Source organism: Carassius auratus, chromosome 22 (genome assembly GCF_003368295.1).
Source record: "Carassius auratus strain Wakin chromosome 22, ASM336829v1, whole genome shotgun sequence".
NCBI classification, from domain to species: Eukaryota; Metazoa; Chordata; class Actinopteri; order Cypriniformes; family Cyprinidae; genus Carassius; species Carassius auratus.
Window position 1 is genome coordinate 18,169,313 of NC_039264.1, and position 144,179 is coordinate 18,313,491.

At 38.2% G+C, this 144,179-nt stretch overlaps 4 protein-coding genes and 1 long non-coding RNA gene across 14 annotated transcripts in view; all 5 read right to left on the bottom strand.

The window, feature by feature from the left end:
- Positions 1 to 749: 749 nt before the first annotated feature.
- Positions 750 to 18,051, bottom strand: LOC113039883 (max-interacting protein 1). 2 transcript variants are annotated; one of them, XM_026198023.1, is made up of 6 exons: positions 17,737 to 18,051; positions 15,407 to 15,509; positions 12,466 to 12,495; positions 4,315 to 4,429; positions 3,380 to 3,569; positions 750 to 3,223 (listed from the first exon to the last, which is right to left on the bottom strand). In XM_026198023.1, the coding sequence occupies exons 1-6, from the start codon at positions 17,954 to 17,956 to the stop codon at positions 3,054 to 3,056; spliced, it is 828 nt and encodes a 275-aa protein (XP_026053808.1). In that variant the 5' UTR covers positions 17,957 to 18,051; the 3' UTR covers positions 750 to 3,053. The 2 variants fall into 2 exon arrangements, with proteins under 2 accessions (XP_026053808.1, XP_026053809.1); XM_026198024.1 differs by lacking the exon at positions 17,737 to 18,051 and adding an exon at positions 15,660 to 16,076.
- A 1,143-nt stretch (positions 18,052 to 19,194) lies between these two features.
- Positions 19,195 to 24,624, bottom strand: LOC113039884 (uncharacterized). Of its 2 annotated transcripts, XR_003275097.1 has the most exons (5): positions 24,034 to 24,624; positions 22,736 to 22,789; positions 22,190 to 22,289; positions 20,315 to 20,435; positions 19,195 to 20,182 (listed from the first exon to the last, which is right to left on the bottom strand). It is a non-coding gene; the product is annotated as an uncharacterized LOC113039884 (long non-coding RNA). The 2 variants fall into 2 exon arrangements; XR_003275096.1 differs by having other exon boundaries at positions 19,195 to 20,435.
- Positions 24,625 to 38,759: 14,135 nt separating this feature from the next.
- LOC113039885 (gamma-adducin-like) lies at positions 38,760 to 120,780 on the bottom strand. 4 transcript variants are annotated; one of them, XM_026198027.1, is made up of 16 exons: positions 120,637 to 120,780; positions 101,668 to 101,719; positions 63,473 to 63,695; positions 58,004 to 58,142; positions 54,818 to 54,969; positions 54,294 to 54,374; positions 50,801 to 50,950; positions 50,526 to 50,669; positions 49,740 to 49,838; positions 49,130 to 49,303; positions 47,450 to 47,701; positions 46,156 to 46,272; positions 45,696 to 45,779; positions 45,151 to 45,274; positions 44,184 to 44,261; positions 40,736 to 40,983 (listed from the first exon to the last, which is right to left on the bottom strand). In XM_026198027.1, the coding sequence occupies exons 3-16, from the start codon at positions 63,665 to 63,667 to the stop codon at positions 40,736 to 40,738; spliced, it is 2,037 nt and encodes a 678-aa protein (XP_026053812.1). In that variant the 5' UTR covers positions 63,668 to 63,695; positions 101,668 to 101,719; positions 120,637 to 120,780. The 4 variants fall into 4 exon arrangements, with proteins under 4 accessions (XP_026053811.1, XP_026053812.1, XP_026053813.1 ...); XM_026198026.1 differs by lacking the exons at positions 101,668 to 101,719; positions 120,637 to 120,780 and adding an exon at positions 66,778 to 67,039 and having other exon boundaries at positions 38,760 to 40,983; XM_026198028.1 differs by lacking the exons at positions 101,668 to 101,719; positions 120,637 to 120,780 and adding an exon at positions 89,833 to 89,975.
- A 1,306-nt stretch (positions 120,781 to 122,086) lies between these two features.
- On the bottom strand, positions 122,087 to 127,863 carry LOC113039886 (stonustoxin subunit alpha-like). 4 transcript variants are annotated; one of them, XM_026198032.1, is made up of 5 exons: positions 127,750 to 127,863; positions 126,692 to 126,943; positions 126,096 to 126,189; positions 124,603 to 124,656; positions 122,087 to 124,418 (listed from the first exon to the last, which is right to left on the bottom strand). In XM_026198032.1, the coding sequence occupies exons 4-5, from the start codon at positions 124,625 to 124,627 to the stop codon at positions 123,877 to 123,879; spliced, it is 567 nt and encodes a 188-aa protein (XP_026053817.1). In that variant the 5' UTR covers positions 124,628 to 124,656; positions 126,096 to 126,189; positions 126,692 to 126,943; positions 127,750 to 127,863; the 3' UTR covers positions 122,087 to 123,876. The 4 variants fall into 4 exon arrangements, with proteins under 4 accessions (XP_026053817.1, XP_026053816.1, XP_026053815.1 ...); XM_026198031.1 differs by having other exon boundaries at positions 126,648 to 126,943; XM_026198030.1 differs by lacking the exon at positions 126,692 to 126,943.
- Positions 127,864 to 139,629: 11,766 nt separating this feature from the next.
- Positions 139,630 to 144,179, bottom strand: part of LOC113039887 (NACHT, LRR and PYD domains-containing protein 3-like) — an 18,600-nt gene continuing 14,050 nt past the window's right edge. For both annotated transcript variants that reach the window (XM_026198036.1, XM_026198035.1), the window contains 2 exons: positions 141,195 to 141,241; positions 139,630 to 141,003 (listed from right to left, as the gene is read on the bottom strand). In XM_026198036.1, coding sequence (XP_026053821.1) covers positions 140,459 to 141,003; positions 141,195 to 141,241 — 592 coding nt within the window. In that variant the 3' untranslated portion in view covers positions 139,630 to 140,458. The remainder of the gene's footprint in view (positions 141,004 to 141,194; positions 141,242 to 144,179) is intronic.

Sequence of the window (144,179 nt, forward strand, 5' to 3'; positions counted from 1 at the left end):
CATTAAAACAGAACACCAATACAAGATAACCTATAACCTGTTCAGCCTATAACAATTTTGATAATTAACTCAACATTGGGACTTCAGAGACCATATGGTGCTATAGGGTGCTCAGAAGAGCTTCCAAAGGTTTAACCGTGTTTTCATGACATGCCTTGTAAACATTAGAAATTTAAGTGGTGACACTTTAAATAAAATTAAAATATTAATAACATTAAACAGATCTAAATTTGATCTAAATTTGTAACATGGTATAATGAACTATCATGAGCATGAATGATCACCAGAGGGCAGAAGAAGATTGATTTTATATGTATATATATATATATATATATATATATATATATATATATATATATATATATATATATATATATATATACTTGTTTTGAGATGATATCAACATTTTTACGAAATGTTATATTATAAAAAATAATTAAAACAAAAACATGGTGCACCTTCAGTTTTATGGATGCTCAACAGGAAATGCTATAGCAAGTTAATGTCCTAAGTTGGCCTCTAGATGGCGCCAAGTGCAAAAGTGATTCGTTTAAAAAATCTGACATCACGTCATCCCAAACTGCAGATACACATACCACTAGACAAAATGGCTCTTGTATTTTCTTTAAATAGTACATTATTTGTGTGGGGGAAATAATGATTTGCATGTGCGTCAGTACCCAAACGACAAGTACTAAGATTTAAGTCAACAAAAAAGAAAATGAAGAGAAACACGAAGCATATCCTTATCTTTTTTTGACAATCTTGGTGTTTATTGTTAAGTATTGCATTTAAACTCACAGCTAGAATCAAGAGTGCATGTTTACAAAGAATGGCCACGAGTTCTTCCCAGTGGAGAAGCTTCTCCTCTAACAGACCCTTGAGTCTTTTGACAAAACACAGATGCTGTTTCAGGATCCGCTTAGCATTTTTCTTTATCTCCGGAGCGACTGAGAGCTGATCCCAGACCAGCACCACTTCTCTGGGAAGTGTCTTTGAATTCGGGCCTGGGTTGGTACATGGTGGCCTCAACAGGACACGGTCCGTTCTCTTCACAAATTAAATGCAATAAAACAAAACAAAAAACACCGGCATCTCATTATGGGCCCTGCAGATTTATAAACCAATAAACCAACATGAATGAAAATGATAGACAAAAGCAACATGGCCTCTCGTGAGGAAAACAGAAGAGGTTTGGCCAGGTGTTGATCAAGCACCAACGCACGTGAAAACGCCTCCGTGACGCTCACCTCAGTTTGTTCCAAACAATGGATTTACACCCGACTAAAACAACCACTAAAGCTCTCTTTACAGGGGTGAGTACATCTACTCCACACATATGGGACGTTAAGCAGCCAAAAAGCATGTGGTTGATGCTGGATCGGGACACCTAGCAGATGTCTGTGCTGCTCTTATTGCAAGCAGAACGTTTACAAATTAAACTTGGCTTTAAAACGCACTAAAAAAACAGCCCTGCATTTGGGGAGGAAATATATTTTTAAAAAACTAATAAATCACAGGCGGAGTGAGGTTATGGTTTAGAAGAGAATTGGGAAAATAAAAATGGAGAGTGCCATCAAAGATTTGACGAATGAAATAAATTAACCCTTTCCTCCGATCTTCGGATCAAGGGGAGAAAATAAATACGACTTGAAGAAAGTTAATTTAGTATGAATGATTCTTCTAACACAAAATAAAGAAATTAATGTGTTTGACATAGACCGTAGAGCGGGAAGCGAGAGTTCGCGGCTATTTTGACGCGCATGCGCCGCTCCCGGCGTCCACAGCACGCGACACGTAGTGGAATGCCTTTCAGCTTTAAAACGAATAAAATTCGAAACATTAATCGAATAAATAAAGAGCGGCACTCAGAGTTAGCATGCTTTAATCACATGTCCACGACCACTACCCGTGGTCACTCGTTCTTGTGTCGGGTTTTAAGTACTTCAGTGTGTAGGTTGTATAGTTTTAAAGAAAGTCGTCAAATTCCTCGGGCAGCCACAGAATTAAACTACTTCGGTTTCATCCAGCATAATGAACAAATAACACTGTCCGTGCCACCTCAGAAGACTCTCAGCAGGAAGATAGTCAATCTTTGCAAAAATATAATTTAAAATGCACAAAAACACATGACATACAGCAACAGAGGCAAGTTCTACCCATGGGTAACTACCTAACTCTTTTATTTTAACTTTAATTTATTAAACTATCATATTTATGTACAAAAACGAGCAAGTTGGCGTTGCTCTTTTGGACGGACACAAGCGTTGTGTCTCAAGAGTAGGAGTGCTAATGTGTTGATCAGACTACAAGAGTTTATTGCTTATTTCTGCCAGGAGAGACATCTAGTTAAACACGGGGGTCTACGGCGGGCTCTATGCGGACGAGTGCAAGATCGCTGGGTTTTAGCTGCTGCGTGGAAAGTAGCTCCACGGTTTAATGCACCAGATATTCCCACAGCCATGGGATTGTAGTTTTTCCGTTGTCTTTGATGAATGCAGTAGATCTTTCTGCTTTACTGGTTTTGTCAGGTAGCACCAATGACAGTCCTCGTTAGAACCATTAGACCGGATGGGAAGGAAATCAACAGGTGTGGGGCTTCTTGTGTTGATATGGAGTTACATGTGAAGTGATCCAATTTTGGGTGGGTTTAGTTGAATGTTTCACTAGTGACCAGTTCAAGACCCATTCATGTAGAGAATTAACAATCAGGGGTTTGGATTAAAAATTAAACATCTATTTTTATACATCTTAGCTTTCCTTTCGGAAAAAGGGGATACAGATAATGACAATTATCAGAAAAGTCTCTTAATCTAATAACCCAATTTAAAAAAAAATCACAATCACAGATTGTTTCCATCTCATTCATATTCTCTCAGATACATTCACAAACTTAAAACACCTGGCATTCTATAGGGCGGGTGGTGTTTTGGTCACCTGACTTAAATAAGAGTCTCTGATTGGTCGAGGAGAGTAAGGTGGCTTGGAGGCAGGACTCACTTCGAGGGCTGGGACTGTGTGTGTGTGTGTGTGTGTGTAAAGGGGAGCTCGTTTTATGAGCTGAAGGCCAGTTTGATGCTGCAGGAGGAGTAGCCCTCATCGCTGGCAGTGCTCTGTAGACTGCTGTGGTCGTCCAGATCGCTGGTGCTGGCTGTGCTGACGCTGTCCAGCTCTCCATTAGAGAACTCTGTGCTCTCCACGTCCACCTCCATCTCTTCTGTGTCTAAAGAAAGAGTGAAACAAAGTCAGACAACACTATCATAGCATCACAAAAGATATCTAGCTTTGCATTAGAGACGGACGGAACAATAGATGATAGAACGATTGACAGAATGACAATAATAAGTTTACAATAGATATATAAACATGAAGCTCCAACCTTGGTCTGAGTCGGAGCGGTCGGATCTCTCGGAGCTGAGGGCGGAGCCTACACTGTCAGTGCGTATCCTCTCGCCCTCCAGCACGCCCCCGCCGCCCCGCAGCAGGTCCAGTCGCCTCTGGAGGTGACGCTGCTTTCTCTCCAAACTCTCCAACTGATGCTGAGACTTACGCTCCGCTTCCTCCAGTTTCTGTGGGAAGACAAAGAATGGTGACTCACGGATAATTACGGAAAATCACTAACGGCACGCACAAGAGAATTCATGGTGTGATCAGTGATTATTACAGCTAAGGCATAAGTAAAGACACCTTCAGCGCTACAAGACCTTGATTGGGAACTGTTGCAAGCCAGATTCAAACTTGCATATATTTGCAAGAGCACTTAACCAAAATTTTTTAAACTACTTCATTAACATCATGTTCTATAAAAAAAGGATGGCTGATTTAATGAGGTGTGTGTTTTTCAAGCTCATGTGACTAATGGATTTGTTTACTACAGTTCTGAATCCAGTTCAGATCAATAACCCCCCACATGTGAGCTTATAATACATTACACTAGAACTGTTCAGCATGACCCCATCTACAAACACTAGTGCACACACACACACACACACACAGGTAACTGGTCGGGACAGATTAACCTGTTATTAGGGAAAAACCAGTAGGTCATCAGAATGAAAGCCAAACTGAACATACAGGGTTATCATCAGATATTTATAAAATGAAATGAATTCATTGATGAAGAAGCAATAGTAAATGTTGTTTAGACTGGACAGGACATCACAGGCAAAGACAGGGGCTACAGGATGAGTAAATGTGGCGAGTCAAATTCAAACCCATATTTCCCATATGAGCACCGTGGCTCAGTGTGTCAGAGCATGTGCACAAACCACTATGCCACAGCTTAATTTAGGAGCTCCTCTGAAGTGTGTTTACCTTTATGTGTGTTTTGGCCTTGTTGAGCAGTCCCAGTGTGGTGTGGCGGCTGCAGTCTGGTCCCAGCGGGATGAGAGTCTTCAATCGCTCCAGACACAAACGAAGGTGGGCTCGCCTGAAACATGACAAACAGAAACCTCAGTCTCGCACACGCACGCACACGCACGCCCTGAAAAAACCCAATGAACTCGCTGTACCTGTGTGATGTGACCAACCGTTTACAAGACAACACCTCATTCTCTGGCTCAAACACGCACACAAACACCCACACATGACTACTTCAAGATAGTATTCTAGGAACTCAAAACTTGACGATGAGATGGTTTCCTATCTGTCCCAAAAGTGGCCTGTGTGTCCAACAGTTATGAGTGTTAACTAAAACTAAAGAGAAGTATTTTTAGTACTTCAAATAAAATTAAAAATAAAAATGATAGAACAATGAAACCATATAAAATTTTTTAACCGAAATTATTTAACCAAAGAATGGTAGACATAAAAGAACTATAGACAGAATGATAGATAGAACAATCAAGAGACAGACAGACAGATAAATAGATAAAACAACAGACAGACGATGATGATTATGTTAGAATGATCCAAATAGAATGATAGAATGTTAGAACGATAGACAGAACAATAGATAGATAGATAGAATGTTAGAACGATAGACAGAACAATAGAATGATAGAACGAAAGATAGAATGATTAGCTTTTTTATTTTACTAAAAGTACTAAAGTAAATAAAACCTTAAAAACTAAACACACATTAGAAACACTAACAAGAAGATTAACAAGAACTATAATAGTTTATCAAGGAACCACTGGTGTCCAGCCCCCCTTTAAAACACAAGCAGACTCTCGGTCTATGTTTTACGAGCGTACTTGAGCACAAGCGTGCTTGTGTACAGGAGATCGCTATCAGTTCTCTAATTGTGTTATTGAGGCTTTTCAACTCTAATTCCGTTTGCATTCCACCTTATCGGCAATGAAGATGGCTGGTCTCTTTCTTTCTCATACACACACACACACAGTCCGTCTGGCCTGTGACAATTGCGGGAGATTTATCACAAGCCTTATCGCTCTGTCTGAGCACCACTGAGAGGGCACTGTTATCAGGACACCAGTCACACACCCGTCGCAGACGCTCCAGTGTCTGCCTCAGTGTGCGGACATTGATTGATCAACCTGGTGCATTAATGGCTGTAGGGAGTAGACTGGTATTTTAGACTAACTTGGAGCTCATACAAATGACTGCACCAGGCCTCTAATTCGTCTACATCAATTTTGCCCTTCAACCCCTTCAGCATGGCAACCAGATGTAACCCAAATATCTTTAAAGTACTTCTCACGCTATCTACATATCATCTGTTTCCAGACACGACAGCGCCACGTCACGCACTCAAACAGTGCTTGTCGGGAAAGTCTTATATACGTGCACGTGTTTGCTTTCGCCTGCGTTTGGCGTGATAAATGACTTCGTTTCAGTCAGCAGGCAGAGACCGTGCCAAACAACAATCACTAAGTATGTTGTCTCACAAGCTAAGTGAAAAACAACATCTTTTAAATACCTAATTATTACGTCACACGTTAAATACTTAGTTTCTGTGGTACCTAAAGAGCTTGGTTGTACAATGCGAGAAATCAAAACAGAAACCAATGCAAAAACACACAAGACAAAAGCTAGGTGTGTTTCAGTTACTATGAATAACTTGCAGTACGAACGACAATGCGTGTGCAGTAAAGTTATGTAACATAGATGAACTTTATCATGTCAGCTTTGTTGCAAAATCAAAATTGGCAGTTTGATACCTACATAGGCAGCTGCCTTCTAAAGAGGAACACTACACTTAAAATAAGGGTTTTTTTATTGGTATATTTTACAAAAGGTGAAAAATGTTCTTTAGATTTTTCAAATGTTCTTCACATTATGAAAAATAGTGTGACTAAAACAAGTTAACTATATAGCCTTAAATTGCTGCTTCTGTAGGCAGTTCATTTGGATTTGAAAGAGAGTAAATGAACGACCCTTGATAATCGTGGTTGTGCAGAATCTTGTGCTTCAAAAGCTGCAAGCGGAGTCTATTCTTCTGCTCAAGATCTGATGCTGGTAGAAGATGCCAAGATTTATACTCCTCTGCATTAGTCACATAGAGAACTCCACAACTCGGTTTAATAATAACTCCGATCTTACGTTTGAGCGTGTTCAGACCTGCTCTCTCTTACACCCCGAGCAAATATTTTACGACAAAACATCTACACATTTCCTTTAAATGACTCATAAACATAAACACACGCACATAGTCCGGGCTGTCACGATTGTGAAATGTGGGATTACATTTAATTATCACGCAAAAAAATGCAATATATAATGTGTGTACATGTGCACTTGCACTGTAATGTTTATACACATACATCTTTTGAGTTAGATGGAGCCGTCCTTTCTGTCCTCTGGTGTGGTGGGGGCTATATTAGGGATTGAAAACACATGCTTGCTCCAGATACTGCTTGGTTTATTGGTAAATAATGAATGGAGTTGGCATAATGCTATGGGCCTAGCATAGTAATAAGTAATGTCAAGGTCAAGTGGAGGATGACACCATTCGAACAAACTCTTAAATTATAATCTGCATTGAAATATTCAACACAACACAAGTGTGTGGAAAAGTATGCATACTGTCTATTTGTCAACTATCCATATATGCGCATGTGTAATCATAGCTTGATTCAACAGGAAATCTCATTTCCCCACGCAGCACCTCTGTCAATGCAGCAAGCTCAAATCTGCACAGTTCTCCACTGATAGAAACAGATTTAGAATTTTTCCTAAATCTTAGCATTTTTCTTTAAGTGAGAACAAACTGCCTGCTCTCTCGCAACCAACCACCTATTTATAGCATCATGTGTATGTAATATAGATGAAACCTCAAGCCATAATGATGGCATGGAGTTACCGTACAGTAATGCACGCATGCACACTAAAAACGTCGGATTCTCCCGTAGTATATTTTTCCTCCATTGCCTCACATGATGCCTTTAAAGCGTGGTGTCACATGGCTGGGTTATTGCACACCACTGCACAGATTATAAAGCAAGAACAGGCTCTGGGTTCTCAAGCCCTAGTTCAAATCTGATCAATACAGCAGGACTGACAGCTTGATCTGGGTTACCAGCCTTGTTTTATTTAAAGGTTTGCCCACGTGCTTTATGATGTCACAATGGGTGAGCATGCAGAGAGTCCCCATAATATCAGTAACAGTCCAAAGCTGTCGAACAGCTCTTAGATTAAACACGAGTGTTATCCTCCCCCACCACATAAACACACAGATGGGAGGCCATAATTGGTGCTAGTCCTCCGTTCTCATGTAATCTGTCCAAAAACTGGACGAAAAGTAACGCGAGCATGACATTAGAGAGATGTACTAACCTAAAAGCAACGTGTAAGCATACATATGCTGAGAATAAAGCAACCTTCAAATGTGGGCAGAGGAGGAGGAGGAGGAGGAAGGGAGAGATGGTTGCAGATGTAAAGTTAGAAGGTGGGGGGTAGTCAGAATAGAGAGAATGAAAGGGAGATGAATAAAGAGGTAGGAGGAAGAGACAGATACCAGTGCAAGGAGAGTAGAGACAGATTCTATGACGGCGCTATATGTAAACATGTTTGGAAACAAAGCAGCCTTTGAGCCATGCATGGGGTGAACCAATGACAGCTTACTGTACAACACACGAAGGGGGGTGGATGTGCAAAAATACATATTTTCGAAATTGAATAGTGAGTGGGTTGCCTGCATATAACTAGTGGACAGACTGGTCTCATTCAGCGTCAACAGAGCAAGAAGTAATGTAATAGGCTGCAAGTGTTTTAAAAAAATCTGGACTCTTTTTAGCTTTATTCAGGTCTTGAATGCAGTTTTCACTCAAAAAACTGTGTGAGATGTGATACAAGAAGCAGCAATAAACATATCAAAAACTACAAACAAATAAATGAAAAAATGCGGATGAACTAGTCTCACTTCCATTCGTCTAATCAGTTGTCGTGCAACTAGTCGAACATTGAGACCTATCCTTAGTAGGTCGAGACAGAACGAGAACTACATCGGGCTGAGGATATACCTTTGCTGCACCCCTGGTTAAACACACATACATAAACGCACTACAGGCAGAGCGATGGCTACAATCCATAGGGAAATAAAGGAGCATGTACAAACTCAGACAGTAACAGCTGTGGTGGAGCAAGGCCCGCTCTGGCTCATCAGTTACACATGGATTAGTTCACACGTGCTGAGCTGTAATCTGCTCCGTACAGCCCAGACCAGCAGACCCCACTCACATGCCCACAGAGGTTGTGTGTGTGGTCATGTGATTGCTGCCCCCATACCTAAAGCTTCTGCAGATGGCTGTGTGCATGGAAAACAAAGATTCTCTATTGTGTGGCTTTCTATAACATGGGTTTCAATTGGCCAGAAGGTTGTGGACACTTTGGATAATCTAATAAACGTGAGGTGATCCCAAAAACAAACGGGACGAAATCAGAAAACAGAAATGTCACCAGATGTTTGGATCACACCACTCGCTCTCAGAAAATCCACTCAATCCATTTTACTTCCCGGAAGGCCGCCTAATCCGAACACAAAAAATACACACACAGCTGTGGTGGAAGTGCAAACAGCCATAGGACTCTTCTCTAATCAGATCAAAGGCCATGACACACAAAGCGAAGGACCATGGGTGCAGATCAATGTAGTTGGTTATGATTGGACGACCTTCAGTAGGTCCACTGATTGGATGGCTGGATAGTATAGCTTTGTCTCGCATGCCATGATGAGTCCCTAGGACAAGCACAACTCAATATATGGCACTCTGTGGTAGGCCCCAGGGCTGTAACCACCACAAACATTGAGGAGGACATTTCAACCCAAGATTTTGATCAGTAGTTAGTTGCCCAATAATTATTTTTTTTTCAAATGGCCAATTGTCAAGTTGGCTATTTCAAGTTCAATTTGGTATTGCACCAGTTTTTAACATTTAGTTACATCCTTGCCAGACCTGCAAACTGTCATATTTTTACACAAAGGAGAAACAAAAATCAAATTCAAAGTTCATTATCAGGTTTTAAGGGTGTTGCTCGGGACATTTAACTGACTGTCAATCAGGAATGTTACTTGGTTCCTAGAGTTCAGCCTGTAATTCAAGAATTTGGTTGTACTAGTAGGAGGTGTCTAAAAATGTTGGGTGTGGATGTATAGGAAGGTTTATGATTGCATCAAGGATGTGGGTCTGTTTGTGTGTTGTTTCTGTATCCTTACTGAATAGTAACCATGCGTGCTTCATTTGAAGTGAGATGTGCGATGAAACACTGTGTTCTTTTACAGAACACAGTAAATGTGGGCCAAGGCAGAGCACTAGTGGCCTGTGAATCTACAATGTCCTCTGCTATACTCTTCCGACATAACCCAAAGACTGCCACAGGGGTGTGTGTCCTTCCTGACTCACCCAAAACACCCAGAGCTCTGTCAACCGTCCACAGCATGAGTGTGCATCTACGCGTGCACTGTGAACATGCTCTGGCACGTGTGTGATTCTGCTTTGCTTACTTGACCAAAGACACGCTCCCTAAGCTGCTTTTGCTGGCCAAGAAAAGCTTACAAGGCATCAGGTCATAGAGAACAGTCAGTTCTCAGCTTCCCTTCCAGGCCTTTCCGGAATTCCCAGGGGAAGCGGAATGTTCAGACTCCAGCTTCCTCTGTACTGCCGTAGAAAACAGGGAGGACAACATGTAAGGTCATCGGTAGAGAGTTCTTGTGGAGCACACTTTGGACATGGATGATGTCGTAGCTTCTAAGCGCACTATTCCTAACGATTCTTTTTGTGGGTGGAAGTGTGTTGTAGCCAATCTGCCCAAGCGCCTCTACGTTCTGAAAAGATCTTTTCTTAGGGCCGCTGGTCTATTTTCAGTAAGCCTGCTTGGCAGCTTTATTCCTGAGCCTTTGCATTCTGACTGTCAAACACACCACAGCCCACACATCCACGGCAGTGTGCTTAACACACATTCCAACACCCTCGCTTTCATACACCCAATAATTAACAACCAGATACCCATAATTGGAAATGAAATCAGTGATTTCAGTTTAATTCGAGATCTTTTTTTGCTGACATCCGAACTGTGCAACCAAACCCCAAGTTCAGGAAGTTGAGGCTCACCACATATGTTCAAAGGCATCATGAGATCAAACGGCGGCATGCTTGCATGAACACATGCGTGTTATCTGTATAACTGTGTGGTGGGTTACGAGAGGCCGGAATGCGGTCACAAAGCTTTCATCTTCTTCCTCTTCCTTTCTCACATGCAAACACACTGAGCTATCTTACATCTTCATCAAGCAGATACTGCATGTGACGCCTGACACAAAATGGTCACCGCTTGCCACCTGGGATTACAGTAAGGCATTGGCAAGCAGGAAACTGTCGCCTTGCGCTTCCAGTTGGGCCACTCAAGGCATTTGACTAAGTATTTTGGTATATCACGAAAGAAGATTGGAAGGGATGTCCTATCTTTGAGAACTCTACAAGTCATGCGGAGTCAGAGGTAATATGGTTTTGTGTTGGGTTGGGCTGTTTTACTGTACCTTCGTTATAATGCGTTGTGTAATGTTTGTGTGTGCTGACAGTAAAGGCTGTCCGACAAGCCCTGTCCTCTTTATCTGTACCAAACCCAACAACCCCACGCCAGCGCACTGACAACCCTTCATATGTTTAGACATTATCTAAGAAACCCAGCCGGTCTGGTAGGAGACAAGTCTACTTGCATGCTCGCATACATATAGGGCATTTAAAACTACTCAAGTTGAACTGTGTGCTTTGGTCCACCAATGATTCTGCAGCAAATTCTTTGTCCAAGTTTCTAATCTCACCCATGTCCCGTCTAAAATGACTGGCAAGCAAATAAACGTGACGATCCATGACTAAGCTGTGCTTAAGAAAAGTTAACAAAGCTCCAGGTTTTCATACAGAGGGGCACAAAGGAGTTCCTGTTAGTCTAGACCGGGGTTATTTTCAGTCTTTAAAGTGGAGCCTTCAGTATTCGCGTGCATAGAGCCTAAACATCAGGCCCCACACTGTCTCATGAGACTAGAGCATACAGTCCATCTGTAGACACTCATGGTTTACGTTCACTATGCACACGGATGGCTATTTCAAAGAAATAAACCACCCATATGATTGGGACATTTCAAAGAAATCACACTTGTATTCTTCTTATAATGTACACCTACAGTAATAACCGGTTTCCTTCTGTGAACTTCCTATTATGCAAATGACGTTGTGAAAGAACGGACAAATGAGTGCGTCTCTCGTTTCTGTTGTCTCCCTGGACTCTGGGCAGTAATCTGAAGCTGAGGCTGCAGTAGTTGTGCAGGAACGAGGGGCGAGTGAGCCATGAGGAGAGTGAATGCCCTTAGATTAGCAGAATTGGGTCACCTCTTACTTTCACTTTTAGGTACCTGTTGCTGCAGGGACAAGCTGAGGACAACCACAGGACAATTCTTCCGTGTTGTCAAACTTCCTGTTCACCCTAAGAAATGCCATTTTTATTTGTCATATTTGATGAATTTTTGGAAAGTAGCTTCAATACTTGAAAGCACTACATTTATTCCGCATGATACTTTCAGTTTACTCGGGACCTACTTTTTTTTTTTTTGGAACTGTTTTTTACAACTTATTAACTTGTCTTATTACTTAGGAGCTTTAAAATGTAGTCCACTGCAAGTCTTTTCGGAAATGACAACTATACATTATTCCCTCACTTACCAACTCTTGCATGCCAATGCTCTACAAAAAAGCAAATCGGGAAATATAGCAACAAACCACAAAGCTACAACTTCCAATTTTTATTGTGAGTACAAGACTGCAATACATCACTGTTCAACCACAACATACTAAACTAAAGACTAAAGCACTGGTCTCATATTGGGATCCAAATATCATCGCCTTGCTTGCTATCACCTTTTTTGTTAATACAATTTTAATACCTATTTGTAATCATGACAATTAGCGCACATTCAAGTGGTGCTCATGAGGTTGAGGCAAGTATTGGCTTGTGATATTTCCTGTCATTGCCAGTCAAATAATAATAAATTACTTAAAACTGGTACTTACCGATTTTTCTCCAGCTCATTGTGCGTGGACCTGTAAAACAAAACAGAGGCAATTAATGAGCAAACATCAACCTGCTTGTGAGGAATTAAGTGCAAGGTTTTTATCATAACCCCCATCATAAGCATTAGCTCATTCCTTGAGCACTTATCTCCAGAATTAAATGTCAGCTCTCATCATTAGATCAGAGAACGTGTATGCGGGGAGGAAAGTCTGGCCGCTCATAAAGAACAAGTCCATGCATCATTAAGGGTTCCAATGGATTTACTAATTAATCTTTATTGGGGGGGGGGGGGGGGTCGAACCAGCAACAACCAATCGAGTGGCCCCAGAGGGAATTATAAAGGCTCCTCTAAATGACCCACATGTCACTGCAAGTCTTTGTTTGTAGCGTAAAGACAGAGACATGAAGTGTGCAGAGCAGAGAAAGCGAGCACAATGACCAGCCTATATGAGAGTACGTGAGAGCTGTCCTCTTCGTACAATGAGTGAGTGCCAGTGGACGCTCACTTTCTCTCTCTCTCGTCCTCTCTGAGCGCACGAGTCAGTGTTATGTTAATAATGTAAAGTGAATCAGCCGCCCCCCTAAGAGGCTCTTTGTGTGGCAACATGCTGAAAGCTTTTCCAAAGGTCTAAATGGCCGGCCGAACCGGTGCACGGCAATGCCGTTGCAGGGGCAGCAAGACGTCGCTGCAGCGAGGGCTTACCCCTCAGTGGGTCATGTGACTTATCTTCCTTTCCTGACTATTAATACCAAGATTATGTTTTCAGGCATCCTGTAGCTGACCTTATGGTATTGCCACTTCTGCACGGGAGGATGCTTGCAAGATGAAGGGGGAGGAGGAATACAGCAAGACAGGAAAAGTCCGATGAAAAAAAACAACAGTATGACCGTTTTGTGAACGGATGTGTAGTGTCAAGAGACATGCACTCTAGGAAAAGACCATAAAAATGGCACGCGGTGTTGTTTTTTATAGGTTTTTACCTGTCGTTTTGAAATACACTTTGAATTGTGTTGTATTTAGGGTTCAAGTGTTCGTAAACTTAATGTCCTGGTGGAAAATTACCAGTACTTTCTTATTTTCTATGGATGTTTTTCTTACAGTGTAACACTGGCGTATTCTGAAGTTATTATTTGCAGCAGAAGTGAAAAAATCTTGTATTTTAATGCTCAAAAATGTGGGTTGCCTAAGGCATGCAAAAATGAGGATGACCCAAATGGTTTTTTAAACATGTGGAAATGTAATCTTTCCACCATCTTCATTTCAACTGAGGAAGCCTGAATGACCTCTTCTCGGGGAGACACACACAGGCATTGCCAGATGATCAGATAGTGTTTCCCTTACATTTCCCTCATTATAGCTCACTTTGTGTACAGTAACACAGACCTAAGATCAGTCATCAAGATGTCTGTTACTTAGAAATGCAGTGAAACAAAACAGACACTACAGACAGGAACTGACACAACATTGAGCATAAATCACATGCACATTGCGTCTGAGAGACAAGGAAAGAAAAAAAACCTAAATGGCATTCTGGTCAATGCAAAACCTGTAGCTAGATGCCATTTTGATAAACTCAAAAACTTGTTCCTAGACGGCATTCTTGGTCAACTCGAAACCCATAGACAGAACCCATTCTTGGTCACCTCAAAACCTGTAGCTGGACATCTTTTTTTTTTTTTTTTGGTGGGTTAACAACACTTGTTAAATTGCGTACAGTGAAAGAAATTCTGGCCATCTGAAAACCTAGTGAACTACCTGTACAGACAACATTTTAGGCATCACAAAAAAAGTGACCAACCTAGATGACATGTAATAAACCAACGCTGATTAACCATGGTTTTATTATAGTAAACATGCAGTAAAGCATGGCTTTTGGCAGATTGATTACATTTTTATAACCAGTTTTACTACAAATACCATGGTTAAACTACGGTTAGTGCGGAAAAACCATGGTTAACAATGGATCAACTATAATAACCGTGTTTTTGGTTTCATTTGTGGTAAACCCGTGGTTAATTTCCGCACTGTCTACCCAGTTGCCAATTATGGGCATCACAATACCTAGTGAGATGTTCACCTGGTTGATATTTTTGGCCATCTCAAACGCTAGTAAACTGTCCACCAACATAATAACATTTACTGGCATCATGTCAGCGCACTATTTTCGTGATTTAAAAAAAAAAACGTCTTTTAATAGACGGATTAAAACGTTTGTTTCCGCATTTTTGATTAGTTTCTTTTATCAAATCGTGATTTAGCGGAAAAAGACCGGTGACGGTTTTCCAAAACATGTTTTAGGAGGAGAATAACGTGGAAAAATAATTTAATAAGGACGCCTCAGGCTGTTCACCTTGGCAGCCTGAAAACAACAGTCGCTGTAAATAAGAGCCAGTGTTCAAGAGTCCGGGGCGAAACTAAAATACTCCTCTCTCGTGAGAACCAGTGGTGCAAACTGGTTTGTCTGCTTTCCGCACTGACTCTTGAGCGGACATAACCGCAGACTCGTCAACACACACCACAGATATCGACACTGCAGACTTTCGGTGCAAACAAAACGAAACCAAGTGGCGCTCAAAAGCGAAAACAGGACGTGAGTTTTTGCACGGTCCCTGCGAGCTCAACGCTGCGGCAGTCCTTTTGACAATCAGCTGATGAGAGCTCCCCTCCCCCAAAACAACACTAAATAACAAAACACCACCCTTTAGAAGGTGCATATTAAAATATACATGTGATATTCTCTGCTATATTTCTAAAAGGCATTATCAAATGTTTATTTAACGTATCAAACACAAGTCATAAACTGAAAGGCGATGATTCAAGCCAGTATTAAAAGCAGTGACAGATGTCATAGCAGTGTGATCTATGCACACGTCTCTCTCTCTCTCTGGCTTTCCTTCAGCAGTTTTAATTTGTGGAGAGTCGGATCATGTGCTGCTTACCTGTTGTGGTTGTTGCTGAACTTTTTGTTTCGGAGTTTCCTTTGTCTCTGGTAGCTGGAGTGCTCAATAGACGGAAAGGTCGAGGCATATCCGTGTTCACTCTCTGAAAAAGACACCGCAGAAACGTGTCACATCTAACCAGACACGGGCCAAGTCCCTCTGAACACCCCATGCACTTCAAAATACAGCCAGTTCACGGGCTGGCCTCGTTTGGCAGGACAGTTTGCATGTTAGAAATATCAATAGCATGTACCTCTTTCTCTCCTTTCTATATATTCGGCTGCTTCCAGTAACCTCTGGATATTCAGCACAGCAGTCATCGTTTGATTAGATCTGAGTATCGTTTTGTTTTCTGATATGTGATCACGATGACAGCTGTCGCGTCGCAAAACGCAGCATTGAATATCCTCCTGTGTTTTTGTTTCTATTTGCTGAGCCGTCGAGACTCGAGGTATTATTCCCTTAACACTTTCACCAAGCGAGTTACAGGAAATCAAACACTAATAAAACACCCGACGCCTGGATATCAAAGTAGTAAAAGTGCTTTAGGAAAACAGTCGAATACAAAGTGTATAAAACGAGTAGAAACAGGTACAAAAGCGTCTCCGAGAGCCCAGCCTGCGAAGTCCCTGGTGCTCGCGCTGTTTTCTCCTCCTCTCGTTTGTTTACCTTCTGTTTTAACAGCTGAGAGGACAGAAACCTCCGCGCGGGGCATCATGGGAAATGTAGTCCTTTGCGGCCTTTTAACTCAGGAACAGGACAGGCTGGTTTATTATTACGCTATTAGTCATTAGAAATAATAACCTTGCTTAAATGGTTAAATCTGTCTTTAGTGTTAGTTTATTAACGATTATTTAATAGTAAATACATATTAGACAAAATCCAATTCAAGAATATTTAGACATTTATACCCAATGAGATTAAAACATACTAAGAAAATTCTTAATATTCATTAATATATAGTTTACTGTTGTATTCGTTATTTTTATTAGTAGTAGTAGTAGTAGTAGTAGTAGTATCCGAGCTAATACCAATTGCATCTTAAATGTATATTTTACTCAACCATTTATTTTGCATTTAATTTTATACGCAGCCATGTTCCAATCCATGTAATCTGCGTTACGTTTAATAATTAAAAATGCCGTTTTTGCCATTTTCCCGTTTTGTCACTTCGCACTTCAACTCCCACAATCCCTTCCTTCCAGTGCGGTTTAAGCCAGGCCCAGCAACATATGACATCACAGCACCGGAGCACCGTGATTGGTTAGAAGCTCTAGTAAGCGTCCGCCAACGCAACATGCCCCTGGCCAATCAGAGCAGCGCAGTGCGCCATGTGTTAACACACCCCCAAAGAAACAGGAAGGCGAATTGGAGAACTCTTTAAAAAGTAGAATTATGCAATATATAACATTTCAGATTTAACCGGTGTTTACTCTGGTTTGCTTTAAATAGCAATGGATAATAATAAATCGAACAAGAGCGAATGGTGAAAATGTGAAAAAGATATACTGTTTCTAAAGCGCTTCATATTAATCCATCTTTATAATAGTTGCATAATAATAGACGCAATCAGCCTTAAACAGTATCGCAAATAAAAGAATTACAGGCGCCAAATACATTTTCCGACAATTTACGATCTTATCAAAGCACAATATAATGCACAAACGAAAACAACTTCATGTGATAAAATGCCTTTATTTATAAGATAGACGTTTAATCATCATTCATACACTCTTATACTAGATGCGTAATGGAGTGTTAAAGCTGCAAACTACAGTGAGAGGTGACGTAAGCGTGTGTATTGTGCCAGCAGATGCAATTTATTTATTTATTTATATACTTGTTTATGTTCCTCGAGAGAAGGAGATGGCAAACAGCCTGGGCATGTCTCTCCGCCGAACAATGCCAGACTCTGAGCTGACAGTGCATGCCAGCTTGGGACAGCCAGCCTGCGATCGGAGACATTAAGTGCGCTGCAGAGGGAATTATTCACCGGTTTTTGTCTCTCTGACACGTGCAATAAAGCACTGATCTTTGAAATATGGCGTTATGCGACTTTGTGCATGTGAAAATAGCCCTGAAACAATTAAAGTTTCTTTTTTTGTGTGTATTATAAAAATGCTAAAATACAAAAGGTCTCCCGTTACATTTTGTAAACTTGATCCTTTAAAACCATTGTGCGTGTGCATCGCATATCGGGGTACATTGCACATGTTCCTCGTCTACTTGGCTTGATCCTTTGTTGTCTGAGTCTATTGACAATGAAACAGTTTGTCTGCATTACACGAATGAGTCGAAATCTCTCATAAGTGCACTATAATTTCACTTACTTCCATCCTTCCTCTCGGTGCTCTCAATAAAACGCGCAGCCTCCAATAAAACCTGCACATTTGTCAGGAAAGTGTTTAACATGGAAGAGTCTCTGGAGTTGAAGACGTCATTGAAAGGACAGGTGGACATCTCAAAGTCTGGCTGATCCAAAGACGTCTCGGACTCCAGAAACAAGTCCTCGGCCTTCAGCTCTCTTCGTTGCCTCTGAGTCCTCACCATTTCGCTCCCGTGCAGTGAATGTGGCTGATATCTGAAGTGTGTGAGAGTTCTTGTGCTGTGCGACGCGCTCTCGGGAGCTACTGAATAAATGAAGGGAATGTAAGGATGAGGAGAGAATAACACTCTCCGGCGGAGCGGGGTCCTAGCGCCCGCCTCGAGCTCAACTGTCACGTCCGCAACGTGCCCCTCGGGACTATGACGTCATCAGCCTGCTCCCGTGCCTTAGTAATCGCGACTTGTCATGTAATATAAAAAGGTTGATCTACATACTTATGAAGTACTGGCTTGCATCGTAACAGTAAGAAAAATGCACGCTCACTTTAACTGGAAATAAAACCAAAAAAAGCTCAGTTACTATAGTTAAAGCATGGTAACCACAATTTTATTATTTAACAATGGTTTTGAAACACTAACCATCAGTTACGCTGCCTCAATGCATCATGGGATAGCAAAGCTATTGGATGTGTTCTTCGGAATACGGAAGTAGTGAGTAATTGAGAAACATATGACTATTGTTTTATGAATATTGTGAATTCTGTCACAGGACTGCTCTTTTCACCCACTGTTTTTGCCTACTACATTGAAGGGAAGCAGGCCTAGTAGATTTTGGCTTCCACCATACCAGATTTAAAAGCTTTTCTAAGCTACAAAAGTAACACAAGAACACTATGAGTTACTAATTCAGATTAGTCCATCCTCTTCCATTACTAAGCACATTTTAGGACTTTGTGTAATCAGGCTTTATAAAGCTCAAACATACGAACATGTCATGTTTTGGTTTGATTAGCAGAGTAACTTTCTGTCACACCCAGGTTAAAGGAGCGGTCATTACGCTTTTTGTTCCATTGTATTCCATTCATATGCATGCAAACCCTGGAGACTGGAAACGTGAGCTCAGCTCATGCGAAACTGTTTCACTGCTTCAGGTTTGTTGACCTCTGACCTGCGAATACATGCATCATAGTGTGACCTCTTTGCATTGTTATTATCATTAAAGGGACAATTCACCCCAAAATGAAAATATTGCCATTTATTCACCCTCATGTGGTTTCAAAACTGTTCTTTCTTCTCTTGTGTTGAACAGAAGAAAGAAACCCATGAAACAGTGTGAGGGTTAGTAAATGATGTCAACGATCCCTTTGATGATAATAATCATGCTAAAATGATAAAAATAAGAAAAAAAAATCACCGTCCATTCCCTGCGGTCTGACTTTTTTTTTTTTTTTTTTATTATGGCAGCTTTTTACCAGCGCCAGCACAAGAGCTAAGCTCTCCCCAGCACTTCAAAGCCAGTGCACAGGGCTTCAGCCGTTTGATGTGAAGTTCACAGGAAACTTGAAAGTTGAAAGCACAAAAAAGCCAGCGAGCTCTACGTCTAAAAAGAGAGAAATTGGTAACGTGCCCTTCAACCTCGATGCGTGCTAGTCAGACACCTGATGATGATGCAAGGCATTGTGGGAGATGAGCAGAGCTGAAAAGGTTTGTATGGTTGAGCTGTACATCAGTAAGATTATTGTGTCTTTGATGTTGTCACTATAGAAGCACTGAGTAGTGCCTTAGTCTGTTTGGGAAAAAAATGTTTTTGGAAAATTACAAGTTTTACATTTTTATTTCAATTTTATAATAAATGTCTTTAGTGTTATTTGATCAATTTAGTGTATTTCTTTAAGAAAAAAAAAAAAAAAAACCTGACGACTTATGAATTGCATTCTCCAAACCCCTTGCTCTCTGTAAGGTCAAAGGGATACAAAATGGATCGGAGATCTCCCTGCATGAGGACATTCCTTGTTGCTCTCTACAATCAGTAATGTTTAAAAAACCCCATTGAGACCTTAATTAAAGAGGAACCATGAGTGGACAGGCGCTGTGTTTAAAGCCAACACGACCAGCCGGCACTGCAGGCTATCTAGGGTCAGAACTCCTCGTTAGGGTCGTCATTCTCGTACGGAGCCATGACGACAGGCACCAGCCAAACCTCCACTCCCGGCCTCCAGACCGCGTCCACCTGATTAAATATTTAACACGCTCATTCACGACGCGCACACAACCAAATAAAAAATGCATCCTCTCCCTGGTATGCTTTTGAAAACAATAAGCCGTGACTGTGAGTGGAAATCATCGCTGAAGCTCTTGGGCCCAACAATAGCATTTAACATTCTCAAAACAAGTTGTTTGAAATTCTTCACTGAGGAATTCAGGAGCTCTCGTTCACGAAGCCATCGGGTCCTGGAGGAAATATGATATGTAATTGTGATAATAGAGTGCGGATGAAGAAGTAGCTAATATTTTCAAAAAGGAACTGCTATAATCGCAGTGTCCTCCCATGTGTGTTCATACTGACGGTGTCTCTCCACCTACATGCTCACTCTGTGACATCCGAAATAAATGCCAGCAATCTGTGGCACTCTAGGGAAAGCTTCACTTTAGGGGGCGCGGGCGTTTGATAATTAGCTTCGAGTTGCTGCTTCCATCGAAATCACTGGTGTGAGACATAAAGAGTTTCAAAATGCGTCAATACAACTGAAGTTTTAGCACAATATTAATACATTATTGAGCATACTTAGGGTTAGCAAGTAAGCTAATGCTGAAGTATCCAACTCTACAGCTGTAAAAATGCTACAAATCGTCTTTTTTTTAAAAAAGTATAATCAAATTAGCGCTACATATAATTTCGACCCATGTTAAAAAAAAAAAAATTACTTGTGTAGTTCAGTCTCATATTACTTTAAAAATGCAACATGTTAACAACAAGCTCTTAGGGAATACTTGAATTTCCACGCTTGTTTTTTGCTAGATGTATGATATTGTTAGCTTAGCAACATTTTAACAACCAAATCTTACAAAAATACTTCCATTTTATGCTTGTTTTATGTTAGAAGTATCACATTGTTAGCTTAGCAACATGCTAGCAACAAACTCTTACGTGAAACTTGTAATTTGTGTTTTATGCTAGAAGTATGACATTGTTAGATTAGCAATGTCCTAACAACAAAAATCTTATACGATACATGTATTTTATGTTAGAAGTATCATATTGTTAGCTTAACAACATGCTAACAACAAACTCCTATGTGATACTTGTATTTAATGTGGTTTATGCTAGAAGTATCCCATTGTTAGATTATCAATGTGCCAACAACAAAATCTTACACGATACTTGTATTTTATGCTAGAAGTATTGCATTGTTAGCTTAGCAAAATGCTAACAACAAAGTCCTATGTGATATATTTTTATTTTATGCATTTAATGCTAGAAGTATCACATTGTTGGCTTAGCATCATGCTAACAACAAACTCTTACATGATACTTGTATTTTATGTGTTTTATTCTAGAAGTATCACATTGTTAGCTTAGCAACATGCTAACAACAAAGTCTTACATGATACTTGTATTTAAAAAAAGAAATTGATGCTAGAAATCTAGAAATAATTTTAGCAATCTACGTTAATCTTGAATCCCTATAGCACAGAAGCGAGCTGTAAGTCCTAAGAGAACTGTAAACATGTCTTAGGTAATAACTGATCGGATGCAACAGGATATGCGGTTGCTTCTGAAACTGGTATACCATGCTCCGCACCTAGAGTGATGCAGTGTAGCTCAAAACCATGTGTCTTCTCACATTAGGTGCTACATTTCACCTCTAACTGTGAATTAGTGATGCTTACCCTCCCTGTGTTTCTCGTTCAGGGGTTTGTATGCACATGTTGGTGTATGTTTACACTGTAAAGCTGACCCCTGAGTATAAAAACACCACTACAATATTCTCCTAGCTGCTCTATAATGATGGCGATCAGTGTAAACGGCAAGTGACTCCCTAGAGGCTTTTACTAAACAGACTAGCACAAGCTAGCGCTGTTTATAACTGGCCTTCTTTGTCTAAAGTGTAATCAGCTGTGTGTGGCCTTTATTCATTGAGTGCTGATGGCTTTTTGTCTAATCATGTTCAAAACCACATCCACCACTGTAAACACGGAGGCAACTATTTACAGAAATTAGCTGCTAGCTTATGAATAACACCTTAGCATATGAGGCTATTCATAGGTTGTTCGTGTTATGCAGTGACATTTGAACACTGCAGCTTTTCAAAATGTAATTTTTGATAGTATATGAGTTTTTGATAGTAAATGAGTTTTTGATGTTGATTTACTGAACAGGATCATTTAAAGCGAGACAAACCAGCTACAAGTAATACTACAAAACGTCAAAGTTTACAGGAATTCATTGCTACTTACTAAAGTTTGCGCTGATGTCACTTCCTGGAGGATGAGGTCATTAAGGAACATCCATTGTTAGTTAAAAGTATTACAAAAGACACGAAGCAACAGGAAAGGCCTGTGAAAATATTAAGCATGTTTTATGCTTAAAGTATTACATTGTTAGCTTTGCAACATGCTCTTATACGATATTTCCCACAAACACACAACATATGTCATATAAACCCAGAAATACACAGCATATTTGTGTTTTACATTTCATTACGTCAAAATATTTTGTTTAGCAAAAGGAAAAACATAATAAATACTAATATATAACTAGTTTTTAATAAATTGACAGTTAATAATACAAGAAGTTAATTGTGCACCTGGAGATATTCAAAAATGGCAACATCAAATCAAACTAATCTAGTGACTTTATTTATAAATCACCACGATTTAAACCAGCTAAAATGATTTCTGTCCTTTAAAAAGTTGATTATAAAAAAATGCTGTATATTTTCACGTGTATTATCAATAAATATCATCTTATTTTGATTAGCGAGAGAAAAAAAAATGAAATACCTGAAATAGTTCCAAATGAATTGCCATTTTTTATGATAGAAGTCAGTGGAGAACCTGGGGATATTACAAACAGTTATTTTAATTAGATATTATTATTAAAGAAAACAATCGTATATAATTTTCTTTAAATATCGGTTCATAATTTACTCTGTATATTGACACACACAAGGACTTCATAACCAGACTGATACCTTTAGACCCTCAGGAGCTGTAACCAGTTACTGTTTGGGTCAAATATCACTCAGGGGGTCTTTTGTTTGTCCAGATGCCTCCAAGACACAGAGGAGGACATCCTGGATGTTATCATGGATGAACTATTCTCACCCTTTCCTTCAAAAACCGTATCATAACATCATGTACTGGACCCCTCCCTGCATCTAAGCAATCAACATATAAGTCTCTCTCACACACACACACACACACATACACGCCAAACCCTCACACTCTCTCTGCTTCACGTAATTGCCCTTTGGCTTCGGTAGCTCATTGTCTTCCTGTGTTCCCAAGGAGGGACAGCTGGTGACAATGGACGAGGGACAGAGAGATAAAGAGAGGGGGCTGGTGTTAAATAGGGGTCCGGACTGTGCTCCACTCAGCGCGATCTGTCTCACTCTGTTGCGGTTTTTTAACCAGTTATTATTTGCGTGACACTCAGCCATAGACACCTGTCTCTGTTGAGACATCTGTCTCCCTGTCATCTGGTCTCTTACTAAGAGTAAACGGGTTTCTGCCTTCGGCTCTTTGAAGCGGCGAGACGCTGCCGTAGCTGTTAGCATGAGGCCTCCTCGGAAAATTAGAAGGAAGGAAAGGAGATGATTAAAGAGAGAGCGACAGGTCGATGGACCTAATGTCGGCCTGAGGCCAGGATGTTGTGGAAGTTGTGAATGGTGTAAGCGTCTATCACTTCCTTTAACAGTAGGACAAACACATGTAGATGGGGACTTTTAATCAGTGATCCAGGCTAGGAATGGTGATGGACTTGATTTTTTTAAATGGTATAGCTGGTGAGTCAGTCAAAACATTCGATTTTATCACAGAAACACAGCTGGCAGAATAGCTGTGTTTCATAACCTAATGTTAGCAATTTAGTGCATCGATAGGTGTGCTCCCTACTGGAAATTTGTTCGGAAATATCAATGGAGTTTGATATTAACATGTGTGCTATGTATTTTTATGCTTAAGATAAAGTATTGTGTTGCTAACTTAGCAACATGCTAACTACAATCTCATACTCAACTAGCCCTTAAAAGCCTAAAAATACATAGCAATTTGTTTGATTGTGCCGAATCCAATGTTACCTTCACTTCCTGTCTCCTGAGATGCCTTGATTTGATTCATATTAGAAGGCAGCCCAGATTTATCCTTCACTTCCTGATATCCTGTGCATTCAATTCCATGACAGTTGAACTAGAAAAAAAAAAAAAAAATGAAAAAAGATTTTTGTGTGAATGTAGGTTTTTCCTTAAGTGTTATTTCTATACTATACTATACTAAGTTATCATCAAAGCTATCACTATTTTGTTGTCAATAATTAAACAACCATGCTGCTTCGTAAATGAAATCAGTTTTGTGAGGTACCTTTGTGTGCAAACACTGTCTGTAAAGTCATTGCCGGATAAGGCAGCGAAGCATCAAGTAAGCTGCCTAAGATTTCAGACGCAGCCAAAGTATTACACTGTTAGCCTAGCAACAAGCTAACGACAAACTCTTATCTGCCCTGTAACCAGTGCTGGGTAATTACCAGTTACATGTTATCTGGATTACGTAATCAGATTCCAGAAAAATTTTGTACTTGTAATCAGAGGATTTATTTTAGAGGATTTATAAACATGTCTACAGTTCTTTGATGTTGATAAAGGGTCATACTGACATGCAGGTAAACCAATACAATATTTATATGTTTAGAGTTTAAATGCTTTTATTTTACATTTTTATGATTGAATAATTACGTTTCTATCAACTCACTATTCACTTTGTCATCTCACTTATGTAATGTTTAATGCATTTTATGATGTTGATGCTTTATTTTAAGGTGTCCTTGCTACAGTGTAATTATAAAGTTAAGTACTAAGTAATATTAATTAACCACATGTACTCACTATATGGTTAGGGTTAGGTATTTGTTATTATAATAGTAAATGCATGCAATTTGTTTAACAAGGACTTTTTGCTTTTTATGTCAATATGGTACATTTAAAACAGTTTAATAAAAAAGTAATCTAAAAAGTATTCTGATTATTTTAGCTAAACTGTGTGACCTAGATTACGTTACTAACAACAGTTTTTATCATGTAAAGTACAAGTGTCAAGGCTTACAATTCTAAAGTAATCTACCCAGCTCTGCCTGTAATATAATTCTGGGCCACGTGTTTTTATGCTTATTAAAATGTCATGCTGTTGAGTTAGCAATATGCATATTATGACAAATGGAAGTGCAACCCACTCCAAATCAATCATTAATGAGTGACGTAAGGATCAGATAGCGTGAAAGCTCACTTGATTTTGGAACAGAGCTAATGTAAAGTTGAAAAATAGATTCCAGTCACCTCACAGCTGTCTCTCTAGCTCTCTTGCTACTAGTGGTTTTCTGTTCCCATCATTTCACAGGCTGGTTTTCTGTTTATTTCTTAGTTGAGTGCAGCATTTCAACACCCAGACTTTCTGATGTCACTCTGTGTGTTGCAACTGGCAGCTGGTTTTATGAGGTTTGGGTGTTTATCTTCTGGTTTCACTCAGCTGCTCTACCATGTGACAGAGTTTAGCGGTGAATCATTTAGCTTGCGTGTGTTTAACAACTGGTAGCTTTTGCAGAAGTGAACTGCAAGAAAATGCACACTCATGCAGACCGCTATCAGAATCTGGGGCATTGCTTTTATTGTGTAAGTGGTGTTAGCTGAGGTAAGCGTCATTACTATTGTCCATATATGGTTGGGTTTTTTCAGCATTACACTTCGGTGCATGATACTTCCAACACCGTTTGTGTTACGAACATGAATGATCTGTAAAATTAATGTGCAGCATATACTTATTTTAATACTTTTCCAAGTGGATGATCAAGTTTTGCTTAAATATCACTTGCAGATTTTTTGAATTAGGCCAGTAAGCAACCATCTAGCAACCATCCATAATACCATAGCAACTACCTAGCAATGGCTTAGCAACCCCTAATAAGAACTAGCAACCACGTAGAATCATGCTAACATAGGCCACAATACTCTTCCAACCATGTATCACTGTGTAAAAACCCACCTAGAACACCTTAGCAACCACTTAGAACACCTTAGCAACCACTCAGAACACGCTAGCAACTGCATGGCAACATCCTAAAACAACCAAGAACAGCCTAGCAACCACATAACATGCAAAAACCATCTGAACATCCTAATAACCATATAACAATGTGCAAAAACAACCAGGTACACCCTTGCAACCACTCAAAACACCCTAGCAACTGCATGCCAGCTTGGTAAATCACCAATAACACCCTAGCAACTGCATAAAAACTGGCAAAACCACCAAGAACACATCAGCAACCACTTAAAACACCCAAACAACTGTATAGTAACATGCAAAAACCATCAGAACACCCTAGTAACCATATAGAAATGTGCAAAAAACACCCAGTACACCCTAGCAACCACTCAAAACACCCTAAAATTGCATGGCAACATCCTAAAACAAGTCAAAACACCGTAGCAACAGCATAACAAATGCAAAACCACCAATACCACATTAGCAACCACTTAAAACACCCAAACAACTGTATAGTAACATGCAAAAACCATCGAAACACCCTAGTAACCATATAGAAATGTGCAAAAAACACCCAGTACACCCTAGCAACCACTCAAAACACCCTACAAATTACATGGCAACATCTTAAAACAAGTCAAAACACCCTAGCAACTGCATAGCAACATGCAAAACAACTAATAACACATTAGCAACCACTTAAAACACCCAAACAACTGTATAGTAACATGCAAAAACCATCGAAACACCCTAGTAACCATATAGAAATGTGCAAAAAACACCCAGTACACCCTAGCAACCACTCAAAACACCCTACAAATTACATGGCAACATCTTAAAACAAGTCAAAACACCCTAGCAACTGCATAGCAACATGCAAAACAACTAATAACACATTAGCAACCACTTAAAACACCCAAACAACTGCATAGTAACATGCAAAAACCATCAGAACACCCTAGTAACCATATAGAAATGTGCAAAAAACACCCAGTACACCCTAGCAACCACTCAAAACACCCTAGAAATTGCATGGCAACATCCTAAAACAAGTCAAAACACCCTAGCAACTGCATAGCAACATGCAAAACAACTAATAACACATTAGCAACCACTTAAAACACCCAAACAACTGTATAGTAACATGCAAAAACCATCAGAACACCCTAGTAACCATATAGAAATGTGCAAAAAACACCCAGTACACCCTAGCAACCACTCAAAACACCCTAGAAATTGCATGGCAACATCCTAAAACAAGTCAAAACACCCTAGCAACTGCATAGCAACATGCAAAACCACCAATACCACATTAGCAACCACTTAAAACACCCAAACAACTGTATAGTAACATGCAAAAACCATCGGAACACCCTAGTAACCATATAGAAATGTGCAAAAAACACCCAGTACACCCTAGCAACCACTCAAAACACCCTAGAAATTGCATGGCAACATCTTAAAACAAGTCAAAACACCCTAGCAACTGCATAGCAACATGCAAAACCACTAAGAACACCCTAGTGACCAAATAGCAACATGCGGAAACTACCTAATACATCCTAGAAACTGTTTAGCGGCATGATAAAACCACCCACCACATCCTGCCAAACACATATCAATGCTCAAGAAACACCCAGAACACCTTAGAAACCACTCAAAACAACCTAGCAACCGTACAGGAACACCTTGGCAGCTAGTTTTGCATCCACTCACATTTTATTTGAAAACATTTTGGTTCCTTAATTCTGGAACAAGAAAATCAAGACTTCTGGCTTGAGATGGATCAAAAACCGAGAACATAAGAGAAAGGTTTATAAATCTTAAGTACCGCCCCAAGGGTTACATCATTCAAAAGATAAGCTGACATTGCTTTAGCCCTAAATGCTGGCCATTGAAAGACAATCACCATAGTTCCCAGGTCTTAAATTTGCTTGGACAGATGAAGGAAAGCCCATCTCTTTTAGTATGATGGTTTTTGCTTGGAAGTCTGGATGAAATGGCCATTATTCTCATTCACATGGATCAGAGGCATGCATTGCCCCAGAGCAACAACAACCACCTCATCATTTGGTGCCCTGACCCCGCCTACAGCTCATCTCGCTGACATTTTAAACACCCTAATTTAATACCCCCTCTCACGAGGACATACTTGTCCCCCAACCCCTAGTCAACACCCAAAAGCCTTTGCTCTTTACATCACGTACATAGTAGCCATTGGGACAAAACTCTTTGAGTTTTCATTGGTGGTTTCATATAGACTTTGACGAAATTGCATCCTACACTCTGCTTACATGGCAGTCAAATTTTGGCACACTCATTTACATGGACATGACTTCAGAAAGACACAAAGCACATATTCCTTCACCCGTCTGGTTAATGCCGCCAGCCCTGGAGTTTAATCCCAAAATCAATCATGTCTCCAGGGCTTCCGCTTGCTTCATCGTGGCCTTGACAGACAATAAGATCCAGAAGAGAGAGAGAGTGAGAGAGATCATCCGTCTGTAAAGTAGGTCTTCCATTCAAACTAGCTCACCCTTATTCTTCACATTCATGGTGCCGGGGATGGCTGTTTAGGCCAGACAATGCCTGGTGGTTTGCTGGGATCTGAAAGGCCCTTGCAGACCCAGGCAGAGGTCTGTTGTCTGTGCCAGATTGAAGGCAGATACTGGGGCACCACTTGCTGAGGAACATCTGGACGTCATGCACATCTATTCACCCACTTAACGGCAGAATAGAGATTTCACGAGTATTGTGGAGATCCCTTTAGGAAGAGGACGTGAACTCAGAAGCTTAAAGATTTACATGTTTGTGTTTGAAGGTTAATGCAAATTTGAGGGACCATGTAAACTTCGGATTATCTGGCTATATAAGGTTCTCCGGGGACACAGCCTTTCAAGGTTAATGTTTATTAATAGTAATTACAAACTGGGGAAAAATTGCCTCAATAATTATGTATCCTGTTAATCTTGCTTCAATATTTTAAATTGGACATCAAGTTGCAACCCAACACATTATCTAAATTGTTCCCTCATACAAAATTAGTTAGAAAAAATCTTGTCATAAAATGAGTTAATATTATACTGAATATACGGTTGCAATTGGTGAGGATTTGTCAACCTCTCTAAATTAATTTTGATTTGATGGACAACCTTTGACATCAACAAGAAAATAATCATTTATTCGCTATTTTAAGAGAAATGAGAATGATAATGATTATTTGCATAAGGATTGTTTTCCCTGCTGTCCTAGACCCTTTTTTTGGAGTTGTGACCTGCCTGATCTGCCATTGACAGCAATGAGATTAAAATGAGAGCAGATGGAGATTTGGTCCCCTACAGATTTTCTCTCAGTGATCTCACATATTTAACCTTTAGAGTTTCAAACTAGGTCTCAAAAACCGCAACCAAATGTTCCTACCAAGATGCCAAATGTCAACAACCAAATGTCAGACACATCTACAACTCTGCACTTGTATTGTATGTCAATAATTTATTTCGGTAATGTTTTTATTTGTGTCTTTTTATTTCTCCCAAGGATCTACAGGAGAAAAATCTGAGATAAAGTCTCCTTAGCTATGAAAGAGCAACTTTGTTTCCAATGAGAACTAGGAAAATAGGGAACTAGGGAAACCTCATCTTCATATCACAACGGCTTCAAAAACTCTATAAACAAAATGACCATAAACCGGGCGACCAGTTCCACTGCTGCTATCTCTGTCCCGCAGATCCACTGTCATGTTGTCCCAAGGGGATGAAGGGGGTGGAAAGACAGACAGACAGTAGGAAAGAAAGGGGGATAAAAGTTGATATTTCAAACAGAAAGGATAATAACAGCTGTGGGTTGAGGTAAGTTTCTGTTGAAGAGTGATTAGTTCCTTTGGGTCTTTATTGAGCTTATGTATTTACTGCTCAGTAAGTCATGTTTCTTCATTGCAGTTGGATTTAGGACCCCTGCCCCCTTCTACAAAGCTGGTTGTGTGTGTATGCAGGGGGTGGTGGAGCCTTGTCTCCTGCCCCAGACAATGGGTGCAGATGGCCTTCAGGGTGGGGTGAATGTGGGGAGGGTAAAGACAGACATCTGCAAGAAAGAGAGGGAGAGTGTGGCATTTCATTTTGGAAAGCTAACTGTGTATTTTGGGTAGGGGGAATTGGCCAAACCTAGTCAAGAAGAGACAAGTCAGCAAATATTAGCCAGGAGACTGTCTCAGACATGAGCTGAGGACCTAAAATCATCCACATGATAAAACCAGTATTGTTTTCAGTCCTTTTGGTTTCAGTCCTTTTACTTACCCTCGTGTTGTTCCAAAACAATTTGGTTTCTTACACCTGAAAGTAGATATTTTGCATACTGTCCAAGCTGCTTGTTTCCCTGAAACGAACATTAAAGTACAAAAATTAATGGACAAAAACAGTATAAAAGGTTTCGATATTACTTGTTTGCTGCGTCACGTTAATCTCTTTTGAGTGGAGTGTGGTAGACTCAGAATGTTCCTTTTTGTTAGTTAACCACATTTCTGTCCTCGTTTCATTATCTCTCACAGTTTAAATAGCTTTTGTTAAATCATACACTATGTGCTCCTGGGGAAGTGACAACTCTCAGACCCTGGTGCAAGTTGGTAATTGTGGTTTGGGTGTAAGGCTGACATCCGCTGTTAGGAAAACCCAACTCAGCCTAAAGTCTTACACCTTTATCCTACCCCGCAAGCAAACAACATGACAAATCTAGAACTTGACCGTCATAATCACCCAAGCTAAGCCGAGCACTTGCTGACAGATTTGTTTATAATGGGAGCTTTCCAGTTTAGTCATGTCATGTCACCCGCTGGTAGTCCATTCATCTGTCACTCTGTAGAAGCTGATCAAATTAAGACGCATGGCATTGTGGGTGTGGCCAATCCTTATCTTTGAAAACTATGAAAAAACTGCAATAGGTATAGGAATATATTAGTCAGACTTGAATAACTTTCCAATACAGATAAACATTTTTGTGCAGTGAATTTAATCCGGTTTAAGCTTTTAGCTGTGTTTTGGAACAAGGTAGCAAGTTTACATTGAGGCAGGTTTCCTGCAGGTTCAAGTTGGTCATTAGCTGATCCACGCTAGTCTTTAGTTGGTCAATTTAGCCACTATGTTCCAACAACAAGCTTGACTCCTTGTTGAAAGTTGGTTTGCTAATGGTCCAATATGGTCTACCATCTTATGACCAAGTTGGACCAGCAAGAAACTAACTAACAGCTGGACTTATAACAGTTTTCACAAAATATAGTATCTGGTTGACCAACTTAAGAACAACTAGGACCTGCAAGAAACCAGCTACCATGTTACAAAAGACAGCCAAGATTAAGCTGGATTTCCTTCATGGTTACTGGCTGCCATGAACATGTAACTATCAAAATCCATTTCAAATTAAACAATTTTGGTATCGGTTGGGTCGCCTCTAAAATCTGGGTCCTGACGTAAAACAATTTGAGAACCACTGATCTAGTCACACAAATACCTAGATACAGTTCCTAAGAATGCATAGACCTCAGAACATGTTACACAGCAGAGTCGGGTTCCCAATCAATGGTTGTTTTTCTCCCTTCGAGAAACACAAAGGCATCAGTGTGACCTACTGCTCGATATTTGCCCTGAGACTGATGCATTACATGCACACAATGGGCTTATCTCATAAGGAGGCCAGTGTGTGTGCGTTATGACACAGGGTCGTCCTGGATTAGACTGCCGATCGGTCCTTATTGTGCTCGCGAAGATATCCTGAGAGTTGGCAGGACAGGGCGGCTCTCACAGTATTGCGTTACAGGAAAGAGAGAACCAACAGGTACAAAATGAAGCTAAATATGATCTCATGGTTCTCCCTCCCCTCTCTTTCTCCTCACTCCCCTCCCTACATTCTTGGCAGTCGGCCATCACATGGGAGACACATTGCATGACTCCCTCCTTTTTATTTCCCCCTGTAGCATTCTCTCTGAACCATCAGGCTGGTAAAGGGATGAAGGATGCAGTCGGATATTGGTGGTGTTGTTTGGTGCCTTAATCCTTTTTTAATATCAGATTTAGGAAGGAGGCAGAGAGAGACTGGTGAAGACAGAGCCCGATCCCAGTGCAGAGTTGGCCTCCCAGAGTCTTGCTGCAAAGTCATTCGTCTAAACACAATCTTATAGCGGCTTGTCCTCGTTTAGAGGGCTGATGGGAGCGTGTTTATCATCGCATTGCTGACATGGCTTTGGATCTGTTTGGCTCCAATTCAAGAAGCTTTTGTTCTCTCTGAAACGGGCTCGGATTGAGGCCAGTTACAGTCTGACTGGTGCTAATTTTAGTCCTGTTATAAACAGGCATTATAAAGTGGACAGTTCTGACTGGTCAACATCCGTTATGCTTAAACCTATACCTTTAAAACTTATAAAAAGCCAGAAGTGTGCCGTTTTAAATCATGATTCTGAGCCAAGGGGAAAAGAGAATGACGAGTTGATTTGCCTTATCAGAATTGTAGGATATAATCTCGGAACTCTGAGAAAAGTCAGAATTTCGGAAATATAAACTCAAAATTACCTTTTTCTTATTATTTTATTCTACAGACTCCATAGTCTTCTAGTATAAAACTGTCATTTTCTGCCACCAGAAAACATGTCATCACTATTTGCAAACACCAAAACTGTTCTATAAAAACCCAGAGGCTTGCGTTTATGTGGATACATTGGCTGGTCTAGCCAAAAAAAAAATCTTTTTGAGCATAAGAAAAAAACACTCAAGGGTCATTTCATTCCTGATTCTTTTGCTGATTTGAAATATGTAATTCAGTTGCAAGTTCAGGAAGCAGTTTTTGAGATCTCAGGATTCTCTCATTCACTTAAGATAGGACTTGGTCTTAGATTCCACAAATAGCTGCTTTGCAAAAATGGCTGCCTAGTAAACAGACTTCCCTTGTAAGGGGCTTTGCATCCCTCCTCAGACAGCACCTGCTACTGATTAGCATTAGCAAGTAGCAAACAAGGGTTTCACTGGATCCTATTCTAACCAAGTTTCATTACCATATATTTAGTCTTAAATATATGATAAATATGTTAATATGCTTTAAATGACATAACACGCTATTTTACAGACGCTAAAAAAAAAAAAAAAAAAAAACATTTCCTTGTGTTTTCAGTGAGCAACTGAATTTAGCCACTAGCTTAACACTAAGCTCTGTTAGCTTCAACAAGACATCAGGAGGCAGTGCAATCAGCGTTTTGCATAACCAAGCTAAGATGTAAAGTGAACCCTGCTAGCCATTTTAAAAAAAAGAAAGGACGAGCCCTTTGAAAATTTTGTAAACAGCCTAAGGTCGTACTATCTTGACGTTCGCGGAGTTACGGCAACTGGTGTGGTCTCAGGGCACCCGCTTTTTATTATATGCATCAGATAGGAACATTTTATTCAAATGGACTTTCAATGTGCTGAGACGCTCAGATGCAGACCTTGAGAGTTTAGACGTGTATAAGTGTTATAAGTCACACTCACACACATCCATCTCTGTCACTTAGGAAAGCTGACCCTCCTATTTACGTCCACTCAGGTCAACACAGGAGAGGGACGCACGGGAGACAATGTGCAGAGCGCAAGGGCTGATCCTGATTAACCCTCTCTGACCTACACGGTCATCCTACACTGTGTGTGTGAGAAAGAGAGAGTCTGAGCCAGGTCACCATGTGCTATTGTGGGTAGGACAGTGTTTAGGGATCGTGTCTATGTGTGTGTGTGGACCTGCAGTGCCGTGGGCTCCATTAAAGGCATTGTCCCCTAGTTGGGACATCCTCCTACCTCCCTCCACGGTGACCCCGCTGACCTCTTTTCAAGCGTGGATGGGGTCTGGCTTTCTCTTGTCCTGGCACAGGGATGGGACGGTTTCTTCCTTGAAAGTAGTTGGGGGGACTCCAGAACACCACCTGCTGCAGATGTCTTGCCCATTGGACACCGTTTCACAGCGGTACTCGTTATTATACCAACAGAATATAATTTACACCCTTAAAGACAAACGATCTGTTCACATTAGAAAGACTTCTTCCCATTTGAAGTGGGTTCACAGCAGCAAACATAAAATATATTCATTTTAGTTTAGTTTGAACCACCAGACCAGTTAAAGGGTTAGTTCACCCTGAAATGAAAATTAGGCCATAAATTACTCACCCTAAATCATCTTAGGTGTATATGACTTTCTTTTTTTTTCAGATGAATCCAGTCATAACCAGAGTTATGTAAAAAAAAAAAATGTCTTTGGTCTTTCAAGCTGCTTCATGCCACTCAGATGGTGTTGCATTGCATCAGTCCAAAAGAAATGAAATAAAAAGCAGTGAACTGATGCGGTGCAACACATACTCTGACTTTCTTTTTTCAGACGAATCCAGTCGTTTACACCTAGGATGATTTAGGTGGAGTACTTTATGGCCTAATTTTCATTTTTGGGTAAACTATAGCTAGATAGACAGATAGATGCTTTCAATTATAAAACTGCATATATGATTTAGATTATAATGTGTATTTAATATACATTAAATATAATGTAAATATATACGATAAAGTATATTGTATGTAATATAATGTATATGTATTCCTAACAGGTTGTCATGTAATAAATAAAAAACAATATATATGTATTAAATAAATGTGTATGTATATACAATTTAAGAATAAAACCTATAATAGCCGTAGACAGTCATTTATTTCTCCTAAACGTCACATTAGCCTGGAATAGTTTGCATTTCAGGATATAAATGCAGCTTCTGCTCTCCCAGGTTCTCCGTTTGACGTCTAGCATCGCTCCCCGACAGTGAACAGAGGCGAGGCTCATAAGAACATCGTGTCTCCTGATGGTTCAGCTAGGACTGTTCATGAGAGCGTACCAACTAACCGTTCAGGTTTCTCAGGGAGGGCAGGAGTGCTGAAAGAACAAAAAAGGGAGTCTCTGGTCTTGGAGGGTTTTGCTGACAACATATCCACCTCCCCTTCAGCTCCACAGAGCTCATCACGGTGGCCTGTAGAGGGAGTGAGTTTCTCCGAATCCATCTGGACTTGAGCTGTTTTATTGTTTTGACACTCACAGCAGGACACCGTCTAGAGACCTGGGGCCCTATCCTTCGATCTCTCTCTCTCTTTCCAACACCCCCACACTTCAGTTCCTCTCACTCTTCTCCAGCTTAATGGTGAGATCCTGCGGTCTTCCACTAGAGCCCATCTAAACGATACGGTCAGAAGGAACAGCAGTTTCCCGGCTCGCTCTGTTCTCCAGGGACACCCCGTGTCTGAAAGGCTGTATTGTCTAAGGGCTGGTGTTTCGGCCCACTGACCAACTTCCCACAGCTCCTGCAGTCATGAGCTCACAGGGCGAACACTACGACAATGCAGCGGAGCGACCGAGGAGCCTTTCTTCCTGACAGGAAGGATATTTCTGGAGCACATCTGGTTAAAACTCAACCACTTTGAAGCTAAATGTTACACGGGAACGTTTGTTTAACATTACCTTTGAATTCTGCTCTTGTTAATATGATGTTTATTTAGGACGCATAACTTATTAGTATGTAGTGCTCGGAATTTCATTTCATAACCACACACACATATATGTAATACATATGGCTTGTATAACTATTTAGTAAATAATCCAAAGCATGCATTCCAATAAGGTCACATGAAGGAGAAAAAAAACCCCACAAGGCCTCTTTTGTTCATTTCCATTTAATGTTTATGCTTTATATACAACAATAATCTTCAAAACATCCATTTTCACGGGCAAAATAAATCACAAGGCTGATAATATTTGGGTCACTATAGAGGCTTATCTTAACAATCGCACTATGCATATGTGTGACCCCAGCTCAGCCCTCAGGGCAGCATTATTCTATGGCTCTTTGAGAGTAAAATGAGTCGATTGAGAAGAATCAAATTAGATGTGCAGGGAAAATGAAAGCAAATGAGGCTTCTACAACCAGCATAAAATGTCTTAAAACAAGCAAAGCTGCCCCACAGTGAGCGTTAGGGATTTGCCCCCACCGACTCAATCGCCCACGGTTTAACGAACGCGTCAATCACACCAGTGTTTGGATACATTTGTTGCATATTTCAGGTGTTGCATTCATGGGGAAAATGCAGAAAGGCACATCAGCACAAACACAATAGTGAAGCGCCTGCTTTCAAACGAACAGTCTGCCGCTTGTGCAAAAGGAATCAGATGCATATTCAATCTCTGAGAGGTCAAAGGGTAGAATAGACTGGATTTCTCAACACTGAGAAGTACTTGTTCATATATTGATGTTAAAAATGCACCATATTCGAAGTAAAAGCATTGTTTTTGCTGTAAAGAGGGAATTCATGGTCTTTGGTAGTTTGTGGTGCATATTGGTAATAACGGGAGTTTTCAGTTTAAAGTGCTGCATTCATAAATGTAATGGGAAACAAGTGATGGCTATTTCATGAGGAGATGGTTGTGAACCACATACACATGGTTTTTTAGGAACACGTTTCGCTGTGTCAGAGATCCCAGAACTGAAAGTGAGAAAAGCACTGCCTGTTTGTTTACACATTCTGACAGCACATCCGTAAACTGCCCCTATTATGGATTTTTTGAAAACTGCCTTTCATGTAGCGTGTAACAGTTCTGAGTGACTGAAAACATCATGCATTGCTACAAATGAACTATTGAGCAAAACTTTTGGGATTTGTTGAGCAAGTTAGGTAAAGATAAATGCATATTTTAAGAAAATGAAAGTGTTTTTTGACCTTGCATGCATGTCAACTTGTTGGTGACTCCCAAATCCAAAATATGAACCTTTTGTAACCCATAATAGGGACACTTTAAAGAGATAGTTCACCCCCCAAAAAATCAGTTTGCCAACAATTAACTCATCCTTAGGCCATCCAAGATGCACAAGTCTGTTTCTTTACAGCTTTACATCACTTACTCACCAATGGATCATTGGTGGTGAATGGGTGCCGGAGAAAACATTATTATGGACTCATATTTTGGACAAAAGCAAGTTTGTAAAAAAATGATTTTGATAGAAGAAACACACAGCTTTTCTCTTCACAATAAGATATACTGGAGTGCTGTGGATTACTGCTATGTTTTTATCAGCTGTTTGGACTAATTCTGATGGCACCCATTCACTGCAGAGGATCCACTGCTGGACAGGTGATGTAATTCTACATTTCTCCAAATTTGATGATGAAAAACAAACTTATCTACATCTTGGATGGTCTGAGGATGAGAACATTATGTGCTAATCAACTGTGCATGACATCAATCTCAAACACCAATGTAGTGATCGGCTACAAGACACTTGACAACCAATGCTGTTATCAATTATGGTGCGACGTCTTCATGCTCCATTTAAAAAAAAAAAAAAAAAAAAAAGAATTGATGCAAGTGGCATTCAAAAGCTATTGTATGTATTTAGATGTCTGTTAATAAGGGGTGTAGCAATATAACAGTGATATTGGCAATAAAAGTAAAAAGTTTTCCCATTGCATTTCTTTGAAAATGTTCACTAAATGGAAATGTTTGACCATTGCATTAGTGTCTTTCGCTGTCTTACGCATATGGCATTTAAAAAATGTGACGCTCAAGTTCAACGTCTCTAGAACTTTCTGTTCTAGACCTGTCCCTGGTCAGAAATGAACAGCTTTTTAAAAACTGCTTGTAAATCTCATACTTTATTACCAAATATTGCATGCGTCTGGTGCTCTCGTGAACATTGTTGAATAAAGTTATTTTGGGGTTTTTTTGTGCACAAAAGTATTCTCATAGCTTCGTAACATTACAGTTTACCACTGATGTCACATGGACTATTTTAATGTTTTTACTACCTTTCTGGGCCTTGAACGTGTCAGCTGCATTGTGTCTATGCAGTGTCAGAAAGCTCTTGGATTTCATAAAAAAAAAAAAAAAAAAAACCTTAATTTGAATTCTGAATATGAACGAAAATCTTACAGGTTTGGAAGACATGAGGGTATTTAATGACAGAATTTCCGTTTCTGTTTGATATTTTGTTGATAATTTTGGGAATATTTCATGCATAAACAATCCAAAAACAAATATAACAACTGCAAATTGAAAAAAAAGGTAATATATATGTAAATTGAATGTAATATTTGGTAATAACAGATTTACAGGCTTAAGTTTTTTTTTTGTAGGCCGATCATTTTTGAGCAGAAACACTGCAAGAGAAACAAGGTGAGGAAAAATACCAAAGAAGTCCAAAAATATATCTATATTTTTTTGTTATGTTGTTGTGCAGGCAAAATAATTACATATTAGTACAATGCAGTAATATTTACTATTTTCAGGAAAATAAAAATATTGTACCTTAAGTGTGATTTATCGGTCAAAAATAAAGAAAAGACCAAAAGTTGATTTTAATTAGATTTGCAGCCTTTTTGATCAAATTATTTTGGCCACAATAATAGTGTAGTGAAAATCTGATATTGTGAGCCCTACATATAGTGCACAAGGCTTAATTATCACTTTATATAATCTTCCAACAATGTGGATATTGAAAATTTCTCATTTTGTATTCCACAGAAGAAAATCTGTAAGAGGTAAGTACAATTTTATTATTTATTTTTTTTGTGGTAAACTAACCTTTGAAATCAATTGTTCCCCTTTTAGTTAACATTTGCATGTTGAAATGAAATCTGTGAAATGGTTGTATATGAAGAACTGAGGAAAAAGCAATAAATGAAGTCAACCAATGCATAAATGGAATGAAATGCATGTTCCGTCCCCACAGATGAGTGCAGCGTTTGCTTCTTAAAATAGTTTATTTGTGAATTTACACTGATTAGCAATACATCTAAAAGCAAGTCCGTTAGATAACCATTTATATAGGATTTCACAGGTCACACAGAGGCTCGGCTCAAACTCGCATGCCAAAGCAAACAGGCCTCCTGAACCACAGACTAACAGAGAGGCATTAGTAAAACAAGGTGCAAAATGGTCAAAAGGGGTAAAAGAGCAACAAACATAAAAGAGAATGTGATGCACATTCCAGTTAACGCGTCCTACACTATAAGTTTTGCTTCCAGCCAAAATAAGGAAAACTTTAAAGCAATAAAACAAGTTAATCTTCCCGAACGCCCCAGTTCTCGCTCCAAACTCGCACTCGGTGCAGCTTTAAATGCGTTTTAATCCAACGCCTGGCCCGCGTTCAAAAGCACATGCTCTTTACACAGCTTAGAGGTGTCTCTCTCTCTCTCTCTCTCTCTCCGTGCCCAAGCCAGTACTTCACATTGCCCACTGGGATATACATCTCTCTCTCTCTCTCTCTCAGTGGTTCCTCCTCTTCCTCCCCCAATGGGACGACCACATTCAGGCCTAACGGGAGTTCAAACGGAGGTCAAACTGCTAATCGTAACCATAAGAGATTAGCTTTTGGTGTACATTCTGTCCACGGAGCGTCATCTTGTGGGACAGGGCGCTTCGAAACGGGCAAACCGAGCAACCTCTGACCTCACGGGAACTGGATGTGGCGGAGGGAAGATGGATGAGTAAATCAATCCAGTTTTAGATGCAAAAAACCCACTGTCCAACAACTTTAATAACACTGAGGCTTTGGATGGTTATGGGATGACCAGAAGGTGACATAATCAACGATGGAGCACTATAAAGGCCCAGAGTGAACCTTAAATGTCTTCCATTGAATAGATTTGAACCCACTGTTGACCCCATGAGAGCCAGTACTTTGCGTTTTTCTTCTTCTTCTTAAAAATACAGTTTACAAAATATATTTTTTCCTTACACGTTAACAAGTTTCCCTTCTCCACCCTTTTTCAAGATGCTAAAACGTTTGTCATGTTTTCCTTTCGCGCCTCTTTCACTTCAGATCTTCATCCATAGTTTTTGTTGTTATGTTGCATACCACATTAAAAAGTGCAGCGCAAAAATATTATATTTTATACATATATATCTCATCACTCCAGTTTTCATATATTTCTGTTACACGTGTTTAGTAATCGGAGCTATTACACGATTGAGAAGTCAGGCACCGCTACATTATCAACCACGGAAATTCAGACCAGCAAAACATGCGTTGTTTATTTTTTCCATTCGTTGTTAAAGTATAGTATAGAAACGAGTACAAAACTAAACAGACAAAACTAAATTGTTTCAATTGAAGCTAAAACTTTTCATAAGAGATGAAGAGTTGGTGTTCACTAAAACGTGACTGCTCTGCTTTTTTGACCGGTTAAATGTTTTGATTAGGAACGGAGAGGAGACTGGAGGGACTCTACACAGGAAGAGACCACGGGCAACGCAAGAGAAACGTAATAAACCCTGTTAAAATAACCCTCGAATGGTTTCCAGTGTGATTCATTAACCGCTTCCTGTGAAATGAGTCCGGTTCCATTTAAGGCTGCAGAACTGACACCATGAGAGATGACGGATTGAAAAGGGGCTCATAAAAGGTCTGTGTGAGAATCTATTAAACATATAGTATGAAAAAAAACAATGCAGTATGGGCTCATCAACGAGATAAAATCAGAACATTTTGAGTCTATTGGGTGAGAGAAGCCAGTTTCCCAGGAGTTTCCCTCGCTTCTCCTCCTGTATAAAACTCATAATCATGGCACGTCTTTTAAAAAACGGGTGTTGCTTCATCTATTGACCGACTCCCAAAATAACGTGCCGTGTTTTTTTTTTTTTTTCAAAAACAAACGTATAAACGTAAAACGACAAACAAAGACAGACAAAGCGACAGGTGTGGATGCTCTCCGTCCTCTAGGCCTCCACTTTCTCTTTCTTTTTGTTCTTCTTCAGGAAGGACGGGGTTCTGAACTTCTTCTTCTTCTTGTTGGGTGATTTGGAGGGCGAGCTCTCGGGCGTCAGAGCCTCTTCGATCTTCTCTCCGGAGCGTATGCTGATCTCGACGCTCTCCACGCTGGTGGTCAGCTGACTCACGCGCTTGATCAGCTCGTCCTCGTCGCCGTGGTCGTCTTTACCGTTCAGCATCACGCCGCTGTGGTTCTCTGCATGAGGAACGATGAAGAACACAACCAATCAATCACTGTTGTGTCAAGAGCTGTGCTAATGAATCTTATTCGTTTGTGGTGGTTCATTTGTATTGCGTTCATGCGTTTATTATCAGTAAATTATACAGAACCTATTAGAAACTTTAACTAATAATTATTCGAAGTTTGGCAACCATAAAGATTTGTGTGGAAGAATTATTTTTAGAAGAATGTTGCTGGTTATTTATTGTATTATTAATAAAATAAAAGTATTAGAAAAAAATAACTAGTAATAATCTTATACTAAAAATACAAAAAATATTTTAAGTTAAATTTTTTTCTTAGCCAAAAATGTTAAAAAAAATATTTGCTAGAAATTGTGTTTCTTGTGGTTTTTATTTATTGTGTAATTGTATTAGCAATTAAACTAAAATAAGAAAATACATTAATAATTATTACAGTAAATTGTAATGTTTCTTAAAGTGGCTTATTCCATTGTTGTGCTAAAATCAAATTTATTATAAAAATTATAATTTGACAAAAAAAAGTGACTGCTCTGTTTTTTTTATGGTTAAATGTTTTCAGACAAAACTGAGAAGAGACTGGAATTTTATTTAAAAATAAAATTATTTGAAAAAAAAAAATGATTCTGTAAATTGTTTAATATACAATGTTGCTTGGCAAAAAGAGGACAAAAGATGTGCTAATGTGTTTTTATTTGCTAGATTCGTGGTGTTTTTGTTGTTTTATTGTATTATCTTATTAATAAATTCGAAACTAGTTAAATATATATTAAAACTATTAAAAAATATTAACAATAATAGATAATAAAAATCTTTAGTTACAATGTTGCTATTCCATTAAAAAACATTTTTTGTTGTTGCATTATTGCTAATTATTACTATTACTAATAATAAAAATTAAAACAAACAACAAAAAAAACACAAGATTTAATAATAATAATAATAAAAAAAAAATCTTCAAATTACAATGTTGCTGTTCCACAAACTAAAGTTGTTTTTTGTTGCATTGTTTTATAAAAACATTAAAAAACTAATAGATTAAAGAATCTTTAAGTTACAATGTTGCTATTCCACAAAAAAAGCCTACAGTTGAGAGCAAACTTATCACAACATATTGCATTATTTTAAAGCATTAAACTTCATGGGGAGGTGATTACTGCATCTTTTATAAAACGTTTGAATATTTAATAAAAAGCTTTGTTGAACACCAGCTTCTCATCTAAACTCGTGATGCCTGAAGTAACTGAAGTTAATCATTGCAGCATCATTACAAGAAGCTCTGGGGCAACATGTCCTGGCTCGAGTGTGACCTACACGTCAGATGAACGTGTTGAACGTGCCCTCGACTGATGTCTACTTATGGTTCATCACCGCTCATCTAATATGTTTGATTAAGTAACGATTGTAATGCAACTGGTACAGTGTTTCCTTCGTTTATACAAGGCTCAATCTTCAGTTTATGTAAAGGTCTCTACTGTGCTCCACTAGTCAACTTTAATTTCCTCTTCTGAAATGGAAATATCAGGTATTGCTTGTTTCATAAAGGCAACAGAAGAGCAAGGTAACATCCTGCAACATATCCTGCCAGAAGGTTTCACAACAAGCAGGACAGTTTATTGTAAACATTTTGAAACTATGATTCCTGTTGACCAGAGCTACTCTAGTATTCTTTATGAACTAATATTGCATTCATTCATATATTGAATTACATTTGTATATTTTTACTCTTCATTTCAATTTTAGTAACTTCATTGCATGCTTTTATTTATTTATTTATTTTTCTTTTACATTTAAACAGTTCTATTTAGTTTTAATTTCAGGTTTAGTTTTTACATTTTGGTACTGCAACTTCTTTCAGTTAGCTGACAATGCAACATTTCTGTTGTGGTGGTGTCCGTCTGATGTTTATCATGTTCATGTAGCTAGCATTGTTAGGGGAAATTCCCCACATTAAAGAAAATAACCGTTTACATGTCTAGGGTGTTTGCATTGTAAGAATGTACAGAGTTACTTCAGATTTATAAACATTGAGTTAAGAGACGTGACACTGACACTTCTTAGGGGATGTTTTCTCATTCAATTTGTATGATTTCTATTAATTCAACAGAATTTAAGGCAATACTAGAGTTTACTAATATGGCGGCTTCACTTTCATGACGTCATGAGCAATCCAGTAGTCTATTATACATAGACCAAGTTAATCTCATTATTACAGTAAACTACAACTGAAATAAACATGAATAAATCCTATAGACATAAAAATATAAAAAATAAAACGGCTAAAAATGACAAACACAACAAAATTACGAAATCAAAATGAAAACGTAAAAAATAAAAACGGATTCATAATATTAAAACTGTTGTTTTTTCATCTAATGTTTATATTTTATTTTAGGATTATAAATAAACATAAATGAAAATAATAATAATAATAATAATGGTTTTAAATAAAAATTTATAAATCCTATATAGACATAAAAATAAAAAAGCTAAAAATGACAAAGACAACAAAATTACGAAATGAAAATGAAAACGTCAAAAATAAACACTGATTCAAAATATTAATAAAATTCATTTGTTTTTAAAAATGTAATGTTTATTTTATTTTAGCATTATAAATAAACAAATGAAAAAAATATATAATAATGGTTTTAGCCCTAGTTATTAGAGTTTACTAAAGCTGAAATAAAAATGAATAAATCCTATATAGACATAAAAAATAAAAACAGCTAAAAACGACTAACAACAAAATTACTAAACAAAAATGAAAGCATAAAATAACTCAATTGTATATTAAAAAAAAACTATAAAAGTATCTCAAAGCTGTTTCTTTTTATGTTATATATATATATATATATATATATATATATATATATATATATATATATATATATATATGTGTGTGTGTGTGTGTGTGTGTGTGTGTGTGTATCTGTCTGTGTGTTTTATTTCAGATTCACTTCAGTTACCAAAACTATTTTAATTATTTTAGCTTATACTTTGCTCTTTTCCAGTATAATACATTTCTCACAGTGTTTTCTTTCATTTTCCCTTTGAACTGTTACCCAGCAACCCTGGTAAACATTTGCAGCTAATATTGACATGATATGCTAACACACTGCAGTTTGGAGCTGCATCACACGCACACGCACACACACACACACAGGTCACAGCTGCTCTTTCAGTGTGCTATACCTTCTTTAGCGGGAGTGTTTTGTGGAGACACTGACTGAGAGAGTGTGGAAGCGTCGTCTGACGTGAGCTGCTCTTCATCTGCAGGAGTCAGTTGTTAGTGAACAGACAGACAGACAGTTAGAGAAGTGGACAGGTTAATATGAGAGGACACAGTCACAGGACAGACAGTCTCGGCTGGATGCATTCAAGTTAGTCCTGTGCAAGATGCATTCTATTGATTTTTAGCTATGAGGGCCGAGTTACACCATTAGCATTGACTGGGTCATATATATATATATATATATGTGTGTGTGTGTGTGACTTTGGGAACAGGAAATGAGGTGTTCTTAAAAGCAAGGAGGTATCATGCATCACAGTGGTCTTTATTTATTAGTTTACACCAGTTTGAAAGTTTGGGGTTAGTAGGGATGTAACAATGCACCACTTGCTGTTCATAAGCGCCACCTACTGTCAGAGACTCTCAGTCCATCTGCTGCTTTTTAGTTCAGTGTGGATGTTTAATGTAGTGTAGTTTCACAAAGCTAATACAGGACCATTCTGTTTAGGCTTTAAATTGTGAAACTATACGATCTTATTTAAACCAAACACTGCTCATGTTACATGTTTGGATTGTGGTTCAAATGCATTGGTCGGCTCTGATTTTAAATGGGAAGAGCTCAGAAAAAGCCTTATTCTGTTCATATGAAGACATTTCTTTGTGTAACGTGCTTGTTTGATTTGGGGTTTGTTTTAAAATTTCAATTTAGTTTTGTTATATTTCAATTTTACTAAGAAACGTGCAGCAATAGCCTAATAAAACAACACCTGTTCATTTACTGTATAATGCCTTCAATCTCATTTTGTAATAAAAATAATGAGAAACCAGAAGCATGAGTGAACCGTTACATCCCTAACGGTATTATATACACATCTATATTTGAGCGGTAGAGTACGGTGGAGGTGTGAGAGACTCGTGAGCGTGTTTTACCGTCTACTCTGATTTGATGTTGCTCTAGTCGTTTCTGGTAGTCCTCCAGCACTTTCTCGCTCAGCTCGCTGAAGGGGTTTGGAGGAAGCGGTCCCGTCTGCTCCTCGTCTTCGCCTGTGTACGGCTGCACATGTGTGTGTGGGGGGGGGCAGGGTACAGAAAACAAAATAAGACACCCACCACTCAAACACACAGATGTGTTGATCACTGGGCATTTGAAAGCTAGACAAGCCACAAATCCTCGAATATTAAAACTAAATATGAAACGAGAACAACGCAAATCCCAAACTAAAAGATTTCAATGTAACAAGGAATGATGCAGATATTTAAAAATATGAAAACCGTGACACAGCGACAAACAAAACTCCCTGGGATTTTACATGGACTGGCGACTGTCCCTTTAAATGAAAAACAGAGCTTCGTAAGACTGTGCTGTGAAAAATGAGGCCTTTTTCTCTTAAACTAATGCTTAATTCAGCACGGTTCAACGGTCTGTGAGAGGATCTGGCGCCACCTGGTGACACGGATGTCCCTCTGACACTCACCGGGGGTCTTTCCACCACAATCCCTGCCAGCCGCTGTGACTGCGGCCCTGCGGTCATCATGTCAAACCGGTTCTGTTCACGAATCTGAAAGGATCACCAGAAAGCAGTTTAAGACTCAGTCACATCAATAAAATGGTGAGTTCATTTTGTTTGGTGAACATCAAAAAAAAAAAAGGTATTTTGAAGAATGTTGGCAACCAAACACTTGACAGTAGCCATTTACTTCCATAGTATAGAAAGAAAATACATTAGGAGTCAATGGCAACCAGCAGCTGTTGGGTTACCAACATTCTTCCAAATATCTGTTGAGTTCAACAGAAGAAAGAAATGGCACAAGTAATAATAATCTCACTATATGCTTTCTTTATTTGGAAAGTCACAGAAATGCTATTATAGATTTTTTTTTATTTTGCCTTTGGAGCAAGTGTGCATGCAGACATGGGATTTGTTGATTTCTCACCTTACTCCTCTTCTCCAGAACTTCACTGGGGTTCGTGTTCAGAGGAACAAACTGGTTGGGATCTTCAATTCGGATGGGAGTCCCGCTGGTGTTCCCCCCCTCATCAGACTTCATCCACTGTAGAGGAGGAGTTAGAGAAAGAGATTTAGTGCAGAACTCAAGAAAACAAATACAGGCTTTAGAGATTTTGAAGCATTTGAGAGCATTCAGAGTCAGTGTAGAAGTCTAGTTACTGCGGTTTAGAAAAACACCATTCTGTCCAATAAACTCAATTATACCAAGTACACATTTCTGCCATGAAAACATATGCTCGAATGCCTAGTTTTGAGTTGGATCTCATTCTTGGTGAATGAGCGGCACAGTTTCATCTGCTACACATACTAAAACACGCATGATGCTCGTGGTGCAGTGTCACTACATGTGGCCAAGAACACATTGTATTTCTCAAAATAAATTATATAATACAATTATTAACGCTATTTTATAAATCACTATTTTTTCCCCATGTTTTAATTTTAACAGAGAACCTCAATTTGTCTGGCAAATTAAAAATTACAACAGTCATCAAAGAATTTCTAACAACATAACACATTTTATAGGACTTTATTATAAAAAGATTTTATGAATGCAATTGAGATTTGAGAAGACAAGTTTTACGATTATTACAATTTTATTAAACCATTTAAATGGAAATAAGGAAAACAACACAAAGTAATATTTTATTCTCTGAAGATGTAATATTTGCTCCGCTCTTCATGATTTCAATTAGACATGCATTTTTATTACTTAAATTGAATAAGCAATTAAAATACAATTAAAATAGGTAAACAAAAAATAAAACAGAAAGGGGAAAAAACAATTATACAAGGGTCCCAGAATGTATTTTTTTTTACTTTTAATAAATTGTGAAAGTTTCAAGATTTCAATTATATAGATACAACATTTAAGCATTAAAACAGAATCTAGAAATCAGAATAATTTCACAGGGCCCTAAGAAAATGCGGAGAAAGCTGTAACACTAAAGCTGGACCACTAGAGGTCAGGAGGGAACTGAGTTTGACATGAGGCTTGAAGACAGTGGTCTCCATTCATCTGACAGAAGTTATTCCTGAGGCTTCAGTGGTCTCATTTCATCTGCCGTAAGGTATGCTCAGGAAATAACCACATACTACCACTGTCTGATAAGAGAGATTTACTACTTTAACATCAATCCCCTTTTTAACAGTCAAAAGACTTTAGAAAATGGGATTGCTCAGATCTCAGATGCCCATAACCGAGCTGTGCTGAGCCTCACCGTGGTCTTGGTGCGTCCGTTCTCCTGGCTCGCCCCATCCGACACGTTCACCTTCATGTAGCAGTTGGGTGAATTGAGCCAGCGTGTTTTCTCTCTCTGCTGTCGCTGCTGCAGTAACTTCAGCGGGAAGCGTGGAGCGTCGTCGTCGTCGAACATGAACGCCGTCACTGTCGCAGGAATCTCCACTTCACTCTTGTGCCGCGGCTTCTCTCGCACGATGGGGTGCCGGTACGTGTAGCCTGTCCTGTAACCCTGAAGAACAACAGAAAGGTTTACAACATACATGAAAAACAGAAGACAAGTATGCAGAATAATAGAATAGGAACAAACTTATAAACCCATAAATACTTTGAACAAGAACTACAAATAAATTAAAAACTTATAGTTAATAACTTAAAAAAACTAATCATTCTAGAAACTATAAATGTAATGAAATGAAATTACAGTTCACACAGACACACACACATTATAAATATATACATATATATGTACACACTTAGTCAATATTTATTATCTAGACTTATGAAATATTCATTCTAAAGCTCTTTAATAAGACAAGAATTTAACTTCCTAGAATATTTTTATTTGTATCGTTAAAAACGTCAATAATACAATTAAATTTAATTTTGTGTATGCAATAATATATATATATATATATATATATATATATATATATATATATATATATATATATATATATATATATAAATAAATGATTAAATACTACACATTTCTAACTCTATAATCATTTATAATTTATATATTAATACATACACAATAATAAATCGAATATAATTATTATTTAAATATTTAACAATACAAAAGTGAAGTCAGATTAGAAACAACAAAAACTCAATTTATTCTCATTTAATTGCTTATATATATATATATATATATATATATATATATATATATATATATATATATATAAATAAAAAATGTAATGTTTAAAACTAGCTTAATTCTAGTAACTATAAGGACCTATTCTTAAATAATTTAAATGTCTTTTATGAGTTAATGAATGCTTAATGAATGATTGAACTGTGAATTATTGAACTGAATTGGTTTATATAATCAGCGCTGCTTGGAAACTAACTTTGCAGAAAGAAATGGCCAGCTACTAAAGGTCCATCTGCGTTTCGAGCACATTATGTAACCACACGCTGCAGCTCTCCAGCAGAAGCAGGAAAAGCGCATGGTGACGGCGGCTCACTGAGCGACACACCGTATCATTATCATCTTCCACATCACTCCATTCTTCTGCCGCGGCTGAGAAAACAGACTGTCCACATGCCTGCATTCTTCCCTCTCTCACACGGACGGAGAGAGAGAAAACAGCACGGTCTGCACAGCTGGAGAAAGAGACAGACCGACAGAAAGAACGAGAGAGAGAGAAAAGAGTTTTGGCTCTCTCTCGTTTCTTCTATCTCCGTTCGACTGCCTAATAGGAGAGGAAGGAGGGCGGAAAAAGAAAAAGACTAAAAGCCGAAGAAATAAGTGATTTTCCAGTCTCTCTGCTGTGATTATTCCTCTCAAACACAGCTGGACTAGTAGTAAGTAGTCATTTAGCAGCCGCTTTAGGCTGTTTTTGGCTCGACGGCTTGGTTTAAAGCAGTGTTCATATCCACTGGTGCGCTGTATCTGTATCTCTCTGGCAGCGAGGCTCACACAAACACTCACCAGGTTGTCCATCATTCTCATGAGCGACTCGAACTCCAGCTCTCCCAGCCTCCACTTGTGCTGAGAGCCCATGTTGACCCCGGCTTCTGCCACCCCCTGCGTCCGAGATCTGTACTTCTCCAGATCCAACACGATCAGGTTCTCCACTCCTCCAGCGCACGAGAACGCATTCACCTACAGCGAGATGTGCAGATATTGTACAGAAATTGAATGGTTTTATTGCATTTACTGCTGTATCAGTTTACGGACACATAATACAAACTTATTTTTTAAAATAATTATGAACATTTAATACAATTCAATGTAGAATTTTGCAAACTGAGCCCTTCAAAGTGTGTGCTTCATTTGTAATCATTGTCTCGTCACATTAAAACTTGTGTTAGTGGAGTTAGTGCTACAATACTAACATGTTGGCTGCTCTTTTCCCTTCAGTAAATGCCTGACTCAGTCTAGTATGGCCTATAAGATACCTTATTTTAATTGAACTAGAGCCATCAGAATTTTCCAAACAGCACCAGACTTTGTATTAGCCATGAGTACTTTTGTGTTTAAAAAGCATCAATCAAATCTAATAAACTGTAAAAGTCAACGAGAGTGAGGACAGTTTTACCTGTATTTCACAGGCCAACTGAGCGTTGTAAATGTAGTGAAAGGCCTCCTCAATGGTCTCGCCGAGAGCTACAATCCCATGATTCCTTAAAACCAACACCTGCAACACACACAACACATACCTAATTATCTAGCACACTTAAAAACTGTATTTTATACTTTCATTCTCAATGACATTAGCTATGTTTCCATCCAAAGTCACGAATTAAACGTATGCACAAAATCACATAAACCATTTGCAAATAAATCACCATTTCCATCCAACGTGTTGAATAGATCAAAATCGTCACTTCTGGTTAAGTTGCGCTCAACATTACAAAGAAAAGTTCAATTTGCTCTGTAAAAGTTCAATTTTCACTGAATATAATTACGAGCTTCAGAGCGCAGAGACGAACCAGTCATGTTATCTAATTTTTGGAGCCTGCATTTCTGGGAGTTAATTATAACAAAGCATTTTGACGAGATTCTGCTCAAAAATTTAACAATGATTAAATTGGCATTTCAGATGCTGTGCAATGAGATCGGTCTGTTGGTTGCTCCAGTTTTATGTCTTTTTTGATGCGCATTAAATAATTTTTAGCTTATTTAATGCATGTTTTTTCACCAGTTAAGGAATGTATCCAACTTAGTTCATTGCGTAATTTTTTTAAATTTCTTATCAGTGCATTTTTCGAATTTATGCTCATCTTGGTGTATCTATCCAATGTTTTTTTATCCAATATTCCAAAATGCGCTTAAAATAGGTGGCTGTAAACATAGCTAATGACAAGCACAGGAAGTAGTTCACCTTCGCCGATGGTCCGAGGGCTTTCTGCAGCTCTATGCGCTCCTCTTGCTCGTCCAGACTGCCTTGGTAGTTGTAATAGGCAATGTCACCCAGGATCAGAGATTCCTGAGAGATGGCCAGAAGGCCGCACTTCATAGACGACACCTGACATGACAGAAGAGATCAATGCAAGTCATGGCGATTTACAGTTTTAATGTAAAATGTCAGCTACATGTTACTTAGGAACTGTTGAGAGCATGTGGAGCAGAAGCAGGCGTGACTGGACGGAGACTTACAGCAGCGGTGGCCGGTGTGCGGATGTGAATGACGCAGCGCACATCAGGTCTCACGGAGTAGATGGCAGCGTGAGGACTGAAGCCATCCGGGTCGATCTGCAGGTTGGTGGAGCCCTGATCGATCACGTCACCAAGAATATTCACCTTCACCTGGAGAACCACACAAACACAATGGAGTTTATCACTGAAGATGACTGTAAAAATGTAGGCCAAAGACACTGATGCCTGTGAGGCTACACAAGCTTTATTAAAGAAATCAATATTAGCATGGATACAGTATCTGATCGCTCTTTGTTCCCACATCCTACACTATCTCTCATTTCCTTTTAAACCTGACACTGTGCACTGTGCATCAGGAAGGAACTGTCATCAGAGATACACGAAGAACCGGTGGATGACTCGGTTAATGTTTTAAATAAGCCTCCAGTTCCTGGTATTGTCAACAGATGATGACCAATGGGGAAATACTCCAGGAAGTTCACAGCCTGATCAAGCTGGTTTACACTAACGTTCAACGACTTTTGTATTTAAGAAATTTGTAGTTTCCCCAGCAAACTGATTAAAAGCGACAGCAGAGACTTGTAGATCATTTCAATTTCAAAATAAAGCCTGTTCTTTTTACATTTACATTTATTCATTTTCTTTTTTTTTTTTTACTTTTTATCTATCAAGGAACCTTAAATATTTTTTTTATTTTATTTTTGGATCAAATAATTGTAGACTTGACTACAAACTTTTGTGTGTGTGTGTGTCAGTCAGTGAATGGAGGTGTTTTTGCACATGTGTTACCTCAAAGAGCTCTGATTGAGTATCAAATTGCATCACATGCTTGCCCTGTAACAGGCCACCCAACATGCTTTTCACATGCTTGTCGCTGTCGATGCCATACCCCACATCACTACCAGCTTAAAATAAACACACTGTCCCGCTGCTGTTATTGACATCCAAGCTCATAGAGATCATATTTATACACAGCACTAATATCATGTGACTGTTCTCTCATGCTTTTCTTACTGCAGAGCATACTAGCACATCCCCACAGGAAGTTGGTCCACTTCTGCATGGACGTATCTGCTGTACTATGCCACCACATGAACGCTAATGGACTGAATCAAGACCTAGCTGTTCTCTCACGAGATCTTATGAAATCTTGCATTTCATTTGGAGAGAGAGTTGGTTGCAGAGAAAGTTGGTTTTAGTTTATGATGCAATAAATGCCTTTTAAGGAGCGAAATAAACACTTTCAACAGGGCACATAAAAAGCATGAAACGGCAAAAACAAAACTACGAGTTACATTTCCTGTTACATGAACATTTGGAACGGTTTACAGCAGTTGCTCCACAGACATGAACTCTCATGCCACATTATGTAAGAGTTACAGGGATGCTTGCTTTAGCAAAACACTGCTAATCAACATTGCTCATTCCTGCGGTAAGGGATCTGAACATGCTTCTTGAGGTGCGGCTGCATGCACTGCTCTTTGGCAGGTTTTCACGGGTAATGAAAAAGGTTTTCCCCATGCATTTTTCACACCAGGTTTAGGTTGGATTCACCATGCTGACCAACAGAAAGTGTCATTTATGTGAGATGTGCTTCATCCACAGACATTCCTCTTCAAGAAGTGCTCGGATGTAGTGTTAATGTTATGTTCGCTGTTAAGAAGGTTTAGTGAAATAATGAGTGTAGAAGAGAGAGTGTGAAAGTGAGCGATCGTGTAGAGGGTTAATAAAACTCTGACCCAGATTGCTGGCCTCGTTCCAGCGGGCGCAGTCCCCAAGGCCACGCCCACAGAAGACGAGAACGGCTCTGAATGACTGTGTCAGCAACACTGTCGCTCTCATACACACAGAGACGAAAAATCCTGCATGTTCTGCCTATGCAAACGAGATCGCTCTTTATCTACCTCTCACTGTCCACGCAAACAAAAAGAAACTGGACGAACCTGAACTGGCTTTGATCCATGCATAATAGGTCGACATGCACCTATAATGAATGAGCAAAAAATCTGATCTGCCCTAATCCTGAAATGGCACAATGACTGAGTGTGTGTCTCAGGACTGTGAAATATGTGTTTGTGGCAGTGGTCATAAAATTCAGCACAGCACTCACTGCATTAAAAACAGCATTAGCCAGCACAAGAGTGCGAGTCAGATGCGGATACTGCCACTGCTCGCGCTTTCAATTCTGTTCACTGAGTCAGAAATGCTGCAGGCAGGAGGACAAATGTGCTTCACAAATCTGATCCAGCGTTAAATCACCTGATTGGCAGGAATTTGTCAAAACAGCATCCACCACAAGCAGCATGTCAAAACTCATTAATACGCCAGCGGGAGAGAAAAACGCTCAAAACCTCAAGAACTGGTTCGGTTCTACTTGTCACCATCTAACTTGTGGTTTGCAGATGTGAGCCAGAAGTGAACTCTTAGCAAGGGCGTTAATGCAGTCACAAATGCTTGTATAAACTTGATTTATGCACTTCTGTCATGTGGTGGTAGTCAGGAAAACCTTGGTACTTACCATAAAGTGTGTTGTTATTAGGGTGGTTAGTCATTAACAAATTAAAAGCTTTGACTTTAACAGAATCTGATGTGACTCCAGATTAAGTGTGTACAAGTGTAGACAAACCCCTTCAGTGTTTTTGCACAAATTAATTAGTCCACAAAATGGCAACAATATCTAGGGGTTTTTTCTCAGTTGATAAAACCAGAAGAGACAGAATGATACACTACTGGAGATGAATATGAAGAATAGATGTTCGCGTTTATGAGTGAAGATATGCAATTCTAGTTTAAAAAAAACATAACTTCATAACTTCTGGAGAGATATAGCACAGAAACTTTTTTTTCTAGTGCAAAAAATGGTGTGTGAGCTACGTGTTTGGCTACTCAAAGTATACTTTGAGCTTTTTTGCTGGGGTTTTCCAGGACCAGGATTAAGGACCACCGCAATACGATTAGAAAATAATAAGCATGAACAACTACAGGCTCTAAAAGCCTCCGACGGACATGAACACACAGGCTAGTGCAAATCCAAAACCCACACTGAGATTTCAAAGAAATAACCGGCTGATTAAGCACATGCCACACATTGGCAACGAGCACTGAGCTCAGTCAATGTCTGCCAATGCATTCACTCTATGCAAAAATCCCAAATGCATATTATTTAGCTCTAGGCAATATCATTGTCTCATTTATAATTTAATCAGACTGCTAGATCACACAAAAAAGCGAAAGGATCACAAAATATAACCTGAAGCTATCAAAACGGAAACATTAAGTAATTATTTATCATTTAAATCAACTGATAAATGAATTCCGATGGAAAGAACTGCACAAGCCTGAATCCAATCTATTTCAAGTCTTACTGGAATGTGAGTTCAACTAAAGCCACCACTCAAAGTGACCCCGGCAGCCCTGTGGTGTGATGCTCGAGCCGTTCCCAGAACTGCTATCAGGCTCTGCCGTGATAATGCAAGACAGACAGTTTGTTTACCAGATTGTACGCAGAGGCCTCAGCGAAGGACAGTCCTCTGGGGATGATGAGGATATGATCCTGCTCCTTACTCACACGAACCTACAAGTTTTAAAACACACAAATAAGCAGCTGTTTTTCCTCTCCTGATCAAGTTAGCTCAGGGTTTCTTCATCTATTCCAACAGGCATCCAGATACTTTGATATTTCCTTCTTTACAACACCTGGTTAAGCTGTAACTACAGATTATTGAGACAAAAAGCATGTTTGTCCATTAACAGCCAATTCAAAAGTAGACATGTATAATTTAATAATAACAATTTCATTTGATGATGAATGGGAAAGCGGATATCATTTTCCATGTATTAAGCTGGGGGTGTCTGATTAGTGGAACTATAATGTTTATGGCCTGCAGGAATGGATTGCGAAACCCAGGATTACACAATGCACATCATTCAATTGCATTTCCTTGTTCTAAAATAAAAGGCATGTATAATATCTAATCTGTTAAATATTAAATGACAATATGCTATGCTGTGCCTTACTGTAACGTAACAGTTTGTGAAGTGGGCCCAGCTGAACAGGTCCACTAGTCTGTAGAGGCTGGCCAGTTTGCAGCGGATCTGTTTCTCTCCTTTCACCATAGTACTGGACTCCATGCTGAACATGTCGTTTATTGGGGTCACCATGCCCAAACCTGAGAAATAAGAGCAAAGAGGGACAAGTCAAGAACAGGTTTGAACCATTTTTTAAGATGGACTTCACTTAAGGATTTATTAGCCCACTTAAGCGCTGAAATTGAGATTTCTATATATCTGTCATGGGGAAATGGACAACAAACAAGTGTAAATCGATACCTTGATACTAATCAAACTCTGATTAAAAGCAAGTGCTGTGTCCTGATTAACTGATAACACCTCGAGAGTGTCCGTGAAACACTGATATGCCTGAATCTAATAAAGATGTTTTCAGTTAGCTAAAAACACTGCTGTAATCAAATTTACCATCGCTTATTTAGAACCTTGAGGGATTCTGGTCAAAGAACAGTCAAAAAAAAAAAAAAAATCTGCCATAAAAAAGATCCAGCTACAATAAACACAGTCAGCTCTTCACATCTACAACACTCAAGACTTTGTGTAGTTTGTGTATTACCGAACTAGTTTCAAAAAAACATTCTAGAACTCCATTTGATTACACATTCCAAAACTCTTTGAGTTTCACTGCTACTCATTTCAGATTTCCAGGTATTACAAGTATCAGGAAATCATTCTCAAACTCCAGTATACTTTCCATTTCAGAACTTTCTTGAGCTCCACTTGACTAAACTTTGCAAAAGTGTTTCCAGAACTCCACTTTACTAAACATTTCAGAAATCATTCTAGAGCCCCATCTGACTGACTAAACAGTCTAAAAGTCAACCTTGAACTTCAGTTGACTAAATAATCCAGCTCTTTTTCTAGATCTCCACTGACCAAACGCTCCAGAACTTTGAACTCCACATGGCTAAACATTCGGGAACTCATTTCAGACCTGCAGTTATTACAAGTTTCAGAAACTCCCGTTGATTAAACATGACAAAATTCTTTCTAGCGCTTCACTGGCTAAACATTTAGACTTGATCTTCAGATGGCCAAACAAACCAAAAGTGTTTGTAGTAAGGCTGTTAAAATGGCTGAAGAACTAAAGTCGAATTTTGTACTTAAACATTATCAAAAGTGTGAAATATATTCGCATTTAAAATGCATAATATTAGTTAGGGTGAAGAAAAGCTTTTGGCTTCTCTCCTGAGGCATTAGAGGGCACATCGAGCAAAATATTACTAATGCACATTTATTCAAATAATAAGAAAACATGACTATATTCTACACAATATATCCACCCAGCTTCTTGTCTGGACTGGACTATTGTAATGCTCTCCTGGCGGGCCTTCCTGCTTCTACTATCAAGTCACTGCGACTGATCCAGAATGCAGCAGCGAGGGTTGTCCTCAATGAGCCAAAAAAGCTCACGTTACTCCTCTCCTCATCAGGTTACACTGGCTACCAGTAGCCGCTCGTTTTAAAACCAAGGTACTGATGCTTGCCTACAAGACGACCACAGGCACGGCACCAAATTACCTAAACTCACTGGTTAAATCTTATGTGCCCTCCAGAAGTTTGCACTCTGCAAGTGAACAACGCCTTGTGGTGCCATCCCAAAGAAATTCAAAATCACTCTCACGGACCTTTTCCTGGACTGTGGCCAGCTGGTGGAATGACCTCCCAATCTCAATTCATACCACTGAGTCTTTACTCATTTTCAAGAAACATCTAAAGACTCGTCTTTTTCGCCTGCACTTAACCAACTAACACTAGCACTTTTCCTTTTCTTGTCTTTTCAATTAATAAAAAAAAAAAAACCTGGCTATGCGTTCTGTACTACACTAACTGACACTTGTCATGGCACTTGTATTCTGTTGTTGTTCTCTTGTTGACCTGACTGCTTCTATTGTTCTCAATTGTAAGTCACTTTGGATAAAAGCGTCTGTTAAATTATTAAATGTAAAAAAAAGTGCATAATATTTAAAATAATGTTTATAAACCAATTATAATTAAGTTGCTTAAACAACTATAAACAAAACAGCATCATGTCCGTATGCATAGTTTAACACAAAGGGCGGAAAGTCAATCACACAGAGTACTAGGGCTGGGCGATATGGATCAAAAAATATCTCTCTATATATTTTGCTATATCTTGATATACGATATATATCTCGATATCTTTACAGGAAAAATAACCCCCCAAAAACTACTGCAAAAACAAATATGCCAAATATTACATGTTAGGGGGATGATGAAATGTTATATATTTTTTTCTTCACCATATGTTTTATTGTTACATAATTCTGTGTTTTAGCACGTGTAATTATTTAAAAGCATAAAAACAACTTAATTTGTAACATTTTTTTTCTAAATAGCCTTATGTGAAATGTTTTTTCCCCTCTGAAATTCTGTGTATTTACATTTTTCTGGTTATAAAATGAAGGCATAAAACATTCATTTAATTTATCTTTTAATTACTGACAATTTAGCTTTAAATAAATCCAAATATGGGCAGCCATTATTCAAAAACCAAAACCATGACACATTTTAAATGGCCTGGTTTTGCAACTTTGTTTACATCAATGGCATGGGCAAAGAAACGACTTACAGTGCATTCAAGCTATCAATTTTTACCTATCATGTGTTCCTGGGGAATTAAACCCCCAACCTTGCACTTACTTGCTAACGCAACGCTCTACCAGTTGAGCTACAGGAACACTAAAGAAAGGAGGACATTAACAATTTATATAATTTTTATATCTAAACAAACTATCAGTGTCTAATTTCTAAATCTCATACCTTTCCATTAGTCCTAGATCTGTGTATAGTCTACAGACACATTATGATCTTTAGGTTATGAATTTGAATGAACAGTAAGCACTGAAAGGGGTTCACTGATGTTCTGCTGATTAGGTCCACATAGCAGAGTGCAGAGAGAAAACAGATACATGCACGGAGTGATAAGGGAGGAAGAAGTAAGATAGCTAGTCGTATTTCCTCCCTCAATGTCTGTTTATGGGAATATCAGTTATTTAGCGACCTGTATAACTCTGAATAGGTGGAGGAGTGGGGCAGTCTGGGACATCGGAGGACTGGAGGAATGTTGCAATCTGTTCCTGTGTAGATGAGCCACACTATGGCAATACTCACTGATGGGGGAGGTGGAGAAGCCGGCTACGGAGCTGGCCATGAAGAACTCTGCGATCTGCTGCAAAGCGAGCAGTCCTGTGGGGTTGTTCCCCTTGTTCATTTGTTCCTGGATCAGTCCCTCTAGCTCATCCCTAAATGCCTGAAAGAGAAAGAAAACACGAGATTAGAGATGACTCACACACTGTAATGAGAGATGGACACAGACCTGTAATCCTCTCACGCTCCTCCATGTTAAACCTTCTATACTCCGTTTTTTTACTAGTTAAGTCTATTAACCCAGAGGCCTACTCCACTTCCTCTGAAGCTGGAGGAGACTCTCTACAAAAAACAAGGTAGTGAAGGATGAAAGTACCACCTAAGAGTCTTTGGGTACATCCAAAAATAATTTTTAGTCCACTGGAACAGTTAATTTTCAATGTTTAGGGAAGGACACCATCTGTAACTGGTTTTATAAGCAGTACGAGGCTTTTCTGCACACCCTCTTCGGAGTCTGGAATAAATCTCAAATGAATCACAGGATAAACCGACACTGACAGAGCACTCAAACCCACACAATGCCTCAGTTACAAAGACTGCTATTGAACTCTCTATCTGAATTCTTGCTTACAGACTTGTCTTATTTACAGGTGTGAGTAAGTGTCTGGATGTGAACTGAGGCATGTACCACCTCACTCGGCACTGTATTTGAGATTGGTGACATCCAAACATGCAAACAGTATGCAAATATATATGGCATATCAGAAAAAGAAAGTTAATGTAGTCTCAGCAGGCATGCTCGTTTCACTGATGGTCTGATGTGTTTTGCACACAAAATATCAGTAGCAAAAATCTGGACTGATTGGTTTTATGCAAACTGCAGTTACTGGGATACATAATAGTTTATGAAGTTGTTTATATGGTACAGTATTGCAAATATGGTACAGTATTTGCCAGGTTACTGGCTTCAAATCTGGAAGTTCTACCGTGTCACATTTTAACTTGCCATGCCACAAAAAAATAAAATAGTTGCCATTATCCTTGTTTTTGACCAAATTAATTAATGATACAAAGGAAATTATACAACTCTCTATTTCAATTTTGATACCACAGGAAAAATCACAATGTGTGTCCCCCATAAAGGATTTTTACTCCCTTTAAGGTCTGGAGAGATCGAGTTAAATAAAGTCTGATTTCCATAGTCACAGTCGCCAAGCAGCCACAGGGAAGTAGGCATGGTGTTTAAGTATCCATGTGTGGGCCGTCCCTGCCAAACTCTCAGTGACTGTGTGTGTGTGTGTGTGTGGGTCAGTGAAGTTCACTGGGGCTTGATTTCCTAATCTAGGGTGAAACAAACTACACAGGAAGCAAATTAAATAGGCCCTTAAGTTTGTTTGGATTTAAATCAGAGCCTCATTCATCAAATATAAACTGAAAAAATAGAAAGAAAAACAAATTCATTTAAAGCACACATCAGGCTCTGTGGAATGCTTGATTCTGATTGGTCAGTTGCGAGATTCTGAGGTATATTATCCTTTGATAACTACCAGTAAAAACTAAAAACAGGGTCAAGTGTTCTTGCTAGAAACATTTTCTCTTGGTGAAAGCTTTGTGTTTAATTAGCTAATACATTTTTGTCTAATTATTTACTTGAGGCAAGTAGCCTCCGCTTTGCGTAAGGGTCCTGATCACCTTGTCGGGGGTTATTATGCGATAACAATTGGCTGGATGTATATTATCCCTTACGTAATAGCCTAAAAAGTTACGGTAATGGTTTTAGAATCTTAACCGTAAAAGTGAAGCACATTAACAGCTGTTCGATGACATTTTGCCAAAATTTCACTGCAGTCTTAAAAAGGTAAGTTTGCCCAAAAATGAAAATCCTGTCATTAATTTCACATTTTAATGCCGTTCTAAAATCCTCCACCTTTGAAACATTAATTAATATATTTTTGATGGAATCTAAGAAATCTGACATTTTGATGATGTCCTTACTATCTGTCTGGGGCTTGAATGTGTCTTGAAGATTTCTGGGGAATCTTCCAGAGATTTTTGGAAAGTTTTCGAATATTTTCCACCCCTTTGCAACCCTAGTCAGAAAACTCTTGGATTTCATAAAAAATATATTAATTTGTGTTTTGAAGATAAATGAATGTCTTACGGGTTTGGAACGACATGAGGGTGACTAATTAATGACAGAATTTTCATTTTTGGGTGAACTAACCCTTTAAGTGTGAGTAACAGTAAAAGTGATGCTTGTCTTGAACTAAATGAACTAAAATAATATGTGAACATGTAAATATTTAAGCAAAGTGCTTTAGAGGTCAACTGCATCATGACGGAAGATTAACCGTGGGAATCATCAAACCTGCCTCCAAAAAACAAACCTGCAGCCAACACGCTCTTGTAGGGATACGCCATCACACAAACATGGGCTAACATGCCCACACTTGTCACTAGATCAAAGCGGTGTTCATCTAACATCATAACAACACAAAACATAGTAACTACATTTATATCAAACCATAAAACCATATCCTTCATGGGGGAAGATGGGCGTTATCTGAGCTTTGTGACTCTGTAATGTGGGCCAGGATGATCAGATGTGGTGAATTTACTTTAATAACCCATTCACCTTACATGGCTTCAAACGAAGCAGCCCGAGCCAAAACCGGCCAAGTCTTGCCAAAGCACAAAGGTGAGATGGAGATATCCTGGGACTCTAGTTGCCTGTGCGAGTATTAAATTGTGCTTGGATGAGAAGTGGACGCTCGGGACAGGGTATGAACAATCCCCGCCTGCCTCTCAGCAGAAATTTCTCTCAAATGTAAGTGTCCCGACCGACCCAAACCACAGAGCTCTTGGAAAACAGCTACGACTCTGGAAATGGCGTGCTTTCATGCTGAAGAGGGAAACAGAGGGGAGTGGGGAAACTAAAAATAACCCAAGGGAGGAAATTCAAGACAAATTCAATTGTGCCATTACGGTTTAATATCATTAACATGTTGTTTCACCTCCTAAGTAAATCTCAGCGGTCCCTCAGTGCAAACCGCTATTTTTCCGCTTGGTTCCTGAGCGGGATACGTTGACCTTAATATGTCTTCATTTGTTTTTGGTTGTGACAGCACAGATCAGGCCTAAGCATTGCAAACTCTGCCCTGCCTATAATAGTCTGACCTTAAACACAGTCCACGGAGAGACATGCAATTTAAGCAGTGCTCTTCTGTGTGTCAGCACATACGCAGAAACCCTGCAGAGAGAGGGAGATGAAAGAGAGGCTTGTTGAATCAGCTCTGATAGTGCAGACGTAAACACACAGGCCTGTGTGTCGATACACCTGCTGCCTGCCCTGCCTGGCTCCTCTCCACAGAGAGTGTAGGATGAGTGAGAAGAGTCTCAGAAACACGTGCTTGGATAGCTGCTGCTAATAAAGCCCAGCGGCGCTGCCGTGATCAACCGTCCTGCCTCACACAGCCTCTGTTTTATCACAACCGCAGGTTTTACAATCTATTTCAGTTTCACATACTGTAAATACAGTGCTCAAAATTCTCTAGGTTTTCTCTGCATTCATTTGATTAAAAAAATGCAGGAAACAGTAGCAACATTAAATATCATTACAATTTAAAACACATTTAAAAAGTCATTTATGAGAGCAAATCTGAGTTTTCAGCAACTGCGTGTGCTCCAAAAACATTAAATATCATCATCAATGTTGAAAACATCTTACTATTAATATTCTAAACCATTTTTTTTTCTAGAATATTTGACGAATTCGGTTTAAATCTTTTTTGACATTATAAAATGACTTTACTGTCACTTTTGACTAATCGAAAGCATCCTTGCTGAATACAAGTAGTTGTTTTCAATCTGTGTGGGAGTTGGATTTATTTGCAGCATGTGACAGAAGCCATCCATACAGCTTAACTTCTATTGAACTCTGAACATTGCTTTAAACACAGTATGTGTTTGCAGAAATGTCTGCAGGAGTGTAATCTGTGCAGTATGTTCTTTGTAATCTCTCCAGTGTGTGTCAACTAATCGCACGCGTGTGTGCACGCTCACTATAATCTCTCTCTACTGTAGGTCAGAGGTGCTTCGCAGGCTGGATTGTGTTTATATACGAGATGTGGAAGTCGGCGGTGTGCGTTTAATAGGGTGTGGTCTTCCAGATGGCTTTTATGGTGCAGCTGTGGATTTGTGCGCATGATTGAGCTGTAACTCAAAACATCACACCAAACGCACAATTAAGCGACTGACAAACCTGCTCATCTGACAAGAATAAACCATAAATCTTTCATTGTCAACAGAGAGGCAGTGTAAGGTGCAACCAGCTGGGTTCAAAACCAACTTCACGAGTTCATGCTGAGTTTTAAAATGTAAACTTCAGGGCAGTGTGGCATTTACTCAAAACCACACGGCTCGAGACAGCCTTTAAAATCTATAAGTAAACACTTTTACGTTGAAAGCACATTCTTGCTGATTAAATCAGTGGAAAACATCCCTGTTCAGTACAATAACTTTACAAAACATTACAAAATAAAGGTTCAAAAGGGGTTTTTACCACAGAAGAAACATTTTTGTTTGCTCAAAGAAATTTTCAGAAAAATAAGAACCAAGAGAACCATTTTTTTGTAAGTGTGATGAACAACACTTCACAAACTAAAACGTATTTGTGTTGAAAAAGATGGAACCATAAAAGTCATGTAACCATAGATTCCAATTCAAGGGTTAATAAAGGTTCTTTTATTGGAATTGATGGCTCTTTAAAGAACTTTAAACATTTATAGAAGTTTTGCATTGCACAAAAGGTTCTTTACAGTGGAAAATGTTTTTTTTAAATATATATATATATATATATATATATATATATATATATATACACACATATATACACACACTTTTTATTGTTCTTAACACCAAGAAAAAAAAAAATACAGTTCAGAGGACCATTCCCTGTGGGTTTGCTGGGGCAACAAATATTGTTCTTTCATGGTCTCCTCCATCTTTAACCTTTACTTTACTTGTGTTCTGATCATTTTAACCAGAAGATATTCTTTTTCCTGAAAATGATAGTTATTGTTTTCGCATTGGACTAAAACTTGTGGTGTTCCCAGACTAAAATAATCAAATACAAAAAAAACTGCTTCTTATTATTCTACATTATTTACATATTTAGTATTCAATATTTTTATCAACTTGTTTTCTTTCAATTAGCACAGGTTTTTTATTTCTTTTTTTGGAGCCAGCTGGTCAAAGGTCTCCTTTTTTTGAGGGAATATTTCCAAAATTACCCACAATTAATGTTTTTTTTTACTCAAACATTGAGGCCAGCGATCAATCAGTTCCAAAAATAAATACGCAAAAAACAAAGAAAACAAATGTAATAAAAAGATTGAGTCCAAGATTTGGTATATGAGATTTAAAAGCCATTTCTAAAAGCCCAGTCATTTTCCGCTGGGAACACCAAAGTGTCACGTGTTTGTGTTTTCTTACTGGACTCTGTAGTATCTGTGTGACCCTTTTCTTCTGCTCCATCATGTTGAAGTCTTGTCGCAGATCTGGTGACATGTTGCGTGCTCGCAGGTATTCAGGGTCGTTTTCGTTGATGCGGTCGAAGTAGCCCTCTTTTTTCCCCACGCTGGGGGGCGGAGGGGTCGTCACCACCCCCTGTCTCAACTCGCCACTCATCTCTACTGAATGTTCCTGCTGTCTTCACCTGAAGAAAAAAAAGAGATTTAGCTTGAGTATGCACATGTCCTGTGTGCAAATATCATTATTCATGAAAAATCTCTTAATACTTCTAGTTGCACATTCCTAGTCCACAGAGAGGAAGTCTGTGCACTTCATTTGACAGGCAAAACAGTCTCGATCAGCAATGCCCCGAGGACAGACTCATCATCCCACACAAACCAGCACATAAGTCCACCGATCAATACAATCAAAAAACAGCCAACCGCACATTAGCTAAACTCGCTCGCTGAGAGTATCTCTATTCACCATTGACTTCGTTCTTTGTTCACCCTTGACAAAAAGAATAGAGGGGCTGTCCCGCCAACAGTGAAGGGTGGCGTCAGGTCAAACAACAGGAGGGCAGCACTATCCTCTAACAATATCAGGTTTAGATAAGCCTGATTTCGGTTCTCTCTCATAAACACACACTATTGTTCCAGATGTGGATTTCTCTCTCTAGTGCGAGTCAAGCTGTAGAGCATTAGAAATTAATTTCTCCAGATGGTGTAAGACTTTTTCAGATTTTAAGTGATATAATCTGGTCGCCATTGCATCATTATAATGCAACGTTTTTGCATTCCAATGTGAATTTTTATTGGTGAAAAAAGAAAGTCTGATCTGAGTAATAACATGCTTCACCTGAACAGATTACATGATTTCAAGAACCATTCATTTCATGGGGCAAAGTTGCCATTCGAGGTTTCTTCAAACCCTTAATCCTGGATATCTTAATAGCGACGCTTTGCAATCTCCAGACATTCAGCTGGGACTGTTGTTCCCAGGCCTCGGTAAAAGCTTTCACCTGCACCACTCTAGGCTTTCACACTCGCTCTCTTCTGCGATTCACTCTGGAGGGGCTTCTTTTCTCTGCTGTGCGTTGCTAAGATGCTCATTCAGGTCAAATGGCACTTGGAAAGATGGTTCAGATTAGAGACACGCAACTCTGCCAGAAAACAAAAACAAAACATACACACGTACTGAGGGTGGGCTTAATAAAAGAGCCCAAGCCAACAACGGCAATACCACACTGCACATTTGTAAGCGTGTGAACACACGTGTAAGAAAGCAGAAACTGTATTAACCTGAATAAGAGAGTTGCATTCTTGGTGGAAAAGCCAAATAAGCACAAACATAAACAAATGCTAAAATGGATCAAAGTAAACTAAAGCAGGGAGAACAAGGGGCCGCCGCTTAAGTTTATTCTGAAGTCAAGACAACAAACCGCATGTGTACACACAAAGCTCACGTGTTTCTACTCATGATGCAATATCAAATCTATCATTGGCAACACACCCACCCAGAAACAGAAACACAACACACAGACTGCCAAAAGGCAGAACCACTCGAAACAATGACAACAACAACAGGTGGCTGGATTTTACCAGACAAAAACCACAGTATTGGTCTCTTTAAGATCCAAAAATGAGGTTTAGTCAGCCTTAAGTTGTTTCAAAGCTGTTATGACTGCCTTTCTTCTACAGACCATAAAATTAAATGGTTATGATGCTATTTCCTGTAAAAAGAAAGTGAAAGAGGAAAAAGAGACACCACATGAATCTGGACATGACTCTAATGTACTGGGACAGGCGGCAGACACCCCCCATACATTAAATTATATAACACAAACTGTCAATCTCAGTTTATTGACTGCTTTGTGTACAGCAGTGTGTTGATCTGGGACGTGTTGTTGATTGTTTCAAACTGTTAGGGTTGGTGTATGAGAGAGAGAAAAAAGAAAAAGAAAAAAAAAGTGTGGGAAATGTGAGGAAAGAACAGGGAGGTTCCTCAATCCTCACTTCAACAGCTGTTCGGACTCTGACTACAGGCAATAATGAAGTGCTGTGCAGGATCTCTCATGCATAGTCAGGCTTGCAATAACAGAAAGGACACTAGTAATACAATAGTCACACAGGACAATAAAATACACAACAGGGTCACCAGCAGTACGAGTCACAAGATTCAGTGTGCCCTACAGTCAATGGCTCATTGTGGAGCTGCTTTCTCTCACACAGTTTAGATGCAGAGTGACAGGATTCCCATTTCAGATGGAAAAACACCTTCACATGAGCCATCACAACCACTGCTTCCCGATCACAGCATCCCCGGCTGACCTTTTAACACACTAACCGACAACTAATTTGGATTAAAAACAAACAAACAGATTTAACAAAATGTCACGACTTTCATATTTGTGAACTTGGAGCACATAGTCATAAGCAGCACAGGTATATCTGTAGCAATAGCCAACAATACACTGCATGTGTAACAATAATCATTTTATCTTTTATGCCAAAAATATTTCGGATATTAAGTGACGATCATGTTCAATGGAGATATTTTGTACATTTCCTAACATAAATATATCAAAACTTAATTTTTGATTAGTGATATGCATTGCTAAGGACTTAATGTGGGCAACTTTAAAAGGCCATTTCCTCATTGTTTTGCATCCTCAGATTCCAGTTGTATCTCAGCCAAATATTGTCCTATCCTAACAAATATCGATACATCAATGGAAAACTTACTTAGGAACAATTTTACAAAAAATACATAAGTAAAAATGATTAATATTATGACTGGTTTTGTGGTCCAGGGAGATATCGTTATATTATTTATAGTCCTAAAGTAAATCTGAGTGTGCTCCGCATCCTCGCACGCCCCTCATCTTTAGTACGCGTACTAATTCTCCTCTTATCTTTAGCAGCTCTATAAATAGGGCGCCAAAGATTTTGGGACTCAGATTTCAGTCGCGGCACAGGGGTCTCGCGCTCAGAATAGAAAAGAACGACAAGGTAAGCGAAAAAACAATCAGTGACATTAACGTTACGTTTTAAACTCACGGGACATACGACGAAAGCGTTTAAGATAAAAAAAAAAAAAAAGAGTCAGTTGAAGAATAACGTTAAATCCCTCTTTTGAAGCGATTCAACGCTGTTGGGATTGCATGCAACGACATGAGTGATCTGTTTCACCACAAAACTTGACTCTAAACGATAGTTCGTCGTTAAAACATAACCCAGAAAACATAACGGGGTGTTTTTTCCAGAAGTGTAAGCCTTTAAACTCACCTGTTTGCTCCTCACAGAGTGAAAGTCCAGTAACGTTAAGCGCTCGAGCGCATCTCTCTCATTCCCGCCTCAAGAATCCCAGATTACCTCAGAGGATAAAACACGACAAAAACAGCCCCCGAACTGCACAAACTCTCCCAAATTCCACTCAGTAAAGCGCAAAACGCTGCTCTCACACAGCGACACTCCTCTTCCCTCGTAAAAGGGGGGGTTTTGGTTGTAGTGTGTGTTTGCGAGAATCTACTTCTGCAGTGAGAGAGAGTGAGTGAGTGAGTGAGTGAGGCGGTCACGTGACCATCTAATCCGCCCCTTCTCCAAGCGCACGAATGCGATCGACCAATCGGAGCGAAGGGTGTCATCTATGCCCCGCCCACCCGTGTCCCAGCTAAAAGATTTAAAGGTCAGTGTTTACGATACTCAGTGCGTGTGAGAGAGATATATATAAAGGAGTTGACTGTATTGTACGACACAAATCCACACTGTACCTGAAATCAAACGAGCAGTCAGCGCATAGATTAGAAGATTCACAGTTGTGATTCAAAACAACCTCGTAAAAACAAACAAATCTGACAATACAGAATGTTGGCAAGTTGTGTTCCACTGCATTCAATCAATGTTTTGGGTTCAATACAATCGACAGCATCTGTGACATGCCCTGGATTACCAGACAACAATTCAGACTTGTTAGTGTGTAAAAGCAAGCAAAATTAGCATTTAATGAAATTGCATATTCAGCAAGATATTCTGAATGGATTACAAGCAGAAACACATAGAAGGTTTGATGAAAGAACTCGTGGCTCGATTGGACTCTTGTCATGTCAGAGTTGTCAAGTTATAAGACTTTTCGTTCCATAAACGTCACAATCTTTGATTTTACGTTGGTCACTGTGAATATGTTTACTGGTAAGGAATACGGGCTTGACTCCCGTTGCACGTTCATACAGACAGAACTCAAAACACAACTGTACGCTGTGCTAATTTGTGGAAATATATATAAAAAATACAGTGTGTTCATGTTTGTGTGGTTAATGTGACGCACAATCTCTGATTATCCTCCGTGGCCATAGAAACATGAATATTTACAATGACAACAATTATACTCCATTTCATAACTGGCCTCTAAAAGCATCCAGCACAAGTAAATAAACAAAACTGAATAACTATTTCCCACAACCTGCCATCCAGAGCACTGGCAACACTTTATATCACATACTCGCTCTCTGAAAAACGACATATTCAAGTCCATTTGTTTGAACATCTATGACACGAGGTCAAGGTTATCATGGCCTAGTTTGAGTCTGTCGGTAGATGACAATGTATTTGCTGTGTACCATGCCTTTTTATATTTTGTCGAGAAACATTTAAACCACAAATACTGTATTATATTACAGTTAGAAGATATTTTAGCATTTTTTGTGTACTTTTAAAAAACGGGTATCAGAAGAGCATACAGACATGTCAGATATCACGCTCATAAATCTCGCTCTCTCTCGTAAACCTTTTCCTGTCAACATAATAACACAGATAAACATAACTCGCGTATACAGTTCACACACCTTATCTCAGATGACATCAGGGAAGAAAGGATCACGATTGTTGTGTACACAGACATCCAACAGTACAGGAAGACAGACCAAACACACACAAATTCAATCCAGGAATCCAACTCTATGCAGTTTAAATGGCAGCTTCTGGATATGATCACTGATTAAAGTGAACCAATAAGAAGAGAAAACGAGAGAGACAAACAGACTATAATGAAATGGTTTTCCATGAGACAGTTCACAAAGGTCCAGAGGGAGGACAGTCGATCAGATCGAAAGCCAGAGCACATGCAGGAATTCCTGCGAGCCGGCAAAAGCGAGCGGAAAATCTCCGTCTCGTGGTTTGGCCTGAAATAAAGCCATAGTTTTATGGAGACTGTGCCCTGTTATCGCTCCCTTTCCCACAATTCCCTCTTTGCCTACTATCTGACTTGAGCAATCCCAACAGAACAGGTGCAGATGTGTGTGCGTACTTCCCCGTGGTCTTACGCAAACACACACCATCACTGTTTACTCTCTCTCTCTCTCTCTCTCTCTCTCTCCGATGGTTCTGCTCCATGTTTCCCACAGGTATCTCATTGTACGAGTGCATTATGCGACGCTAAAACGCTGGAATGCAAACACAAGACGTCATCGCAGACCACTTTCCCCTTCAATTACAGACATCCGGGTCTTGCACTTTGTTTTAACACTTGGTTCAAACCGGATTTGATCATTCTCGCCCTTTCGTATGACTCTTCTGCGGATCGTCAGTCCTTATCGCTGCTGAGTGTTTGCATACAGTGCGAAACCATTGTTTGCACTGATAAAAACTGTAAAATATAGCCCACAGTTGTGGCTTTACACACAGACACACATTGTTGTGATATCAAATCAGGCCATCATTTCTCATGTTTGGATGTAGTGTGGCTCTTTTTGAGTGATGTCTCGGAGAAGGGCAGGATCATTGTGGCCGGAGGCTAATATTTAACTCAATATGACTTCTGAACAATGCAGACAGTGTATGTCAAAAACTCTTATTGAACCTGCACATAAACTTGGAACTGAGACAAACTCATTAAATTCATTCATTTTAGAAGATCACACACAAACAGTGTCTAAAAGAGACGTCGTCTCAGGTACTGAGGGATAGAAATGAATTCATTAGGCAACTAGCTCTGGTGTAGTGAAAATAGATGGGCAATTTAAACATTATGGTCTAGACATGAGGGCACATTAAAAGTAAAATCATATGTTTTTCATCATCTTGGTGTAAAAGTTGTCTAGTGATTTTGGAATGTACTGTATGATAATTCATTTATATAATTGGTAAAAATAATAATAATTTCTAATAATTAAAATATATGAAAAGTTTACAGTCTGTTCCAAAGGCTTGTGAAAAACATTATCTACTGCCAGCATTTTTTGATAATTTTCACAAAATGTTCATGTTTTGTTGAATGAATATCTGAACGTTGCAATATGTCAAAAGAACAGAGCTTCAAAAAATTGATCAACACTTTTCATAAAAATAAAATAAAAAAAGGTAAGAAAATTAAAGAATTTGTTTTTTAATCAAAGACTACATCCAAACATAGAAGATCAAAGAAAAGATGGAGTCGATCGCCTCCATCAACACATCAAAGCTTGCATCGTTCTATAACACTTTCCAGGTCGTCATTTCATTCGGTAAAATTAGGCAGTTTTGATTTAATTTAATTTAACTTAATTTCAATGATATTTGTGACAGATTAATTTTCTATTAATCTGTTTTATTAATACGTTGTTGTAATGTATTGGGAATCCAGAATGTGCATCCATCAACAGAAACATATATGTAACCCTGGACCACAAAACCATTCTTAAGTGTACATTTAAAAAAAAATTTAGATTAATATATTAACTGAACCATACAATGTTTTTTTGGCTATTGCCACAAATATACCCCAGCGACTTAAGACTGCTTTTTTGGTCCAGGGTCACATATTAGCCGAACCTAGTTTGTCTTGCGTGTTATTCATAGCAAACCATATTAGAGAACTGTACAGTTAGATTTTTTGATTTCCCACAAATCGTTCCATCCCCAGGGCTCCAGACTAACTTTTTCACTAGGAGCACAGTGGCCCCCAACTGAAAATTTTAGGGGCACAACCAGAAAATTTAGGGGCGCACACCGTAAATCAACATGCTAACCAAATCTACTAATTTCCACTGTATTACTAATAAATACTTTAATAATAGATGCAGAAATTACAATGTGCTGTTTCAAATTCAGTGTCACATTTTATTCTGCACTTTTGAAAATGCAACAACAAGGTAAACTGACAGCACCATCGCTGTCAAGACAGTACAAATAGTAAACAAAATTCCATACACTCAGAATAAAAAATGTGCATAGTAAAAAAGTTTGTGTGCATGCTGTATCGTTGTTGTATGTTTCGTTAAGTTTTAAGCCATTCTTCCTTTGAAGGTTGAGCTGGCTTTTGTATTTGGTGAAAGGTAGTTCTAATGCTTATAGTACCTCAGACATCTGAATTCTTACAGCCAGTCTTCTCGAAAATGGTGAGTGTGGATCAGGGCCGGCCCTGACCAATTTGCTGCCCTAGGCAAGATTTTACCTGGCGCCCCATGTGTATGTATGTATGTACATGTATATATATATATATATATATATATATATATATATATATATATATATATATATATATATATATATATATATATATATATATATATATATATATATATATATATATATATACACACATACACACACTACAGCAGAACTGTTTCCAACACTCATAATAAATCATCTTATTAGAATGATTTCTAAAGGATCATGTGATAGACTGGATGTCACATGTGACACTGAAGAATGGAGTAATGATGCTGAAAATTCAGCTTTGCATCACAGAAATAAATGATAATTTAAAGTATAATAAATTGAAAACAAATTATTTTAAATTGTAATAATATATCACAATATTACATTTTTTTCTGTATTTTTGATCAAATAAATGCAGGCTTGATGAGCAGAAGAAACTTCTTTCAAAAACGTAAAAAAATAGTAATGTTTCAAAACTTTTGGCCTGTACTGTATCCCCCCAAAACTGCACAACTGTAGAGTAAAACATTATTTTAAACAAAGTGATAATAAAAAATGCGTCTTAAAACTGACAAGATTGTACAAAATCACAGTCTGGGGACTCAGAACTCAGAACAACTGCTAACATTAAGTTTAAGGTAAAAAATAACTGCCATGAAATTATAGTATCTTACTCCTATTCAATAAATTGTTCTTTCACTACATCTCTTTACCTCTGTCTTTATCCTCTTCTCTTCTTTTTGGCAGTGTATCTATCGCAGACTATGATCATTTATAATGTGTCATGTAAATTCGGCCTTGCGTCAAAATCAGGAAACTTTCACCGTGTCTAGAACGGGCGCAAGCCGCCAGGCCCGTTTCTACGAGCTGTGTGTTAACAAAAACAGTGCTGTCTACATTGGATGCGGCGTCGGGCACACTACACAACAAATTACCATTACCAACAACTAATCGTGCGCGCGCTCTGTTTCTGATGCACTTCAAGCACTCGATGGGTGGGGGAAGATTGAAGAGCCAGACTTTTTTTTTTTTTTTTTTTTTTTTTTGCTTTATTTGGAAGTGTTTCGAATTATTGGTTTTTAAATAGTATCCTATTATAAAAAAATATAGGTACAAAAAAAAAAAAAAAGTTCACTCATTCTGGCGCCCCTATGAATGAGTGGCGCCCTTAGCATTTGCCTATGCCGCGGGCCGGCCCTGGTGCGGACTTTTTTTCGCCACACCAACCTCTGACTCTGAATCATCATCTGACGGTGACACTGTAGACTCTGGCACTGGTACACTAGCCGAAGGTCGGAAGAACGAATCAATAGTTCGCTTGCTCATAGCTCAGACGCACGCACATATCAGGTTGTGATGAGATTTGTCTCTGTTTCCTTCCCACAGATGTTTACGCGCGCTCAATTATCTCTAGGCCCCTCCCCCTCCACACATTTTAGCCACTTGCAGTGGCCATTCCCTATTCTTCTCACACGCATTTGCCGCCTCACAGACAGGCATCACTCAATGAGACGCGAGTGTGTGTGCTCGCGTCTCATTAGTATGTGTACAAGTGTGTGTGTTTGTGTGTGTGCGTGCGTGCGTGTGCAAATCTACTGGTCGCACATGTGCGACTGGATGTAAAATTCAGTCGCACACTCTCAAAATTTGGTCGCAAAATGCGACCATTTGGTCGCAGTCTGGAGCCCTGATCCCTAATGCACAGTATATAAAATAAAAATTATCCTAATCTCAGGATACCAGAACCCAATTGACTACAAGTCTACTTTCAAAATAAGATAAGTGGACGCATCTTTTGAGTCAATAACAGTCTGTCAATAGTGTGTCTGAAATCATATTTACATTCTTAAGACTGCTGCTTGGTTGACTGTATTGGTATTCTTGCGTCTCAGTATCATATTTTCATGTCTGTCAGTCAGCCAGACAGTAAGGTTCATGGCTGATGTACAAGCATGTGCCAAGATCCGCCTGTAGCACCGCAGCCTCACCTGACGGCCGTCAACACATTCCCCAAGGGTAGCAAGCGTAACTTAGGGAACAACCATCTTGGAAACACGCACACAGTAGACAAACAGTCTCTGCTGTATCTCTGTTTGTCATTTTCAGATTCTAAACAGATATCTGGTTATAATTACCATGGATACGCACATAAAAATAAACAAATCTTCTGAACACACAGACATTCAAACTTCATAGGCTTTTATATTAAAACGTGAGTTGGATAAGACACATTACCTTCGTATTTTGTTCCGAAATCTCTCCTGGTCAAAGAGTAAAAGGTGAAATTTCCTGTTAGATGCACTGACTTTTCCAATAACAGCGGATACAGCTTGACTGATGCTTTGGTTTTCACTCAGCCGTGAACTCTCCGTGATTGTATGCTTTATCTAGAGAGAGAGTTCCTCAAGGGAAATGATCTTACCTTGAACTGTTCGAGTCTTGAGCCGATTTCCGATTGTTTTAATTCAATCCGAGTCAGAGCATCACAGGACACAAAAAAAGGCTTTAAAGAGAACATAATGGAAAACAGGATTTTCCCTGCTCTGTTGAAATAAGAGTCTGATGTACAATGGTTTCACACTTTAAATTTACAAGATAAAGCCCCCTCCCTCGTCCACCCAGACCATTTATGAAAACTGGTAAAACTAACTTTAAAAAGGCAGCAGCACTATAGATAAGTGTAGAATATGGCAAAGATGTAGTTTAAGACCGTTAATCTTCTCCTTGAATAACCTTATGTACTGGAAACCCAGTACATTCTCATCCTGCTACAGATCTGTGTTTGATTAGCTATTCTTGGTATCCTATTATTCTCAGTGTAGATCAAAGCCTTTTTTGCATAAAGTAGTGCCAGGATTAATTTCACACTAATAACCTGTTAGCTCGCTCTCTCATTCATGTTTAGGAATTATGTAATAGCTGATGACAGAGAGACACGCTGCTCTTTTGATCATGAAAGCCATAAAAACAAACGACAAGCTGTAATTCTGAATAATAGAGATGTCAAACATTCACAATACAACATGTGATGCAATTGGCACCTATAAAAATTGACTAATCCCCTTGTTTTTGTGCTGGACTGCTGCTTTGTTCTTATTTCACTGAAATTAAAGATAAACTGAACGCTTATGTTCACTAATGCACGCTTTATAATACAATTTATCTCAACAGTGTCAATTAATTATAAGTCAAGTCAATTTTAGTTATTTAATCAATCAACTCACAGACTTCAAGTCTTCTCCAGATTATCAGATGGATCACAGTTTGAGAAGCACAGACTGCACAAACCAAACAAACACCAATAATCACAAAATAACTGATCCATTGAAAACTATCCAGAAACCATTCACCCGAGTGTAATAGGCCTCATTTTGTGATGCCGCTGATAAATAAGCTGATAAAGAGGATGATTGTGTGCTGCTAAGCATCACATGGCACTGCTGTGACTCTCCATGTCACGACCACACAAGTTCAAATCCCGCAGGACAGAGTCATTTCAGAGGCACAGATTAGATCCTGATGGAGGATATCATGTGGGACTGTCAAACATGTTTGTAGTAAATAAAGGCTTTTAAAGTATGGCTGCACGATTTAATCGAATGCCATCATCTAGTCATTAAAGCCGGTTCTGTGATTACTAATAAATCTCCATCACCTGCTTTCAGATGGAGCAGCATTTACTAAACAGAGCCGTAGTTTTCATACAAGCTATGCAAAAAAATGGCAGATGATATAATCAGTGTTGGGCAAGCTACTTGGAAAATGTAGTGAGCTAAGCTACCAGTTACTCTACAGTAAATGAAGCTTCACTACACTGAAGCTACCCCCCTGGGAAATGTAGCAAGCTAAGCTACATCAACAGTAGCTTGCTACAGCTAAGCTACTTTTAAAATGAAATTTTTATGTTGAACATGTTTTATTACAAGTCAATGCTATCTCAGTGCTTAAAACTGTCAGTCAAACAGATAGGCAGGTGTAATTGTTTAGTTTAATAGTTTTTTGTGTTCCTTATCAATTTGGCAAAAAAAAAAAAAAACATGTAATTAACAAGTAAGTGTATGCACCTGTTGCATGGGCATGCTTAATATACTGTAGGACTTTGCAGAACAAAATGCAAGACCTCCAAACAGTACAAAAAAAATGGCCAGGCTGGCCCTTATGAAACAAACATATATTGCAGTATATTGGAAAATATGTAATATATTAGGCATATATTCTTATATATATTGCAATATATTGAAAGCGGCAATCATTTGTATATTTTGCAATATATTATATAATATATGTGTCATCAATATATTATTAAATGTATTTAAATATCTAAAATATTAGAAATAAAAAGGAAAATAATATATTACAATATATCACAATATATTTTAAGAAATATATTGGTAAATATATTTTCCTTTCGTAAGGGGGACGCTGATAATTTTTACAAGCAGCATCTGAAAACATATTTTCTCTTTAACCGATTAACTGCCCAGGGACTACGGGTGAAAATTAGCTCTTGAGCTAAAACCTGGTACTATGCATCTCTCCCTTTGAGGTTAATGTTTATTGTACGCTGTCCCTGTTTCTTTAAATAAAAAAATAAATAAATAAATAAAATAAAAACTGTTCTCCGACCTCATCCTATGCCATCATTTCATCAAATAATTTTTTGCGTGACTGGCCAAGGAGTGGTACCATTCGGAGCAGAAGGTGGCGGTAATGCATCATAAAGATGGTTGGTTGCTATCCACCGTAGATACGAACAAGATGAAGTAGCGCCGTCGCGTCACTACTGATCCAGGATCAGCGATCTTAGCAGTTGTATTTCCCCATCTGAGTTTGAGCTTCAGAAATGCTTGTGAAAATGTAGCTTGTGTGGAAGCTTCCGTACTACTTGGTAAAAAAAAAGAGCTTCGCTACTAAAAAGCTATTTGATTCAGAAAGTAGCGAAGCTACGACCAAGCTACTGAGAAATTTAGTTAAACTAGTAGCTTCGCTGCTTGTAGCGACGCTACTGCCCAACACTGGATATAATCGTACGATTATGAAATCGAATAAATAATTTATATAACTTTTTCAGTGAACTACGGCTTTGTGAAGTAGGCCTAAATGCTGCGCCATCTGAAAGCATGTGAAAATACCTGAGTTAATAACGTTTTTACTACCTTCATAACGTCAGTTTGAAATAAAATCTTTTGTGAGATGTGGCTCCTTACAAAGAATAAGGCGCGCAACATATTTAATTGTATTCTAAGTGGTGATAAAGACTGTTAATTAGCATTGCATTATAGATATACTTTATTGCAATGAAAATTATTATACGAATAAGATATACCATAAATTGCAGTAGTTGTGTGTTTATTAGTCACGTTGAATCAACGAAAGCATTTAGATCTTCTGTTTATTCAGCAACCGCTGGGTTTCTTTTGCAGGCCGTATTTGGAGTTTCCGCAATAGTGACCTCTGGCCTTCAGATAGAGGTTTACTGCTGATCACAGAACCGTACTTCACTGACAAGATATGCATGACAAATCACAGTTTCGGTCTAATCACAATTTTGATTTCATTTTGATTTAACATGCAGCCTACTTTAATGGAACAGATTCTCTCAACAACAATTATTGGCTAATTAGTTGTCACAAATGTAAACTTTCCAATAATACACTATTTTTAAAGCGAACAGGAATCTTGAGAAAATAATTGCTGTCCTATTACTTTCCATTTGTGGTTCTTTATCAGAATTACCAAAATAGTTATTAACAGAACTATTAAAAGGAATCAGAAATCGAATCTGTAAATTTCATACAAAATCTCATTACCAACTCAAAGTCTCCGCTCTCATGTTACTCATCTGATATAAGCATAACCTGATCTGGTTAGGTCAGGCTCAAAACTTTACTTGGTGAACTCCGAAACGAAGGGAATGTCAACAAACGACCTTTAGCACAGCATAATAACCATCTCACTGTCCCCGTGGAGCCATTTCAACATTTCTGGCACAGAATGAGTAAATAAAAACAGAATGAATATTAGAGAGACAAAGGGAACAAAAGACTCATTCACATCTGCAGATGCCATTGCTGCAATCTAAAAAAAAGTAATTTCACAGTCACACCACGTCCATTGTGTTGCTGATTATGAGAGTGATGATTACTGCAAGTATTTGAGATAAAGCTGAACTCCTGGCCTTGACCAGGACTTGTGACAGTAGATTTGTGACTCGTCATTGAACAATATTGAACAGAAACAAAGTGTGCATGGATGAAGGAAGGGGGGACTGTTTCCGGGAAGGGTACTGCACAGTCAGGAAAAAAAGCACTGTGTGTGTGTGTGTGTGGATGTGTGTGAGTGAGAGAGAGAGAGAGAGATATATAGAGAGAGGCAGACAATGATGTATTACCCCATGAGCCAAAAGTTGTTCAGTTGTCACAAGTTTTGTATGACCATTCCTCCACGCACACACACTTAAAAACATCTGCTGTCCACTCAACCGAACTATCAGAGGTTTCCAGGGAGACAAACACAAACAATGGAGATGTATGTTGTGGCCCCACCTTGTGCCCTAAGAGAGCAATCAACCTGGGTAAGTCCCCTCCTCCCCTTCCTTCAAACTACACATATGGTTCTCTTTACCATCTTCAAGGGACTTATATACAGAAAACATTTCAAACATACGATAAAATAAACCATGTGTACAAAAGCTTTAAGAAGTAATGGAGCAAACGTGCAATTATATGGGATGATCTTCCATCCTCGTTCTTTGTATGAAACCTCATGACGAGCCTTTCGCTAGATTATGATGTTATTATCTGCCACCTGCTTCTAGTAACCACCTGGAGGTGAAGATTTCATAGGCGTTTCAAAGGCGTGAACACATACATGCAAGGTCATGAACTTGAACTTTGACACTTTCAGCCACTAGATGAAAGAGTAATTTGTATGGTGAAGGGTTACTGAGGGGAGTTACGAGCTTTCTTTCCTCTGGGTCTCTTTGTGTTTTCAAAGCACATTGACTGAATGAAGGAATCATGTAGAACTTTCTCCTACGCGGTTGTAATGTCCTGCTCAGGAATTCCCTTCAACTGAAGCAAGAAAACTGGCTTTATTCAGGGGGTCTCATCTGAAAACGAAGAAAGCTTTCTGAAAGGCCTGTTAACATTTTGAACTCCATTCTTTCTGGACTTGTTTTGAACAGTCAAGCTACAAGCAAGTTTAGATGCAGGTCATCAACAAAGGATGTAGGTGCAATAATGGTTTCCTTTATTGCTTAATTTCTGGCATATTGATGTAAAGAAGTGTCTCTTGGGATGGACTGAAGACTTGATTTGTTGTCTAAAGGATGTTCTGGTAAAATGGTAAAAACATAAATAATTGGCTCTCAAGCAAAGCCAATATCCTGCAAACATTTAAGGAAGGAAATCCCAATGCAATAGGTAAGATGTGTAACTCAAACTATAGGAAGAGTAGGGACTAGATAATACGACTGCAAGTTGCATGAAAAGCAAATGGGGAAAACTAAATAAAACCAAATAGTGTTTCTCAATATTCAAGGTTGGAATTTATCTCCTTTGGATGAAAGGAGTCTGTGGTTGGATATTGGCTTTGATGATAATGTATTAATTATCAATGAGCTTTTAACTTGCATTGAAAGCTGCAAGGCTCTGTTCCATTCTGGCATGTTTGTAATAGAAGACTGCTTGAGGAAGTGAATAAAGTCCCCACTGAGGTGGTTATTTCTCCATTTCTCTGAGAGAACTGTGGATGCCCCACTGTGTATTAATACTAAAAACCCATCGGCAGGGGTTTGGAAAATTCCGGAGCCCCTGTGAAGTGAGCAGAAGGTCAGCTCCAAACTGAACCAGCAGTAAAGGCCAAGATAGAGACCCATAGATGTCCACTCACCCAGCAGCAGGAGCCATCACTTCCCCTGCCAAATCCATTTATACAGCACCACCTCCTGCCGAAACACCATTCAGCTAGCAACACTCTTCAAGACTAGCTCTTCCCAAACAGATATAAGAGTTTGTGGGAGTTGCTTTGTCCATTCAAGGGAATACAGGAGCTGTCATTAGATTTGCTGCGAAACCTCAGAAGGAGAATGACACAACTAAATAGAACAAGGACAAGAACACTTTCTATTTCTTGTGTTAACTGGCCATTAATGCCTCAGTGGTGATGGGTCTCCACAGTTGGGATGAGGCAGATCAAGAGAGCTAAAGAGACAGAAATCGAGGAGCCAAACTTCCTGACAGACAAAGGGATCCTGCAGGGTCGCAGGCATCCAGCCAGAGTCTGCACTGTCTACTGAGATGACACGCAAAGAGACTGAAGCATAGTAATATGTGACTCAGAGCCAACAATAAAGCCTAAACTCCCAAGTCGTCTTTCCATTTATAATTTCATTCCAGGATTCTTGAACATTAAGGAAAACAATTGCCACCAAGTTCAACAACATTCAATTCCAAACACAAATTGTATCCAAATTAAAATAAACTTGAGTCATCCTGTTTCCCACAAACAGGGCTTGTCATCAAGATTGTCCAGGATAAGGGGAGTCTCTTAAGGTCCCCTATGATATAGCCTACTCATTGGAACTGCAGACGAGCGAGCCTACTTCTAAGAGCTTCATCACGGACACTGTAAATTTCACCAGAAACCCTGCCCACAAGTATGACAAATTTGTTCCTCAGGAAGAGTCTTGACAATGGACCACCAATGGACACAGCTGTCACAGTCAGGGTTGTTGAGCTGCTCTGAGGGGGCAAGTCAGTGCCTTTTCAATGGAGTAGGTTGCGCCCAGTCATATGAGTTGTATCCCTTCTAGTGTGTTGATTTTAAGACTAAAGGTCACTCCTTCCAGCTGTTTCCTTCCACACCCCATGCAGTGAAGAAGTAATGAATTGTAGACCATTCGGATAGGAAGGTACTGACTTCTCAAGGGGTTCTCTGTAACTTTAAACACGTGATGCAACACAGGCAAGTCATTTTTAGTAACAAAGTTTTAAAGAACAAAGTAAGGATGTGACCTAAATGGTAAGTGAAGTTTTTAGAACTGCATATCACAGTCTGTAAAATCCCTTTATATCTTGCGCCGGTGATAGTGCTGATGTTATCCAGACAGGTTGTAAAATGTTTCCTCTCTGCAAAGTTGCCCATCACAAATCACCCACCTTGACCATAGCAACTCAAGCATGAAGATATCTTCTCATAAATGTTCCTGGGTGTGGATCCCACATGCCTCAAAGGCCAGGAGACTGAAATGTGATCCAGTGTTAGGGAAATGTTTTTTGAATGGTGAATCTACGCTGAGGAAAATCACCCAGCTCTCCTCAACAGGACATTTCAGGCTGGGTTTGAGTCACAAGATAATGTGTCACAAAATGTAAGCTTCAGTGTGCACAAAGGACTGTCATGAAGTGAGAGAAGAACAATAAAATAGATCGATCTAACTTACTGCAGATGATGCAATGCATTTCTCCAATGTAATAACCGATACGGTTTAATTTGGACATACTCCACAATCAGCATATATAGAGAAAGAACACTTAACTGGCCACTCATATTTTTATATAATTGCAGACTATATAATTTATACATTTTTACAATATTTCTGAATCATTTTACCTTCAGGGACATTCAAGGGTTTTTTTCAGATTTAGCTCACATTTAAGGACTTTTTTGTCCCCAAGCTACACCATACTTCTTCACAGAAGTATCAATACCTCAATCTTGAATGTTAATTCATTTCCTGTCTTTTTCACCTTTCTCACACACCTGTAACTGCATAAACAGGCTACTGGCCTACCTGGCCGGATGAATGTTTTTGCCACCAAGAAAACCTGAGATCAAGAGACATAATTTGAGACACGAGGAGTGTGAGCACAGTAAGATTTTTTCAAGGTGAGGCAGCATGTGTCTGAATTTACTGGCCACTGGTAAACCAATAAAAACCTTCCAGACTGTCTCACTTCTCAGCAGTGACCAGTGGGGAGAATATCACTTTCATACACCCGCTATGATCTCAGTTTCTCTTTTATTTCTCTCTCCCTTTCTCTGTTTAAGGCATCATCTCTCTCAGTCCTGAGCAGTGTATGGATTGTGTGAGCTCAGAACTTGTGGATGACTCATATTCCATTTCTTTCGGTCTGTCCCTGAAATGGATTTACAACATACATAAGGAGATATTAAACACTACACTGTGTCCATTATGGAAGAAAGAGGTTTGGTGATGGTCAGTGGAAAAAGATCTTTTAAGGACAGCCTGCATACTGTAATTTTCCCCAAGAACAACCTGCTGACAATAATATCACCACTTTTTTTTCATATTCGTCATCGTTTCCTATAAAAAAAGCTTGCTGAAGATACAAAAACGCAGAAAATCAAACCTTGTCTGAATACATTTTTACGATGGATGAAAGTTTTCAGAGGCAGTGTGTAAACATGATTGACAACTTGAGGTTGTATTTATTTTTTAATGTGCGAAAATTTCGGATAATAATTTCAGACTACATATGCAAAGACCTTGAATGCAAAAATGTTAATTGTTGATAAGTATAAAACAACATATATTGATTTTATACTTGCTACATAAGTTGCTGTTAAATTCCCTCTTTTTTCTCCCTGTTCCTCTTGGTACAGATCGAATATTGGACTAGGACATTCTTGCTTAGTCTTGTGATCCTCTGTTTTCTTTGCCTCTGCTCTCTCCATCTCTTCCTATTCCTCACTGCTGCCATCCCTCAACCCATCCAACCAGTACTAATGCCTCTCTTCTTCCACCTCACTGATTCCCAGCACTCGTTTGTCTTTGCTCTTTGTTCGGTGGAGTGGAGAGGGCGGAGGGTTCCAGGCCCCTTCAGAGAGCCTCTCTCTGTCTCCAATGACGGCCAGTGCAATACTTTCCCTGCCCCACCCACATATGGAAAAATAACAAGTGTTCACATGTAGCCATAGAATGTTAATAGCTTCCATAACTTTGCTGTCCATCTGCCAAAATGCAAGGAAGTCCATACAGATCCTGACATACTGCATTATAAACCATAAATCTCTAGAGTCAACGACTGCTAAGAATCTTCATTCAGAGAATCCTGAAGCAAACTGAGGTAGACTTTTTTTGCAATTAGTTTGAGTGGCAGCTCAACCAAAATTTTGAAACTTTAAGTCATAATTCCATTTGATGCCATCAGTGGACCAGAAATGGAATACTTTACCTTGAATTGTCACAGTTAAGATGCCATAAAGGCTGAATAATTTCTAGACTTTAGCCTAACAGTGTTACAGTGTTTGGTTGTCCGAAGCCTGGAACCCAACCAAGCCACACTACTGTTGTGTTTATTTCATAAACCGGGCTGTTTACTCACAGAGTGCCTATCAGATGGCTCCTGCAGTGAGGTCTGGCCTCAAAACAGGCCTCTACATGAGCACCTTCACTGGGGGTCTCTTGGACACTAGGTGGTCCATAAGACTCAATATTGAGTTTTAAAGTGGTGTTCTCTTTCTTTTATGACTTCAGGATACAAGAGCTCTTCTTGAGCCTGAGGCCAACTTACATTGGGATTTTGAATGGCTGCTTCTAGGGTTTGCATGACTACTCAGTTTTACCACTTAACTGGTTGTCCTACAACAAAGTTGTGCAAAAGGTGCTAGAGATGTGTATGAATATTTCTTCTCACGAGTATAGTGACCAATATTATCACGGATGTCAATATTATCATGGTATTGTTAAAATGTGCTGGAAATGTTCAAAAAGTACTGAAACATAAATCGTTTCCAACATTACCAATGATGTTCAGATTTCAAGTAGCAACATGACCGACAACAGTTTATCAAATAACGTACAAAACTTTTCATGAAAAGGTTTCATAAAATGGTAAACCTCACATTTCAGCCTTTAAATAAACAAAAGGATTAAGTCAAAATGATAACGGATTAATAAATGATTATATTTCATCTGTAATTCTAGATACTTTATCTAAATTGTTATATGTGTAGAATCCACATAAGCTTGTTTTTCATCAACCGGTCAAAATTTACAGCAGGGCATGCACATTCTGTCCTTTTTTGGCCAGACAAAAAATGCACACAGGCAGAATGTACCTATATGTTTATTTCCTTAGAGTCCCAGCTTTCAGCTAGGTTTTCAAATTAAACTAAAATACTCTTAAGCTTTATGCTGGATAGTATTTATTGTATTTCATAAGTTGTGGCAATGGAATATGGTTTTATTGATCATTAAAATATGAAATGGTAATACTAACCTTGGGGAGAATTAACAAATATAAAAGGCTACTTAACTACACCTTTTTTTTTTTCTTTTTTTTTTTGCATACAAAAAAATCTTAATCCAATGCAGAAAGATACATTTGATGCACTTTAAATTTAGCCAGAGAGAAAAAATTCATATAGCTGTGAAACATCTAGCCCAAGGCGTTCAACAGTTTATTTAGCCTATTTTCTCTACTTATTAATAGTTTAAGGCCATCATCAGTTTGACTACAGTGCTCTGAGAGACACCTTTATGTTAAGTAACACCATTAACAACAGACTTAGCATCCTTTACCTATAATCTCTCTACGTACAGCACTTTACAAATGAACCAGTGAATTTGGCAATCACATGAATTTGATGTACTCTGGGATGCAGTTTGTGGAAAGCAACATGCCACAAATCTAGTCTGTATAATCACAACCATCTTCAAGTAGCAACCTTGAAGCACAACAACATACTTGGTGCTTTAACGACAGAAGATTCTGTCCATCTATCCTGATCTTGTTTTCTGTGATGCTGCACAGAGGAACACCCAAACTCATGCTAGGTAAATGTTTAGTTTTCCAAAAACTCTGTTGTTTTCCCCTCTCGCCTGTTCCAGCTGCAGAGGAAATGACAATGCTCTATAAAAACAACAGCCGGTGCGATTCATAACCTCCACATCTCTCGGTCTCTCTACAGCTGGTATATCTTGAGGATGGGGTGCTTCCTCAACTGTGAAAGGGGTCCTGACCCTGAAATCTGATGCATAATAATATAATGAAATAAAATATTGAATAACAAATGCTAACATGAGGAATTCTTTCAGGCTTTTTGAAGAAAGACTAAGACTATGACTACGGCTAAAAGCAGGATTATGGTTTGAGTGAATAAAAGCCCGAGATTAGAAGAGTGACTCCAAGTAAAGTGTGTGATAACAGAATCTGAGCAAGTCAGCAATTAGTCTTGGGTCACTCGGGAAAGCACACAAGTCAGTAAGTGTGTGTGTGTGTGTGTGTGTGTGTGTGTGTGATATTACTGTACTGACAAATATTCTGGACAATATTTATGAATTGATAAATATTTTAATTTCACAGCCAATAACCGATAAATGGTCATTAATTAAATCCTATACTTTTTTGTCTAAAAAATAAAATATAAAAAACTAAAATCAGTTAAAGTTCGACATAAGTTTATTGAAAAAGAAAAAAATTAGGACTGGGTCTTGGTTCAATCCACTGGTTGTTGATTGGATGGAGTAAGAGTTGAATATGAGCTTGGTAAAAAAAAAAAGAAAAGAAAAAAAAGTGGTAAAAAGGGGTGGAGTTTATGTGGGATACGTGATTAGAGAAGCGAAAAGCAAGCTATACATAATAAAAAAAAAAAGATTAAAATAGCTCTGATATTGACTGATATGATACCGATATACCGTAATTTGTAGTTTTTAAAATCCAATTAAAGTTGTCCTCCTTTGAAAGTGTATGGTGTTTCTGAAAGACACAGAAGATAGTGTGGAGGTGGTTTGATGGGATACAGGAAAGGGAATGTTGGCCTTATGGTTTCTGGATAACAATGGATATTCCATTTCCCTCCCTGAAGACTCCAGCCGGCTACAGAGGCCCAAAGCTCAGCTTTAAAACTTTGTCATGACTTCATCCCTCCGTTCTCCCACCCTCTTTCTCTGCCTCTTCTCTTGCTCCTCTTAGTCCTGACTTTCCCTCTGCACGTTCTCAATTCTCTCTCTCTGTCCCCCTGTTGCGATGGTTCACATGCCGTATGTGTGGCCTCATGGCCTGACACTTCCTGTCCCTTTCTTCTGTCAACGCAGCTACAGGGCCGGCTGCCATGTCACGAAAAACATTACATGGATTTTGAACCCATAAATGGGCCACATAAAGTGTCCTGATTTCAGGGTTTAAAATGTTGCAATAAAAGTTTTGAGTGTTCTATTTATCATTTTGTAGTACATATCGAATCATAAAGTTTTTTTTGTGAGTGTGTGTGTGTGTCATTATTCACTTAAACTTAAGTGGATCCAAACCTGACTGAGTGTCTTTTTTTAGCCCGTACAATAAAAGTCAATGGGGTCCAAAACTAAATGTTGCTTTGGACTCTACTGACTTCATTGCAACAGGGAAAACATTCTTCAAAATGTCTTCTTTTGAGTTCATTTGGAAACAATGAACAGATTTATTTGCGCCTTAGCTCAAATCCACAAATCTCCTATGAAGATCAGTGAAGCAGACCAGATGTGGCATTTTCTGTAAAGAATCATTCCCTGGATCTGTCACAATATCACTGTCAGCATCGAATCAGACCTGGCATTCTGTATCAGATAGCAAATCTGGAAGGAAATGAGACTTTGAGGGGTTGAGGTAAGGAATGTGAGTGGCGTGATAGTGGGACAGGTCGACAGGGAGTTGGATCAGATCCCCATGCACACAAAAAGTGTCAGGCGCTCTGTCTTTTTCCGGGTGTGTTACTGACACCTTGGATTAAATACAATATTGGAAATGCAGGACAATCTGGACAGCATATGGATACTGGGATATAGGGATACATGTATCTATATACATGCTAACATCTTACTGATATATCAGTTATCAGCCGATAGAGATTTTTTAATTTATCGGTACTGGCTGTTATTGGATATTCAATGTTCATGCTAATTTCCCATATGTTCTTTGTAAATTATCTCTGCCATCATTTACCAATTACTTTACAATTTGTACAAACACTATTTTTCATAAAATGTTTGCATATTTAAAAATTATTATTTTTTTATTAAAATTAATTTTTTTGCATAATGTATTTTAGAATGTTTTGATGCTCTGAGTTATAGTATTTAAAATAACTTAAAATTTTAGCATTTTATTGCTAATTTATGTAGACAAAAGAGTAGAATTGAATTATCAGCATATTTATCGGTTATCGGTCATAAAACAAAAATGAATTATCGGCTGGCCAGAATTATTATATTAAGATCAAAAACAAGAAAGTTAGGAAGGTTACATTATATAATTCTATAGACATGCCTAAAAGAACTGTATATTGCTACAAGGAAACGGTCATTAACTCATGCATCACCATAGTCCTCCAAATGAGCTCCAATTGAAACCAGACGCACATGCGTGTATCCTCATGGGACAATCCCTCTTCCTGGCAAATCAGGCTCTGCCACCCCAAATCAAGCAGAATTCGGCCCGATGACACAAAAAAAAATAACTTCAGCGTGTTCGTAAACTCTTTCGGTGCAAAAACTCATGTTTATCTTTGATTGTTGCAAGCATGTCACATCTACATCACTGCAGAGGAATGCCGCGAGTCCCAGCCCGTGAGCTCAAGCCCAGCCCAAATCCATTTGGTTCAATTTATCATGGAGCCTGACTCCACATTACTCAATCGGTCTCACACAAACACCATTAGTCCACACACTCAGGGGGCTACGGGCCGCCAAGACACACACACACACACACACGGTTGCACAGACACACATCCATATGTTACATGCACACCTGCAAATACAGAGGGAGAGGGAGGTTTCCTGTTGTTTAACTTTGAAGTGAAGTTAGACTGATTCAATGGCTAAAGGACAGCAGAGACTGAATGAAGGGAATGTTACATAACAGTATTTAGACTCAATGCATCATGCATGCCTCTTACCATCAGTCACATGACATCTCAGGATAGGATCGGTCCAGAAATGTAAAGTGTCTGATCACACTTGAATGTTTTGGAATATTATTTATTTTCTACAGATGTGAGCCATGATTGGATTGGTAATGGGGAGAGACTTGTGTGAAAATGATCTGCAATCCCAAAGAACAATCTAAAATGATTACTAATATATATATATATATATATATATATTACAAAAAATATCTTGAAGCAAAAATAAGGCAATATTTGACACTGAAAGTAATGTTGAAAACATCACAGTACTACACAGATGTTCTCTTACATAACTTATGATTTATAGCGTTAGTGCCAGTGTGAATTTCACATCCCAGTGTACAGAAAAAGTAATAAAGTCATTTACTGCGAGCGTTGAAACCAGAGGCAACTGGATACTGTCTAGCTTTTGGCGAAACGCAACATTTCTCTTGAAGTGTAGTTTTGAAATCTCTTGGGACGGTCGTCAGGAATTTTTGTTTATTGACTAATGACATCTGTGCATATATCTGAGTAGCCCTGCGGATTCTGGGATGTGTGGGCAGAGCTTGTGAAGTTGAGTGACAGCATATTTTCACACTCGAAACGGGATAAACAAGTGATTTTACGTTTGGCCCGAGGACTCAGGAGCAAGCTCTTCCGCTTTACCAGTGTTTGACACGGCTGTCATCATATAAGGAAAAACTTTTTCATAATTATACATCCTAATAAAGGTTCACACGCTTGCATGCATTTTAATTTTTTCAGCTTTGGACAGCACAAACTATTTATTTACTGTGACGAAACAAATGTATCCGAATACTGGAATTTTGTGATAGTTTTCTTCAAATAAGTCAAGTATCTCAATAGGTTCCTACTTCTACAAACGACTGGCCTTACAAACACTTTTTAAAAGATGACAATACCAGTGTGAATCTGGAAACAGTAAATACTGCATGAAAAAAGAAAGGTTCTTTTTTTATTTTAACAATGTTTACCGTGTTATATGTTAAATCTTCTGCAAGCAACTTATTTTTGGAATGCAAGAAGTAAAATGTCTTAACCACTGGATAGAGATCACAGAAATAGAAATGGGTATCTGTAATGGCAATAATAACCAAAAATTATGCCTGTATGACCCCTGAGTTTGGGGGAAGACTACCTACTTTAGCAACATTGCAATATAAATCCTATTTTACCATATTTGATTGAATAAAAGGCAATGTAACTCTAAAGTACATTTAACTCCAAACAACATTAATTTCTAAACAAACAACTCCTGTGAATCAATTATTTTTACAGATTCAAATACATTTATCACAAGCTGTGCAGTCAAAATTCAAATCAAATGAGTCTTTATGAACTGATTCTTTTTAGTGACTCAGAAACATAACGAACAAGTAATGTAGTCCAAATTCCCAGAATGGACTCCTACAAATCGGTTCTTTTAATGAACAGTTCAAAAACAGTTAACTTGTTAGAATTGTTCTGAAACTGTGCCAATTTTCTTTAGCAAAGAGATAATGTCTTTCATCATTATTATAATAAAAATATCCAAATTAATGAAAATTCTGTCAAAGAATTTTGAATCAGAGTCAAATCAGGAAACTCAGCTCAACAATTTAGGATAAAAACAGATTCTTCCTCTCCCTTCAAACACAGAGCATGAAGTTTATAGAGAGGGCAGCAGCAATCATGTGGACTGGTGTGGTTTTCACAGCATTTCATCTATGAACGGGAAGCATTCATCTGGAAACGCAGAGCATAATGGGCCAAAGGGCCTGCGAGCAACCTGCTTTTATGCCCACTTAAGATCATGTCAGTAAACAGAAACATATGAAAGACAAACACGCCTGCTGACTGCTGTACTCAAATCCTCATATGTTGCCCTTCAGGCAAAGAGTTTGGAGAAGTGAGATGACCAGGCAGATCCCTGTTTCAGCATCAGATTACATCACTCACACTTTTACACCTACGCTTATCAATATTCACACAAAAAGTCATCCCTTAGGCAAAATGTCTCCCTTCGCTATTAAACTGAAGCACATTGTTGACACCCTGACCTTTGACCTACACAAAGATATATCTGTCAAGTTTTTCCCATGCGGACTGCTTTGGAAAAGACTGCTCTGCTGGAGCAAGTTCCAGAGCTGGATATGGGCCTATGGTAGCTGCCTGAGAATTGAGTTTGAATTCAATGATAATATACGAACAACTCACCTCCACAGCTGAGGACCAGCTCACATGCAGGCTTATTTTTAAGGGGACAGGTCGGCCAACAAAACGAAAATTTTAACTCTCTAAAAGGGACATAGTAATGGGAAAAAATGAAACCGGAGGGAAACAAATTATATTTCAAGAGAGAAAAATATTTATTCATATCAATAATATATGCAAGCAAATGCGATCTCTGGAGGAACTTGGTAAACATTTTGGGACGACACAAAAGTTTTGCAAAGAAATGTAAATTTCTAGAGGGAATCCAAAAGGTTAGCAAGAAAATGCACATTTTTAAGAAAACGCTAAAGCTTTGCGAACAAATGAAAATTTGTCTGGGGAATGCAAACATTTTGTAAGCAAAAGAAAATTTCTCTTAGAAATGCAAAGGTTTGGCAGCAAATGTGAATTTCTCTGGGGAACGTAAAGTTGAGAAAACGCAAAAGGTTTGCAAACAAATGCAAATTACTTGGGGAAACACAGAAGTATTGTAAGCCAATGAAAAAGCATTGACATCTAGCCTAATTTTTCTTTTGAAATTTTCAATTAAAAATTCATTAAAAATTAATTAAAATTACAATTTCTATGTATGTTTGGAACTATATACTGGTATACATTTTTGCATGAAGTATCCCTTTAATTCTTCAAGAAAATGCGTGCAGAAATGCAGACTTATCTGGACAGTAGAGCTTGGCAAGGTGACTCTACATTGCAGCTCTGGTTTAAATTAAATGCAAAGGAATGTACCTCAAAAATGCAGAGGAGATAACTGTATTCTAACCTCAGAAGAGAAGAAAAATCGCAAGAGAAAAAAAAATTCACCTGCTTGCGTTCCAGACCTTCCTGTTTTCAGAGTCTAGTCTCTCCTCAAATTCAATGAGCAAATTTCCAGCGTTCCTGCATGGGCTCTCCAGTCTCCACAGGGGAAGATCATTCTACTGTACTTATCTTCAAGGTTAGGAGTGGTTGATGGAGAGAGGCAGAAACAAAAAGAGGGAAAGAGACACACACACACATAAGGGAGGGGTCTCTGATTAAAATTCTCCCTGCACATGGTAGAAGACCGTCGCAGCAATAAAGCACAGCCAGCTGGCTTTTGTTCAAGTTTAAGTCTGAACTGAAGTCTCTTTTTTTTTTTTTTTACTCTGATTCCTCTTTTTGGTCTTCTGGCAGTGTTTTTTGGAACTGAATGGAGGTGCAGGGAGGTGAAATAAAAAACTAGCAGGGTTTAAAAAAAAAAGAAGAAAAAAAAGGCTAACCCCCTCCTCTCCTTTTCCCCTCTTTTCGCTCTTGTCTTCTCACATCTTCAGATGTGGTATTCATTGGTCTATGAAGGGTTAACCGGTCTGAACAATGCCCAGCATCAGACCGCAACAAAGCCGAAGCAGCTTTCAAAAGGTCTTACAAGTTAACGTGGCCTTCAAAGCTGAAAGACTGCCAACAGTTTCCTTTGTACATTAGATCCACAATCAGAAATAGAGAGCTAGCATGGTCAGAGATAAACCGGATTCTGTATAAAATCTAAAACTGTAATAAATCTAAAGTCAGCATTCTAAACTCATGAATTATCCAACTGTAGACCACCCATAATAATAATAATATCTACACGTATAGACTAATATATTGGCCGATAATTGGCCGATTAATTTATCTAATAGTTGGATTTTTTGTAAAAAAAAAAAAAAATTAAGCAGTTTTTTTTACTTCATGTATAGATGCGCCAATACCGATGACGATAATTATGCTATGACAGATAACCAACAGATGGACAACAATAACATGTTACTACTATTTTGTCTTAATTACTAATAAATCAACAGAAATTAAAATAAATGATTTTAAAGGATACAAGTAATAATGTCATCACAAAGTTCAGCATGGAAAATGCATATTTGTTTTGGGATTTGCGATTGAAGTTTACATTAAAAGTTTTTTTTTTAATAAACTAAGTGAGCATTACATGGTGGTAAAGGTCTTGTATCTGTAGCAGTAGGTAAAATGGAAAATAAAGAAATCAATAAAGACTGATACCGATAAATAAAGGAAAACCTCAGCCGATAACCGATATGCGCTAATACCGTACATGGTTCCATAGCCTACACATGGCCTTATAATATATTTTGCCTAAATATTTTGTAAAATAAGCTTTAATTACATCTTATTTGTGGTATATTTAGGAACCTTCTCATCTTTAGTAAATATTGATTGGTGTTTGGGGAAAATATTCATGGAACGAAGGATGAAGAGAGAATTGAGAGCTTTGGTTCAAAAAACCCACTCTTGGATTCTCCATAAATTCACCTCCAATAAATTCAAACTCAACACATCTCTCTCAAGGGGTTCACATGCTAAAGCTGGTTAACGCCACACATGTGAGAGCTGACAATAAAAATGCCACAAACTTTACGACTCCAGTGTCGGCGGTGATCGTAAACGAGCTCTTGACAAGTTAGTGCTGGACCAGTTTCTCCTGCAACATTTTTGAAAGAATCTTCTAAATGTTTCCAGAACAAAAAGTGGGGTTCTCAATTGGTTGTATCATTTTAATGTGTATTTTTTATTTGTTGAATGATTGTCCTAGTGTCTATTTGTTAACTAAAGAGCCACAAAAAGACATAGTGGGAGTAACACCAAATTAGCATCTGAATAACTTTGCAAATAGAGCCTTTACTTATTATTCTGCTGAGTAAGTCATCAGTAAAAGTGTCAAGCTCATTCCTACCTATCCTGCTGTTCCTGATGTCTTTTTAATTTCTGAGTGAACTGCCGAGCTCTTCTAGGGAGTGCTGACCAAAGGAGACAGTAAAGAACAACAGTTATGGGAGGATAAAGTATGTCTGTGTACTGTTTACCACAGAAAACCCAAATGAAAGCCCTCAGCTGGGCCTCTGCAAGTGCGGCTCTCTCGGGGGATGTTAAAAATCAATATGCAACCAATTATTCACGTAGGAGGGAAACCTCCTGCAATCCAAAAAGCTGACAAGAAGCTGGAAGTTGCAAGCCACATTCTGGTAATGTATAGCTGAGAGTTACGCAACAGAAATTCAGCGATTTCTGAGGAGTAAAGGCTTCAAGTCAGAGTCAATGAGTGCAAGTTCCTGAATCTTTGGAAAACTAGGACAGCTGGGATGTCCGGCACAGGTGCCCTTAGGCACAACAACCTAAAAACTGGAAACACACCACGTATAGCGCCTGCCTATACTTCCTAAATGATACTGGACATCGGAAATACACAGATCCTATGAAATGTGGGGCCCCAGCTTATCTTTTCACCAGAACAGATCAGAAGCAAAAGCACAGAAACTAAATTTGGATACTCAAAGGCCCCTTGGTGTCCCTACCATATTTTTGCAACAGAATACCATAGAAATATGAAGGTGGATTTTTGATTTGGGGCAAAGCACAGAATCCAAATGTGGGGCCCCTGCCATATCAGTTCACCAGTAAACCATAGACACATGGTGGCATTTTCTTTTGATCTGAAACAGAATACAGAACCAAAATGTGGTGCTTCAAAGACCTTTGGGGGGCCCTAGTATAATTTTGCACAAGATAACCTTATACATTTGAAGGGGGACTATTGATTTGGGACAGTGTAAGGAATCCAAATGTGGGGCCCCTGTATTATTTCACCAGTATACCACATAGGCTACATATGGTGGTGGGCTCTTTTGATTTGAAGCAGAGTACAGAACCTAAATGTAGTGCCTCAAAGGCCCCCCACCATATATTTGCACCATAATACCACAGACATACGAAGGTGGACTCTTGATCTGGGGCAGAGTCTAGAATCTAATTGTGGCCTCAGAGGCCAAAGTCATACATTTGCACCAGTATACCTTCGACATTTGAAGGTGGACTCTTGATTTGGGCAGAGTACAGAATCCAAATGTGAGCCCCCTGCCATATCATTTCACCAGGATACCTCAGACATATGGCAGTTGGCTCTTTTCCAACTCAAATCGAAAGAAACATGAACCAGCTAATTAAGTTCTTCAGGATTACTCGAAAGATGGTTGGAGTTAAACTCTGAAGGTTTGGGCTCCTACAGGAGTGGAGTTTGACATCCCCGCCTCGAAGGGATTTGGCCGCTTGGCTTGCACCCACTTTAAAATGAGCATATTCAAAATATTACAGATTTATAGTTGCGACTCCATTCAACTCAAAATTCTGCATCCATTCAATGTCAAAGAGTTTGACATTGTTTCGCAAAGGTCAACATCCAGATCATAAATGAAAAAAATAGCCAGGAATAAACAACTCAGCAGAATTAAAAAAAACTTTGTAGGGGGAAGTAAAATCTGTTTACATGAGTAATTTAAAATCTTCTCCATGGGGACGAATAATAAATGGAAAAACATTCACGCACTATATATTGCAGCCATGCTATAAGCACATTTAATAATAGCAGGTTGCATCAATTGAAATATACAAAAGTTAACAGCCAAACAAGTGAGAGAAAGTGTCCAATATTTAAAATGAATTACTTTTTTACATGTTTGCCTATGGCTACATCTTGCTCTCATTCTAAATGCCTATATTAATTGCAAAATATAATATTTTCTGACATTGACTGGCAAGCTTGTTAGTGGACTATGAATGCCATATGAAAATCAATCAGGCACCAAGCATGCATGACCTATAGTGTACACTTCAATACGTACAGTGAGAAATCACAGATTGGCTGCCATCCAACTAGCGCTCCTTTCTAGACTACAGAAAAGACAGTGTTAATTAAACTCAAGGGAAGTTCATTTAACCCAATCAGATACTACAGAGTGGTGTACTACATTAAGTATTATGATCAGGGTCTTTAGGGGTCTTGCAAAATACCACATGAAACAAAAAGACAAAATGACATTTGGGCACCATTCAGCTTCACTGACATTGATTAAACATTTAGAATCTGCAGCTGCACTTCACCACACAGACAGAAAAATGCTGTTCATCACCAAACTTAGCTTCGAGTATGTTCAGGATTCAAGCTACATTAAAATGATGGTTTACAGGCACCTAAAAAAAACTTTGGCTTTCAAAATCTATGACTGTGATGGTGCCTATGCTTAATTTCTCTAGAAACAATTATGAGAACTCTATTACTGGCAAGGAAAGTTTCGAGTTTTTGCAATAGAATCATATTTACAAGGCTTTTCCTTTCTCTGAGCCAGATTTAGGGTTGATCTCAGATAAACAGTATTTTTGGACGTTTCCTGTGCCAAGACACGGATAATGACAGAAAAACACTTTGAGGTCTGAGGTGATTAATGTGCCTCCTTGTGATGTTGCAAAACTCTCAAAGTATATATAATTTCATTAAGCATTCCTCAATCTTCAGTGCTCAGAGGAATGGAATTCAAAAATATGAAACTGAAAAATTGTCATTAAAACAACCTCCCGATTCTGAAATAAATAAATGAATAAATAAAGAGCTTTATTACAGAGCTACATGCCATATCTGAGCTGGGTCAAACAAGGCGCCAGACGTAGCTTCAGGGTGAATCTATTACAACAAGATTAATGTACCATGCTTTTATATCAAAGAGCATCTGGGGTCTTGACAAGTTGGGAGCAGGTTGCTTTGACCTTCCTCTGGCAATCCTAAACAACCAAGAAAGTGTCTGAGAGAGAGAAAGCAGCAATAAAACTTAACCTGCTTGTCCAGCCAGGGAAGCCAAATGCATCACTGCACACTAGTTACTCCCAGCACAATGTGTCTGTTGATGGGGACACACAACGTATCAGATCAAGCCAGGAAAGGACAGCATGAGATGTACCCAAATGTAACTGAGAAAAACAACACGAAAAAGAATACAGTAGCTCGTTTCTACTGGTAAAGGCAAAAGTTCATTGATGGGACTGGAGGACATCTCAAAAATTTGCGAGGAACATACAAGATGGCGGTCAAGATGATGGCGCTAAACTGGACGTGTCAAATGTCCCAAAGTATATAAAATAAATAAATCAATTGCAGTATGATGAATCATCCCAAAATGTACCAATGAAATTACATCAAATGATCTCAAAATTACATATTTTGTAATTTGCGCAATATTGTCAATGTTTTGACGTCATGTTCATTTATATCATGATCAATCACTGCTATCATTTCGGAGTACTCGGACGAATACAATCTTACTGTTGTTTTCAGCAAATCACTTCCAGTAAGTGCTCAACAACCTTTGGTTTACTGCCACGAGGGCTCTTTGAAGTTGCCTTTCGGTAAACACAGACACAGATGCAAACATACATGCAACAGGGCAACGGTGCAGCGCTTTACCATGATCCATCACGTTTAGCTCAGCTGCTGCCAGTGAGGAAAACACCCAACTGGATAATCACACGCAATAATCCCACCCTCAATACTGAGTGTCTGTGTTTTAACTGTGTTTTCGGCATTCTGCAGCAGTGAAGTCACTCGACAGTCTGTACTGAGTGGGAGTGAGTCCTTTTATGCAGTCAGGCTCTTATTACATTACAAGACCACAGAGCTGGGAAATCAACAGCTTTACAATCTCATCAGTCCATGTAAGACAAGGGCTCTTTTCCAAATGCTAGATTGTATAGCGGTCTACATATAGGCAATTGGCGCCTTTACGCCCAGTGCTTACTTCCGTTTTTATACGTATGTGTCCAGTGCATTTAATGTATATTTCATCATTAGCATAATATATGCACACTTTTGCACTGATTTGTTGGTCCACAAGGTATCCAAATTGTTCACTGTTGTTTCACCATTGAAAAGAAACTGAAAAACAAAAACAACTACTGGAGATGCAAAAATAATTGACACTTGCGTTGTGTAAGGAAATTAAAAGATAGACGCAACTATAGTGTAAAGTCATTTTACCGCTCAACTTCTGAAAATGAATAGCGCATACACCAGACAAAGAAGAAACTTTCTAGTGCACAAGTGTCGACTGCCTGTGTTCATGCAAGCTATCGAATGGAGGAAACTTTAAAAGGCTATACGTTTGGTTATACGAATAAGTTAAACAGTTGCAACCTAACTGAACTTGAAATCTAAAAGAAAAGTCATTGTTATGTCTTTAAACTACACAGGAGATTCTACCCTCCATCGGTTTCAATACATTTTGTTGTTAGCATGTTGCCAAGTTAATGGCACTATACCCGAACAAGCATAAAAATACATAATACTCACAAAGATTAGTTAAAAGTTAATTTTGAGCTATTTCAACTATATTACCACAAATATATTATTATTTTTTTGGTACAGAATAAAAATATATTTAGAATCAATATTTAGCTTGTGATCTTTTTTTATCTAAGCATTCTGTCACAATCATGTAAAAGTAAATTATAATTAAATTGTAAAAAACAAAAACAAAAAAAAAAACAGCCTATGTTGATTGGCTGGTCTATGGTGGATTCAACCAGTGAAGCGGGTCTCCCAGCTCAGCCAAGCTGGTATTCAGCTGGTTTTAACTGGTTGGTCAGCTGGTCTCTGTCACTGCAGTGGCAGAAGCTTTGGTTCCCATAGACCCGAATTTCAAGATTCCCCCATTCATTTAGATAGGATTTGGTCTTGGATGCCCAAAACAGCTGCATTGGAGGCATTGCAAATATGGCCGCCAAATGAATAGATTTTCCTTGAAAGGAACTTTGGTCAAAACCCCTGAGAAACCAGCCTCCTAAACAACCTACGACCAACTTAAGACCAGCTAAAACCAGCCAATCAATTTAGTCTTTACATTTTAGGGTTTTCGTTTTTTCAGCAGGGATGTTAGAGTACGTTTGGCAGTTGAGAATTCATAATCACGACATCAGGTGCATTGAAGTCACTTCGGCTTGGGCAAGACGCCGATGTACCATTAAAAATCAGCAAAACATTTAACATTTCTAACATTTTTATTTAACTCTAAGAGTGTCCTGTAAAATGAAACATAATATATAAATAAATATTTTATATAATACTGAATCGCAGTCGTACAAGTCATTGTGGTATTTTGCACATGCAACAACCCCCAACTCAGAAAATTCTGGGCTTAAAGAAATTTCAGTTTCCCTACTTGAAATTATGAATTTGTGGTGCCATAAACATGTGTTCAACTCATGAATACAATCTATCCAATATTACTTGAACACACCATTTAGCTTACAATTGCCCAACTAAACAAAAACAAAGTCGACTGTATGCACACATACAGATAAGGTAGTCCTAACGCTGCCAAATATCTTAAAAATGTGCTTTTATCTTAATAACAAATCTTTCAAGGTCATCCTTATCAGTGTACATACAAGTTATGAGCCTTCCAAATCTAAAAATTATGACTACAAAGGATCGAAGCTCTAACTCAACTCAACAACATGTGCATGGTAAAATACTTATACAAATGACATCATGACAGAGGTGGGGAGTGATATCGGCGCTCTGTGTGTGCGCAGTGAAAAAGAGCAAAAAAGACAGAAGGAAGGAGAGGGGTTGAGGAAGAAAGTGTAGGCTTGTGGAGTCATGTAGGACACTTTTTTGCAGTCCAGCCAGAGAATGAGGCAGCAGAGAATGGCTTGTGTTTGTGATGTATTAAATTGTAGGGGTTTGTAGACAGAAACCAGTCTTTGTTTGTCGCTTAAAGACAATGAAGAAAAAGAAAACCCTGTGAAATGCTGGACTGTTGTCGAGACATTATTCACCTTTCATTAACATATAAAAAACACAAGCAATTGTGCCAGAGGCAAAGAGAGAAAGAGGTTTGGACTCTACAAACGATTGCTCACATGCATCATTTCTTTAGAATCCGAGAAAAATCGTGAACAAAACATCCAAAAGCAGCCCTCAAAAAGCAGTCCCGTAGTGCTTTTTCAGATCAAAACTCACATCGCTTGCACTGAACTTTGATTTATGGGATTATGATAACAAAGCGTCCCAAATCCACTTTACTAGTAACCCTGATTAGAGCTGTCACATTAAGTGGATTTAGTCAAAAATCACATGGAGCAAGTAAAGCGAGACTAAGACCCTCCGCGACAGATTATAATGCCAATATCTAACCGTGTTCCTGATGCGGAGTGTGGAGATGATCACAGATGACTTCACGACCGTAAACAGTCACAGGCCATCATAAAACTAAATGAAAATTGAAAATGAGTTTTATGCAATGACAGACCATCCAGAGTAAATAAAAGGAAAAACACTGAATATACAGAAACAATGGACAATTCTGCACATATTTTGATTTAGGAAAGTAACTCAAGACAAAGAAACTATTTAAATTCAAAATATGATTGTTTATTGGAATTTTTGTTTAACTTGTAACACAGATTTTCTCATGTAAACAACATACCTGCAATAAACCATCAATATCCTCCAAATTAACTGTTGGCTTGAAAGCCATATTTATTACAGAAATAAAAACACAGGCATGTAAGTACCATTTGAATTTCAAAACAATCAATGCCAATAATAGACAAAAATGATTTCCATGTTGAATTCTAAGTGGACTGCAAAAAAATTCCAAAGTATAGTCATTGCCAGTGCTTTAAGTGGGCCGGTATGCACCGGTACTCAGTACCGCCACTTCCAAATATAGCCCTTGAGCGTACCGCCCACCTCTCTGTGCGCCCAGAACGTGCTTGTAGCGTACCGGTACGCTCATTTGGACATCTGTTTTAATAGAGGTTTTAATCTTTTACCTGCACTGCCGATTTTCAGAGCGCCCTTCACAATGCAAGCTTCCTAATTCATCCCACCCAGAGCAGTAACTACATTACCCATTAATTTAACAACACCCTTAAGTTATACAAGTGAATAGCGCATGTGTCGCTCTTCCCACTGTTAAGTGTCAACAACTCAACGTGGCCGGAGAAGGTGTGTGAAACTCGTTGTGAGTTATACTAAAGCAAAATCTTGAGTATTTATTGTCTGATAAACATTAAAAACTGTCTGCGGAGGTTGAGTCGTCCTGCAGCCCCCGCTGGCTGTTCATTGGCTGCAGCATCTTTTTTCTAAGTTCTAAAAAAATACCGTAGACGGCAAGGCACAAATTTAAATATTCATTTATCTAATTAATCTATAACCTATGCACAAAGACAATATGATCTTTTTGTCACCTTTTTGTTTTAAAGCTTGATGAAGAGAGATAGCACAATTGCTGCAGCTGCGAGGAGGACAGTGATGCACGCGCACAGGAGTGATTGACAGTTCGCGGCACTGTGTACAAAAAATACTCCGCTACACAATTATTTCGTTTATTTTCGTTTAAGCTTATTAACGTTAGCGTTACAGAAAGGTCTGATTTACGCACTGTTACAGTCATTGTTTTTTTGTTTTTTTTTAAACAATGACATTTGAGTTCATGATTTTAATGTTGCTGTTTCTTGTGGCAGACTAAATGAAGAGTAATGTTTCTTGTGGCAGACTGAAGAGTAATCCGGCAGAGTTTTATACTGAAACTTTCCGTCTAAAAGTCCTTCCTTGGTCTTATCCATATTTATTTGCACGTTGAACACACATAGGCCACAACTGGAAATAAAAAAAACTGCAACCGCGTTAATTGCGTTATTTTTTTTTAACGCGTTAAATATTTCAAATTAATCGAATGCGTTAACGCGCTAATTTTGACAGCACTAATATATATATATAGTGGTATAACTTCGTGATCAAATTTATGATTTTGCCTTGGTAGATGATAAAACGAGTATAAAAACATTTAATATCATTTGTGAGCTGAACATGTCCATCACAAATAAACATTTCTTACTTCATAGTAACTACGTTGAATAGAGTCACTCGCACACACACTGTTCTGTTTCCCAGCATTCCCTGCCTCTGTCCTCAAATGCCCCTGACTTGCAAAATCATTGTAACAAGAGTCCAAGAATCAGAATGACTGATCAAGGAGACAAGAACCTCCTTTGTGTCTTTTCCCCAAAGCACAACTAACCCCAAAAAGGCACTTCAAATTAAGCTATTGACACCCAAGCCGAGACTTAAAAACCAGCTCGTCTTCACCTCAAATCAACAGCCTTAATTTATATTTTATGCCACTAAATCCTGACAAACCTAACTAGCAAACCTACAGGGTTTCAGCTGCCTTTCCCAGACATCAGAAATCACTCAAGGAGTGTAATCCAAGCATTTAAAACATCGTATTTGAGGGCTCTCCCAACTGTTCAGGGATGCGCCATCATCACTCGCTCTCATCGGCCGAAGGAACGGGAAGAACTACAGCCATGTTAAATTAATCACATGAGCTCAGAAAGACTGTGACAGAGAGGGGAGGCTGTAAACTGCCAGTTTTGGGTTTGTGGTCATTACAACCGTCAGCGTTTCCGGCTCCAGGACTGTAAAACGTCTCGCCAGGTCTTCGTGACTGCATCTATGGCATTTACTCAGAAAAAGGCTGACGCTACTTGACTGGCCACTCTCACAAGTACAAATTTCTAGAGAAATGGAATACATTGTACAGACAAATACATATTTGGTGTAGGACCAAACAGTTCAAACTGAAAGTGTCGTCACTAGTGGTCAACCCATATGACATGGTACCCTGATATGTGAACGAACACGTTTACCAAGGCTAGAAACTATTCTATTAATCGACCAGTCAAATAGGGTCTGAATAACATTTTAGAAAATGGGGGAAACTGTGAGGGGGGGGGGGGGGGGTTAACTTGCAATCATCAAGCCTAAATGTCTTATTACTCAGTTTTTTTTTTTATATACATGTTGATTCATTTTAATATTGTTACTTACAGATACTTAAAAAATTTGAAAACATACAATTCTAGGTGGTGCATGGGGTGATTTTGTGGCGCAGTAGTTTAGGGGTTTACTGCTATCACTTTAAGACCGAATGCATGGATCCAATCTACATTTACACATGCTTTTTCTTTCTCAACTATTTATGTTCACTTAAGATATAGCATTGTGTTTACGTGAATACTGGCCAAGACAAGTATTTTGACATAAATGATTTAAAACGTTTAACAATGTTTAAATGTTTAAATTGATAATACTTAAAAACACGTGCAAATCATACTCCGTGTCAGTTTTAATGAGCGTCTTTGACGCTAAATTGTTTGTGGGAATTTCCCACATTATTAGCGTGAAACCTGCAGGAATAAGTACAATTATGAAGAATTCCTGCAATCCTGCACCGAAATTGAAGTACTGGTGAAATATTGGCCAATATGTCATCGTTACCGCTAGCTTGTCGCACTAGTCTTTTAATTTAGACATGTTTGCGTGAGAATTTATTTTCGGGACTGTGGCTACATGATGCACATGATCTGTGATTAAATATACAAATTAAGAACAATAATGCAGACATCCCACCAAATAAAATCTGTTAAAGTGTAAACAAAGCTTCAGCAATACTTATAAAGTAAAATAAAAAGATTTACAAATTTCTGCAAGATTTTACAACTTTCAGAAAGCATTTAAAATAAAAAATAAACAATTTATAATAGATTATTATTAATTTTATATCATTATTGATTAGGGTTGCACATGGGCATAACATTTCTGGTAAATTTCCAGAATTTTTTTAGCCTCTGAAGCATTCGGATCCAAAAGCATCTGCAGACTCAACCGAAGGTTGTACCCTGAGGGCACGCATCACTGTGCGCTAAATGAAAGGTGTTGTGAGTCAAGGTTCAACTGAAGGACTCGCTGTGGGAATGAGCTTTATATAGACTTACCTGCTGGGAGCCCAAGATGTAACGACTGTTAGCGCTCACGCTGCTGGATCACCTGAAACAAACAAACATAAACACACAACTATCATCCAAAGTGAGAAACGCTGTAAATAAGAAAGGAATCATCAGCTACCAGTAGATTTTGCTCAGACGGCAAAGGTTTATCAAAGCTCTTCAAATAACTAGCTGTACTTCCTCCATGATCTGATGTAGCCTACTTTGTTATCTCTCCAAACACCTGGAATGCACACGAAAGCCAAAAGATTAAAAACATAGACGGTCAACCCCCTCAAGTCAATAAATGCCAAAATATAGTCCAGCCCAAATCTTAAGATTCTAACTCCTGCAGATAAACTTTGAGGAATCATGCTTAACATTCTTAGTGCACCTCTTCTACATGCCACACATCAGGGTCAACACAGTTCCATTGCCGGGGAACAATAACACTTAAAGTATATGTAGGTTTTTTTTTTAGTTAAACATTTTGCAAGGAAACAACTCAACATACAAAGCTTACCATACCACTAAACAATTAGCCTGTTAACTAAAAGAACGTTAACTATATTAGTGTCCAGACAAAAAAAGTCTTTCCACACGGAATTTAAAACTCTTGTCCATCATAAAAAATTGGGATTAGGTTCGATATTCTGCATTTTCGCATTCCATAGCAAATATTAGGAAAGGATGACGAATACGAAAAAATGCATACGACAATTTAGGAAAATAAACGTTAACATTCTGTTTATTAAAAACGCATACTGTAGTTTTTCGGTCTTCTAATTTCAATGCTCAAACTAATATCTAGGTGGATTCTGATTGGCTTATCAGAATTTGTATCATTCATCAAATAGAAAAAATGCTTGAAAAGTGATTACAACGATATGGTTCCTCTTTTGTTATCGTTAAAGTTGTGCTATGGAATACTCTATTCTCTCCCTCTGTTATTATCACTATCATCCTTTTGGTTAATGGCCCTTTAGCCAAATATTGCTACGGTTTAGTTAAACAGTTTTATATGCATTATACACGTTTTCCTTGATGAGGCAATACAAATTGCTCCCTCAGTGGTCAGACTCAACTTAGCAGGTGGGCTAAATATTTACAGCGCTTTACTAACAAAAGCAGTATAATGATTTGTCCCAGATGTGGGGTTTGGTCACATTTATTGTTATTTAAGGAATTGTAGTGGGCAAAATCCAGTCATTTCAATATAAATTTGCACAGAAAGCTTTGTTTAAAAGTAAAAAGCTGTGAGAGCTAAAGTTTGCCTGCAAAATTCCACCAAAATCTGACCACACACTTTACTTAAAAATTTGCCAAAAAAAATAAGAAACCACCAACCTTATACCAGTCATACCATACCGGTTACATTTATATTTGAGGAAATAGGATTGAGAACTTTATTTGGTTTACACAAACAGGATTGACGCCTGTGAATAAATGACACATTTTTCCTGTTGCTCTCTTTCATACTAAGAGACAGTAAGAGCTCAACCGACCTCCATCAAAGAGCTCAGCTGAGGGGAAAAACCCACAAAATTGACCCTGTCTAGAGCCCTCGGGGACTTCCGCAGCATGTGATAACCATCTTTATCGTCTGTACCAACACATCTGTCTAAACACTGCTAGCTAGGTCAACCAGACAGTGGGTAGTAAATGTGGCGAATCTCTACATTATTTCACTCAGTATGTCCGATTACGCTCTATATACAAATAAAAGATCCAAATGGGAACCATTGGAAGAACTTCTCAGTGAATTGTTCTTAAAAGAACCACTTGTTTTGGTCTCATTTGGATAATCCAAAGAACATTTTTCACTCTCAGAAATAAAGATTCCTTTATTTTTATGAGTTTAGTTTCACAGTTCTGAAATTCAATGTTCACTAAACTCCCATTTGTTAAATCCTGTTACACTACATGCAGATAATTCGGTCACGCTCCACTCACAGTACTGATGGGGTTCAAGGTCACTTAGATAACATCAGCACTTACATAATTGTGTCTGGTCTGTGTTGTCCTACAGACAACTGGTGGCCTCTGAGGCCAGGCGATTCCTGCTCTGCCACTTTTGCAAGCTTAACTTAAATGGAAGTTAATTAGCATCTGTTTTCACACTCCCAGACCTTTTTTTTGGCCAAGGAATCCATTAAATTTTGGGTTTTACTGCAGAGAGCTTGCAGTTATTGAAAAAAAACTGTGCCAATTGTGGGAAATGGGATGCTTATGCAACACTGGATTGTTAGTGTGATTCTGCCAGACAGCTCTGAAATTCACAGACTCTCATTCTGGTGTTGGGCTCTTTTCATCACCCTGAGCATCATAGGGCTTATAAGAGGACTGTGCTGAGATTTTGTGGCGTACTTGGGTAGCCCAAACCATCATTACTCTAGTCTCAACCTCAGACGGCACACCCACTGTCCGTTCACTGGACGCTTGCCTACAAAAATGGCCGAAATCATCAGTTCCAATCTGATTAGGGTTCATCACGAAATCTGAACGACATTACTGTATTTGTCTTGGAAATGCATGAGGTGTGCATGTGAGACAGTCACATGGTGTGAACCCAACAGAGTGATCAAAGAGCTAAGAGGAAGTCCACTTGAATGGCTGACAAAGTATATTTGACAGACTTACGGGCAGATGAGCGTTCAGTAAACCATCTCAATATGTAAGTATCACTCTATGCCAGAACAGATGGTGCTCGGGATTGGGAATCCCTTGAATAAATGATAAAAACCCCCTCAGGACCACTGCAGTGGACTGACAAGGCTTTAGAATACGAAAACATTCACGCCAGTGTTTGCAAGGGTACTTTTTTAATGGAGATTGATCTCTGTGCTGTTAGGTTTTACTACCTGTATTGTTATGCTAAGTATGTTTTAAGGCACAAAGCAGATTTTAGTAGTTCGGGTATGTTGGTATAGTAACATTGTAACAGTTATTAATCTCTATAAAACAAGCACCTAAATGCTTCCAGTAAAGCCTGAAACGTTCCATTTTTACCATTAAGTAAACAGGATTTTAAAATAAGGAAAATTATAATAAAGAAATAAATATTGATTGGTATGCATTAGCTAGTATGCCTTTTACGCTGACAGTGCTTGGTAAACAGGGTTTTAATGGTCCACTGCTGCCCCAATGAAACACTGCTGGTGCACCAAAAAGGAAAACCTGCGTCAAACTCTTTTGACGGTTATCTGATGTAGTGACTCAGAATCCCTTGGGAACGAGCAGTTCAGTGGTGACGAGAAACTCTGTGTGTAGTGACCGTAGCCAAAGCATAAACACATACAAACACTCAGCGGAGATACAAAGTCATTGCAATCTCACAGCTGGAGCAGATGGGCTGGTGGGTGACCTTTCGCACCAATGAAAGGATGAGATTTTTAAACAAACTGCATGTGGTTTTTGTAAAAAAAAAAAAAAAAAAAAAAAAAAAAAAATTACTGCATCAAAGGGTGCTGCCTTAGTTTTAATACACCCTAAGTAACTGATTCATCTTATCAATTTATGAAGTTCTAATGAAATACAGACTCATTTAAAAAAAGAAATGAATGCAACGACTTAAAAAAGCAGAAACTATGTAAGATCTGTTAAAAAATAAATAAAATGAAAAACTATTTACTCATCCTAATGTTGTTCCAAACCCGTGTGTTGTAATTTGTCTATACAATTCAAGAGGAAAAACTTCTTAAATTATAGTTTCAGTCCAATTATTTCAGTTGTTCCTTCCACAAGACTATCTTATTAATTCAAAAAGCATATGAACAACTTTTATAATACATTTTTGTTGTTTTCTTTTGGCTCTGGTCACTATGAACCTCTGTTGTATGACAACAGCTGTAACCAATACTTTTGTTCAGAATTGCACAAGTTCTTTTTTTGTGTGTTTACATGGGGGGGGGGGGGGGGGGGGTTGTTGAGATGGTATTCAGTCCTAGGTTATAAGGCTTTGAACAACATGAGGGTGAGTAAACAACAACAGTATTCTTTTTTTGCTCAACTATCTCTTACAAAGTCACTTGATGTATGTTTACATGCTGGTATGAATCACCAAATTGGTAATCGCATAAGAGATCTGCAGTCACACCCTCATGTTACATGATTTGTATCTTACGGACACGACCGAGGCGATGGGAGGGTTTCGGTTCGTCGAGTCCTGAAAGAGCAACTGATCTGATACACATAGATCTCCTGTGAGGCGTGAGGGCTGCACACACCCAAACACACAGATGGATGAGAGAGGAAGCAACTGTGACCTTTTCATGCACTGTCAGCCTCATTTCTTCCTTAGTGTCAATCTTTTGTTTTAACAATGCAAATGAGGACCAAATATGCCAGATGTCATGTCGAACCACTCATGTGGATCCCAAACGTCCCTTGCCACATAACCTTTGCAGCGCTTACAATAAAGACAAGCTCTCTTTAATCCAATAACGCTAGTCCATACGGAGAAAAACCAGCTGAAAATATGTCAGCCGCTCTTCTTCGCTCTCTTCCGCTCTCATTCGCTCTTCGAATGCTTTGGTGGCACAGCTGAGACGCTTAAGTTGCTATGATTTGGAATATCCACAGTGGCAGCTTATTACTAGCATCTCATTTTTAAGAATTGTACTAGATATAATAAGCAGTAACTAGTAATATTGACTTCTCCATTTTTTTAAGCTGTCGTTTTACAAGTAGGAGGGTTGGACATTATTTGTCCCACCAGTGGCGTAACATAGTAATGACGGGCCCAAGTGCAGGCTATTTTCTAATAGACATTTGAAGTAATTTATGTAAGGGCATTTTAAGACCTGTAGGTTGTTTGCTATTTTTTCAGGAAACATTTGTAACAGTATTGCATTTTCTTCTTGGTTTGGTTAGTTTCCGAAGGTAACATTTCAAAGCATACCAAAATCTGTTCATGCAAGTGATATGCAAGTAAAACTCCCCCTCTCATTGGTCAGTGCAGTTTATGTTCCAGGATCCCTCTCATAATAACATCAATCCAGGATGAAATGACAAGTTAGCTCTGTAAGCTCCTTGTGGTATTATCTGTAGCTGTCATTACACATCCACACTGAGACTTCCTCATTCAGCCCATCTTGGACTGATTATTTTGGTGTGAAACCAAGCGTAATTGCGATGTTTATATGTCTAAACCATAGAGTTACAACCCTGCTAATGGGGACCCACTGTCCTGCAGAGTTTAGCTACAACCTTAATCAAACACACCTGAACCGGCTAATCAGTGTCTTCAGGGTAACTTGGGACCAAAAAAATAAATCAATAAATTCACAGGCTGGTTGTTCTGAAGGAGGTTGGAAATAAAATGTCCAGGACAGTTGGCGCCCAGCAACAGAGTTGAAGAGTTAGGAGGAAGAAAGTCTTCAGGTTCTGAAACAAACATCCCAATTGAGCCAGGTTCAGTTAAGAAAATGCTAATTTGTAGGAGAGGTGGGAGATGGGAATGCTCAAGTTCAAAATGCCCATTTCTGACCTCAAAGCATTCCAAACCATTCTAGTCATACTTACTTCCCTATAATTTGGATAATAACCAATAGAATGCGGTTCTAGATGCCACCATTTTGGGAATGACGTAAAATAGCACTTCTCAATGCAAAACAATCTGCTCCAACTTTACAAATGGAATGTCCAACTTCTAGTACCATTCCCAAAAGTGGAGGTGGGAGATCCAATCCTGCCCCTGGAGGGCCTGATTAAAAAAAGTCTCCAGGAACTATCAAAGATCTTCCTCTTTTTGTTTTTCCTACTTTTATTTTGATCCGTAATCTTACTGGCCCACCACATATTCCTCAGAGTCAGAGGCAGATGTGATCTTGCTTGTCAACTTGTTGTGAAATGTCAGTCTTGGCTGATGATACACAAACAACCACTACCTCAAAAAAAAAAAAACATCCAAATACTACAGCTCCAACTCTCCCACATTGTTCCGTTGGGGAAAACAGTAATTCTTATTTCAGCTAAATTGTTCTTGTCAAGGTTTGTGTGACACAGGCCATGGACCAGATCCATCCGGTGCACTGCCGTCATCACAGAGACCCATCGTGTGACATCACAGGGTCACTGGTTTGCCCTTCCTCCCTGAATAGAGCCATCACAATGACTGCTCCATGAGATCATATGGAGTGACCTACATGCATCCACTGACAAAAGATAAATGCAAGGGAAGAAAGTGACACCATCTTACATTGTCTTTCTTCAAAGCCTGTTGTGTCAGCTTTGTAACCCACGAGACATCTGTCAAAAAGAAAAAGAGCACTTCCTGTCCACTTAATCGAGAATAGGAAGAGGAAATCAAATGCTTTCCTGTCCCTGCAGTGGATTGTATCTCTGTCACTCGAACACACACCCACAACATAAACACAAAACAAATGCATAGGTTTGTAGCAACTAGCTAAAAGTAGCACCATTGATAACTACTACATGTCCCAGTACAGTGACAATAGTTATGGTGTTCACACAATATAGTAGCTAGCTTTTATAATAGCTGCTTTGATACTTCTTCCATAAAGCAGTGTTGTACTACAACAAAATGCTAAACTGCCATTTAAAAAAATCTTATCCTCATCTAAACATTGAGAAATTTGTTCCATTTTAGAGAATTAGTTCATTCAGAAGGTTGATTTAAATAGACTGGTTTTATTTAATAGTTTAGTGTTGCTAACTTTGTATATGACTAGTTTGACTGCACTATTACAAGCAGCTAGCTGCTAGCAACAGTTAACTTGTAACTACAGTTTCACAGTTGCTTCCCCAACCCAGATTTCACGGACACACATCCACAGTGGAAACTCTGATATGAGTTTGGAGCTGTACTCTGATAAGCCTGAGACCTGCAGGGGCTTGGTTATCTCACAGTGAACTGTGTGCTTCTCACCATCAGAAAAATCCTTTGATGTCAAAGCATAGTCCTGTATATGCAAGGATTTGTTTGCTATACTTTCTGAGGTAAAAAGTTTCAAAATATCCACACAAACAATTTTAAACCTATTCAGAATGATGTCTTCACTAGCAAAGAACACAAATTAGCCATAAATGTCTTATAATTAATGTATTTTTCTTAAATAAAGCAATATATAGCAATTATGATTAGCTTAGCCATTAAAGCAGACAATATGACTTGTTATAAAATCTCACATTTTCTGAAACCACTGTGAGGAAGATTCTGAAATGTAAGTTGTTACTCACTAAAAACATCTTAAAAACCACATTACAAGATGATTTAAACAAGACCGTTCTAAACGCAACTACAAGGACTTGATCTGAACACTGGATTTTGAGCCAAGCCTCCAAAAAGCATTTTTTTACAAGTGAAGGAGTCCAAAAGGTTTAAGTACTCAAGACAAACAACAGTAGGAGACTCCTCACACAATGATATCAGCTTTACTCAGGGAGGGGGTCAGTGTGTGCTTGCTGTCAAAATACCAACACTAAACCTTCACAGCGACCCATGACAGGGTTTGATTGATGCCGGTTGGTTCAAGAACTGAGAGCGTCACATAGGAGTTGTGGCTTGAAACCAAAAGCCTTTGGGGTTTCTTGGACGGCAATAACGGTCATGAGTGAGAGTGAAACTAGGGTCATTTTTCCCAGTGTTTCTTTTTTCTTTTTTAACTTGATGCTGGTGTTGCATTTGACAGAAGACTATGACTGCAAGGGGAACATCTACTACCATAAATGTCAAGAAAATACAATCTAAGGCAGACAGAACCTGCTGTGCCACGTACTTACAGGGTCATTTTTAAGAGTAAACCACTGCCTCGTCCTTGACTAAATTTCCACATCCAGGAAACAGCCTGTAAGTGGTAAAGAACTGGTGGAAAAGAGTGTACATTTAGACCTTAGTCATTAAGCAAGAACGCTGCCCTCCATTTGCTCTTTAAATCTTTCAGCGTTAGGTCCAGTTTAGCAAAACTACAGCATAACGCAAGTGTTAACCGCAGATGAAGAGTTGGCCCTACTGTGTAAACAGTGCTATTAGAACAAACTGCAATATCTTTCTCCATTAGACTAAGTCAAATGGTATGAAAAAAAAAAAAAAAAAAAAACAATGTAAAATATCATGTGGTGCAACTCAATATTTATAAATTATTTTTATATTTATAGCCACATGAAAAGTATAAGGAAAATATGATTTTACATTTTACTTGATGGTTGCACCACATGACATTTTTAGAGAAATGAAAAATGAAAAATAGACTCCAGAGAATAATAATTAAGATACACTCACACATAACCTAATCAGAATATGAGGAAAATAGTTTAGTTTTTTTTTTTTGGTCGCACCACATGACAATTTTAGATAAATGTATATTTTTTTTCATTCTTTTCAACTTTTCTTGAAGTTGACGTGTGATTTTTAACATGGACAAGCCTCGGCAAGAACAGACAGAATCTGTGAGAGTCTGACGGACCTCAACACCTCCATAAATTTCGCCAGATTAGACACACAAACCTGTATCACCCGCTGCAACGTGACCGGCTGTTACTCTACTATTAACTTTATCCATTATGACAGGATGCAACGAGCTGGATTAAAAAATACCTAGGTTTATTTTTCATGAACTTGGACAGACAGCCTGGAACCAAAGGACTGTGGTCGGACAGCAGTGTGTTTGTTATTTGAGTTTGTGTTGCATGCAGATCATTTGTCATTTTAAGCCAACTCAAAGTTGGCTGTGTTTATCAGATATCAGATGTAAGGCAGATAGTGTCTGTGAGGAACGTGATCCCTGATGTACACAGTGAAGCTCCAGTAATAGAAGGGAATTCAATGCATTTGGAACAAGCTCGGATGTCCATCCATAATTTGGCCAGAGCATCACCTTCAGAAGGATTTAGCGCTCTTATTACAGCACACAGTAGTAAACTCAATCCTATCAGTCATTAACACTCCCCTAAATACCCACTGTAACATACACAATCATTATCAGGTTAAGGAGAATGAACTTGTGAACCTCCATTCCTAGCTAGGACTCCCATCAACCAATAGGAATTTTAAAAGATCTCAAATACCAAAATATCTACCATTCCTGATTAAATCATTGGGATTTTGTGGACCTTCATCAAATACTAGACATACTTGATGAGGGTCCACAAACTCCCAATGATTCGTCTAGATATATTTGCATGTAAACCATGATGGAAGCTTTTATTCCATAAAGTGACCTTCATATAATTGTGAGGTATTTTTATTTTTGTATGTGACACCCAACAGATGTCAAGTCTTATTTGGGCCAGTCATACGTATTCTACAGATGAAACACAAATACATTGTTTGTGGAAGTCAACACTTGTAAAAGTAAAAATTAAACATGTTTTGGAACAAATTTGATCAATATACTCAATACTCACTAGTCCCCACCTGCTGATGTAATTTTTCACATAAAGTCAGCGGTTGAAGCACTGAATTAATTTAAACAAGTCATTTTTTTTCCTTCAAATAAAATGATTTGAGTCACCAGGATGAAATCGAAATCCCCACTACTGGTAAAAGACCAAATCTTCAGCCCAAATGATAGGTGTGTCACTTCTAATGTTAAGAATCTGAAATATTTTATCCAATAGCTATTTACCAATCATTTTAACCCTCCTAAACCAAGGACAGCTTAGATGTCCTTCTAAGTCCTCAAAAGTAAAATCCATGTTTCCACCAAATAAACCATCTACAGCAATGAGGTCAAACCACTGCCTTACTTCTTACATTAAGGTTTCCTTAATAAAATCTCTTAAAGAGTTTTGCAAATCACTAAAACTCCTAGCTATGAACTAAAGAAAACTAACTAGATTATGAGGACTCCTATAGGCAAAATAAAAATCTTTGTGAATAAGGTCCATAGGTGTTTGTAATAGTATGCAACTAGAGTAATCGTTCAGGTTTTACTCATCATCAAGAGTCGACTCCAAAGGTTCGAATCAGGAGTGTTGACTGTCAATTCCCAGCACTTCAGAATCAAATAATCCATTCTTTTTGACATCGACGTCCCACCATATAGATTTTGCAACATCTCTTTCACTCAATGTAAAAATCAAAAGAAGTTTAACGTGGTTGCCTAAAGTTTTATCTCCAGATCAGCTCATTGACATTCTGAGCTGTTTATCACCAACATGTAAGAATATCATATTAATATAATTAAACTCATGGCCAAAAAAGTTGTTAAACGTTCTCAGTTCACTCACTATGGGCAGGTGCGGCAAAAAAAAGTCACTTTTGGAAGGTGTTTGTGAACATAAAGCCAAAACAACAGGAACTATGGGTAGGGTGTGTCTGTTCAGGCAGATGAGTCGTTATATTTAGTTGTTTTTTTACGCAATCAATGCAATAAAGCACATTTCCTTTGTGGGCGGGATGCCACACACACCACTCTTAGAGCCACGGTCAGAGGGTCACGCACACACACATTTTATTAAACAAGATTTTCTTTGCAAAAGCACATTGATGACGTTTTACGATCTGTTTTTTTTTTTATGACAATGCATGAAAGTAACTTTTTTTTCTTTGCATACACTCTGTAGAAAAGCTGGAATAATTTTTATTTTTTTGCAACAAGTACTTTTAAAAGAAACACACTCGTAACGCTGATTCAGATTAAACATCCATGTGCACGCATACACAGCGTATACATGTGTATAACTTCAGGCTAGACCTGCACCTAAAGATGCTCTCTCTACATTCCTGGGAAAGCTGAGCGGTTTTGGCTTCAGGGAGGGATATACCGCTGCCAACACGTATATGTCTTCATTAGCACACATGCGCTCGGGGTTTGTGTACTCAACCGTGAGAGAGGGCGAAAAAGTTGAAACAAAAACTCGAGCGCAAGAATTCCAAACGATTCAATGACAAATTGAGGCGAGACGAGGATTAGCTTGGCGATTCACACATTCAATTACGTTGTCAAAAGACACGAGGCTTTAGGGAGGACGTCTTTAGAAAAATGTTCAAATGAACGCAGCACATTTCAATCTGACCCCAAACCACACTGGGCTGTAAACCAACCTCACCCATGAGAGTTCAAGCCCACTTCCTCTAAAACTGACTGCGTTTAAAAATCTCAGGATTTGTTGCGATCTGAGGCTCGGTGTGATTTAAACCTTACCGAGAATCGAAGGGCTAGGAATCTGACGTGTTAAATAAAGCAAGCCCCTACGATCTATCAATGAAGAAAGGTATGGTTGGATGTCTTTGTTTTCATGGCAGTGAGATTCACATGTGAAACGTTTTAAAGTTGGACAAACAGACCCCCTGGGGATTTTATGGATACAAAGTGTTGCTTTTAAACCACAACAAAGGCCCATCAGCCATTGGAAGCAATGTAAAACAACTGCACAGAACTGGATTTAGTCACTATGTCTATATTTGTCTCTATGAAAGAAAAAGATTACAATGATTTGATTTCAGGATGTGGAAAAGGACCTGTGTTTGAAAGGGTCAGGGTGGATTCATAATACAACCAGTTCAAATGAATGTTCTTCACATGCTACTTTTAACAAAATGCTCAGAATTTATATAAAATAAGAGCTTGGGGTTGGTTAGAAGTCTCTTATGGTCACCCAGGCTGCATTTATTTAATCAAAAATATAATAAAAACAGCAATTATATAAAATAATAATTCAATTTAGCTGTTTTTAGTTGTAATATATGCTGATTTGATGCTATTTGTTGAAAACAATAGCATTCAATTTGGTGTTGTGGAAATGACAAAGTTTAAAAAGAATATTGTGTATATCAATTTTCATTACATTTCATTTACACTCTTAAATATACATAAGTGTCTGAAATTGAGGAAATACCATAATATAGTTTTTGTCAACAAAGAAAAAAAAACATCTAAAATGACTCTGTGTTTTATAGTTCAGAGGGTCCTGGTGCAATAACAGCATTCTAGTCCACAGTTTTGAAGCAGAAGTAAGACAGTCATGACAGGCACATCTGGGAGTGATTGTGCCGCTTTCAGCAGATGTGAAATGACAGTGATTGGTCCCATTAAACTCCTGACCTGGAACATTTTTAGTAATGTGTTCCCAACACAGACACACGCCTCACCCTAAACACCACCAAACAATATTATTACTCACACAAACCACATTTGAGCTGTTTGCATTAGAACTGTCAAACCACAGCTACATCCCTCCTGATACCACCAACAAAGTCAAATAGTTACAAAAACGTTGAAAGAAGGCCACGGAAAAGCTCTTGTTTTGGAATCTCTTTTTAATTAAAATGTAATTTTAATCACCATTACATTTATTTTATTTAGTCCGATTTAAATCTCTTGCATAAGACGTCTGGCCTCTCAAACCCAGCATGCACAAAATTGGCTGGGACATCAAACGTTTTCGGCTCAAACTCATTTGAGTCAGCTCTTGGCATCTTGTGCTGGTTTTTTTTCCCTCTTCCTCATGGTCGGGGTACGACCTCGTAACCATGGTGAAGGGCGGCTAATATCAATGCAAATGGATTCTCTGCTAGCAGGAATTCAGCCGGACCGGAGGAGCCCCGAGTGCCACTCCAGAGGAGGAATTCGGATTCCCACAGAAACCAAAAAGTATCAAACCTGACAAGAAAGAGCAGTTCATCCAGCATCTGTGATTGAAATCTAGGTGAAATTTCAGAGAAAAACTTTAGTTCCCTTGTCAAAAACGCAGCATTTTCATTGTTAATTATTGTTTGTGCTAATCTAAAGAGCTTTTCTTAATCACGTATTACCATGCTACGCTAATAGGCTAGGCTATTAGCTTGCTAACTTATGATTTCTAAAAGGTAAAACAACAAAACGGAAATGCTAAGTTCATAGAAACATACTCCCTTTATTCTTGATGATTTTGAAAAATGTATCCACCATTTTAAACAAAAGTTTACATTTGACTCTAAATTGTCATGCGGTGTAACCAAGTAAAATAAATCCTTGCTGAATAAAAGTATTAACTTCTTTCTTTCAAACATGAAAACCTTGCAGACTTTTTAACAGCAGTGCATATAACCCATAGAAATCAAAGAAATCTATTTGGTGTGGAAATTACGCCCCAATTTTAAACAAAAGAATAAATAAAATAAAATATTCATTTTCACAATAAATATTAAAAAATGTGAACTTATTTTAAATTACTTTATTTATATGTTTAGTATGTTTAATACCATAATGATAATGTTAAACACAAATAAATAAATAAATAAATAAATAGAAAAATAAAGTGCCTGAAGTTGAGGAAAACACTTAGAAAATCTACAAACACAAGAAAATCCAAACTACATCTAAAATTATTCTAAAATAAAAGTTCTATTCATGTTAGTTCTGACTCATCAAATCTATATTTTTATCAAGTATATGTATAATAATAAATAAAGTATATGATGAATTATTCATTCATAAATTATGTTTTGAGGGGTTGCACCACATGACATTTTACAATCTGAATGAATATAGTCATAAAATGGAGACCTGTTGACTTTGACAGTCACCGGGTCTTCAGGTATTTTTTCCATTTCATGTTTCATGTTTTTTCTCTCTCTGCATGTTTCTGCACATTGGTTGCACCACATGACTTTGATTTGGCAAATACAGCAAAATCTAATTTCTCCAAAATCATGTTCCACACAGCTCTAAATGAAACATCAAACATCTCCTTACTGGTTTCAATTTCCTGTTTTGCCTTCAGTGAGGACAGAAACATAGCTCAACTGTGGAAACTTGTCACATCTTCTCTGAACAGAAGGACGTTGAGCGTGTCAGAGAACATGGAAAAGGTTTCTTAGGCAAGACATAACCCCATTCAAAGTCTGTGAAAGAGGTCCTCAGTGTCACATCCAAAGCGGTCTCATGGGGTCTGTCCTTCCCTCTCTTCCTGTGGTGGGATAGAGTTGTGTAATGGCTGTGAGAACCATCTCTATGGGGCTTGTTTCCACCCACACATGTATAAAGAGATTATTCTGACCCTTATCCCACATACACGCCATTCCCGACAATGATGCTGTTTTATACCACACTAGCACATCCAATTACACTACAGGACTTGTTCATGCTACTCTGTCATTTATCTTGTTCATCTATAATCAAATAACCCAGCAGAACAGTATGTGGGCATGTCGAAGACCGCATTTTGCTGCTGTGCGCCTGCCTTGTGGGTTTATAAATCTAAATCTATGAACGACAGGAATCTTGAATGTCAATACAGATGTTTTTTGTCCAGTGGACTTCAGGTTGTAAAACTCTTGTTTAAAGGGTCGGCCAATGATAATAAGAGTTCTTCTCTTAAGAGGCATTTCTCAAAGACAAAACGAAAAAGGAGATTTCCATGGCCCTCTCTATCACTTATGAACTGTATTTTGCGTTTGTAGTTAAAAGACACAAATTTGCAAAAATGTTTAGTGTAGTAGGGCTGCATGATTATGACAAAAATCATAATTGTTGATTATTTCCTTAAAATAGTAATTGAGATTATTAATTGTCACAATTTAAATGTAATGATTTATATACCATTGTTTGAAGCAACCGCATACCATATTTTTTAGATGGAAAATAATCAAGCTGAAAACACTAACTGAAAAATAAAATTATTGCTTTTCTAGTATTGAGTCTAAAATATCAGCTATACATTGGATTAGTTTCTTTTTGAATTAATATCTAAAATACAATAGGTATGGTAATATAATGTTAAAATTAAAACAATGGAAAAACATTAAGATAACCTGTAGAAAGAAAAAAAAACATCTTTAAAGGTACAGGTTTTTAGGACCTGCCACTAGAGGGTGCACTACCAAAACAATAACAATCGCGTGGTTTGATGACGCTAAGAAGGAGCGTGGAATGATGGGATTTGTTGTCTTCTACCCAACCGCTGAAAGCCATGAATCAGACGGAAAGAAAAATCATGGATTAACGTGAGTTCAACTATTTGCACAAGTAGATTACATACAAAGTCAATGCAAAGATGCGATCAGACGCGTCCTCGCACGGGTCTAGAGACATGATGCCCTGCGTTTGGCATATATGCCCCATTATACTAATCTTGTTGATCCTTATAATAGCATATGCTTTCTGTAAAGATATGAATCAAAACAATTCACCTGTCGAGTAAAACACAAGCGAGATTGGGATCTCTTTCAAGTTGAAGTTTGTCGTGAAGCTACTTCCGCATTTGTCCATGACACTGTTGTCATGTGTTTTCTACAACAGTAAAGGCGGTAACAGAGGGTAACTAATGTCATTGACAGGCGACTGCACTGCCCCATGTCACTGTTTAGAATGGGAATTTTATCATGATTTACAAGTAGTTTAAATATTGAAAAGTTGAGTTATTGTTAGTAATCAGCTGGACAAAATTTATAACACTAGCCTAGTGTTTTTTTTTTTTTTTACTTACTTCAAATGTCTTACAAATTTTACCTTTAAGCACGCAGAACATCATAAGTTGACTTTAAATTATTAATTGCCACTTTGAACAATTACGTAACTGTGGCATTCGTGACTGTAATCATGATTATTTGAAATTATATAGAAATTTGATTCATTGTGCAGCCCTAACTACTTGCATTTTAAGTCTAGAACATTCAAATATTTCATATAAGAAAAAATAGCATTATTTATTATTACAATAGAATAGAGTTTGGTGCCACTTTCGCAAACTGTTTCGCCATACTTATATTTTTCATATTTACGGACTCAGTTTACAGTGGCACTTTCATTTGTACTAATAGACTTCAGCTGTTTTTACACAGAAACCCTCTTGGAAAAGTTGTTTCTTTTTTTTTATTTTTTTTATTGTGATTATTATTTCTTGGTGGAAATGGACTTAACTCGGATAAAACACAGTTAGTCAATTTTAAAATATGTAGTAAGTACAATCCCTAATTTACACCAGTTTATTGGCAGCATAAAACACATCTACATTCTAAAAAAAGTGCTTCGCTATGGGAGCAACCTTTCAGTCCCTGCACCGCATGCAAATAGTGCAAAAGAAACCCAGGATAAAACAAACCTGAAATTAGACTCATATGTAGCGGCAAGACCAAAGAAAGCGAGAGTAAGTTGCACAATAAAAACACCACCACCAGCACTCACACACGCTCCACACATCCTCAAAAACAAAATGAAATGTTTCCATGGCAGAACGCAGTCAGCATGTGGAGCTCATCTGTTTCTGATAAGCTTTAATGGGGAGCTGTGAGGTAATGATGAAGTCATGCTTGTCCGCTGGACAGGTTCAAATAAAAGACTGGTGCTTTCCAAATGGTTTCATACTTAGTCGAGCACTGACACACACACACAGAAATATGACTATAGTTTGCAGAGCTTGTCAGGGCAAGAGAAGGTAAAATTACAGTTATAATTTGAGTTTATCTTTACACATGGCTGAATAGCAGATACTCCAAATGCATTACTATATGTATCTGACCTCAGAAAGCATACGGAGCCAGATGAAACTGAGCTGAAGCAAAAAACAGTTCACCCTGCCCTGATCATTTGCAATATTCATGCACTCCTTATGAAAAATGTGTGAAGAGAGACAAGTGGACACACCCGCAGAGAGAGTAAATAACAGAGAAAGAATAAAAAGGAATCAAGTTACACACGACTAAAATGTGTGACACTGATTTTAAATCTTACCAATATTAGCAGAGAATTGTGTATCTATAAATTATTATTATGAATAAACAGTGCTCATAAATGACTGCTGATGTAGTACTCTCAAGTGAAGTGAGTTGAGGCTTGGACCCGGAAACAGCGCTTCTTATGTCACCACTTAACAACCGAATGCTACAGCGAGAATCCAAGTTGTGCCTTCTTCCTTTGCATAAAGTGTTATGCAAATCTTCCCATACAGTGACGCAGACATGTTGGGGGCGTGTTTAAACAAGGCGTTTTAGGAAGGCGTGGACAAGTCTTAACTTTTATAAAGAATATCTCTTTGGGTTTGCGACTTTAATCTTCGCAACTTTAGGGATCTTATTTATTCACAAACAGCTTGTTACACTCCAAAGAGAAAGGAAAACTTGAAATCGCATCATATGACCACTTTAACTCTAGTAACCGTGGTTAATTTTTAAAAGGGATATTATCGTTTATTTTACATTTCGTTTTATTTTACAGCGTGTATTTGTGAAAATGATTAGGCTACACTTTGTCGAGTGTTCATTTTTTGAACCAGGCTGTAAACATGTTTTTTTTTCTGCTGTACAGTTGGGCATTTTAACATGGAGAGTCTATGGGATTGACTTCCTATTACAGCCAGCCTCTAGCGGCCAGTCGATGAAATACAGTTGGAGTCACTTGCTTGATGACTTAGCATAGACAGTAAAAGAAATGGACACAGTGACCCCATTTGGAGTCAATGGAGACAAGTGAAGTCAATTAGAAGCACGCACTTCCTGGGGGTGGAGTGTACTGCAGAGGCTCAAACTGAACTTGATGACGTAGATGTCACGTGAGCAACCTGTCTGACAATTGTAAGTCTTCTAATAGCTGTGCCAAGAGAAATCTGAATCACCTACCGAATCCTCAAAACGTTTGTTGAACAATTTTGACCCTCATGCCTCCACGTCCCCCCAATAGCCTCATAGACAGTAAAAGATTGCCTGCGAGCTTCTCATCCTGTCCATAACCGGCCGCTAGCCAATGGTGGCGCCCAGGGGTGCTTCATTAAAATATGAAACACTGCCCCCCTGAGAGAGAGCTGGAGGTTGCCACTTGGTGGAAATGTGTAGATTAAAGGCCCCATGACCAGAGGTGGGTAGAGTACCCAAAAACTGTACTCCAGTAAAAGTAAAAGTACTTATAGAAATATTTACTCGAGTAAAAGTAAGAGTATCGGATAAAAAAAAAATCTACTCAAGTAGTTAGTTACTAGTTACTTTGGGTCATTTATATTGAGCCTATTTTTATTCAGATATATAGATAAAATGTATGTAATGTATATGTGTGTGTATAAATAAATAAATAAATATATATATTTCATCAGCCTTTACTCAAGTCTTCAATGTCACATAATCCTTCAGAAATCATTCCAATTAGGGCTGGGATAAACGATTATTTTTTAGACGATTAATCTAGCGATTATTTTTTCGATGCATCGATTAATCTAACGATTAATTTTTCCGGACCGATTCGATTTTGATTATCTCCCCATTAATTGACTACTAACTAAATCAGAAACACTCGTTGTTTTCAAACGCTTTGCAGAAAAAGGTTTACCAAAACAATGTTACTGGGTTAATCTTTTTCAAGTTTCCTTTGTTGGTAGATGCACTGGGGAGCTGATTATAGCACTTAAAACCTCCAAAAAAGTCCAATTTTTTTTTTATGATATGTCACCTTTAAAAGGTATTTGTGATGTGTGATTGTGATACACAGGATTTATTTTTTCAATAAATGTTACTTTTTGTGTATGTATAAAGATAAATATTAAATTATATATTAATGCATTTTAAATAACAATTACATCTAAATATCTATATGCATATTCAATGTTTTTTTTATAAAAATTATTTATATGCAATATTGTTTTAATGTAATTCCATTGACACACACACACACACACATACATACATATACATATATATATATATATATATATATATATATATATATATATATATATATATATTAGAACTTATTTCTATATTTAAAAATATCTTAATACATTTATGAGCATATACTGACAGTGTATGCATTAATGTCTATTTCACCTCTAACATCCCATGCATATCCACTGCTGCATCAAGCACTCTATTGAGACTGAACTCGTCTGAGCATACCGGAGTCTCTGTAGAGCCGCAGCAGCTTCATCGCAGCGCAGGAGGGACGCGCTGGAGCTTCAGCAGCAGCTTCAAACGCGTCCCTGTGCTGCGGCTGAAGCCACGCGGGACACCGCACACACTACAAACCCACTGAACACAGCCACAGACAGCCCTGCACAGCCCAACCGAGGCCTGAGGAACACACCGAGCAGAACGCACAGAATGTCGCTTACCTGTGATGGTCAACGCGTCTGGAGAGTTGCGCAAGCTACTACTTCATTCAGTCCGCGCGCGCGCTCAGTGCAGGGAGGCAGCACGAGCGTTTTGAACTGTTCTTCTTCTCAGTTTTATGGCGGATTATAACCATGATTTATCAGTTGCATATCGCCACCTACTGTATTTTGAACTGTACTTCAGGGCAGTTGATTTGAAGAGCTGATCAGCTGATCGTCACGAGACACCCATGAAGTCTATGCGATACACCCTTTCTTTTACTGTCTATGGAGACACCGATCTGAGGAAGCGCACTATATGGCAGGAAACCAGCGCTGCTCTGCGTCCGTCGCGTCTGAATGAGGAGCAAAATATTGCAATCGCCAAACAAATTTTAAGCTAGCGGTCTTTGGGCAAAACTTGTTTAAAAATAACAATATTTCTATTATTTATATAAACAAAGCTAGATTTTGCATTGATTCTTGAAAACAAAAAGACAGCGCTGAAAACTGCTTTTTATTTGTTCACTTTATCAACTCTATGTTTATTCATTGATTAATGATAAACGTTAATAATACATTAATTTGTCTCGCATTTCGATTAAATAATTAATACTGAATACTGTAAATGTCATTTTTGGAAGTAAATAATAATAAGTTAATACAATATTACGGTCCATGTAGCGATTAGTAATCTGCCCCACACAGTCATATTGACCATTAACTTGAGAAATATTATTGCATTAGACCAACTTGTTTTTGGAATGCTAAGAGGCATACTAAATAGATTTAGAATACAATTCACTCAAAGGGTTAATCTAAGGGTATGTCTGCAGATTTTACTAACCCTTTATAAGCAAATGCTTCTGTCTAGTGGACAAAAATAGTATTACATAGTATTACAGCAGGGGAAAAAAGATAATAAATAAAAGGGTTGTCGGATCCAGAGAATTACAAGAAGGTAAACTGCCCTTCTCGTGAAAACTAGGCCTTATCTAATGAAGAAATTATCTCAGGAAGAAATCAGTGCCGTGTCAGAGCTTTTCAGTATTTAACTTTTCTGGTCGATACACTACATGTAAGCAGCGATTTAGATTTGAATGATGACTCAACTGGTGGTTCTTACCAACAAGTGTTATTAAAAGGAAAAAATGGGAAGACATATCTGAACAACATATGCTGTTATTGAATCATAATCATACACAAGCAAAGAAAACATTAAGGGAAAAAAAAAAAAAAAACTCCCCACAGTATAAAAAGTTATACTGCCAGCACAGAGCAGCAGTAACAAATAGTGAACTTCACAAACAATAATATAATAGTAGATCTAACCCCAAACACTGGATCCCGTTTGAACATGTATGTTTTATCTGGTATCCAAAATTTGTGTTTTACTGCATTTGGTCTAGCAATCATTCTGTCATCAATCATTCTATCAGATGGAGAAAAGAACAGAAAGCAGGAAACAAAGTGGTAAAATGAGTAAAGTTTATTGAATAATCTTAGTTGCCTATGTTTCAATGCTCAGGCTTTATATATAGCCAGCACAAATCCAACAAGTTGAAGCAATGGAACATTATAGCTTCACAGCATCGTCCTGTGATGTTCAAACCCCTTAAAATTGAGACTTTCTCCTCTTACTTGTGAAAACATATCCATCAAAACCAGACAGTGATAAGACTAAACAATGGGAAAAAAACAATCTAAAATTATTGATCAATGAATAAACCAATGAGTATTAAATGATTATTATAAAAGATTATATGATAAAGAGTAATAAAAAATGGATAATAAATGATGAATGTTTAAAAAAAAAGCAACACACGCTATGAAGATTCCTTAGATTCTTCACCTTTAGGAGTATAAAGACCATTTTCATTTGGCACAACTCTGCACTGGTCAATCAAGCGACTGTAAATGAAGCCAACTACTGAAAAATTGGCTGAAAATCATAAAATGCGACACATGCATTGTATATCTAGCCCTCTAAGCAAGTTATGTTCTTGAAATGAAGATGTCATCGTAACTAACAAATAAAATAAAATAAAAATCTGAACTACCATACAGTGGTCCCAGAAAGTATTTAGACACTTAAGTCACACTTACGTAAAAATCTGAATTTCATTGTGTTAGATACTACATTGTGCACTCAAAGGGACTCTACGATTATATCTTGAAACCTAACAAAGCTCATTTTGTAAAACGTTTTGGTTGATAAGTGTACTTAAAATAAGGAAGCAGCTATTTGCACGATAGATGCTGTTTACCCTAAGTGCAAAGTTGGGTTGAAACAGTATTTTCTGCTATTTATACTACTTATTGCAAATAGTGGCAAATACTCAGTACTCTGGTACATTATAAAACAGTATGCAGTAATAACATATTGATTGTAAATTATAATTTTAAGTCAAATTATTAAACGGATGCTGACTTATTGGGACAATAAAGCAGCTCCCTACACCAACCCTAACCCTAACTGTTACGAGGAGTCAAAGACAGATCCATTTGCAGTATATTTAATAAGAGAATGGTCAGATAGGCAGTAATCAGAGAACAGCATCAAGTATGTCAAGGGATTTCCAAAATCAGAAACAGTAACAGGCAGAGGTCGGGGCAGGCAGCAGAGAATCACAGTCGGTATAGTAAGACACAAACACTAGGGAAACCCTCGGAAATGCTAGACGGGACTAAACAAGACTTCGCAATCAGTCCAAACACAGTATATATAGGGGAGTGGTAATGGGGAACACCTGGTGGTAATTAGCCCTAAGCATGGGGTTATGGGAAATGGAGTAGGGAATGGAAATGGACACCAAATACAAGAGTCCTGAGTGGAGTGCCCTCTACTGGAGTTCATGGGCACTCCAGCTGATGATCGTAACACTACCTGATACTTCAAAATGAAATGAAAATGCCTTTCTGGTGTAATATGAGATGTGAAAAAGGGTCAAGAATGAGTTTGGAAAAAGGTGGATTCAAACTTGGGTCGATTGCGTCAAAAAGTCTGTGCTATGCATTTTACCAATTACGCCACTGATGCTGTTATTTGATAGCCGTCTTTTGTTGTGTTGACTATCCCAAGCATATGTTAGTGGGTGGAGTTGGTGTAAATAGCTTCTGCCAACAAGGCGAGACATTTGCACTTAGTGTAAATAGACAGTCCAATAAAATAAAGGGCACTTTTTTATATTATTAGCTTTGTTTAAAGAGTGCAAGTACTTTTTGGGGGCCACTGTAGATCTCGTAGTGAATTGAAATGACTCATCCTGTTTTTTTTACATCACAGAGAGACACTGAATTAGTATACAGCACAAATCCAGCATAGAGGGGTTCAGTGAATGTGGTGTTGAATGTGTATAAGTGTCTGAGTGTGTTTTTGTCAGAGATGCTGTAGAAGGACAGAATCCCGGCTGACTCGTCCAGATACACGCCAAATTTGTTTAAGGGAGGTGCTGGGGGAGGAATGTGTGTTCCCATATTGTCATGCCAGGCAATCAGTTTCTCCCCGAAACAGCTCAGAATCCAGGATTTGTGATTGGCTCCAAACCTGCTTTCAAAACCTTCTCCTTTCCTGCCGATTCCTTCATAAGACACGGCCATATCACCCAACCCGCTCCATTCAGCCTCCCAGTAACAGCGTCCAGACAGACGCTCCTTACACAGAACCTGCGGAAGGCCGTCAAATCTCTCTGGATTATCAGGATATATCATTGGATCTGGATTACATATCAACTTCTTGTTGCTCTCTACAACAGCGAGACGATTGTGTACTGTGTTTTGATCCAATGTGAGATCACAGAAATCTGCACACAAACACAAAAAAAGAGAACACAATTAAGACCACAAGAATCAAATTGGTCAAACTGGACTTTTAGTTTCCACAAAAACATTTTTGACCACAAAAATTTAAGTAAACCTAATTTATTCTAATCTAGTCTTCGGTAAAAGGGTGTCCTGTAAAAAAACAAAACGTATGTGTAGACCTACATTTCAGGAGCTCTTCTCTACTCATGTTCGCTCCACTGTGTTCCGTGATCCTGACTATTAAATAAAAAGAAAAGCATAATGTGTCATGTTCTGTTTATTGCACTCACCAGTAATGTTGTAGAAAACAAACAAATTATAGAACAGTAAATAATAAAGCGCATAGTTCACACAAAAAAGAAAATTCTGTTATTAATTATTCACCATCATGTCGTTCCAAAGCTGTTTTACCTTTATCTTCAGAACACAAATTAAAATATTGTTGATGAAATCCAAGAACTTTCTGAACCTGCGTAGACAGCAACCTAAACTACTACATTCATGGCCAAGAAAGGTACAGTAGTAAGGACATTGTTATAATAGTCCATGTAACACTTTTGAATAATCCTGAAGTTTTTTTTACTCGTGAACGAGTCAATCGTTTGTTCGTTATCTGGCTCGGCTCGGTGTTCATCTTCAGTTCTCTCTTCACAGCAGTTCAGTCAGTGTACTGTTTGAGTAAATGAATTACTCCGGGATATTGGTTTGTTTGAACTTAGAGGGAGTGTCAGCCACATTAAAAAAGTTAACAGCTTAAGTCATTTGTGGATTAATGCTTATTGGAGAAGCGAACCATTTCAAACGATTCAGTTCGATTTCAATTTTTGGTTCAAGAAGATCCGGTTACATCGAGTGATTCGTTCTCAAACCAGATATCACTAAACTACTTTGTTTTGAACTCTCTCACAACAGACACGGAAGAGAAGACAATCCTGAATAAAGTCGTAGTTTTTGCTATTTTTGGACCAAAATGTATTTTCGATGCTTCAAAAAATTCTAACTGACTCTCTGATGTCACATGGACTACTTTGATGATGTTTTTCTTACCTTTCTGGACATGGACAGTATACCGTACACACAGCTTCAATGAAGGGACTGAGAGTTCTCAGACTAAATCTAAAATATCTTAAACTGTGTTCAGAAGATGAATGTAGGTCTTACGGGTTTGGAACAACATGAGGGTGAGTCATTAATGACATCATTTTCATTTTTGGGTGAACTAACCCTTTAACGAGTACAACGACATATGCTTGATGCTTCTGATACTGTACATGAGTTGGCGTTCAGACGAAGAACCTGGATGCACTGCACCTTATTTAGGAATGAACACGCATGCATTGTGCTACTCTCATGGATGTTCATCGAACATTAACATGCAAGAGAAGAAATTGTTGAATAAAGTCATTATTTTTGTTTTCTTTGAGCACAAAAACTATTCTCATAAATTTCTAATTATGGACAAAATACAGATGTCCGACATTTACTGGTCAAAATCCTCATTAATTGAGCTTGATTTTGGTGAATTGTTATTAATGTAATGATGATGCCAAATATAATGACAGTGTTTAATTATTAAAAAATTATAGGGTTTTTTACATTTCCTGAAAAGTAAAGAGTTTGGAGATACATATAAGGTTTCCGTCCAACAGCGACAAGATATAAGATTAAAAAATTACCTCAACTTCTCTGGTTAGCAGCTTCACTCCTGAATCCTAAAGTTATTGTTACTTGGGTTCAGTTCCTTTAGACTGTAGCTTAATGTTTGTAGAGCTGAAACAACACAAATGAGTGAACTTAGAAGTGCACAGTCTAAATATACAACTCTTCAAGATTACGTAATTGACCTGTAAGTATACACCACACCCCTTGGTTACTTATGCTTTACGAAAACATTACTTTAGAATCGAGCTTTCAGTGAGCAGTGTAACTTTCAATAAAATGTTCATATAAAGTGGTACAGATATATTTGATATTGTTATTACTTGGGCTAAAATCTGCAGTAACATGATTGAAAACTGAAACCTAAAACAAAAAAAAGAAAAAAAAAAGAAAAAAAACAGAGCATACAATATCATCATCATAGGTAAATAACAGTAGTATCTTTAACATATGCAATTTCTCTATATACACTGTTGGTAAAAATGTGATGAAAATAAATACAAAAGGTGCAACAACATATCCCCTCAGGTTTATAGGTTTATGAGATTTTAAAATTACCTCAGACTTACCAGTTGGCAGTTAGTCAAAGATCAGAGTTTGAAGAATGACTGACCTTTATCACAGCACCACACCCATTAGTTACACATGCTTTGCAAAACCTTGAATAAGAATCAAACTGAGCTCCAAGTAAGCAGTGTGACTTTCAGTGAGACAGGTTAATTAATGAATCAGAGCTTGTAAATCTTCATCCATCTGTAAATCGCACTGGATTTGTGTGTGTATTTTAAGACTTTTCTGGCAGTGCTCTACTCTTCAGCCAATCAGATGCCAGCTTATTGACATGTCTTCATTTCACTTCCTTCCACTGTAGAGAAGGGAAGCCAAAATGTCACAAGATCCCAGCTATGGAAGGTGGATGGGGCCAAAACATTTTAAACGTAATGTGAAATTTGGCCAAGTTAACCTGCTCTGTTCGTCCACATTAACACAGCAATTTAGAGTGATTTTCTTTTCTTTTCTGTTTCTTTTTGGATGTTTAGAAATGCACATTCTGGCCATGTTAAGGTGTCAGTTTTTGACATTTCTTTAGTATATGTAAAGATGTACAGTTGTTTGTACCAACTTGTACCAAGTTAAGATGACAAATTTGAACGTGTCTCTGAATGTATATCTTTTAATCTTTTATGTCATATTTAAAAGGATATTTTTATAAGCTTTTTTTCTACATTTCTAAATAAAACAAATGGAATAAGAAAAAAAAGATACCAATGGAATAAAATCAGTCTTAGCAAAATTCATTTGCACTACAGAGGTGGCATAAAAGAACACAAAAGTGGCATATAAGTGTTTATAGACATTTAAGGAGGCTCAGAGGTGGCATGAGTGCATAAATTCATAAATGCATGTTGAGAATTAGAAATATTCACTGATTTAAATAACAGAAATGATACTTTAAAAATGAAACTAGGTGGAAGCAAATCACTGATTTTATCACTGAATCATTCATTCAGTTGATTCAATTACATAGCACTTTTTAATAGATTAACAGCACACATTTGTATTCAGCCACGTCTGCTCCTGTTAATTTATATTCAAAGTAATCTGCTAAACAGCATCCATAGGGCTTATAGTCAGAAAGTGTGCTTATTAGAAGAAAAGTGATATACTTACATGCAATATTTCTTTAGACAGAATGATAATTTCTATTCATTTTCCACAGAATTGTCATCTGATGAGCATTAGCTGCTTCAGTGCTGTCTGCCTGTTTCTCTGCCGCAGTCGATGATTCAGAGGAAGGTCATTTCCTGCACGTCTCACTCATCTCATATTACATGCTCATAATGCCCTGCCTCTTCCTACGACCAAGTTACTTTCGCTTTCTGTCTTTGTATAAAAAATTAAGGGCTAAAATAATGCGAAAATACACATTTATAGCCTATACAAAAAATACCACTTAGAACTGACTGTTAAAGTAAGATAGTGTCTCCACCAATCACAATATATATCAGATAAGTGATTACATATCAAGCTACAGTAATTAAAAAATTCAATAAGTTTGGGGGGGTTAATACTGTTATTTAGCAAGGATGCTTTAAATTGATCAAAAGTGATAAGGACATTTATAATGTTACAAAAGATTTCTATTTCAGATCAATGTTGTTCTTCTGAACTTTCTATTCTTCAAAGTAAGCTGAAAACATGATAATATTATTAATAACATGTTTTTAGAAGCAAATCACCATATAGAATGATTTCTGAAGGAGCATGTGACTGGAGTAATGATGCTAAAAAATAAGCTTTAAAATCACAAGTATACAGTATATTATATTTTAATATATATTTATATAGAAAACAGTCATTTTAAATAGTATAAATATTAAACAATTTAACTGTATTTGCTTTGGGTCAAATAAATATAGGCTAGATGAGCAGAAGATACTTAAAAAAACCATTAAAAGTCAACATGTCAACATTGCTGCAACGTGTGCATATAATATACAATTGACACTTCACAAAGTGAAATGTTGCAACTCAACTCACAACAGGGGACAGTTTCAATATTTATGTTTTATTCTCAAATATCATTTAGCAATTTTTTTATTTTATTTGTGCACAGACATGGTCTTCAATAAGTTCAATAAATTGGCTGTATGAAAACGAAGAATAGAAAATGGGAAAACATTTTCAAGTACCAATTTTTAACCTATTTACTTAGGAGAAATACCCAACTATTGAAAGTAGTTCTTTATTAATCCATTAAATTACAATTATGTGATGTTATGGCATGCTTTCAAACCAGGAACATCATTAGGCCTATTTTAGGGGGGCTGAAGCCACCCCAAAATGTTCCTAAGCCCCCCCTAAATGATAAGAACAACAGTCAACAACAATTCGATTTATCAACAACCTTATCCTCATTCATATTTAGACCCAACAAATTATATATATCCAGGTACAAAAATAGCCGAAAAGTCAGAAGTTGGACAGAAGTACAAAGAGTCGTGCTATTAAGATGATGCACCGCAGCATCACGTTGCATTGGTGTGAACTGGCAATTTTCAGAGCGCTTCAAGTAACTGGAGGTACTGCCGCACGAGCACGAGCTCTCTCTCCCAGTGCGCGCACCTCTCTGCATCTGCTCTGTTCAGCGAGCACAGAGAGGAGCAGCACTTTCATCTAAAAAAAGACAGCGTTTCAGTCATTATTTCAATTTTCAATTTCAATTTATTTGTATAGCACATTTATACACAACTTCGTTGCCCAAAGTGCTTCACATTGTGAAAATAAAAACAAAGTAGACATACAAATTTTAAAATACAGAATTAAACAAGAACTAATTAAAAAGCCAAGCTAAACAGATAAGTCTTTAGCTGAGACCTAAAGACCTCCACTGATGGAGCTTGTCGAATATAAAGAGGGAGATTGTTCCACAGTTTTGGGCCTGCTACTGAGAAAGCACGATCACCTTTTGACTTCTTTTTGGACTGAGGAGTAACTAGCAATAGTTGATTTGACGATCTTAAGACCTAACTGAAATGTAGCGATGAGTAGCGATGAGTCAATAATGACCCCAAGATTTCTCATATTATCCTTCAGAGTCATCTCCAAAGAAGCAAGAATACTGACTACACACTCTTTAAAATGTGATGGCCCAAATATTATGATTTCAGATTATCTTTCATTAAGCTGAAGAAAATTATTAGAGAGCCAAATTTTAATTTCATTCAGACAGAGTAACAAAGATTGCAAAGACTGTTCATTTCCAACATTATAGTGATTATAATATTCATTCCATAGTCTGACACCAGAAAAATTAAAATATAGTAATAAAAACAGTTTCATTGATAATATGGCTGCATTAAAATGCAGTACATGAGCACAGACAGGCAAGACAATGCGATGCACTTACATTATGAATATGTTAATTAACGTATGACGTCATCTAGTGACATTTAGCGACTTTTCAGACGGGCTTTAGCTACTTTCCATTGAACAAAAGTCTGCAACACCAATACACATGCCAATGGTGAAAGGAAGATTGGTACATGTCATGATACAGAGTGAAAGGATTGTTTTTTTTTTCTTTTAAAAATAAGCATTTGTTGGCAGGTCTAAGCACTATGCATGGCCTAAACTAAATTATTGCATTATATTTATTATATATGACAGCTATATTCAATCATAATTATAATTAGTCAATTATAATCGTGATCATTGCATCCAAAATAAAAGTTTGTATTTACATAATAAATGTGTTTGTAATCTCACTGTGTATAATTATTTATATGTGTGTGTGTGTGTGTGTGTGTGTGTGTGTATATATATATATATATATATATATATATATATATATATATATATATATATATATATATACACACACACACACACATACACACATAAAAGATTTTGCAAACGTAAGTTACAAATACCCTGGGGACTAAGCCCCCACTGTCTTCCAATCCTAGTGACGTCCCTGTTTTAAACAATGTTGTGGTAAGGGACAGCATGTTGGGACAGTTGCAACAACTGACAGCTTTGATAAAACATGGTATATTAGCTTGACACAATATCATTGATGCATGCTAGCTATTCAAAAACACTGATTAAAATGTTATGTTTTTACAATGCTTCACATTGATCTGCAAGCTGCAGTACATGATGACAGCATGAGGTTGTTGATATAGTGGCTTTTAAACTTCTGACAGGGTCACACCTCCAGGGGGTCAGTGAGCCAATAACTTAAACTTTTGGAGGAAAAGTTTACGATTCTGTCTTCTAGCAGGGTGTTTTGCATATTTGATATGACATATTAGATTGTGGCATTAAATGATGATAAAAAGCAGTTCTTTTTTCAGTACCACCTTAGCTGAGGTTCAAAGCAAGCCATACTGTTACCAAAATGTGATGCATAAACCCTGCTGATCACTGATTGGCCAGAGAAAATCATCACTTCCTGCATCACTGAACTTGCGACACGAGACACTAGAACTGCAGAACTGCAGAGTCAGCGAGGATCGAACACACCTTTTTTTGAACGAATGCAGCCGTTTTGAACGAGCACACTGTATTTTGTTTGGCTGCCATCAGCCTCTTTTGAAACAAACTCCTTCATCCTTAGAATAAAGAAAACAATTCCATATACTCCATTGTTGAGTGTTTGTTTGTGTTACCTTTACGATGATGTCATGGCAGTTGAGGTGGCGCAACTATAACGACATGTCTATAACCCTGCCCACTCTAAGTGGTGCTAAACTGCAGTGGAAAAGCAAACCAAGCTGTGTCGAGCCGTGCAGTGGAAAAGCGCCAATACACACAATTAGTGTTGAAGCAGTAACTAGTTACAGTTACTTTATTACTTTGAGTAACTAGTAGTGTAACAAATTACTATTTAGGTTTCAGTAATAATATTACATTTCCCATGCGTAAAACAGCTTGTTACTTAAGACACTTTTGATGCCTCAGCCCTACTGATTTGAAATCCAACTATCCAAAAATTGCTAAACTGTAAAAAATAAAACTGCTCATTTTCTAGTTTATGAAACCTTTTGAGTCTCATAAAATGATATTTTTTTGAAACTACATAAAAATCATTGTCAGAGCAACAAAATTACCCCAAATGTTGCCCCAACAAACACAGTTATCTGAACAAAGAATTTCAAATTGTTGAAATGTTAAGGCTTTGTGAGCGCCCAGCATACATTACAGCATGAATAAATTATGCAATTAACTGTTATAGCATTATTGTTATGCTGTTTGCTGACTTCATTTAAACTTTTTTTTTGTTATTGTTTTATCATTATTGTTAGTTATTTGTTGTACTGTGATGCAAGGAGCTCATCTTTTTAAAGTTTGTTGGTTGGTTGTTGGTTGGTTTAAAAAAATAAATATTTTTTGTTCCAGGAAGCAAAATAAATGTGTTACCTCAATGATAAAAATTGTTGTTACAGCTGCTGTGACAAGATTTTTTGTATTATGCTGCGTACACACTAAAAGCGAATAGAGCATCAAATTTGCATATACCATATGTAGTTTGCCACTATGGGAAGCCAAAAGGTTCATGTTTACGCTATAGATTAATTGTGTTTGCAGCCAAACGGCATGAAATACAGCGTTTTAAATTGTATTTGCGCCGCAAAATACGAGGGTGTGATTACAAACGTCGTATAAATCGTGCGAAAATATGTCAATGACGGCGTATTTCACAGCATTTTAGTGTGCATGAAAAATGCAGTTTTTAACAATAATCTTATTGCCATATGACGGGGTAAAAAACAGCATTTTGTTTGCACAGATCGCGCATCATTTACGGCATTTTGCTAATAGTATAATGAGCCACGCCCACTGATTCCTACAGCCAGTACATTTGAACGGTTTTCAACCAATCAATGGTAGACTAAAACAGACCAGACTAATTGAGCACTGATGTCATGTCCAAAATTACCATATGGACAGGAGGAGAAGCTCGCAGGCAATCTTTTACTGTTTATGAGGCTATCGGGGGGACATGGAGGCATGAAGTCAAGGGAGAATCCCATAAAGTCCATAAAAGCAACGGGACAAAATTATTCAACAACGTCTGCATTCCGTGGGTGATTCAGATTTGGGTGAACTATCCCTTTATGCCTCATATTAAGAAACCAAAACTAGATCCTAGTGAACTGGCAAATTATAGGCCTGTTTCAAATCTTCCAATTATGTCTAAAATGTTTGAAAAAGTTGAGTCTGCTCAATTGAGCTCCTTCCTGCAAAAAAATAAATAAATACATATATATATCTGTATGAAGAATTTCAGTCAGGTTTCAGGCCCCACCATAGCACAAAAACTGCACTTGTTTAAATTACAAATGGCCTGCTTCTTGCGTCAGATCAAGGCTGCATCTCATTGCTATTTTAACTTGATCTTAGTGCTGCGTTCGACACCATAGATCATGACACACTCCTAGATAGATTACAAAACTATACAGGTATTCAAGGGCAGGCTCTAAGATGGTTTAGATCCTACCTTTCAGATCGCTACCATTTTGTTTATTTAAATGGGGAGTCATCTCATTTATCATCAGTAAAATATGGAGTGCCACAAGGATCCATCCTAGGTCCCCTTCTATTTTCAATATACATCTTGCCTCTTGGTAATATTATTAGAAAATACAGGATTAGTTTCCACTGTTATGCTGATAATACTCAGCAATATACCTCAACGAGACCAGATGAAACTTCTAAATTATCTAAGCTAACAGAGTGTGTTAAAAATGTAAAAATGAATGACCAATAATTTTCTCTTATTGAATTCGGATAAGACAGAGATATTAATTTTTGGATCAAAAAACACTACACAGAATCTTGTAGATTACAATTTTCAACAAGACGGATGCACTGCGACTTCCTCTACAGTCAGAAAATTTGGGTGTTATATTAGAAAGCAACTTGTCTTTTGAAAACCATATTTCCCATGTTACAAAAGTTGCATTCCCATGTTGCATTCTTCCATCTTAGAAACATTGCCAAGCTACGAAACGTTAACTGTTTCTGATGCAGAAAGCTACTTCATGCATTCATGACCTCTAGACTGGACTATAGTAACGCACTTCTAGGTGGTTGTCCTGCTTCGTCAATAAACAAGCTACAGGTAGTCCAAAATGCAGCAGCTAGAGTCCTTACCAGGTCAAGAAAATATGATCATATTACCCCAATTTTACAATCTCTGCACTGGCTACCTATTAAGTTCCGTATCAGTTACAAATTATCATTACTTACCAATAAGGCCCTAAATGGTTAAGCTCCTGTGTACCTAACTAGCCTTCTACCACGCTACAACCCATCACGCACCCTAAGGTCACAAAACGCTGGACTTTTGGTAGTTCCTAGGATAGCAAAGTCCACTAAAGGAGTTAGAGCTTTCTCACATTTGGCTCCCAAACTCTGAAATAGCCTTCCTGATAATGTTCAGAGTTCAGACACACTCTCTCTGATTAAATCTAGATTAAAAACTATGTTAAATACAGCGTTCAAGGTTTTAGCGTGTTTTTTACAGTGTCTGCTTTCAGGACGGCGTATTTTACGGAGTTAATTCCTTTTTAAATGCAGTGAAAAACAGTGTTTTGTATGTAAACATGATTAATCTATAGCATAATTCTGACCCTTTAGGCTTGCCATACACTTCAACATCATTTTGAATGCATTCGCACAGCACATCTAGAGCGAAATAGGCAAAATCTGCTTCTTGTGGGAGGGGCCGTTAAGTGCTAGGCGGTTGTCTGTTTGCAAGATTGCTGATGTTGATTGAGCATTCTGGGCTTTTCCACTTTTTCCTGCACATGTCCTCTTAACAAACACATTTTCTTGTTAGTGAAAAGTAGCTGTATATTGGGGGAAAATAGTTGTAAAATACGGCAGGAAGACCATGGGTTGATAAACGTGTACGTGGAGTCGTTCCTCCATGTTGAATGAGTGACTCCTTAACAGGCGGAGGGAGGAGCAAGATGGCGGAGTGAGCAGTCGTAAAAGTTGCAGGGTCCAACAGAAAAAGTGATTTTGACATCCAAACCCATTAATTTTTAACAACAGTCACCCCTCAAGCCATTGTGAGGTAAATAACACTCTAAAAAGTCTATTGTGAGACACTTTTTGAAAAGACGCACAAAATAATACACTCGAAAAAAAATGTCTAACACTCAGGACCAAGCCAGCCTCAATGAACATGACTACAGCATGGACGGGATACGTGAGGTATGTTTTGATGAATGTGTTGAAGAAGAGATGCAGATGGCAAAACCACTGAGTGACCAGACTCCGTTACCAAGTCCAAATCCCAAAAAACTGAAGAGGTAAAACATGGAAAGCATATACAATGCTATTCACACTCTGTCACAAAGATTTGAGGAAAGACTGGATGCGTTTAAAAGAAATTTAGAAAAATTTGAACAGCGAATCCAAAATAATGAAAAAGAGGTGACAGAAAATAAAAACAACACGCAAGTTGAGGAGTTGAAGGAAAGATGCCGGGAATTTGATCAATACGGAATACGATGGAATCTCAAATTGATCGGACTACCGGAGAAGGAAAATGAGGATATAAGAGAGATGGTGATCGGTATTCTCACAAGAGTGATTCCGGTTTCAGTAGAGAAACTACAAGATAAGGTGTATACTGTCCATCATCTGGGAAAGAAAGATGATCCCGCCTTCAATATGAGACCACGACCGATCATCATGCAGTTTGGTATGAGGAAGATGAGGGACGAGATCTGGAGGTTCGAGGGAGGCCAGAGTCTGCAAGGAGCTGCATGTCCAACTCAGACAGGACTGGTCAAAAGAGGATCGTGAAGCCCGGGCAAAGCTGTATCTGACGGTACAGGAGGCAAGACGCAACGGGAAGAAAGCTTACTTTAAGGAAGGGTATGCTATTATAGACGGAAAAAGAGTGGAAAAAGAGTGGAGGTTATCACCTTGATTCAGAAAGTTTGATTAAGGGGACTGTTACTATTAATGTCAAAGTTGCAATCTATGACAGATTGTTTATTCCTGCCTTATCCTATTGTTTAAGCGCATTTATGAGCGTGTATTTTGTTTCATTTTTATGTCTATTGTTTTTTAGTTTTTGAAATGTTCGAGGTTTAAAGAATAACATTAAGCGTCAGGCCATTTTTTTATTTTGTAAGGAAGTCAAAGCCAACCTTATTTTGATACAAGAGACACATTCTAACAAGCTCGATGAAAAATTCTGGAAGCAAAAATATGGAGACAATATTTTGTATTCACAAGGAACTTCTCATTCTGCAGGTGTGATGATTTTATTTTTTAGGTTTGTAGGGAAAATGTAATAAAACTAACAGACGAAGACAAATTTTTACTAGAAAGAGATGTAACCTTAACAGAAATTGAAACCGCTTTAAAACAAATGAAAAATGGTAAATCACCGGGCATTGATGGTTTATCTATAAAATTCTTTAAGACTTTTTGGACAGATATTACAAATGTATTATTTAACGCGTATCTTGATTGCATAAAAAATGGTCAGTTATCCCCTACAATGAAAACTGGTCTGATAACCTTGTTGCCCAAACCCAATAAAGACTTATTACTATTAGATAATTGGAGACCTATAACTCTACTTTGCAATGATTATAAGTTACTAGCTTTGGTATATGCCAACAGAGTAAAAAATTGTGACGGCGGGTGAAAGGACAGTCTGGAAGCAATTGGAAGTTCACAGATTTAATGAGAAGATATAAAATGAGTACATAAACAATCAAATGACGATGAGACAGCGACACTCCGAGAAGATGGTGAAGAGGTGAGGAATCCAGCTGATGGTGGAGAGAAGGTGAGTAATCCGGATGATGACGGCGTGAGGCAGCAGGAGAGGATGGCACAGGAACTGAAGGGAATAGAGCCGAAATGTAAGTGTCCGTGGCTGAGTGAACGTGCGAAGAGTGGATGAGGTTCTGGGGAAACACAGACATCCAAACGCAAAAACCACTGAGAGCCAAACGAACCGGGGAACCACATCAAACATAGAACAATGATCTCACAAACACAAGACGTGAGACAAGCCATTATATAGTGGGTGAGTAATGAGTGGCAGCTGTTGCTGTTGCTGATGCAATTAACGGAGACGCCCACAACTAATCAGTGCAGACGCGGAACACACATAATTCAACACAAAGTGCAAACACCCCGAGATCAAGGTTTACCAACCGTGAAAGTACCCCCCCCCCTCTAAGAACTCCTCCTGGGGTTCCCAGAAGGGCCTACCTGCTGATTGTATTCATCAATAAGGGAGTGATCCAATATGTCCCTAGCAGGTACCCAACTCCTCTCCTCCGGACCGTAACTTTCCCTGTCCACCAGATACTGGAATCCTCGTCCCCTCCGTCTCGAGTCCATAATGCGATTAACCGAATATGTCGGTTCCCCATCTACGAACCGCGGCGGCGGGGGAACCGGAGTAGGCGGATTAATACGTGCATAAAACACGGGTTTAATTTTGGACACATGAAAGGCGGGGGGGGGGGGAGGTAGTTTGAGGCGGACTGTCACCGGACTAATGATTTTGGTGATAGTGAACGGACAGATAAATTTGGGAGCTAATGTATTAGATACGGATCGCAGAGGAATGTTACTGGTAGAAAGCCACACTTTTTGACCCACGACGTAGACGGGAGGCTTTGACCGGTGGCGATCGGCCTTGGCCTTAAGGCGGTCGCACACCGGACGAGAAGCGCCGCGTCGCGTCGCGCCACATGTAGGACAACTCAAGGTATCGCACACTGGACGCGCACATTCTATATGCGTGAGCTCAATTTCGCAGCAAGATGGGAGAGTTTTAACTTCATCTATTATTATTATTTTAAATATATGATTTTAATTTATAAAAGCTGAGTTTTGAACGTTAATTAATGAAAAGAATCTGTGTTGTTATAATAATTATTGTTTTGTTGTATCTGTTGTCTAGGCAACTGTGCAGCTGAAAACGTAACCAAACACTTTTTGTAATGTTTTATTTGAATGAAACAAGTGTGCTGTACTTTAATTTCAGTTTCAGTTTATAACATCTGGGTTTTTTAATATAAAACTATGCGGATGGCGCTCTGTGGCGCGGCAGAAATTTGAACAGCGTTCTGAGTCGTAGCTGGGCGCCGCGGACAGACGCCGAATGGCGCCGCCGGTGTGTGTACTCACATAGAGAATAATGTGTTCGAATTTTAAAGACGTGGCGCGACGCGACGCGGCGCTGCGCTTCTCGTCCGGTGTGCGACCCCCTTTAGTGCGCTCCATCACCCGGAGCAGAGTCTCACGGGCTCTGGTCCAGGTGCGGTGACACCTTTGGACAAACGCGTGAGCGGAGGGGGCCGCGACTTCAGACTCCAGACTGGGAAACGCTGGTGGCTGGTACCCTACACTACACTGAAACGGAGAGAGGCCCGTAGCTGACACTGGCAACGAATTGTGGGCGTACTCCACCATAGAGAGTTGTTGACTCCAGGAAGAAGGATTCTTGGAGACCAAACATCGCAACGTCCTCTCTAAATCTTGGTTGATTCGCTCAGATTGTCCGTTGCATCGGGGATGATAACCCGATGACAAGCTAACTGACGCCCCTAACAATTTGCAAAACTCTTTCCAAAATTTTGGATATAAACTGAGATCCCCTAACCCTGTGTTAAGTCTTCTGTCAGTCAAGAAGTTGACAGAGAAAAAGCAGAAGCAGGAGACAAAGTGATGATAAAAAGTAACCGAGTTTATTGAACAATCTTAGTTGCATATGTCACAAATCTTCATCTGATCAGCACAATTTTAACATGTATGTTATAGCAAAATTGCTTCATGGCAACATCACATAAACCTTGGGTTTCTATAAACATTCCCTCTTATCTATCTCTTATACACACAGACAAAACAGTTCATGAAATTTCAACAATTGAACAACAATAAAAATGCATAAGCTAGGAAAAATTGATAAGAAATGTAAAATATAGAAACACAATAAACTAATAAACAATAAATGAATAAACAATAACAAATACCTGAATGATCAAATGTAAAAGTATAATAACTGTTAAATTATAATAAATGAATAAGGACAAATATAAAAATAACACAATTTGCATGTGAGGATCTAAGGATCCTTCAACCAACATAAAATTGTGTGTTGATCGTATCAGTTTCTAATATTTCTTTACTTCTGTACTTCTGTCCCAAAAAAAAGAAATTGTTTAAATGGGTACACTAAAAAAGTAACAAAAGTGTCCCTCATGGGTCATTTTGACCCTCATAGCAATTAATGAAATTTACGAAAAAAGCATGTTTCATTACATTAGATTATATATATATATATATATATATATATATATATATATATATATATATATATATATATATATATATACACACACACGCACAAAATCAGAGACAATCCAGTAAAGATACATACCTAAACGAAGGGCTGAGACTACAGAATATCCCTAATGCAGAAATAATTTACATACACACACTCTCATAGAACACATTATAATATGTTTTTATGTTTCTGCTGGTTAAATAATGTAACAAAACTACTTATTTGCATATATTTTCAAACAGGTCAATTTAGCTCAAAGGGAATCATTTAAGATTCTAAAGGGAATTTAAACACAATCACTGTTTCACGGCTGATCACTGAGACGCCCTGCGATTCACTGAACAAGCCGTTTAACATCAAATCTGCGCTGGATACTAATATCAAAAGTATAGTGAAAACAAGATCGGCAGTTTAAGACATTAACTAAAAGCTAGCATGACTGATAGCAAAAGCTAAATGTAAGCTAAAAGCTAAAAGCAGAATTTGATGGTGTCTTGAGTCTTTAAATTGGCATTTTGGCCACACCTCAAATGTTGTCTTGACCAATCAGATATCGTCTTTCCTCAGGGTATCATAAATCATATGTTATCTTATCAAGCACATGGTCCGAATTTTCCCGCTCTTGCAGGGTATAATTTTGGAAATGATTCCTATAACACGAATATGATACATTTGACAAATAACTGATAGTCAGGACTGTTTCAAGCTAACAGATTCAATCACAAACACACTAAACATGAATATGTATCCTTAAGCTATCCAATAGTTATTAAAAGACATACACAATAAGTGATTATAAACATGATAGTCAAATGTGTGGGTTACATATAAATGAATATGGAGTGAAGCGATGGACTGATATTCATAAGTCTTTTTGAGTCCATATATATCTAGAAAAGACAGTTCCTTTGCCATTATCTGACATAGGGATGTTCTGTGGAGGCCAGAGGTTAAAAGGCCCCCCTTATGAATTTCAGTCTGGTTCTGGTAGGTGGGGGAAGTCAATCCAAGGATCTTGATTATTACTCTCAATGGTACACATGTGATGGCCAGCATTGCATCTTGGTTACTTGCCCCAAATTTGAAATCTCTTCTCCGAATTGAAATAGTCAATAATTGTTCTAGTGGTGTTAATGTTGAAAGCTGTTCTGTGAAAGAGTTAGTTAGTTGGTTATCTTGCTTCTGACTCAAAGTCAAAGGGGAGTGTTGACTTCCTGAGGAATTCGGCTCGTGTTTCAACCACAGTCCTGATTGACTTTTTTAATTGTCTGGTTCGGGTCTGATACGCAACAAAAATAACCAGATTAAAAGGTAAACTTTTTTTTTTTAAATCACCAAAAAATAACAGAAACTAGTAACTACTAACTAGTGGTGTGATCTGTTATACCTCCTGTTTTTATAGTCGCTGTCAACATGAACGTGCATATGTATATATCTGTTCTAAAAATATATTTAAATTAAAGGATACTTGTTTTGACATTTGTAATTTTGTTTCATAAGACCTGATACATTTTGGGGCCACTGTATATCTTGTAATTATTCGCCCTGTTTTTTAACATCACAGAGAGACACTGAAGCATTATACAGCACAAATCCAGCATAGAGGGGTTCAGTGAATGTGGTGTTGAATGTGTGTAAGTGTCTGAGTGTGTTTGTGTCAGAGATGCTGTAGAAGGACAGAATCCCAGCCGGCTCGTCCAGATACACGCCAAATTTGTTAGAGCGAGGTGATGGGTGTGTTATGTTAGTTTCCTCAACTATATGCCAGAAATACAGTTTATCCCGAAAGCAGCACAGAATCCAGGATTTGTCATTGGTTCCAAACCTGACGTCATTACCTTCTCCTTTCCTGGGGATACTTTTATATGACACGACCATATCACCCTTCCCGCTCCATTCAGCCTCCCAGTAAGAGCGTTCAGACAGACGCTCCTTACACAGAACCTGCTGAAGGCCGTCAAATCTCTCTGGATTATCAGGATATGACTTCTGTTTTGAATTATATAACAACTTTTTGTTGCTCTCTGAAAGAGAGAGCTGATTGTGTACTGTGTTTGGATCCAGTGTGAGATCACAGAAATCTGCAACAATCCACAAGAAAAATAAAATAAAAATAAGGCCACAAAACATTTTGAAGGATCAAATCTGTCTTGAATTTACTTTCTGGTTCCACAAATATATTTTTGAACACATATACACTGTTAAAACATTTGATACTTATTCTAGTCTTGTTGAAAATTGTGTACCATGAAGAAAATATGTGTAGACCTACATTTCTGTAGTCCTGGTTTAATCCTGTTCTCTCCCCCGTGATCCAGACTGTCAAAGAAAAAGAAAAGCATAATCTGCCATGTTCTATTTATCTGAATAAAAGTCTTAAAATTACAATGCAGAAAATATAAAAATAAATAATCATTAAATAAATAATATTTTCCTGTCTATCCTTTACTAGACAATAGTTTGTTTGTACTTTGTTAGTAGTAAGCTAAAAATAAGAAAATTACTGAAACTTTCCAGAAGATTTTGCAGCTTTTGACTGCTGAGTGGTGCTTTAACCACAAGTTATCAAACAAGCGCATCAAAGCATATTTTCACAAATAGATGTCAGTTTTGCCTCGCTGATGTGTTACATTTGACGGCTGCAGTCAGGGAAAATGAAAGAAAAACACTGTAGTTAAAATATTTAATATTCACAGATGAAAGGTTGGTACTTATGAAGTAGGGCTGGGCGATAAAAGGATAACGATATGTATCGCGATAGACAAGTGATCGATAGCAATAAAAAATGTGTTTGATAAAACGTTTGATATTTTTTATTCTTCATCGGAAGAAAATGGAGGTACCGAAGAAAGTTTGGTTAACTTAACAAAGGAACTCACTCTCTGGTTACCTAGCAACGAAGGGAGTGACACACTAACAGCCAATCATGTAACAGTATCAAGTCTGGTTGTGCCATATCATTGTCTCATGCTGGTCTGCTGGATTCCTCTTCAGTAACCGGCGACTGATAAGCAGAAATTGAGTGCCGCAGTGAGCGAGGAAATTGTAAATAAAAGAGGAAATGTCAGCTCGCCAGTATGGCAGTTTTTTGGATATTATAAGTCTGAATGTAGTCAGACCAATGTTGTATGCAAATTGTGCAAGACCGTAGTCCCCACCAAGGCTGGTAATACCACGAACTTGATGTACCACCTTAGCCGTGCTCAGTTATTAATGCTGCCGTTGTTTTTCTGCAGGTGCTGCAGGAAAAGATAAAAGCTTGTGCTGCATCAGGTGGGGCTCAAGACAAAAGATGGTGGCAAGGGTCCTAGAGCAACAAAAGGCCATCACTGAAGTTCTGTCTTCTGGAAAAAAGAACAGGCACCTGTTCCCAACGTGGCAGAATATTGACGTCCTTGAGTCAATGCATGCAGCCTTAACTCCTCTCCTGGAGTTCACAGACTCCCTTTCTGGGGAGTCATATGTGACGGTCTTGTACGTGAAGCCTGTGCTCCACTTTTTCCACTCCAGTTCGCTGAAAGTTAATGAAGGGGACACTTAAATATGCCGACCCTGACACAGATGATATCCTTGACATGGCTACCTTCGTGGACCCTAGGTTTAAAGGCCAATATATCAGACCAGAGAAGGTAGGGGCAATTGAAATGAGAGCTGTGTATGAGATCATGGATGAAGACCAGGGCCAGTCACAGGCAGGGCCTTCTGAGGAAGCAGCAGAACAAAGTGCAGAAGGAAGAGCTGTCTGTTGACCACTATGACACTGGTGCGTGAAGATGCAACGCAAGTGATTGAATTAACTTAAATTGTGGTGCCTCACATACATGAAGAATATATCTTCAGAAAGCTTGAAATGACTTTTAAACAAATCAATTCAAAACAAAAGCATTATATCATCTGTGAAGGTTTTATTTCTCTCTAAAGGTGCATCCATGTGGTGAGAGTCAGCACTGACATTTGTTTATTAATGAATAATTAAATGTCTCCTTTTTCACAATTATTTGGCTACTGTTGCCTGTGCTTTGTGGCAAACTTAATGCATGTGCTTGAGCGCGGAATAGATTAAAGCTGGATTATAGATGTAAATTTAATATTAGTAAAATTATTTGAATAATGATAAATGAACAAAGACTGTAACTAGAAAAATCTTATGTGGGGGCAGACCTATTTAATACCCTCTAGACATCTCTGTTAAAGTTTAAAGCATTTTATACATGTTTGCATAAATTCTTCTTTTAGAATGGTCCATAATGGAGAGATGCCTTAACATTGACTTTTCCTCTGAAACACAGAAATGAAAATTTAAATAACATTTATATTTTATGTTTTTAGAATGGCCAACCCTTCTCTGTGGAAATTGTTGCTGCTGGTTTTTGCATTGTAAATAGGCTACAAAATAAAAAATAAAAAAAGTTAATGTCTTCAATAACAAACCCTGGTCTTTTTTGTCACGTCTGTAATGCATGTGTATTTCTCAGATCTAAAATATCCTATAACACATGTTCATAGACGCATAATTTACTGATGTATGGACTCTGTTTGGGATTTAGAAAAACATAAAGAGATGATTCAATATATTGGTAATGAATAGGCTACATTCTGTAGGAATTTATATTTCATAGTCTAAAAAGTATTGTTTAGACGAAACAAAATAAAAATAACCAAACTTTTTTTGGAGTTAAGGCAACTTCCTCTGAAATATAATAACTAGTAAACTATATTGTGCTATATAATAGTCAACATTTAAAGGGGATCAAAACCTTTCTTCAAAGTTGTCCTATAACCAAAATGACAAGTTCTATGTAAACCTGCTCAGCAAGTTTGATACCCTCATAAGACACTGTCCATATGAAAGATCAAGAGATTAACACATTTATATCATCCCCCACAAGCTATACAGAACTACCCCAAACCCCATCCCCCTCCAGCTGAACTGAATTTGGTCTGTTTTTTGGCTGCGAGGAACGGTGTGTTGTCATGTTACTGGGTTGAAACATGCTTGCACCCACAGCAGCCCTCTCGCAGCCCATATTATTATTTTCACAAGACCATAATAATAATAATAACAACAAATTATCAATTGATAAATAATCATTATTTTACGAAAATCTTTGTTATTTGTGAACGTAGCATTTGCGGAAGTCTTTAAGACCAAGCAGAGTCCTCCGCAGCTGCTGCGGCTTCACAGCGAGCGCAAGTGCTAACTGACACAACATTTAGCAAGGCAGGTAAACATTCAGTCTGCCTGAAGGAAGAGTAT

Bases quoted from the DNA above. Each gene is read 5' to 3' on its own strand.
- LOC113039883 (XM_026198023.1), bottom strand. From the start codon at position 17,956: ATGGTGAGGACTCAGAGGCAACGAAGAGAGCTGAAGGCCGAGGACTTG. The intron at 15,510-17,736 runs GTAAGTGAAATT...TGTCTTTTTCAG, and splicing joins CACCGAGAGGAAGGATGGAA to AGAGTGAACACGGATATGCC. The intron at 3,570-4,314 runs GTAAACACACTT...GTCTTCCCACAG, and splicing joins AGGCCAAAACACACATAAAG to AAACTGGAGGAAGCGGAGCG.
- LOC113039885 (XM_026198026.1), bottom strand. From the start codon at position 63,667: ATGAGTGGCGAGTTGAGACAGGGGGTGGTGACGACCCCTCCGCCCCCC. The intron at 49,304-49,739 runs GTAAAACTGTCC...ATCTCGCTGTAG, and splicing joins AGTTGGCCTGTGAAATACAG to GTGAATGCGTTCTCGTGCGC. The intron at 44,262-45,150 runs GTAAAACACGCT...TGACTCCTGCAG, and splicing joins ACATCAAATCAGAGTAGACG to ATGAAGAGCAGCTCACGTCA.
- LOC113039886 (XM_026198030.1), bottom strand. From the start codon at position 124,627: ATGAGTAGAGAAGAGCTCCTGAAAT. The intron at 124,419-124,602 runs GTAGGTCTACAC...GTTTGTGTGCAG, and splicing joins TAGAGAAGAGCTCCTGAAAT to ATTTCTGTGATCTCACATTG.